This window comes from Balaenoptera acutorostrata, chromosome 2, assembly GCF_949987535.1.
Source record: "Balaenoptera acutorostrata chromosome 2, mBalAcu1.1, whole genome shotgun sequence".
Taxonomy (NCBI): domain Eukaryota; kingdom Metazoa; phylum Chordata; class Mammalia; order Artiodactyla; family Balaenopteridae; genus Balaenoptera; species Balaenoptera acutorostrata.
The window spans coordinates 104,846,741-104,987,425 of record NC_080065.1 but is presented as its reverse complement, the minus strand read 5'-3'; the positions used below and the strand labels follow the sequence as shown (position 1 = coordinate 104,987,425).

Genomic DNA, 140,685 nt, shown 5'->3' with positions numbered 1-140,685 from the left:
TCTTCCTCACACCCCATATCCAGTCCTTCACCAACTCTTACCACTTCTATTTCCTGAATATTTAAGGATTTTACTCTATGCTCCTCCTACCCAAGTACTTGTACCCTAGTACCTCACACTTGATAGCTCATTTTGATGGCTTTCCGACTGCTTTCCAGTCTTTCATTACCACCCTCTTGCCACCCACTTCCCTGCAGCCTCCAGAGGTTAACACATCTGAACATGTGACTTCCCAACTTAGAAACCTGTGATGATTCCTACTTGGTCATCTTACTGTCAGACTGTTCAGCATGGTTCAAGTTTGCATCATTTGGGATTCTTTCAGTGGCAAGTAATAAAACCAATTCAAATTGGCATACAACTTTTTCATATAACGGAAAAAAGTCTAGATGGGTAGGACTGGCTTTGAAGGGAAATCATTGAATGAGTCAGAGTTGTCCAGGCCATCTCTCTGCCCGCTTTATCCACAGGCTCCATGTGGTAACCACCCTGGCAGCTCCAAGTTATTCTCATTGTGGTCACAAGATGGCAGCCAAGAGGTACAGCCTCATAGTCGCATCTCAAATCAACCAGCAGAAGAGAGACCACTGGGTTCTCCCAAAAGCCCCAGTGAAGACCTTATCTGGTCTCAGTAGCTGTTATTGATTATAAGCCAATCCCTGAACTCATCACTGTAGCTAGAGATTGTGGGTATGCTGATTGGCCTGCATCTATACATGTAGCAAAGGATAGTGTGTTGGGGAGCCCCAAGACTTTCCCCAGATTTGGTGATTTGTCAGGAGGCCCACAGAACTCACCATATAGTCATACTTATGACTTATGAATTTGATTTATTATATCAAAATATACAAAGCAAAATCAGAAAAGGGGAAAGCGTGCATGAATAAGTCCAGAGGAAATCAGGTAAAAGCTTCCAAGAGTTCTTTCCCTGTGGAGTCATCCAGGACATGCTTAATTTTCCCAGCATCAAATCATGACGGCATGTGAAATGTCTACCAAGACTCAGCGTCTGAGGTTTTCATCAGGAGACTAGTCACGTAGGCGTCTTCTGCCAGAGTGCATACCAAAATTCCAGACTTCTAAAAGGAAAGCGGGTATTTAGCATCAACCACATTGTTTGTGCAGTTTGTGCACAGGGAACCACTCTTCTCAGTGAGGGAACGTTGGGAAACTTCTCAAAATTTTAAGTTCCCAGATGTCAGCGAAGGGCCAGCCTTGCAGGCGAACCTTTCTAAGGACAGCAGCCTCAGGCCTGACACGGTAACTCTTCTGCACTGATAGGATCAGCCCCAGCCAGACCACAAGGCCTGAGGGTGAATCAGCGATGACACCAGAGGAAGTTTAGAGCATGGGGTGCCACATCTCAGAAGTCTACCCTAAGGTTTCTTTGCCTTTTCACCTCGTCACCTGGCAAACTCCTCTGTATCCTTAAGCCTCCCCAGCGTGGTCCCTGTGCGAAGCTATTCGTAACCCACGCTAGTAGAACAGCCTCTGTTTGCTGCTCGCAGGACTCTGTGTGTGTATTTTAAAGCAAACCATCTGAGAAAGCCGAATTGTATGTTGGAGAGAAATAGATTTGAATAATAATCTATTTAATAAGAATACTACCCCAACATTAACTTTATCCTTGAAGTCAATGACTATTGCAGCAAAACTAAACGATAATCCAATGCCGTGGAGAAATTCTGAAGTTGAGAAACCTCAAAAGCTGAAAGTTAAGGAAGGTGATTTTCTGAAGAGCAGAAGGTTTTAGGTCAGTGTGGACTAAGCTATTTAAGGGGGGAGAGGAAAGACAATAACCCATTCAAAAACCCGTAAGTAGGCAAAATAGAAAAACTGCAAGTGTCGACTAAAAATCTAGATTTATATTACATGTGTCTGCAGTATATTGGCTGAAGTTGCCTGGTAAGTGACATCTAGCTATCAGGGTTATCGTAGCTTAAAAGATAAAAAGATATCTGAGGAGGTGAAATGTTGAGGCACTGAAATTCAAAATTTGCTCATGGGAGAGCTGTTGATGGCCTCATCCAGAATCCGTCTTTTAGACAGTTTGGTTGCATAACTTTGGAGCTCACAGCTGATAAGAGTCAGAAAACAGAGAAGTAGAAAGCGCCGCGAGTTGGGGCAGTGTTGGCCAGGGGAAGTTTTTGAAGGCAGCGTGGAAGAAGACATAAAATTATGTCTAAAAAGTATCACTTCAAGTGAGTTTTATGTGAAGGGAGATTGAACAGCTCTGTCTTCCTTAGTGTCTTTTGAAGTTACAAGTATGCCAGTAAAGAACAACGATGGGTTAAATCAGCTGTCAGCAAACGTTTTCTGTAAAGGGCTAGAGAGTAGTATTCTAGGCTTTGTAGGCCACATATGGTCTCTGTAGCATCTTCTTTTTTAAAAAACAGCTTTGTAAAAAAAGGTAAAAACCTGTCCAAAAACAGGCCAGGGTTGCGGGGGGCGGGGGGAGCGGTGGATATGGCCTTCAGGCATAGGTGCTGAGAGTGCCAGTTTAGAAAACAAAATATTGAACCGTCACCTTTATTTGCTTTGAACAATTATGAAAATATGAATTCATATGAATTATGAAAGTGTGAACGGCCCTCTCCCACTCCCGCACCCAGGCAGGTAAAACCACACGGCACACGCACTGGCTGTGCCCCCACCAGCCACACGCTGCACTCCCTGTGTCGGCGAGTGGCACCAGCATCTACCCAGTTTTCCAAACCAGCAACTCCAGTATCCCCTTGATCTTCCCTTTTCATCTCCATCAACATTCACGAACCACTACCCTCTATTTAAACATTGCTGTTTTAGACATTTCAATTCTTCTGAACTGTTTTCTTAGACAAAGCTTTTAGGGGTAGGATTATTGGGTCAAAGGGTAAGAGCAGCTTGTGAGAGTCCTATACAGCCAAGAGGTTTCATTTGTGCTTATCCCACTTTGGGAGGTGAGGAAAGGAGAGCAAACATGTCAGCACGTTTATGAATGGCGAGTTCTGTCATAAAAAACAAAAGTCTTATACAAAAAGCCTTATACAAGTCAATGCCTGTGGACTGCAACAGTCCCCTAGTTCCTAATGTGACTAAATCTTGTATCACCAAGCAAGAGAAAGCAATTGAAGCAATATGACTTAGACCTCTGATTCAAATGAGGTGTCTGTGGAAGTAAAGTGGGCAGGAAGCGCGTACTGCTGTGTGCAGATGCTGGGCCAGGAGGAGCAGGGCCCTGCATCTGATTGGGAACCCGTCATCATCAGAAGATACAGTCCTGTTCACAGACTGTATCATAAGAAGGTGGGTAGTACTGTGTGTTTCAGCGATCTGACTCTTTTGCCTTTTTGAATAATCAACTGAAGTTGGGGTTCCGTGGCAACCAAGCCTCAGTCCAGAGTGAGCCATCACTTTGGCCCATGTCCCAGGGGAGGACACCTGGGCAGTAAGAGTATTTCACCTTAGATTTCAGATTGGGAGATTAGAGAGAGGGGCTTTTGGTACTAGATTTCAGATTGGGAGATTAGAGAGAGGGGCTTTTGGTACCACTACCTTCTGGCCCACTGTCCCCTATAAAAATAGACCTGTCTTCTTTTTCCTCTGCCCAGTAAAGGGTACTCAAGTTTATTGGCCTGTGGAGGTGAGTTAGGACAGATTGGAATAAACCATTTCCCCTCACTCTTCACCTTTCAGCCTAATGTGTGAGCTATTCCAGATATATGGTTTTTGCTACATGTAACCATACTGATTCCCAAATAACAATTTTCAAGCCCACCAATGGATAGTCAGTTAATGACTGTTTATTGAACTCCTAATGTGCACTGGGCATTAAAGATTTAGATGGGAATAAGGAAGAGAGAATATCTGATCTTAAGCAGCTCATTGCATGAGTGAATCCAATTTTACCGTTACTTCTTAATGATTATTATCATTAAAAGGAATTCTTATTCTTTAGCAGATGTTCAGTGGTTTCTCTGGTTTGATTTAAATTGCATTTTAAAATTAATTAGAGAATGAACATTTTTCCATGAGTTGTTTAAGGAGTATGTATTTCTCCACGTGTGAATTGTCAGTTTCTATTCTTTAGAGTTGACAATTGAAAACAAAAAAATTCATTTGACAGATGGCAGTGAAACTCCGAGAAGTTGATGAGTTGTCCCAGGTCATACTGGGAGAGGTGTAAGAGTCAGACCAAGAAACAAACTCACCATCTCCTAGTTTGTGTTTGTTCTACTATGCATTCCAAGCAGTATCTTTAAACATATCTTTCCATCCCTATCTTTTAAGGTAATATGATTTGTCTTAAAATAGACTCCTTAATTAAGGAGATTGGGGATCCGAGAAGTGCTGTGTCTATAAAGCTAGCAGTACTTTTGCTCTGTAACTTTGGAATTATAGAAAATTATCTAACTAAAGGTGAAATAGGAGAAGGCTGGGTATTGTATAATTAATTGGACCAGAGAGGCCAATCTTTGGCATTTTTTATTTCTAATTCTTGCAGAGTTGAAAATATGCTTCTCACTTGTACCTTACACCTTCTTTCTTTATGTATTGAAGTTTCATTCCCTAAGTGCCTTTTTACAAAACCTTAGGGACTCATCTCTTCTGGACCTCCACCCCTCCTCCAATATCCAAACCAATATTCTTTGTAATTTTCTGATAAAATCTTGTAGTTGACAAAGTCAACTTCTTTCTTGAATTAATTAGGCTTATAACTATAACTATTATAAAAGAATAATGCTTAGAGGCCTAAGACATGGTCTATTAACTCCAATTTCCATACAGTAGCTCATCTTTATCTTCTTTGTATATCTTAAAAGTAAAATTATTACTATTGTAAACATATTGAATTGCTGTAGAACTATGACTTTATCACACAGCCATTTAAAAAAAAATCCCAAGTTACAAATCTCCAAAATTAAGTTAATTAAAGTGTTTAGTTGATTTTCATTTCATAAATTCAGTGAAAATTAGCTTAATTGCTTATTCAATAATTAGACTACAACAGAAAATATTCACATTTCATATTCTTTGTAAAGGCATTGAATTTTGTAAATTATGTTCACTTTAACTCATCTGAAAATCAGTTCGAGACATAGGAAAGCAAATGAAAATTTCAGAAGTTTTTAAAAATTTACTGTATTGAAGTATAGTTGATTTACAATGTTGTGTTAATTTCTGCTGTATAGCAAAGTGATTCAGTTATTCATATATATACATTCTTTTTCATATTCTTTCCCATTATGGTTTATCACAGGGTACTGAATATCGTTCCCTGTGCTATACAGTAGGACCTTGTTGTTTACCCATCCCATATATACTAGCTTGCATCTACTAATCTCAAACTCCCAATCCATCCCTCCCCGCCCCACCTTCCCCTTGGCTACCACAAGTCTGTTCTCTATGAAAAACTTCAGAAATTATGATAATCAAATGGGTCTGCTTTCATACTCAATTTCACTTCTATATCTCAAAGACTGAGTTTCATCATGATATTTTATTCTAAGGAGAACGTTAGAAAGTTATCTGATATAATAATGCATTGATTGGTGTAGTTGAAATAAAGAGATTATCTATTGCTAAAATGGATTAACTAACATCACAACTCAGGAACATATGCAGGCAACTAGTAATAGCTCCCTAGTTTTATGAGCCCCCTTACATACTTAGGCTTAATTTTATTCGCTTTCTGACTTGAAACAGCCAATGATAAGGAAGGGAATAGTTGCCCTTGGCTGAAAACTCAAGTCCTTTTGCTGCTGGTAACTTGCATGAAAACTGGGCAAGCATTCTCTAGGCTGGTTTCCTAGTTGTTAAGCGCTTGAACTAGGTCATCACCAGAAGGTCTTCTGGTTTCAAGATTTTAGGAGTCTATAAACATTAAAGTTCCAATCTTCCTTTGAAACCAATTATTTCACTTTATCAAGTAGGAATAATACTGTATATAGATGTCCAATGAAAATCAGTGATGAAAAAAGAGAATTGGCGTAGTCAAGATGTCAGCAGTCTTGGTGGAAAGAAGGTGGCGGGGGTCCGGATTTTTCAGCCTCTTTGGTCACCTTTCATTTAATATTTGATTCAAAGAGTCTCCGTCCTGCTTACAGTGCGAACTCCCATGTCCCTACCAACATGTCCAAGTATTCTTGGGGAGGGGAGCAGTGGTTAATAGTTTTTCTAGTCATCTTTTGATATAATTTTCTGACTTCATTGAATTAGCAGTCTCTCATCTCTCCTTATTCAGTTATTCCCTTCTTTTATCATTGCATTGGATCTAAATGCGGAACAGCATTCATTTTTGCTCATATTTTATCCCAAACCATTTACACAAGGTAGTTATGTGTAGTAGACCAGGAATGAAGCATTAGGATTAACACAGAGGGTTTACCTCACAGCTTAGCCCAGTAAGCTACTTGTGGAATATACTAGATGCTCTGGTTCTTAGTAGTGCCTTTGCCACTCCCACTGTTGAAAAGCCCCAAATAGGCTGACTCCTCTCACGTCTGCCTTCCTTACCTCCCACGTCTCCATGCTTAATAAAGCCAATATACCTAACAGTTTAGCTCTGTTTCTCAACCAGGCCATTGGAGCTCTTTTCACAGCTAGGGAGGATTTCAGTGTATATGCCTAAACAAAGATAATTCTTTCTCTAAAAGGAATTCTGCCTCTCCCTTACAAATATATTTTTCCTTTGGGGCAAAGTAGGATGGCAAGTTAGGGAGAAGTGAGTAGGGAAACTTGGAGGCAGCTTGGGAAGAGGATGCTGGGACAGGGAACTAGCATCCCTGAGTTTCCCACCAGCTGCAGGACCCAGTGCCAAGGGTTTTACAAGTATTATCCCAGCTAATCATCACGACAAGCCTACGAAGTAGATAATATCATCATCCCTATTATAAAGACAAGGAGACAGGTTTGGGGAGGTTCAATAACTTGTTCAACAGCATATAGCTAAGTGGCAGATCTGGGATTTGGATACAGGCAATCTTTGTAAATCACTATGAAACACTGCTGCCTTATCCATTATGCCGGCACCCCACATACATGATTGCATTCTATTCCAGTGAGTTATGTGCAATTTTCATCATTTTTTCCAAAGAGAAAACTTTCCCAAAGTCACAGAGTTAGGATGTAGTGGCGCCAGCAATCAAACCCAGCTCACGTCACTAATCTCCTAAGTCTGTGTGGCATGTTGCCTTGATGGGCTTTCCATTTAAAATATTGATATACCTATACTTTTCCTTGGGTTTAACAAGCAGAATTTATAATGATCCCATTAAAAATTTGCCAGGTTTTATAGTAAACATCACAGAGTTGATGCCTAAGGACATTTATTTTCAAAGTTTACAGTGTGAGCAATAGAAAGAATAGGAGAAAGTGCATCAAAGAAGATTAAAGAAAACACTTTCAGATAGTAAAAATACCATTGGGCAAGAAATACACATACTTAGGATTGTGAGGTATGGGTATTGTTCTAAGTTTGGAATTCCAAACCCATGGATTCTGGTAAGAAACATTTTACCGGGTACTTCAACTTGTCAAAAATAAACGGACTGGCAAGTATGAAAACATGCATTGTCATTTATGTTAAACATTGCAGTGAAAATACTGAATTTTCATTGTCTTTTAAAATTACTGTGCCCACAGAAACATTTTACACATAAAAATTATGGAAATGGTAATAAGGATGTTGAGTCTGTTTTTAAAAATGAGCTTAATAGAGAAATTAAGAGAATTTAAAATCAATAAAATGAAACATCCGTCAATATCCATCCCACTGGATGCTTGAATTTCTTTTTTGATGTACCTGGCGGGTGTCTGTGCCGCCTTTTCTTGGTTACCTCTAGTGATAGAGAACTCTGTTTTTCCGAAGGCAGGGAGGGACTTCCTTAGGAAAACAGGCTGTGCTAAGTGTTACATAATTGAGTGTAATGATGAAATATGTTTTCTGGGATAATCTGTTGATTTTTTATTTTTGCTTAATGAAGCAAGAGAGATTAAATTCCTCCTGTAGAGTTGGTTCAAATTGTTTTCAACAAACTTATGGTTACTGAACGGGAAAGGGGGGTGGGGGAGAGGGATAAATTAGGAGGTTGGGATTAACATATACACCCCACTATATATAAAATAGATAACCAACAAGGACCTACTGTATAGCACAGGGAACTATACTCAATATTTTGTAATAACCTATAAGGGAAAAGAATCTGAAAAAAATAGATATATATGTATGTATAACTGAATCACTGTGCTGTACACCTGAAACCAATACAACATTGTAAATCAACTATATTTCAATTGAAAAAAAAGATACATTGTACAACACAGAGAATATAGCCAGTATTTTGTAGTAACTGTAAATAGAAAATAACCTTTAAAAATTGTATAAAAGTAAAAGAATTAAAAATTTTTTTCAAAAGAACTAATAAAAATAAATAAATACATAAATATATAAAATCAAGCCACACCCCCCCCAAAAAAACCCCACAAACAAATCCTTTTCAAAAGGGAAGGAATATGAACTCAGGGGAACAATGTTAGCCTTGGAGTCAAGAGGCCAATCCCAACTTCACACAGTGGTGGGTCTGAGAGCCAGTCCTGTGATTCCTGAGCATCCCTCCTCTTGGCTGTTTTCTTGGTGCATCTCTTGGGGTTGTTTTAAGAGTTAGATGAAAATGAATGTGAAATATGTTTTTTTAATAGATCTTTATTGGAGTATAATTGCTTCACAATACTGTGTTAGTTTCTTTTGCACACCAAAGTGAATCAGCCATATGCATACACATGTCCCCATATCCCCTCCCTCTTGAGCCTCCCTCCCACCCTCCCTATCCCACCCCTCTAGGTCATCGCAGAGCACCGAGCTGACCTCCCTGTGCTATGCTGCTGCTTCCCACTAGCTAACTGTGAAATATGTTTTAATAAGACCACTTTATAGTTCTGTGCTTTATGAGTCATTAAATTGGGAGAGACAATGCTCTAAATGTAGTCAGATGAGTGTAGAGTTCAGTGATGCAGGAGCTTTGCTTACTTATACAGGGGTTGTCAGGCCCTGGAGCACTTGCAGGCAAGAGTTTGTCTGTGTGGGGGTGTGGGGTGGGTCCTGGTTGTCAAAGTTCTGATGCCAGGAGAGGGAGCATGTGTTCCAGTCTACCTGCAGACGGGTTGGATCTTTCTTTTGGGTAGGAGATGCTCCCAGCTTCCCTTCCCTGAAGCTCTCTGTCCCAGATTCATTCCATCAGCCCCTGGGGACCCCCTACAACATATTGACTGGTTCCCTTGCGGGCTGAGGTCCTGATCTGATTTCAGCAGGTTGATCATGGCTACGGGACCCCACCCAGCTCTGTTCACTTTTCCTAGGGTGAGACTTTACTCCTCATCTGATGGTGAAGGGCCTGCCCTTATGGGGCAGATTTCTGGGACTCACCCATTACCCATCTGCTTTCCGTCATTGCTGGCTTAGTTGTCTCAACCGTATCTTCTATGTTTCGGATTGGATTCACCTAATACCAAACCATTTCCCAAACATGCCTCTGTTTTCTAAACTTCTGAGACAGTATGTCTTAGACCTGTGGTTTTCAAAATATGGTCTCTGCAGGCTCTTCAATAAGTGGTGCTGGGAAAACTGGACAGCTACATGTGAAGGAATGAAATTAGAACACTCCCTAACACTGTACACAAAAATAAACTCAAAATGGATAAAAGACCTAAATGTAAAACTGGATACTATAAAACTCTTAGAGGAGAACAAGAAGAACACTCTTTGACATAAATCACAGCAAGATGTTTTTGACCCACCTCCTAGAGTAATGGAAATAAAAACAAAAATAAACAAATGTGACCTAATGAAACTTAAAAGCTTTTGCATAGCAAAGGAAACCATAAACAAGACAAAAAGACAGCCCTCAGAATAGGAGAAAATATTTGCTAACTAAGCAAGGGATTAATCTCCAAAATATACAAACAGCTCATGCAGCTCAATATCAAAAAAACAAACAACCCAATCCAAAAATGGGCAGAAGACCTAAATAGACATTTCTCCAAAGAAGACATACAGATTGCCAACAAATGCATGGAAAGATGCTCAGCATCACTAATTATTAGAGAAATGCAAATCAAAACTACAATGAGGTATCACCTCACACCAGTTAGAATGAGCATCATCAGAAAATCTACAAACAACAAATGCTGGAGAGGGTGTGGAGAAAAGGGAACCCTCTTGCACTGTCGGTGGGAATGTAAATTGATACAACCACTATGGAGAACAGTATGGAGCTTCCTCAAAAAACTAAAAATAGAATTACCATATGACCCAGCAACCCCACTACTGGGCATGCAGCCTGAGAAAACCATAATTCAAAAAGAGTCATGTACCACAATGTTCATTGAAGCTCTATTTACAATAGCCAGGTCATGGAAGCAACCTAAATGCCCATAGACAGACGAATGGATAAAGAAGAAGTGGTATATATATACAATGGAATATTACTCAGCCATAAAAAGGAACAAAATTGGGTCATTTGTAGAGATGTGGATGGACCTAGAGACTGTCATACAGAGCGAAGTAAGTCAGAAAGAGAAAAACAAATATCGTATATTAATGCATATATGTGGAATCTAGAAAAATGGTACAGATGAACTGGTTTGCAAGGCAGAAATAAAGACACAGATGTAGAGAACAAATGTAGGGACACCAAGGGGGGAAAGAGGGGTGGTGGGATGAATTGGGAGATTGGGATTGACATATATACACAAATATGTATAAAATAGGTAACTAATGAGAACCTGCTGTATAGCACAGGGAACTCCACTTCGCTGTACAGTAGAAACTAACACAACATTGTAAAACAACTGTACCCCAATTAAAAACAAACAAAAAACAAACAAAAAAACTAAAAGTAAAAAAAATGAAAACAAAATATGGTCTCTGGACCAGCAGTATTCGTGTCTCCTGGGAATTTGTTAGAGAGGCAAGTTTTGGGGCCCAACTTCAGACCTACTGTATCAGAAGCTCTTAGGATAAGGTCTCGCAATCTCCCTCCAGGGGATTCTGGTGCACATTACTGTTTACGCACCCCGTCCTGGACTGTCTGGTTGCCCTCCGTGAAGGCAGATTAGGCCACTTCATCTCCCCCTCCTCCCTGTACTAGTCCGAGAGTAGAATTTCTGCCTGGGGTCAGGTTTCACTCTATCTCTACCATCCTGTTGCTCAAATCCATCAAAAGGATCATGATTATTTCTACATATAAATAGTCCAGGTTAAGTAAGATTACCATGGGAGCATAACGAGCCACATATTCTGGTGCTGTGATTTACAGACATCCATCCTGACCTGAACTAACTGGGTACTAATTCTGCAATGGCAGACAACATGCAATTTTTTAAAAAACAAAAGAAATGCCACAGGAGGGAGTGGTGGGGATGGTGGAGGAGCTCAAGGGTTTGAAGTCCGCTAGGTTATTACCCTATATCACACTCAGGATAACTTCCCTGTACTTCCTTTTTCTCTCCTCTTATTTTTTCCTTCTGTTCTAGTTCTGATTTTCTTTCTTACAGGAACAGATGAGTAGTTTGACAATGCTACTGGCTAATGAAAAGAAGAGAGCATTACCTTATTTATAGACTTTGGGCATTACTACCTAGCGGCTTAAATGTGAAAGCTGAGGTATGTCTTCATGATTGCTACTTAATTTTTTCAGGAATAACTAAGTAGGAGCTACAACATCTTTGTTTAGCAGCTATGGTTTTCATTAAATTTAATTAAGTCTCCCAGAAGCTTTAAATTTAGGGTAACTTCAAAATTCTGGTGGCTTCTGCTAAGTATAATTATATTCGCTTTACAGCTGCCATGGTTTGGGAAAGCTGGCCTGTCAGACTTAAAAATCTTTAACAAGTTCACCAGTACTTTGGTTTCAGAGAGTCCATTTCCAAGCTCAGCCCTCCCTTCCCTCTCTCCTTTCCTCCCTCCCTCACTCCCTCTTTCTTTCTTCCCCTTTTGCAGAAGGCTGTGGCTAATGTGAACTTACCAAAAGCTGCCCAGTTATGCTTACAACCTCACTAATGAGTTGAGGTCAACATTTCTGAGGTTACTTTTGCCAGAAGGATTCTAAGACAGTCTTGGTTGACCACTGGCGTAAGTTGGGGTCCCTGAGTTCACTAGATTCTGTGTCCAAAGAACCAAGTGGACACAAGGCCTGGAGAGGATGAGAACAAGGGTCTGAGGCTGCCTTAATGGCAAACACTCACTGCCAGATTGGAAGGAGACTTAAGTGCCTGGAGCTCCCCCTCACCTTCTGTTTAATCCTTTTTCCTTTGAAATAAGTACATCCTTTTTAAATCTAGATTTAGAAGGGACTGTGCAAATTTGCTCTGAAGGTAGTGCAGTAACATTGCAGAAAGCCTTTTGATGTAACCATCAGTGTTTTCCAAATGACAAACTGTGTCATGAGAAGGAATTTGCTCCAGGTCGGTTTTCTGAACCCTCACCTGTGCAGTCCTGCAAACTGAGGTGGGCATAGGGAGGAGGAGGAGGAGGAAGAGGAGTTATTAAACAGCTACAGTGTGCAAAACTGGTCCTCCAGGCTCCAAGATTTTCATACCTCTTCCTCAGAGGTCCCAGAACAATTGCATTTTTGTACTTGTGCTGTAGTTTCATATCAGCATTTTTCTCGCCTAGCTAAGAGTATAATGTATCATTGCAAAGGTAATGAGAGAAGGTTGTCAGGAGTTTGATGAAGTTCAAAATTGTTTTTGTACTCTTGATATGATATCTACATTGCTACACTTCCCTGGGTCTGAACACAGATTATCCAGGTCAATTCTATTTCTTTCGAAGTAAACAATTTTCAAGTTGCAAGCAGATGCCTGTACCACTTGTGTACATTCTATTTGATTCCAGCTGTAATCCTGGGCACATTTAATGACATGCATAATTGTTATGATGATCTGTTGTCACTGGGGATAAATATCAAGCAGTTGAATAATTTGCCTTAATTAGTACTGTTCTAATACAGCTAAACAAACCAAATGTTTTTAAGTTTTGTTTCCCTTTGATAGTTGTTCAGTATCTATAATCATATTACTATAATCATTTTTTCTATATTATTAGTTTTCCTGCTATCCATACAAAATAGAAATATTTCTCTCCAGTTCAGGATTGAATATGGACTGGATGTTAGATGATATCAAGGAATTTTATTAAGGGTAGCAGTGGTGTTGTGCTTATGTAAGAAAATGTTCTTACGTTATAGAAATGCACACTGAATCATGTAGGACTGAAGTGATATGCTAGTTGATTATACTATTCTTTTGTACATATTTGAACATTTTCATGATAAAAAACTCATGGATTGGAAGAATTAATATTGTTAAAATGACCATACCATCCAAGGTAATCTACAGATTTGATGAAATCCCTATTAAAACACCACTGGCATTTTTCACATGACTGGAATAAATAATTCTAAATTTTGTATAGAAACACAAAAGACCCTGAATAGCCAAAACAATCTTAAGAAAAAAAGAACAAAACAAGAGGTATCATCATACTCCCTGAGTTCAAGCTAAACTACAAAGCTTTAGTCATCAAAACAGTATTGCGCTGGCACAAACACAGGGACATAGATGAATGGAACAGAATAGAGAGCCCAGAAATGAACTCACACTTACATGGGCAATTAATCTATGACAAAGGAGGCAAGAAGATAGAATGGGAAAAAAGACAGCCTCTTCAATAAATGGTGTTGGGAAAACTGGACTACTTTCTCACACCTTATACAAAAATAAACTCAAAATGGATTAAAAACTTAAATATAAGACCTAAAACCATAAAACTCCTAGAAGAAAACATAGGTAGTATGTTCTTTGACATTGGTCTTAGCACTATTTCTTTGGATATGTCTCCTCAGGCCAGGGAAACAAAAGCAGAAATAAACAAATGGGACTACATCAAACTAAAAAGCTTTTGTACAGTGAAGGAAACTATCAACAAAATGAAAAGACTGCCTATTGAATGGGAGAAGATATTTGCAAATGATATATCCAATAAGGGGTTAATATCCAAAATATACAAAGAATTCATACAATTCAATATCAAAAAAACAAACCACCCAATGAAAAAAGGGGCAGAGGACCTGAATAGAAATTTTTCCAAAGAAGACAAATAGATGGCCAACAGACACATGAAAAGATGCTCAACATCACTAATCACCAAGGAAATGTAAATCAAAGCCACAGTGAGATACCACCACCTCACACCTGCCAGAATGGCTATCAAAAAAACAACAAATAAAAACTGTTGGCGAGGATGTGGAGAAGAGTGAATCCTTGTGCACTGTTGGTGGGGATGGAAATTGGTGCAGCCACTATGGAAAAGAGTATGGAGTTTCCTCAGAAAAATAAAAAGAAAAATAATGTATGATCCAGCAATTCTACTTCTGGGTAGTTATTCAGAGAAAATGAAAAATTAGTTCAAAAAGATGTATGTACTTCACTGTTCATTGTAGCATTATATACAATAGCCAGGTTATGGAAGCAACCTAAGTGCCCATGAATAGATGATGGATAAAGAATATGTGGTATACACACACACACACACACACACACACACACACACAATGGAATATTACTCAGCCATAAAAAAGAATGAAATCTTGCTATTTGTGACAACGTGGATGGACCTAGAGGGTATTATGCTAAGTGAAAAAAGTCAGACAGAGAAAGACAAATACTGTATGATTTCCCTTTATGTGAAACCTAAAAAACAAGACAAATGAACCAACATAGCAAACCAGGAACAGAATCATAGATACAGAGAACAAATGGGTGGTTGCCAGAGGGGAGGGAAGAAGGGGGATGAGAGAAATAGGTGAAGGAGATTAAGAAATATGAACTTCCAGTTACAAAATAAATGAGTCACAAGTATGAAATGTTCAGTGTGGGGAATATAGTCAATAATAATGTAATATCTTTGTATGGTGACAGATGGCAACTAGACTTATTGTGGTGATCATTTTGAATGTATAGAAATATTGAATCACTGTGTTGTGTAATGGGAACTAACATAGTGCTGTAGGTCAATAATACTTCAAAACCGAACAAACTCATAGAACAAGAGATCAGATTTGTGGTTACCAGAGGCAGGGGTGGGGAGAGGGGGCATCTGAAGGTGGTAACAAGGTACAAACTTCCAGTTATAAAATAAATAAGTACTAGGGATGTAATGCTCAACATGATACATATGATTAACACTGCTGTATGTTATATGTGAAAGTTGTTAAAGTAAACCCTAAGAGTTCTCATCACAAGGAAAAAATTTTTTCTTTTATTTTGTAACTATATGAGGTGATGGTTGTCACTAAACTTATTGTGGTAATAATTTCATGATGTAGAAGAGGCAGATCTTTACGCTGTACACCTTAAATGTAGTTAGTGCTGTATGTCAATTATATCTCAATAACATTGGAAGGAAAAAAAAATTAGCCCCCTCATACACGTGCTCGCCATAATGCAAAGCTACCGCATTTGATCCTCACACACAGAGTGATCCCGACCCCCTCTGCCCAGTTTGAAAAGATGAGCAAGGAAGTCTAGAAAATGCTAGGGTTACTCCGCAGTCCTTGTGACAACCAGAAACACCCCCATGTGTCCAAATGAGCCTAGGAGGCTGGCATCTGAGTACTTGGTGCAGGGCTGGGTGGGGTCAAAGGGTGGGAAAGGAAAGGAAACCCTCTGCATTCAGTCTGAGACTGCACGAGATATTCGTGCTGGGGGAAGAAGGGCTCCAGTCCCTGAGGCTGTGTTTCTGAGGCACTGCTGTCCTGTGGCTCTTGCCTCCTACCCATCACATTCCCCTCCATTTCCAGAAAGTGGTTCTTAGGTGCTCCCTACAAACTCCATCTACTTGCTGATGGCTAAAATCCCCGTAAGGGGAGAAAGCATTTCAATCTCTAATCCATGATAAGATATATAAAAGTAAACACCTGGTTGAGATGAAGCATTGGCATTCATTTACCCTGAGGTCTCATCAGTCAACAAGTGTAAAGTGTGGAAATGAGAGCTTTTCCTAACGAGAGGGGAAGAAGGTGGTGAGGAAGGTGCCTGGAGAGCGGAATAGGCCGCTCCTGACTCATTCTGGTCTGTGTGTGGACTGACAGAGGCCCTCCTTGCTTCTGTGGCCTCTGGCGCCTGACGTAGGGAAGACCCTGAGGGAAAGCCCTGAGGTGTGCTTTTGAAGCAAGAAGCCTTCCTGTTCTATTTGGCCAATGGAAATCAATTTCATTGCTCTACAGTATGAGGTTTTCCTTTTTCCAAATGTGACAGGGGAAGAGGCCTTAGAGGTTCAGAGATGGCAAGTGTAAATTAGGGAGCTAGAACCAGACAATGGCAAGCATGGCTGACACGTGTCCTCCATCTACTTAGGTGCTAGGATGGCGACATCATTTTGGCTATTTTAACCACTGAGTTTTCCTCTCTGACTCTGTTACATGGAGACTGGGCTACACAAGTGAAACAGGTGATCTCTGATACCTAATACAGTGTGTTTTTACCTTGTATTAACAAGGTGCTTTTAAATCCTTGCTCTTTACCATAAATTAATTGTAGTTGTTAATATGCTTTGGCATTGTCTTAAATCATTGTGTTAGCTGTGAGAAGATCATTCAGAAAGGGTTTTTTTTTGTTTTTTTTTGTTTTGATAAAGATTACCCAAGACTGCTCCCTGAACTATCTCACATACAGTATTAGACATAAGGTAATCAGTACATGATTTTGCTCCATGACCAAAAAAACAGTGCTTTGTGCAAACCTGCTTTGTGCCAGGGACTCTAATAGAGCCTAAGCTATGTTTTAAGTGTCTTGTAAATGGCTTGGAGTGCAGAGGAATAAATTAAGATGACTCTAAGGGGATGTGAGTCCAGCCACATTCCCACCTTTCCTGCTCTTATGCTGTCTCTATTGCAGTCGTTAGTCTACTGAGGACGTGTTTTTACCTCTCAGAATTGTTCACGAGCTATTAAAGTGTTTGCAATAAGAGAGGCTAATACCAGATTGCCCCTCCTTCTGAGTATGGAGAGGTTTTAAAATGAAGAGGGACTTACTGACTTGCTAGTAAATGTTGAACTCTTAAAAGTGCTTTAGAGAAATCATGACCTGGTGAGCAGTTTGCATCTGCCTTCAGAAAAGGAGCTAAGTTTTTCCTTCATTGGGCTTTTATCCAAATCAGATCAGTAACAGTAATGTGATACTGAGACAAGGGCAACAGTGGTCTAGTAATGAAGCAGAGGGAATGTGGAAAATTCTGAAAATCTTGGCAAGGGAAAAGGATCCAGGATCCAGAATCCAGAAGGCCACAGAATCAGTAGCAGTGACTTTAGCAAGTGATTATGGAATCCAGGATCTCTAGAGTAGGTGAGGGCTGCAAATGAATTCTTGAGGGTTTTAGCTGTTTTTCTAATCTTTTTAACCTTAAAGTTGGTGTGTGTTGAGAAAAGTCAGTATCTTTCCAGATTGGAGGTTAACGCAGAGGGATTTATGCAGCGGTTTTCAGGTCGTGGTCATGGCATCAGCGGCATCAGCATCATCCAGGAAATTGCTAGAAATGCAAATTCTTGGGCCCAGATCAGACCTACTGAATCAGCAGTTTGCTTTAACAAGTTTCCAGGTGATTCTGATGCCTGCTTAAGTAGGAGAGCCACCTGTCTACATCCTTTCAGTGGATCCCACCCATAGGTGTGTGGGATTTCCAAAACTCTTTGTGAATCGGTGAGATTGGAGCTTGGTTTGTAAGCTCTCGTGTAGTGAATGAGTAAATAGGAGGTTGAGTTTTGGCAGCTAAAGTTGGCCACAGATTTAAGAACAAAATTTCTTTTTCTAAAAATCTGGAGATATTTTGCCTCTTCAATACAAAATATTCCTGAAACTAAGAAGGAAAGTACTGACTTAAAATGGAAAAGGAAAAAAGGGTGATTCTGGGAAACACCAGGACACACACCTGACTGGTTATTAGTTGACAATATGAAAATCACTGTGCCCCAAAGAAAACTTATTTGATGATATTAAATGAAATTTTATCCAAATGAAAGCATATGAAAAGGAAATATGGATGGATAGTTACCATGAAATTGTTGAATTTCAGTAAAGGCAATTTTTCATTTGTAGAAATGACATTTTTAACTCTGTACCAGCTCAGAGAAACCATCAGCAGGAAGAGTCATGGGAGTTTTAGTCATTTTTAGCCTTGGATCAGTTATATAACATGTTTGTGATGCGAATCAAATGGTATAAAGATTAAATATGAAGGCCCTCTTGCAAATTGTTTTATGTGTAACGTGTTCTTCACGTTAAGGTCAATTCATTCGGTAATATAAGGAATTCCAATGAGAATATAGAATTTTATGAATATTTTCTTTCATCAATGTAACCAGAATTTAAGTGACTACCATGTGGACAGCATAGTAATAGTGTTCTCACCCTTCCTCCAGACAATGTTAGGAAGAGTCAGCCACATTCAGGGGGTGGTGGTGGTGGGATGAACTGGGAGATTGAGATTGATATATATACACTAATATGTATAAAATAGATAACTAATAAGAAAAAGCTGTATAAAAAAATAAATAAAATAAAATTCAAAAATTCAAAAAAAAAAAGAAAGAAAGAAAGAAAAAAAAAAAGAGCCACATTCATATGAAGGGTGAATAAGATTTTTTGACCACAGAGTTACACCGCTATGGAAAAGATACAAAATTAAAAGTAACCGAACTTTACCTCAAGCCAAACCAAGGCTTTTGAAAATGAGAACCCTTATATGCATAAAGGAGAAACCATATACAAAACTAAAAATATCACCTTAGGAATGCCTTACCTTTGAGTTACGGGGCTCTTAATTTTCTAAAATTACCCCTTCCCTTGTGTGGATATTATATGCTGAGCTAACGATTCCTTATTGAGCATCCTTTTTGGCTGAATAGCTTCCCTATCAAACTATCCCAGAATGGTCAAGACTGAAATTGATTTTTAGAAGATTGGGTGTATCAGACACTGACTAAAAAAGGATTCCCCAGTTCCTCATATGTCCACTCTATGACTTATTCTTCCCATTATATGTTTTAGAAATCAATTGTGAATCAGGTTTCCGTGAGTCATTTTTGTAAACAATAGTCTTTTGAATCTTCTTAATAAAATAATGTGCTTTCTGCCACTAGATGTCTAGAAAAAAATGGAGTAATATATCTTCCTCGCAGCTCTAGTGAGGATTCTTTTATGTTAATATTCTTTTAAACAAATGAAGCTTCAGGATAAAAGTTCATTCAGCAACGTCTATGGGAAATAAATGATAAGCCACAGGCCATATTCAGAAATGCAATCAGAAAAGAAGGCTAGCTTTTAACTTAGGGCTGGTTTTTAACTTTGTGGGACATAAAGTCATCCTAGAAGGCTGGCGATAGATAACTACATACATACATAATATTTATATATCTAACATACATATCTAACTAGGCAAAAGTACTTCTTCCCATGGCAGGCCAAAGTCAGTATGGGAAGAAAACCTTCATTGTATTTAAACAGTGAGAATATGTGAGATTAAGACTTTGGAAGGCAGAATGTGGGAATAAACGTTAAAATGAGAGGGCTTCCCTGGTGGTGCAGTGGTTGAGAGTCTGCCTGCCAATGCAGGGGACACGGGTTCGAGCCCTGGTCTGGGAAGATCCCACATGCCGTGGAGCAACTGGGCCCGTGAGCCACAATTACTGAGCCTGCGTGTCTGGAGCCTGTGCTCCGCAACAGGAGAGGCCGCGGTAGTGAGAGGCCCGCGCACCGCGATGAAGAGTGGCCCCCGCTTGCCACAACTAGAGAAAGCCCTCACACAGAAACAAAGGCCCAACACAGCCATAAATAAAAAAATAAAAAATAAAAATTAAAAAAAAGTTAAAATGAGAGGAAGAGGATCTATTATTTCAACTATAAGCCGAGTGTTTGTATACATTATATCATATAGTCCTCAAAAGAAGCTTCAAGGATAATATCTCCATTTCACAGATGAAGTACCAAGAGATCAGGAATATCCTCAAGATCATGGACTAAAAATAGGGGTTTATTGTAGAAATCTTATCAAAGACCCAAATCTTCGGTGCTGGGATGGTAAAGTCCAGGCAATGCCAGAGCCCTGATGGGGTAAACAGTTGATAAAAACATACGTAGGCTGACTGGCACTATTCCTCATTTACTGCCTCCTCTCAATGCTGCTATTCCCTGAGTTTACTCATAAAATCTTGGCCAAAGAAATTGTTCAAAGGAGGTGGATAAAAGTCCAGTATCCAGAATATATAAATAACTCTTACAAATCAACAATAAAGAGACAAATAATCCAAATAAAAACGGGCAAAGAATTTGAATAGACCGTTATCCAAAGAAGATATACAAATGCCAATAAGCATGTGAAAAGATGCTCAACATCATTTGTCATTAGGGAAATTCAAATCAAAACCATAATGAGATACCCCTTCATAGCCACTAGGATGTGGAGAAATTGAAACCCTTATTCATTTTGCTGATGGGGATGTAAAATGGTGTTGCCACTGTGGAAAAGTTAGGCAGTTCCTCAGATAGTTAAACATAGATTTATCACATGACCCAACCATTTGACTCCTAGTTATATACTCGGAAGAACTGAGAACATATGTCCACACAAAAACTTGTACATGAATGTTCGTAGCAGTATAATTCATAATAGCCCAAAAGTAGAAACTCAAATGTCCATCAACTAATGAATGGATGAACAAAATATGCTATATGCCTGCAATGGAATAATATTCCACCATAAAAAGGAAGAGGCACTGATATCTGCTACAACGTGGGTAAACCTTTAAAACGTTATGCTGAGTGAAAGAAGTCAGCCATAAAAGGCTACATATTGCATGATTCCATTTATGTGATTGATCCAGGATAGGAAATTTATGGAGACATAAAACAGATCAGTGAGCAAGAGAAGGAAATGGAAAATGATGACTAATGTGTATGGGTGCTCTCTTGGGGTAACAAAAATGTTCTGAAATTAAATAGTGATAATAGTTGCACATTCTTGTGAATATACTAAAAGACCAGTGAATTGTACACTTTAAAAAGGATGAGTTTGATGGTATATGAATTATATACTAATAAAAAAACCCTTTATAGCTCAATAAAGCAGTAGAAAAATTAACAAAATCAAAGGCTGTTTCTTTGACTAGATAAATGAGATTGACAAACTCTAACAAAAATGTCGAGGAAAAAGAAGGTCGATAAAATTAAATATGATACAGAAAGAGAATGGTCAAATAAATACAGATACAACAGGAATATTAAAAAAAATAATAAAAGATTAGAGAAACATCTCACAGTAGTATGAGCTTGATATATCAGGAATGATGACGTATCCTGCCCGTGTTCTCAAATGGCTGTGGGCTTAAGGTTTTATCTTTCCTGGGAGGGCCATGTTGGGGGTGTGAGGGTAGGGTTGGGGGGCAACAGCAATCTTTGAAGGGGCCTCAAAGGGAGAAGGAGTCCCTTTAGCCCAAATCTGCAGCAATGGGCAACCAGCGAACTGGGAAATTCCTAGCATTTCTGCCAGTGACCTGGAAGTTTTGGCTAGCCTGGGTCCTAGCATTGTTACCGTCTATAATGAAGCCCGAGTGGACAGTTACCACTAGATGGCATCACAGTGCAGCTAGCCAGGATGAATTTGAACTGTGCAACTCTGCAACTCTCGGTCCGTGGTTTAGAAGCTCGTCCTGGACACTTCATTTAGTCTCACAATTAAACATCTCTTCATTTACATGGCTAATTTCTAATGTTTGTATTCTACTTATCCAATTATGGCTTTTTCTCTACTGTGAATGACTGTATGTGAGAGAACTCAAAATGTAGATGAAGTGGATACATTCCTTGAAAAATATAAAATGTCACAACTAGCACAAATATAGAAAACTTGAATCGTACATATGAAATCAATTGAAATGGCATTTAACAACTTCCCCTCCCTGGAACCCCAAGCTTAGATTGTTTTACAGGTAAATTCTAAGAAACTTTCAAGAAACAGTTGTTTTCTAACCTACACTGGATATTCCAGACAATGGAAGAGAAGAAAAACTGCCTGACTCATCTTATGGACCCAGAGTAAGAACTAAGCTTCACAGTGTGTCTGTGAGCGCACCCTCTGCCAGGAGGGGCGGCTGCCTCAGCACCGGGCAGACATTGGAGCCTGGCCTTTGCCCACTGAGTCCAAAAATGTGTCACCAAGGTGCCAGGTTCTTCCCGCTCCCTTCTTCCTCAACCTCCCCAGCAGACGAGAGCTCCGGGTACTCAGGATGAGAGACCTCGGCTGGTGTGTGGAGACTCCAAGTCACACCAGGACCTCCTGATTAGAGGAAACTGAGGCAGAGAGAAGGGACTGCACCACTCCCTCCTAGGGCAGCTGGGTGAGAAAGCCCTTCCTTGGTCTGCGTTGAAATCTGCTTCCCTGGGGCGCTCCCTGAGAACAAGACCTGCTTGAGCCGCCCAACTGGGAAGGTAAACAACTGGCTGGGAAGAAACAGGGTCTCCTGATCTATCTGTGGTGCTAAGGTTAAAGACTGAGGTCTAGGGAGGTACTGGCTACCACACACTGGGGACTTGAAGCAGATGAAGGACAGACCAAGATAGTGAAGGGTCTTGATTGGAGGAGCCAATGGCAGCTGGGTTAGCTGTTTAGCATACAGCTGCTGTGGCTGGATAGCACAGGATATGAACGGTGTTGGGAAAATCCCATATTAGCCAGAGGCTTCTCTGTTATACTGATATCATTTGTCTATCAATCCGCATGTAGGAATTTCTGCAAGACAGACTGTATCTAGGAGTTAATTTATCCAAGACTGCACATGCTCTATGGGGAAAAAATTAAAATGTAAAGAAAAGGCATAAAGGATGATCTGAATAAATGGAGAAACATTTCATGCTCTTGGATGAAATGACTAATATAATGAAGACGGCAATTTTCCCTAAATTATCTATAATTTCAATTCAATCCTGATAAAAATTCTATTTGGATTTTTTGATGAATTTGATAGCCTTTACTTGAACATTTATACAGAATAATGAAAGTCCACAAATAGTACACCAATATCTTTTTAAAAATTGTAAACACATGAGAGCTATGCTCCTAACAAATGTATGGTACAGTATTGCTAACTATAAGCAGAATGTTGTACAGCCGGTTTCCCGAACTTTTCCATAGTCAGCCAAGCTTGCAAAAGAAAAGTAAATGGAATAACATTCCCTGGCAGATATTAAGACATGCTACAAAGCCATAGTAATGAAAACAGTGTGATATTGGTACAAGGACAGACAAATCGATCAATGGAACAGAATAGAGAGCTCAATGTGATTTGTATATTGAGTGGAAATTAATATATCGTAAAGGTGGCACCACAAGTCAATGGGGAAAGGAAGGATTGTGTAGTACACTACTGGATGGACAGGCACATTATACAGAGAAGAATAAGATTGACCTTGTTATAACACTATATACAAAGGCAGATTCCAGATGAATGAAAGACCTAAATGTGAAAGTTTAAACTATCCAGTTATTAGAAGAAAATGTACAATTTCTTTGTGATCTTAAGGTGGGGAAGGATTTATTAACTAAATCCTCAAATGTGAAATCTTTAAAAAAAAAGTTGATTTCGATTACACCTGGGCAATGTTATTGTTGATACAATGATTAGAATGTTAACAGACATTATAAATAAAGTGCTAATGCCAACAAGGGACTGATATCTGAAAACTATTGCAAATTAACAAGAAAGAGGTACAAACTCTAGTGGAAAGTGGTGAAGTATGGGAAAAGAAAATTTACAGAATACATACAAAATTTTACAAGAACATATGCAAATCAAAGAATATACATTGTTTATGAAGAGGCAGAGAAATGCTGGTAGGCCATGGGGATTTACAAATATACATGTGAAGAGACAAAGGAGTTAACGAATAAATAAGAGAGGAGTCTGTGTGGACCAATAAACTGAGTCCCACCAACTGAGGCCTGTAATCTCAGTCTTCCAAGGAGACCCAAAAAGAAAAGGAAAGCAAAAAAAGATTGAAGATATCTGTCTTTTTTAAAGCTCCAAACCCACCCTTTCTTTCTAGTTTTATCCCTTGAGGCTCTGTAAATATCTTCTCATTAAATAGGTAACTTCAGAGGCTGTCTTTTTTTTTTTAACGTCTTTATTGGAGTTTAATTGCTTTACGATGTTGTGTTAGTTTCTGCTGAATAACAAAGTGAAACAGTTACATGTATCAGAGGCTGTCTTGATGATTATCTGAAGTGATGTATGTAGGGCAGCTGGCACAGAGTATATACTCAAATGCTAGTTTCCTCTTCCTCACTTTAATGCTTTCTTTTTCATCCCCCTTCCCCCTACCAGTTCTTTATTTGAACCTTCAAAAGTTTTTCACTGTTGGGTTCATTTCTGTTTTTCTCTATCGCTTTTGAAGCGTGGTCACGTATTCTCTCCTACAGGTGTGTCTCCTGATTAACCCTCTTCTGGAGATCTCACGTCTATGGATGCAGCCTGGGAGAGCACGAGGGGTTTCTGAAGCCATGTCACCCTGATGACTCAGGTGGAGTTCTTGCCCCCCAGCCCTCCATCCCTACCCCAGAAATCTATCATGTAACTCCTGCTGCTAGCGAACGCCCTTTCTCTCCCATCCTCGTGCTATACTTTCTTAGCCCCAAGGAAAAAAGGTTGTGGATACCTGTTGGATTTCATTTTGTTCAGTTTGCCCTCAGCCTGTCAATTGTGCTATCAAAGAAGCTCTCCAGGTTTGTGTCATTCCAGAATTTGATATACGTATTGGGTAGATTTCCATGGTGCTTCTGGGCAGAACAAGGACAAATTGAGGGATGGTACAAAACGCAGGTTTAACTTCAACGTAGGGAAAACTTGGAAAAATCAGAATGGTCTCAACATGGAATGGGTTTCCATGGAGGGTAGTGAATTCCTTGTCAGTGGAGATGTTCCGAGTGTGGCTGCTTGATCAAGGGGGGGGGGGGGGTGGAGTCCCGTGGATCTCGACCCTCCTGTCACATTAGAATCATCTGGGGAGTTGTTTAAAGCTCCCTGTGCTTGCCCCTTTCCCTCCTTTAGTCTTCTTTAATTGGTTCCACATGGGAGCAGACATCAGATTTAAAGCTTAAAACTCCCCAGGTGATTCCAATGTGCCCCCAGAACTGAGAGAGTCTACTGTAGAAAAAAAATTAAAGTTCAGAAAGTTGGGTCTGACAACCTAAAACGCTTCCTTTCATCTTGGAAATGATATTATTTTAACTTCCTATTTGGTATGGAGTCGGTGCTTAGGTGCTTTTGGACGCTGACCTCCTTTTCCTCCCCATGTTTTCTTTCAACTAAGCTCTCCCCCGTGTCCACCCAGAACATCTTTGTGGAAGACAGTTGGTTGCCTCTCCTGTGGCCCCTCTTCCTCTTGGGTGCTGGTGTGTTTTGCTCCCTTTGAGATCAGTTGCCTTAAAGTGCTCTGTTGCCCTCACACACTGGAAATCACAGCACTTTCTCCAGAGGGACAGTTTTCTGTAGAACGGGCCATTTTAAATAGTAGCACAAGATTGAAGAAAACACATTTAAATGTGGAAAGGCCATTGACAGTAGCCGTAAGTGTAAATTTTCTTTTTTTGGGCCCATATGTTGAACTGGTTTAAAAAGCCCCAGATTCTTGTTTACTTAGTTGGAAAACACATTAAGGAATGATTACAGGGGCCTCCATTTAGGGGCGCTTGTTAATTATCTGCTTCCTGCAGAGAAAAGATGAGGTTGGGTGGAGGAAGGGCATAAAGGCAGAGAGAGAGAGAGAGAGGAATCAACTGCAGGACCCCAGCCTGTAATAGAGGTAATGACCTGAAGTCCCCTCATCACAGAGTCTACATCCTGTTTTTCTGTCGAGTGAACTTATCTTGAAATCTGAGATGCCCCTTCCCCTTTGTCCTTTTCAGACTGGCTGTCTGCTCTTTCCTTCTTTTTAGCTGCCTTGAGAGCACTGGACACAGTGCCATTCTATAGAGTTAATTCTTATGTCTCTTGCTTCCTTTCAAGAAAAAGATCAGGGCTTGACATTATGACAGGTCTCCTCAAAGACCTGTGAGAGGGTAAAGTTCTTTAAAATATAATCATTTGCTTCTAGGCGAATAGCAGCAATTCTTGTTCCCAAACTTTAACCTTCCAACCATTAAATGTTAAATGTAAATAAGATAAACCTTTATATTGCCTTAAATACCTTCCTTTAAAAAATTTCTTTCTCAGATAAATTTTCCCACCTAGTTTCATGGATTTCTTTCCTTAACCTGACAGTTGGCCATATTTACTCCTTCCTAAATTCTTTTTTTTTAATTGAAGTATAGTTGATTTACAATGTTGTGTTAGTTTCCGGTGTACAGCACAGTGATTCAGCTCTCTATTTTTTCAGATTCTTTTCCCTTATAGGTTATTACAAAATATTGAGTATAGCTCCCTGTGCTGTACAGTAGGTACTTGTTGGTTATCTATTTTTTAAAATTTTTGTTTATTTTTAAAAATAAATTTATTTATTTATTTTTGGCTGCATTGGGTCTTCGTTGCTGCGCCCAGGCTTTCTCTAGTTGCGGCGAGCGGGGGCTACTCTTCGTTGCAGTGCATGGGCTTCTCGTTGCAGTGGCTTCTCTTGCTGCAGAGCACGGGCTCTAGGCGCGCAGGCTTCAGTAGTTGAGGCACGCGGGGTCAGTAGTTGTGGCTCGCAGGCTCTAGAGCGCAGGCTCAGTAGTTGTGGCGCACGGGTTTTGTTGTTCCGCAGCATGTGGGCTCTTCCCGTACCAGGGCTCGAACCCGTGTCCCCTGCATTGGCAGGCGGATTCCTAACCACTGTGCCACCAGGGAAGCCCCTATCTATTTTATATATAGTCGTGTGTACATGTTAATCCCAGACTCCTAATTTATCGCCCCCATCCCCTTTGGTAACCATAAGTTTGCTTTCTATGTCTGTGGGTCTATTTCTATTTTATAAATAAGTTCATTTGTATCTTTTTTTTTTAGACGGCACATATAAGTGATATCATATGGTATTTGTCTTTCCCTCTCTGGCTTGCTTCACTTAGTATGATAATCTCTAGGTCCATCCATGTGGCTGCAAATGGCATTATTTTATTCTTCTTTATGGCTGAGTAATATTCCATTGTACATTGTATATATGTATCACATTTCTTTATCCATTCATCTGTCTATGGACATTTAGGTTGCTTCACTCTTTCCTAAATTCTTAAAATGGGGTGCATGGGAGTATAGTTTTTAAGCCACAAAGAAAATTTTGTTTGTCTGTTACCTCACTGATAAGCGCTTCTGTTTTTTGCTGGGTCGGCTTTATTGAGCTAAGGCTGAAATGCAATGCTCTCCACTCAGCCATCACATTGCCCTTCTGGAACCGAAGTTACTACGTCACCCTTGGCTGGAACTCTGGATTCAGAGGAGAATCTGAAGGATGGTAACAGGGGCTTTGTAGTTATGGAATTATACCCTTTCCTTGAGCGAATAGAGAAAAGCACAAGCTTGTGTTTATGTTGGTCATTTTTAACTCATATCCTTTTTGGGGGGACGTTAAAATGCTGCTCATGAAACACAGAAGTGCTAGGCTTCAACTGTGTGCCTTCAGCACAGTTGGCTGACATGCAGTGCCCAGCAGGCTTCTAGAGCAGCGGTCCCGACCATTTTGTCACCAGGGACTGGTTTCGTGGAAGACAATTTTTCTACGGACCGGTGGCGGGGGGTTGGGGGGAATGGTTCAGGCAGTAATGTGAGCGATGGGGAGCGGCAGATGAAGCTTTGCTCGCTCGCTGATCACCTCCTGCTGTGTGGCCTGTTCCTAGCAGGCTGCGGACCAGTTGGGGACCCCTATTCTAGAGAACAAACCAGGATGATGGGGTTGAGGAGTTTCACTTTTGGCTTAGCTTTGTTTGACATCCAAAGATTTCATTTTAGAAGTTTGGTGCCCCAAAGGTCTAGAGATGGATAAGTGTTTATGGCTCCAGGAAGTTCTCAGCGGTTCTGAACTCCCTTATGAATCATTTGTGTGACTGTAAGAACTAAGCTTAAAGAACTTCCTAGGCAAGAGACAGTACCCCTTGGCTTGGTGGAGGCTGACGATGTTGGCATGACCATGTGACAGATGCACCACCTCCTTAAAGCTTTTGGGAGCCTTTCCTCAGTGGAAGGTGCTCTTACCCTTGAGAAATGGGGACTATTAAATTAGGAGGAATTGTGGTGTCTTGGCCCAGCATCCAGTAAGAGGTCCTCAGAGCAGCGCAGCTACCCCACCTCTGGGTCCTGGCTGCCTGGAGCTTTTGGTTAACTTAAAAAAAATGACCAAACAAAATCACACACACAAATTAGCTCATGCTGAATGGGTGGCAGCTAGCAGGAATCATGTTAGCAGATATGATGGAAATGAGTTTTATTAATTATATAATTTTGAACTATCTGAATTCAGCTAGTTACACCAGACCCATTTGATGAATCAAGAGATCATGAGTATGAATAATGCCTTGGTATACATTTGCCTTATTTCTGAGTAAAGTTCCATGTTTATATGATAATCATTGATCTTCTCTAGCTACCATTATCAACAGTTCAAGCAGTCTTCCCAATTATGTTTTTATTTTCTTGTGACCTACTTCTGAAAAAATGTAGATGCCTTTGATCTAGACTATGATGGTCTTGGACCTGCTCTGCCTGAGTTCCCTTTTTTTTTTGTCCTTCTGCTGCTGTGCTCTCTATCATGGAGGGGCTGACCCACGAAGGCTGTGGTTTACCAAAGTCTTGTGTTTGCTAGCTTCTCACTGACTTTAGCCAGTGGAGGCACTGGTGAGATCCCCAAGGGAGGTTGGGAGAAGCCAGGGTATTTTGCCTCCTCCCTCTGCCTTGGGCTGATGCTCTGGCAGCAGGTGAATTTATCACGTGGCTCCAGCTCCCACTGTACAGGCTCTGCGTGCGTCAGGCTTTGTTGGCTGATGGACTGTCCTGAGTTCCAGCAGTACCACCTCTTCTCTTTGTTCTCCACCCTACAGGTGGTATTGGCTTCCTGTTGTTGCTAATATCTGGGTTATGGCATCATCACCTGTTCGACTCTCAGCTTCTCCATCACCTGTGTTACCCATTCTGTGCCTTCAATGCCCTCTGTTTTAAATACTTGCAGTGGTACATAATCAACCTCCTCGTTTTGTAAAGAGGAATTTGAAGTCCAGAGAGATAAAAGTGTGCTTCCTAAGGCTATTTGGAAGTCAAACTTCTAGCATTTCAAGCACTGACAATGCGGTTAAGAATCCAGAAGAAAACAGTAATTTCTTTGATGTGAGTAGCTATCTGAAAATGCTTACACTAATGCCCAAACATCAGCCCCCCAAGCAGACACTCATTGAGCCTATTATTTCTGTTTTTTGCAAACAATTATTCAAGTTGTTGTCACTAAAATTCTGGAAACTGGTGCTCATATTTGCCTGGTGACAGCATTGCGCCCAGGCTGTTGTTTCATTGACTAGAGCTCTCATAGCCTGGAATGGTGGTGAATGTATCTCCCCAGGCACCTAATTTACTGTTAACTAGAGACTCAGCCAGTGGAATCTGAGTTGATAATTTATAGAAGCACAGAGAACTGAAACCCCCAAACACAGGACTAAATAAATTAGTGGTTTCATTTTCCTGACACAATGAGAAGCCAGAAATGGGGAGTTGCCGGCAGTAATCCCAGCTTAACGATGTCGGGGCTGAGACCTTCACTGTGGTGGTGGCCATGCAGGTCTACTGCTTAGATCTTCCTTCAAGGAAGAATTTGCCGTCTTGAGAGACTCCAAATGCAACGCTTTCAGGATCTGCCTCAGCTTTTGATGCAGGGCCACACTTTTCCCAGGCAGCCCCCAAGTAATGACTGAGCATAGCAGAAGACACTGGGGCATGGCCATTCTTTCTGATATAGGATTCATCAAATGGACAGTCTCTGCTCTGGAGGTTCCTGTTGGCTTTGCTGAAATTTTGTGAGATTTGCATCTTAATTCAAGGCTCCTCTTGTTCAATACTGCCTTCTTCCCCCTTTCCTCTCATAAGCGTGGTCAGATTTTCAAATCAGAAAATCTGAAGGCCTTTGTGGCCCAATCCCCTACCCCCCTCCAATACCACTTTTGATCTTTACCCTCCCAATAATGCCAGAGTTGCACTCCTAACTCTGATTCAGTGTCTGCTTCCTGGAGGTCCTGACAGCACTTCTCTTGGCCCTTCCCTACTATTTTTTTTAAGTTAAATATAGCTGATGTATAATATTATATGTTACAGCTGTACAGTGTAGTGAGTCACAATTTTTAAGGGTTATACTCCATTTATAGTTATTATGATATATTGGCTATATTCCCTATGTTGTATCCTTGTAGCTTATTTTATTTTTTCATTAAAAAGAATTTTTTAAAATAAATTTATTTTATTTTAAAATAAGTTGGGTCTTTGTTGCATTGGGTCTTTGTTGCTGCACACGGGCTTTCTCTAGTTGTGGTGAGCAGGGGCTACTCCTTGCTGTGGTGCACGGACTTCTCATTGCAGTGGCTTCTCTTGTTGCAGAGCAGGGGCTCTAGGCACGCAGGCTTCAGTAGTTGTGGCACGCGGGCTCAGTAGTTGTGGCTCACAAGCTCTAGAGTGCAGACTCAGTAGTTGTGGTGCACGGGCTTAGTTGCTCCGCGGCCTGTGGGATCCTCCCGGACCAGGGCTTGAACCCATGTCCCCTGAATTGGCAGGTGGATTCTTAACCACTGCACCACCAGGGAAGTCCCAAAATTTTTAAAAAATTTTATATTGGAGTATAGTTGATTTACAATGTTGTGTTAGTTTCAGGTGTACAGCAAAGTGATTCAGTTATACGTCTACATGTATCTATTCTTTTTCAGATTCTTTTCCCATTTAGGTTATTGCAGAATATTGAGTAGAGTTCCAGATACAGTAGGTCCTTGTTGATTATTTTATATACAGTAGTGTGTATATGTTAACCTCAACCTCCTAATTTATCCCTCCCCCTCCTTTCCCCTTTGGTAACCATAAGTTTGTTTTCAAAGTCTATGAGTCTGTTTCTGTTTTGTAAATAAGTTCATTTGTATCATTTCTTTTAGATTCCACATATAAGTGATATCATATGATATTTGTCTTCCTCTGTCTGACTTACTTCACTTAGTATGATTATCTCTAGGTCCTTGTAGCTTACTTTATGCATAACAGTTTGTACCTCTTTGTCCCCTACCCCTATATTGCCCCTCCCCCTTCCCTTTCCCCAGTGGTAACCACTAGTTTGTTCTCTGTATCTGTGAATCTGTTGCTTTTTTGTTATATTCACTAGTTCGTTGTATTTTTTAGGTTCCACATATAAGTGATATCGTACAGTATTGTCTTTCTCTGTCTGACTTATTTCACTTAGCAGAACATGGATCCAGATCCATCCATGTTGTTGCAAATGGCCCTTCCCTTCTATTTACTCGAGGCTGTAGAATGGTGCTCCCACCTGCAGCATCTCAGCACTGTGCCCATGCTTCAGCAGAATGCAGCACTACCAACTGATTCCTTTTTTCTTTTAGGAAATTTTACTGTTTTCATTTCTTAGGCCAGAACTGTGTTGTATAACTATAGCAACCACAAGGGAGGTGGGGAAATGATTTTTGTTTTAGCTGAACGTATCACAGTCCCAACAAAATTGAATTCTGCTACTGAGAAAGAAGAAAAGAATAGGTATTTTGTAGGCAACAAGTAGTTTTTGGCCCACTTTATTTTCATATCTGGAAAACCTTTTTTTAATATTGAAACATAATTGATGTATGCTATTATGTTAGTTTCAGGTTACTACCTAATAATTTGACATTTGCATACATTATAAAATGATCACCATAACTCTAGTAGCCATCTGTACATGTACAAACTTTTTACAATATTACTAACCATATTCCTTATGCTGTATATTATATTCCTGTGGCTTATATATTATATATTATATAACTGGAGGTTTGTACCTCTTATCTTCTACACCTACTTCACCTCCCCACCCCTCCTTCTGGCAACCACCTGTTTGTTCTCTGTGTGTATGATTCTGTTTTCATTTTGTTTTGTTTGTTTTTGTTTTTTAGATTCCACATATAAGTGAGATCAGGTGGTATTTGTCTTTCTCTTTCTAACTTATTTCACTTAATATAATACCTTCTAGGTCCATCCATGCTGTTGCAAATGACAAGATTTAATTTTTTTATGGCTGAGGAATATTCCATTATAATTTTGTAATATTCCACATCTTCTTTATACATTTGTCTATGTCTATCTTAGGTTGCTTCCATACCTTGGCTATTTTAAATAATGCTGCAAGAAACGTTGGAGTGCATATATCTTTTCAAATCAGTGTTTTTGTTTTCTTTGGATAAATACCCAGAAGTGGAATTGCTGGATTGTATGGTAGTTCTATTTTTAATTTCTTTAGGAACCTCCATACTGTTTACCATAGTGGCTGCACCAATTTACAGTCCCACCAATGAGGCATGAGGATTCCCTTTCCATATCCTTGCCATTACATGTTATTTGTTATCTTTTTGATGATAGCCATTCTGGCAGGTATGAGGTGGTATTGCATTGTGGTTTTGATTTGCATTTCCCTGATGATAAGTGGTGTTGAGCATCTTTTCATGTGTCTGTCGGCCATCTGTTTCTCTCCTTTGGGAAAATGTCTATTCAGGTGCTCTGCCCATTTTTTTAATTGGGTTATTTGTTTTTTTGATGTTGAGTTGCATGAGTTCTCTGTATATTTTGGATATTAACCCCTTGTCAGATATATTGTTTGCAAATATATTTTCCTATTTAGTAGGCTGCCTTTTTGTTTTGTTGATAGTTTTCTTTGCTGTGCAAAAGCTTTTTAGTTTGATGTAGTCCCGTTTGTTTTATATTTATTTTTGTCTTTGTTTCCCTTGCCTTTGGAGACATAACCAAACAATTATTGATAAGATCAGTGTCAAAGAGCATATTGTCTGTGTTTTCTTCTGGGAGTTTTATGGTTTCAGGTCTTACACATAAGGCATTAATCCATTTTGAGGTTAGTTTTGTATATGGTGTGAGAGAGTAGTCCAGTTTAATTCTTGTTGCATGCAGTTGTCCAGCTTTTCCAACACCATTTATTTAAGAGGCTATCTTTTCCCATCATATTTTCTTGGCTTCTTTATTGTAGAATAATTGTTCATATAAATGTAGGTTCATTTCTGGACTCTCCATTCAGTTCCATTGATGTATGTGTCTGTTTTTGTGGCAGTACTATACTGTTTTGATTACTATAGTTTTGTAGTATGGCTTGGAATAAGGGAGCATGATACCTCCGGTTTTGTTCTTCTCTCTCAAGATTGTTTTGGCTATTTAAGGTCTTTTGTGCTTGCATACAAACTTTAGAATTATTTGTACTAGTTCTCTGAAAAATATCACTGGTATTTTGATAGATATTGCCTTGAATCTGTAGATTGCCTTGGGGAGTATGGTCAGTTTAACAATGTTCATTCTTCCAGTCTATAAGCATGGTATATTTTTCCATTTGTTTGTGTTGTCTTCAGTTTCTTTCATCAATGTCTTACAGTTTTCCAAGTACAAGTCTTTTACCTCTTTGGTTAGATTTATTCCTATGTATTTATTCTTTTGATGCAACTGTAAATGGGATTGTTTTCTTAATTTCTCTTTTTGATAGTTCATTGTTGGTGTATAGAAACACAGCAGATTTCTGTATATTAATTTTGTATCCTGCAACTTTACTGAATTTATTTATTAGTTCTGATTTTTTTTGGTGGCATCTTTACGATCTTTTATATATAGTATTATGTCATCTGCGAACAGTGATAGTTTTACTTCTTTTTTTCCAATTTGGATTCCTTTTATTTCTTTTTCTTGTCTGATTTCTGTAGCTAGTGCTTCCAATACTATGTGGAATAAAAGTGGTGAGAGTGGGCATCCTTGTCTTGTTCCTGATCTTAGAGGAAATGGTTTTAGCTTTTCACTGTTGAGTATGATGTTGGCTGTAGGTTTGTGCTATTTGGCCTTTATTATATTGAGGATATTCCCTCTCTACCTACTTTCTGGAGAGTTTTTACCCTAAGTGGATGTTGAATTCTATCAAAAGCCTTTTCTACATCTACTGAGATAATTATATAGTTTTTGTTCTTCAGTTTGTTAATGTGGTGTTCACCTTATTGATTTGTGGATATGGATCCATCCTTGAATCCCTGGAATAAATCCCACTTGATCATGGTGGATGATCCTTTTAATGTATTGTTGAATTTGGTTTGCTAATATTTTGTTGAGGATTTTTGCTTATATGTTCATCAGTGATATTGGCTTGCAATTTTGTTTTTTTGTGGTGTCTTTGGTACCTGGTTTTGGTATCAGGGTAATGCTGGCCTCACAATGAGTACCTTCCTCTGCAATTTTGAGGAATAGTTTGAGAAGGATAAGCATTAACTCTTCTCTAAATGTTTGGTAGAATTCTCCTGTGAAGCCGTCTATTCCTGGACTGTTCTTTGTTTGGAGTTTTGTTTGTTTGTTTATTACTGATTCAATTTTATTCCTGGTAATTGGTCTGTTCATATTTTTTATTTCTTCCTGCTTCAGTCTTGGAGGATTGTGTGTTTCTAGGAATTTATCCATTTCTTCTAGGGTGTTCATATTTTTAGCATATAATTGTTTGTAGTAATCTCTTATGATCCTTTGTATTTGGTGATGTTTGTTGTAACTTTTCTTTCCTTTCTGATTTTAGTCACTTGGGCCCTATCTTTTTTTCTTGGTTAATCTAGCTAAAGATTTATCAATTTTGTTCATCTTGTCAAAGCAGCTCTTGGTTTCATTGATCTTTTGGTTTTTTAGTCTCTATATTTCATTTATTTCTGCTCTGAGCTTTATGATCTTTTTCCTTCTATTAATTTTGGGTTTTGTGTTTTCTTTTTTTAGTTCCTTTAGGTAAAGTTAGGTTGTTTATTTGAGATTTTTCTTGTTTACTGAGGTAGGCTTGTATTGCTATAAACTTCCCTCTTTAAACTGCTTTTGCTGTGTCCCATAGAGTTTGCATCATTGTTTCCATTTTCATTTGCCTCCAGGTATTTTTTGATTGCCTCTTTGATTTCTTCAGTCACCCATTGGTTGTTTAGTAGCCTATTGCTTAGCCTCCACATGTTTGTGTTTTTTTGTAGTTTTTTTTTTTTGTAGTTGAGTTCTAGTCTCATAGCATTGTGGTCAGAAAAGATGCTTGATATGATTTCAATATTCTTAAACTTGTTGAGAGTTGTTTTATGCCTAGCATGTGATCTATCCTGGAGAATGTTCCACGTGAACTTGAAAAGATTGTGTATTCTCCTGCTTTTGCATGAAGTGTTCTATATATATCTATTAACTCCATAAGGTCTAATGTGTCATTTAAAATGAGTGTTTCTTTATTGATTTTTCTGTCTGGATGATCTGTCCATTGATGTATGTGGGATGTTAAAGTCCCCTACTATTATTGTGTTATTGTTGATTTCTCCCTTTATGTCTGCTAATATTTGCCTTATATATTGAGGAGCTCCTATTTTGGGTGCATATATATTTACAATTGTTATATCTTCTTCTTGGATTGATCGATGATCATTTTGTAGTGTCCTTCTTTGTCTCTTGTAACAGTCTTTATTTTATTTATTTAATTTTATTTAAAAAATTTTTATTTTATATTGGAGTATAGTTGATTAACAATGTTGTGTTAGTTTCAGGTGTACAGCAAAGTGATTCAGTTATACATATACATGTATCTATTCTTTTTCAAATTCTTTTCCCAATTAGATTGTTATAGAATATTAAGCAGAGTTCCCTGTGCTATACAGTAGGTCCTTGTTGGTTATCCATTTTAAATATAGCAGTGTTTACATGTCAATCCCAAACTCCCTAACTATCCCTCCTGCCACTCTTCCCCCCTGGTAACCGTAAGTTCATTCTCTAAGTATGTGAATCTCTTTCTGTTTTGTAAATAAGTTCATTTGTATCATTTTTTAAGATTTCACATATAAGCAATATCATATGCTATTTCTCTTTCTCTGTCTGACTTACTTCACTCAGTATGACAATCTCTAGGCCCGTCCATGTTGCTGCAAGTGACATTATTTTATTCTTTTTAATGGCTGAGTAATATTCCATTGTATATATGTACCACATCTTTTTTATCCATTCTTCTGTCGATGGACATTTAGGTTGCTTCCATGTCTTGACTATTGTAAACAGCACTGCAGTGAACATTGTATCCTTTTGAACCATGTTTTTCTCCAGGTATATGCCCAGGAGTGGGATTGCAGGATCACATGGTAGCTCTCTTTTTAGTTTCTTAAGGAACCTCCAAACTGTTCTCCATAGTGGCTGCACCAATTTACATTCCCACCAACAGGTTCCCTTCTCTCCACACCCTGTTCAGCATTTATTGTTTGTGGATTTTTTTTTTTTTTTTTTTTTAAAGGATTTTCTTATTTATTTATTTATTTATTTATTTATTTATTTTTGGCTGTGTTGGGTCTTCGGTTCGTGCGAGGGCTTTCTCCAGTTGCGGCAAGCGGGGGCCACTCTTCATCGCGGTGCGGGGACCGCTCTTCATCGCGGTGCGCGGGCCTTTCTCTATCGCGGCCCCTCCCGTCGCGGGGCACAGGCTCCAGACGCGCAGGCTCAGCAATTGTGGCTCACGGGCCCAGCTGCTCCGTGGCATGTGGGATCTTCCCAGACCAGGGCTCGAACCCGTGTCCCCTGCATTAGCAGGCAGATTCTCAACCACTGCGCCACCAGGGAAGCCCTTGTTTGTGGATTTTTAACAGTCTTTATTTTAAAGTCTATTTTGTCAGATTTAAGTATTGTATTTTGGCTTTCTTTTAATTTCCATTTACGTGTAATATTTTTTTCCATCCCCACGCTTTTATTCTGTGTGTCATTAGATCTGAAGTGAGTCCCTTGTAGGCAGCATATATACGGGTCTTGTTTTGTTTAATCCATTCAGGTACCTTATGTCTTTTGACTAGAACATCTAGTCCATTTATATTTTAAGTAAGTATTGATAGGTATGTACTTTTTGCCATTTTGTTAATTGTTTTGGGGTTGTTTTTGTAGTTCTTTTTTTTTCTTCTTTTGCTGCCTTCCCTTGTGATTTGATGGCTACCTTTATATTGTGTTTGGACTCCTTTTTCTCTATTTTTGTATCTATTTTTGTATCTGTTACAGGTTTTTGTTTGTGGTGACCATATATATATGTGTTTATTTTAAGTTGGTGATCTCTTAAGGTTGAATGCATTCTTACAACACTGCATTTTTACTCACCCGCTGTTGCCCTGTGCATGCTTAATGTTTTTGACATCATATTTTACATCTTTTTATGTATCCCTTAATTACTTATTGTGGATAAAGATGATTTTTACTACTTTTGTCTTCAGCCTTCCTACTAGCTTTATAAGTAATTGATCTACCTTTACTGTATGTTTGCCTTTACCAATGGAATTTTTCCTTTTATAATTTTTATATTTCTAATTCTGGTCTTTTCTGCTTAGAGAAGTCCCTTTGACATTTCTTGTAAGGTGGGTTTAGTGGTGCTGAGCTCTTTTAGCTTCTGCTTGTCTGTAAAACTCTTTATCTTTCCTTTATATCCGAATGACAGCTTTGACAGGTAGAGTATTCTTGGTTGTGTTTTTTCCTTCATCACTTTTTTTTTTATTTTATTTTATTTTTTTTTTTTGGCTGCGACGTGTGGCTTGTGGGATCTTAGTTCCCCGACCAGGGATTGAACCCAGGCTCTCGGCAGCGGGAGCATGGAGTCCTAGCCACTGAACTGCCAAGAAACTCCCTCCTCTCATCACTTTTAATATATCATGCCACTCCCTTCTGGCCTGCAAAGTTTCTGCTGAAAAGTCAGCTGATAGTCTTATGGGAGTTCCCTTGTGTGTAACTAGCTGCTTTCCTCTTGCTGCTTTTAAGACTCTCTCTTTATCTTTAATTTTTGTCATTTAAATTACAGTGTATCTTGGTGTGGACCTCTTTGGGTTAATCCTGTTTGGGACTCCCTATGCTTCCTGGAACTGGATGTCTGTTTCATTCTCTCAGGTTAGGAAAGTTTTCAGCTATTATTTCTTCAGATAAAGTCTCTGTTCCTTTCTCTCTCCTACTTCTAGGACCCTTATAATGTGAATGTTCCTACTCTTGATATTGTCCCAGAGGTGTCTTAAACTATCCTCATTTAAAAATGTCTCTTTTCTGTTCACCTTCAGTGATTTCCACTACTCTGTCCTCTAATTCACTGAGCTGTTCCTCTGTATCATCTGATCTACTGTTGATTCCTTCTAGTGTATTTTTATTTCAGTTATTGTATTCTTTAGCTCTGTTTGGTTCTTCTTCATATTTTCTTTTTGTTAAATTTATCACTATGTTTCTCCATTCTTCACCTGAGTTCATGAAGCATCTTTATGATCATTACCTTGAACGTTTTATTGGGTAGACTGCTTATCTCCACTTCATTTAGTTCTTTTTCTGATGTTTGTCTTGTTTATTCATTTGGAATATATTTCTTTGTCTCCTCATTTTGCCTAATTCTCTGTTTATTTCTATGTATTCAGTAGATTGGTTATGCTTCCCAATCTTGGAGAAGTGGCCATATTAGAGACATCCTATGGGGCCTAGCAGCACGTTCCCCTCTGGTCTTCAGAGATATATGCTTTAGGGGTACCCTTATGTGGGCTGTGTGGGCCCTTCTTTATGGTGGGGCTGACTACTGTGGGTGTGCTAGTAGACAGGGTTTGACCACCACCCGCCCCCAGCCAGGTTGGCTGCCAGGCTCACCTTGTGCAGCAGATGCTGACCTGCTGGTGGGTGGGGATAGGTCTCAGCATGGCTGGCTGTGTGGCCTTGTGGGTCCTGGGGCCAGTGTTGGCTCTCTGATGGTCAGGGCTGGGTCCCTAGTAGGCTGGCTGTGGGGCCGAGGAGGGTCAGGGCTGGTGCCAGCCCACTGGCACTGGGTGGGCCGGTAAGCCCCTGGCGCTAATAAGCTAGCAGGAGGACTCCAAAGTGGTGCTTACCAGTACCAGTGTCCTCCTGGTGGAATGAGCTCCCCAAAATGGCTGCCACCAGTGTTTATGTCCCCAGGGGGAGTCCCACTAGCCTCTTGCCTCTTTGGGAGGCTCTCCAAGATCAGCAAGTGGGTCTGACCCAAATTCCTTTCAAATGACTGCTTCTGCACAGGGATTTGGAGTATGTGAAATTTTGCATGTGCCCTTTAAGCTATTTACCAGAGCCCTCTGGCTCTGCCATATACAAGTTCTGCTGGCCTGCAAAGCCAGGTGTTCTGGGAGCTCATCTTCCCAGTGCAGGAACCCCTGGCTGGGGAGCCCCATGTGGGGTTTGGAACTCTTGCTCCTTGGAGAGAACCTCTGTAGTTGTGGTTATCCTTCCAGTTGTGGGTCACTTACCCCAGGGGTATGGCTCCTGAGTTTACTACATCTCCACTCCTCCTACCCATCTCATTGTGATTTTTTTTTAACTTATTTATTTTTGGCTGCATTGGGTCTTCATTGCTGCATGGGGGCTTTCTCTAGTTGCAGTGAGTGGGGGCTACTCTTTGTTGTGGTGCGCGGGCTTCTCATTGCGGTGGCTTCTCTTGTTGCAGAGCACAGGCTCTAGGCACACGGGCTTCAGTAGTTGTGGCATGTGGGCTTCAGTAGTTGTGGCTCACAGGCTGTAGAGCACAGTCTCAGTAGTTGTGGCTCACGGGCTTATTTGCTGTGCCGCATGTGGGATCTTCCCGGACCAGGGATCGAACCCGTGTCCCCTGCATTGGCAGGCAGATTCTTAACCACTGCGCCACCAGGGAAGTCCTCATTGTGATTCTTTATATTTTTAGTTGGGAAATCTTTTCTGCTAGTCTTCAGGTCATTGTCATCAATAGCGTCTCTGTAAATAGTCGTAGTATTGGTGTGCCCATGGGAGGAAGTGAGCTCAGGGTGAGCTCACCTCTTCCTACTCCATCATCTTAGCTACACCTCCTCATTTCTGGAAAATCTTGAGTTTATGAAAGCAAAATGTCTGTTGATAACATAGATGGTAGTCAGGCGTGAGGAAGAGACAGCTGACCATTGGCTCTTTGGTATAGTTTGGGGAAAGGTTTTTGCCACTGGAAAGCAGAGGAAAGAAAGATGATGAGTCTCCATTAGTAAGTTCATGGTTATGATAGGAATCTCTTGGTCTAAGCTAGTATCCTTCTGTAACACATAAGGAAATTGAGGCCTAGTGAGAGTAAGCCTTCTTACTTGAAGTGTTTATTGAGCACCTACGAGTATATATTGTAAATGCTTGGGATTCATTAGTGAGCAAAACAGGTGCTAAGGCCCCACCAGCAGGGGCAGGATGGGTGTTGGAAGCCAGGTGTCTTAAATGCCCATTGCTGTATTGCTCAGGGCCAAAAGGACCGTAGCTTTAAGGTTATATAAAATTCATGTAATGTAACTATTATGACTGGAATCCATCAGAGGTTTGCCTGGTTGCTTTGAGAGGTATTGGGAGATTCTGAAACAATCCTTTTGCCTTGTGAATCTGATTGACCTCCAGGCCATTGATAATATCTGCTGACTACCTCCCATATCCCAACCCGCAATCTTGTCTTGTCTTTTTCTCCTCTCAGGTTTTTTCTACCCTGTAAAGGGGAGGGAGCCAGAGCTGATAAATTAAGTCTCATTTCTCCTTTCAAACAATACTTGAAAGGGAAATAACCCATTTGGTAGGTAGGTAGGTATCTTTAGGAATTTGCCTTAAGTTGACAGGTTACTTTTGAACAAAATGTGAAAAAAGGGATTGAGAACTATTTTGAACAACCATATCTAAATGTTCATAACAAAGAGTTTGTCACATTCTTTTTGGAGAAAGATATCTTTTCTAATGATGCTACCATTATTTAAAACACTTTGGAATTCTTCCTATCTTACTGGTTTCAGAACCACTTCATAAGTTACACAAGAAGGTTGGTGTCATTACTTCATAGGAAGATTCCAGTTGATCAAAAGACCATTTACCTTATTTTCCAGATCTGGCTCTGAATGTCTTTGTCTATTCTCCAAATCAAATCTACCCATAAATGATGAAAAGTTGTCACCACTGAGTCTATGTCATAAACTAAAGGAAAATTTAAAAGAGGTGTTCAGAAATATTTTGAATAAAGGCGATATTGTTGGAGTAAAGTTACAGACTCCTGAGGTGCCTAGTTGGAAAAGGTATACCCTTTATTTTGTCAGGTATTGAATCACCTACTCTATGAGCAGTCCAAATATATATTCAGGTAATCTGCCCTATTCAAATCTAAGTATTTTTTAAAATTGAAAAAATTTTAACTATTATTTTTATTGAATGAAAGATTCTTTAAATTCTACTATGCTTTACAATTTTCAAAAGTTTCATACACAAGATTTCATATAATCCCATAATAACCCCATATTTAATCCCCTACCCCTATAATGCCCCTCCCCCTCTCTCTCCCCACTGGCAACCACCAGTCTGTTCTCTACATCTGCTAGTCTGCCTGCTTTTTGTTTTATTCACTAGTTTGTTGCATGTTTTAGATTCCACACATAAGTGTGGAAATCTTTACTTAACTTTGTTCCATTAACATTTCTCATTTTTTAATGAAACACCTGTTAATGTCCTTCAGAACATTAGTTTGAGAGACATACCATTAAACTGATTATTTCTATCACAGATTGAAGGGGCTGTTCTAGAATTTGATGAAGTTAAGAAATGTTATACAGTTAAACATGTCCATTCCCAGCTCGTAAAAATATAACAGAGAAGCTAATTCTAATGCTAGAATCAGAATCTGGCAAGGATGAAATGATGTAGAAGTTGGCAAGAGGTTATGCTATGGTAATTAAAAGGTTTTTCCATGTTAAGCACAGATCATTTTCAGAAAACGCTGAGAAGTATTTGTTTTGAATTCCAAGGAAAATTAAAGAAAATGTAATTACAATATACTCAAAATGTACTTCAATTTTGAATACTCTCTCTAGGGATATTATATAAATGTAGTATTTGATCTATTGCTTCAAGATAATATTTATGGCTGCTGTGAAAAGAGAGAGAGATTTACAGTAATGATATCAGTGTTATTTTACATTAAATACACTAATGCCAAATTGGTTATTACCAGAGTCAAATTAGCATACCAGGAGCAGATGGAATGGAAACTTCTGGAAATGAAGACTAAAAACAGCCATGGGAGCTGGCCCTCCCTTCTGGAGTTTCTGTACAGCATCACTCCTCCTTGGAATCCCGACTCCTCCGCAGTCCCACCATGCTGTTCTCCCTGTCTATGTGGATTGACATATTGTCCAAAGCTTAACTTTTATCACAGTTACCACCTCCTCCATGGAGTCTTTTCTGATCTTCTCCAGGGGCCTGTTACTGCACTGGGGAGTTTTGTATTTCTGTTTGTCTTATGACATTTCATTCTGCCTTGGTTATGGTATATGTAATCTTGTCAAGACCATTTCATGCAACCCACACGCCACCTTGAAATCCTTGTTTGCATCGCTTATATTTAGCCAATGCACAGCTAGTGTCCAATATTTATGAAATGAATAGTGAAAAAAAAAAAACCCCAAACACCCAGCTACTTCCTATAAGTACTCTCATAGCGAGAGCAACTGGTAAAAACAAAATGGGCATCTGAGGACAGTCCCCTCGTTGTTCTGTGTTGGCATTAGCATTAATGGTCTCCCCAGGACACCAGTTTGTACTCCAGGAAGAACTTAAAGTCTGTAATTTCATCATTGTGTCTCTAAGAGTCAGTTCTAATTTAACCAGCAGAATATTTCTCAGTATTTCTGTGGCAGGGACTGTTTTTTTTCTCTTTTTTTTAGTGTGTTATTACCTTAAGATGTGTAAATTCTTGGCAGCTGTCTGGATTAAATAAATAAACAGAAACAAAGGATGATATGAAATAAGAACATTTAAAAGGTCCATTACCTCTTGACTTTGAGCAATTGCCTAATTACCTCAAGTTCAAAGCTAATTTATGGAATCCCACGTAATAATGACTTACATTTGTCTAGCGATAGGAGGTTTCTAAGGTGCTTTCATCTGTGGCATTCATTCAATCAATCAACTAGTCAGTCAATTAACAAATCAATCCTTCAACAGACATTTCTTTAGAGCTTATTACATAACAAACATTGGCAAGCATGGTTTGGGGATTTCTAAAATAAATAAGACAAAGGTACTGCCCTGTAGAAGTCTTCAGTCTGGTGAGGGTAGACAGAAATATAGACAAATAAATCAGGGAATTCCCTGCTGGTCCAGTGGTTAGGACTCCGTGCTTCCACTGCAGGGGGCCCAGGTTCCATCCCTGGTCGGGGAACTAAGATCCCCACAAGGCGCACGGCCAAAAAAAAAAAAAAGCAAGTAAATGACGGAAACGTTGTGATCGAAGCTTGTGTACACCTCAGTGGTGGAGGCAAAGGTGGCGAGTGGGCCATTCTCATTAAGGGAGGGGGAAAGTGGACAGGAGAGCATTCATAGAGGAGCAGTCATTAAGTGAAGTCTTATCTGATTCTTACTAGTGTCACTATTATACATGGTTTACAGCTGAGAACCTGACTTGGGCGTGAAACATCTTCTCTGAGGTGACCCTGCTCTTAAGATTTCAGAAGCAGCTTGCATCCCACTGCACAGCGTCTCTCCTGCACCCCCTGAGATTCCTGGAGTGTGACTCTCGTGTTCTAGTAGTGATGAGAAAGGGAAGGTAAAGCCAGAGAGCCGGAAAATCTCTGGCTTTATGCCAGAGAGGGTTATGTTTATGCAAAATGAGCTTGGTTCCCAGAGTAAGAAGAAAAACAACTTGATTGAAAATGTTATTCATCCATAAAGAAAGGGAGAAAGCCAAACCCAAAGGCAGGGTTTAGAGCTGGAAACAATGGCTTTGTTAAGATTTACAGGCCTGTGGGATTTCTCAGTTGCATAGGGTATTAAGGAAAGTTGTTTGAAAAATATTCAAATTACGTTGACATCGTTTTCCCTAGGCAATATGGAAACTCACTTTTTGGTGGTTGGGCCTCTATTAACATAAAACTTCGGAGGAAATGAGGTTTAAAAGGATGACCCCCTTCTTCTGCTGTCACCACCCACACACTCCAATTTAATTTCTTCCTTCCTTATTCTGTTCACTAAAAGTCACTAGTTTCTTTCATGGGATGGATGCTTCTCTCTAGTCGTACTTCTGGTGTGTGGGGCCACCTTTCACTAGGTTGGTGGCATGTTGATTTGTATCAAGTGCCTTAAGACGCCCACATTCATTTAAGACCACAATGGCAAGAGTAACTTAACATTGGCACATATTTTCTTTTCTCTCTGAAGGAGAGCTTAATAGCGGATGTTAGAATGTAACATCATACAGAGGTTTCTAATATGAGCCAGAACTGCCCAGATACTGTGATTGAAGGGGATTTGGTCTTTTTCTTTGCCTTTGTACTTCATGTCATCACATAAGAGTTAGGAGCTGGAGTGATACATTTTATAAATTATTAAATTGTAAATTTAATAATTAGGGAAGCAGGTATTTTAACTTACCTGAAAACAAAGTTCCATTACTCCAGTGGACTAGGTGTCCCCTTATGTTTATAGTAATTTACAGGTTAGAAGATGTTTCAAATACTCTCTTTTGGCCCTCACAAGAACTCCAAGGGGAGGCATATGAAATCTTTTTAACTGCAAATTTTTTTTTTAACTCATGAGGAAACTGAGACCCAGACTGGTTAAGGCTAGGCTTTAGCTAATAATAATGCTTTTTGGTGTATCTTCTGGACTAGTGTTGCTTAGTTCTGTTAAAAGATAAACTGAGGCATATTCAAATTTTAAGAGTTTATTTCAGCAAAAATTGATTTGAATCAAGCAGCACCAGATGGGAGATGGTTAAGATGCTCCCCATACAGGAGCTGGGAGAAAGACTTTTGTAGAGAAGATGCAGGGGAAGCAAAGCGAGGGAATTATCCGATTGGCTGAAGCAGTTGCATTATTTGGAAAAGCTGAGTTGGCTGTCTGCGATTGGTTGTCCTTAGGTTTCACTTTCTTAACCTTGAGGCATTACAGGCTTAGGTTTTGGTTTGCTTATGTAGGCTGCTAATGTATTAGAGCCACCTCAGTCAAATGGTCTCCTTGTTTAATTGATTTAACCGTTCTTCATATTATATTGCTTCTTTGCAGAGAAATTGTCTCATGGACACACACGGTGCCTCTAGTCCTGACCTGCTATTTCTCAAACGTGTGTGATTAGTCGCAAGGGAACCTTCGTGAGAAAATGCATGATTCTTTACCAGCCCATCCCACTTACAAGAAAAGTAGTACAAATCATATATCCCAGTGGTACAGTAGTTTGAATTACTTTAATATACAAAGAGCAGCACATAATTAAATTCTAAGAATCAAGAATCGTATTTCTTTTACTGGGAACACCTGCGTCAGAAGAGATTTAGTCTGGATGAATACAGCCCACTAGGGATCCTCATTACAACACTGTGTGCAGATTAAATTGTAGAGAAATAACAGAAGGAGGTGATATTACCAGTGTCAACCCATTTTCTCAGGCCACGCTAGCCTGGAGTTTTAAAAGGGGTCACAGCAATGGTAATAACCCATATTTTTAGCTTTTTATCTCTTTGGCTATTACAAATCTCCATGTCCTCCCCACCCAGCCCCAGCGGAGTCCCAGGGGTTGTCTCCTACATGTGCTCCAGTTCTGCCCGCCTCCTGTGGGTTCCATGATGCGTTTCCTTCCTCCCCTGCTTCAGCCCCCGTGGTGGTAGGCTGGTTGCCCTCATAGGGGACACAGATTTTGCTCTCAGTTGGCAGCCTTCCCGGGTACCGTTCTTGCCTCTGCCTCTGATTTCTTTCTTGGAGTTCTTGATGTGAGCCAGGCAGAAGCGGGACATGCAGTCTTCTCCCTTTTGGGATGTGCGTGGATTTCATAGCAGGGCAGCACTGTTAGTATGCCTTCTCTTTATTTTTAGATGGACAGCCTTCTCTTTTTAGCACTGAGTCCATGAGGGTAGGTAGGCCATGGACAGAGTGGGGGAACATTAAAACTATATTAAGACCATCACCTTGTCCTCCCCTTGGTTCCTCATGAAAATACTTATTAGTGTTTTCTGGCAAACACTAATACCTATTAGCTGCCAGAGGAGCCCAGAATTTCAGCACAAAATAGAGCCTAGACTCAAGCTTAGGGGACCCCAAATATCAATATTTGTGTTCACCCTGGGGCTGATTTTTTTCCCCTTCTATTTTTCTGTGCTCTCTTTCTTGTACTCTTGGCTTCTGTTTCTTTGGTTACTTGAAAAAATTTTTTAAATCTTAGTTATTGAAGTGAAAACTGCTTTGAAAGGGAGAACGCCCTAGGTGAGATCTATCTCCCTGATTGAAGGGAAAGAAATGAAGGAGATCCACTGAAATAAAGTGAGTATTTCCAATCAGAAGGGGAATATTCTACCTCCCTCAGTGGTGAGTGACACCAAATCAGCTGGAAAGGGCTCTCATTCCTAGAGCTAAGGAATAAGGAATCTGGAGCTCACTGATACTGTACATACAAAACAAAACAAATCTAAACTGCGATATAAAAGCAGCGTTTAAAATTAACCAAGGGAGGCAGAGCTTCCTGGATTTGGATTTGTGGGTGGCAAGTATCTGGGTGCACTGCCCCTATTTTACTGTCCAGAGTGAGGTAAATAGTCCCTGCTCTGAATTGGGATTTTTGGGGGGAGCCATTCTCTCCCTTTACATTCCCAGCATCTTCCTAAACCATCCTGAGTCCACGTCTTTTCTTTATTCTCATTTTATTAGAACCTCAAAGAGGATCAGAGGTCACCTGACAATTTGAACTCTGTTTGTAGGAAGGTGTTTCTCAATCAAGACAACACTTAAAAGGCAGCATGACCTGGGGAAAAGAATGTAGTCATCTGGGTATCAGGAGACCTGGAATTTTCTTTTCTGATAACTGTGCCACCTTACCAGGGAAGCTCCCTTCTCTACCTCTCATCCCTGCTCTCCCCCTCTGCCTCTGTGGGTCTGTTTCTTTGTAAACAGGTTTTATCTACGTGATCCCTCCTTCTCTAAAGTTCTGAGTATATAATTTTGAAAAGCTCCTCCCACCCAAGGAGTTTCTTCAGACCCCAAGGAAAAGTCTCTAGTTGGGAGGGGAGATGTTTTCCCCTACATTTATTGAGCACCTCGTATGTAACAGGTGCAAGTCACCATTCAAAGCGTCCTTTATGTGTGTCATTTAATCCTTAATGATGATGGTAACACACACTTATATAGCACTTCCTCTGTGCCAGACTCTGTTCTAATTAGTTTACATACATTCACCCATTTAAATCCTCATCATGAAGTGTATGAAGTTGGTATTATTATGATCTTCCTTTTGTAGGTGACCACTGAACCTTAAAGGAGAAACAAACATAGTGCCCTAGGGCCTAGGGCTGACCTCAATATTCATAAACCAGGACAGGACAATCATCTTCTCTTGACAGATGAGGAAGATGGGGTTCTAACAGGCTAAGGAAAACTGCCCACAGTCACAGAACAAGTAAGTAGCACACTTGGAAATCAAACTCACATCTAATTTGTTCCAGAGCCCACATTCTTTCCATTTTGCTGCTTTGCCTCCCAGAGACGTTTTTGCTTTGTCATAAACCGCAGAGCAGAGCATGGCACTTTTAATGAAGGAAGAGTTTGCCAAATGAAAAGCAGATTAATGAGATATTTGGGATGCTTTGCAGTAAATAAATCTCTTTCAGAATTCTCATCTTCTCCCACTCCCATCATTAAAGCCATAACAGTAACAATTACCTCAGCCTGGTTGAGGCCGTGTGGGAGTGTCTGTTGCCCTGGGAAGACACTGGGGACCCACAAAACTTTCCTTGAGCTGACTGAGCCATAGGTCAGAAATTGGATATATCAGAGGTTGGCTTTCCCTGTCAGAGCCTCGTCTTGCCCCTCTGTTTCTGGCTGTGTCTTGAAACGCGGTTGCTTGAGGAGAGAAATAGAGCTTAAAATTGAGTCAACATTAAGAATATTAGAAATGTCAACGTCAACCTGTTTTCCGAGACTTAGAGCACCATTTGAACACGATTGCCCGAGACTTGAGTAGAGTCTATCTTTTTGCTTTTTTATAATAGGTAATCTTAGCTATTCCCTGGGAATTAAAAAATATCCCTTTGAAACTGAGAGGCCAGAGCAGAAATGTAATTATTTCTATGTGATATACAACTGAATTTAAAGCCAAATGCTCACATTTCTATTCAAGAGGAATGTGTGTCCACTTACGCTGGTGTTGAGGGTCTGGGGGATGTGAAGACAAGCAAGTCCCAGGCTCTTTCTCTAAGAGCTAGGTATCTACTAAGGGAAATGGGGTGTAAACTGTAATAATCTGTGCTGCGAGGGGAAACATACCATGTACTGCCCATCTGCCACAGACCAGGCATTGTGTCAAGTACTTTATACAAGGACATGGCAAGATGGGTGTATTAGCCCCATTTCTAGGTGAGGAAAGCAAGACTCAGAATAAGTTGTCCTGGGCCAACAGCACTTTATGAATATGGCTGAGATTCAGACTCAGGTGGCTTTAATGACAGACCTGCACTCTTTGCCCTAGGATTTACTGTTAATTAGGCAGGATCCATTTAATGGTTTAACGTATTAGGTATCCTTCATGGGATTTAAAGATTCACGAAATTAGCTCACCAAGTTGCGTAACGTTTTGAGATGACAATTTTTGACCTGGGGTATTTTGAGGAGTCTTGGGCAAATCAAATAATTTTCAGCTTTTTCAAAGGAATGTACAAAACAGAAAACTTTACCCATTTCTTGTGCTTTTATGTTGGTGGAGTGAGGCTTATGGATGGTCTTTGGTTGAGGGATAGAAGAGGTCTGGATAACCCAGACAGCTACATTACTTGGTAAGAAATAGTGGTTTTGAAGTATGACTTGGCTACTTTAAAGTGGCTGTATCAGCCCCGTAGCAGTTAGCAGTTGGATGCGGCTACCAAAAAGCCAGTCTTAAGAGTAGTATCTCTGGTGGGGGAGGTAAGAACCCCACTCTACTTTGCCTTGGTCAGACCTTAGTTGGAATACTGCGTTAAGTTCTGGGGAATGTAGACTAAGATAAATATAAAGCAACTAGGACACATGCAGGAGAAAGTTTGGATCACAGTGGGGAAATGAAATCTGGACGTTTGGGGAAATAGGGCTGTGCAGCTGAAGAAAAGGCTTGAAGGGCTGAGATAACAGTCTTCAAACATTAGAAGGATTGTCTTATGGAAGAGGAATGTTGATTTTTTTTTCTCTGTGGCCCTAAAAGATGCAACCGGAAGCAACAGGCTCTGGGGAAGTGGATTTGTCCTTACAAGGAAGAATTTTTTGTTATATCTGCCTAAATATGTTTTATCTGCCTAAACATGTTGAGATTTTTTTTGTTGTTTTAGAAAGTGGTGGATTCCCAGTCCCTGAAGGTCCTAGGACATGTGCCAAGTAATTACTTGGTGGAGCCATGGCAGAGGAAATTCAAAGGTACCACGGATTGGATTTCACAAGCATCAAAGTCCTTCCCAACCCTGAGCATCTCAGTACCTGTGGACTGTCCTTCCGGGCTTTGCCTCCACCTTTGTCACTAGGGTTGGGGTATGTTTTGGGGAGATGGATAGATGGATGGGTGACGGGGAATAGGAAGAATGTACAATGGCAAAGCAGTTACTTGGTCCATTCAAATTTGGTCTGCCATTTAAAAATTTTGCCTTTCCTATGTACTCATTTGCTTGCCTTAAACTCTGGGCACCTGGAGGCCTTTGCTGTAACTGTGATCCTCAACATAGTACCCCATCTCATGCAATTGGGTTCTTATAAATGTTATTTGACAATGATTTTTATCAGGTATCAAGTATTGTCAGGCTCCAATAGTAAGCGAATCTAACTTTGCTGTATGTACAAACTGTAGGTTTGTAAAGCTTGTGGCTGCCTCCCCTCTCAGGGGAAAGACAGAACCTGAATTCTTTTCCAAAATTTCAGTGAGATGGAAATTTCGGGGCACCCAAGAGATGGAGAACCAGTCAACGGGCTTCACACTTAAAAGTAGCCTTAAAAATTACCTATATGCTAGTTGCACTACTCCCAGCTCCCTGTCAGGTAGCAATCTTCAACTGTTTTGCAAGATCTCTAGCTCTTTTTATCCAATTCAGGACTGAAAGTGATTGACAGAAGGTTTTTGCTCATAGTCTACAGCTGAACTCTTGTGTCAACAGTAAATATTCCAGCAGAAGGAGTGGGGGTTTGATCATTTTACTGCTTTCTGCAGGGCAGACTCTGTGAGCTCATGGCAACATCTAATCTTCAGTGACCCCAGTTGTCACACCCAGGAGTCGGTTTCTCTCTAATCCTTTTCAGAGCTATGAACAGCAGGGAAACATGATTTATAGACCAAGAGGCATTTTAATCATGGGATTTGTGAGCATTTCATATTCCCTTCCTCATGATGGATACACTGCCCATCCTTTGGAAGAGACACTAAGATGTCGGTCAGATCCTGTTAACCTCATTTACTTCCATGAATTCATGTCAAGTGTATTAGGTTCATGCAGGAGATTTTCAAAACCCTACCAAATGGGTTTAGAGGAAGATGGGGCTAACTTCAGATTACTTCTTTAGGCCAGAGGTTTTCCTAGGCACCAGTAATCATCTGATTCTGCTTTCTAAGGCTGCTTGCTTTACTTACAATTCATACGTAGAAGCTAAGTCCCTGATGGAAAGGTGTTCTTTACAGTTGTGGGTTTTACCTCAATCTCTGGGCTCCTTTAAAAATAAACTTCGAATATTCTTCTCAACCCTAGTTATTTGAACTCTCTGAGTCTCAGCTCAGTTTATTAACATTCTTAATTTGCAGTGGATCTGTATGTCTTATGTCCTTAATACATTGCTTCACACAGGGACACCAGCTCAGGAAGATTTCGTCTGTTGCAAATTTATGAGGAAGTTGAATATTTATTTTTGGTACTTTTTCACCACCTCCCCAACATCTACCTCCTGACCAGATACCATTTCTTCTTTTTCCTGTCTCTACATTTCCAATCCCATTCAAAAATGGCCCAATCCTCAGCCTGTTTTCCCCTAGTCCTTGCTAAAACAATGGCTGATGATGGTTTAAATTAAGGCACCACTTCTCATGAGGTTCCTTGTATTTTAATAAAAATCTTTGAAGGGTAAATATTCAAAGTACTGCTTCTCTATGGTTAAATTTTAGGCAGTGTAAAAAACAGTTTTAGATGGAGATGAAGGGAGTTGGGTGGATTACACAGGACATGGGATGAACAGGGCTGTCACTTTTGTTCAGTCACATGAACATGGTGACAGGCAAGCATAAATGCAGAGATGGCATTTCTATGCTGGTGTGGGGAAAAAGAAGAGAGGCCACTGGTCAGGACATTGTTTGGCCTAGGGAGGAAGAAGATCGAGTACTTTGGCAATTTATTTAAGCTTTTGTTTTTTTGCGGGATAGGGGAGCAAGTAGGGGAGCTCATACTTGAAGCCGAATCCGGCATCTGTACCCTAACACCGAATTAAATCTCAAGACAGAGTTTTGGGTGAAGTAGAAAAGAATAGCTTTATTGCTTTGCCAGGCAAAGGGGGCTACAGCAGGCAATTGCCCTCAAAACTCTGTGTCCCTGACCCGGAGAGGGTTGTGAGGAGTTTTATAGTAATCGGTCAAAGAGGAGGGCGTGATCAGCTCATGGACATTCCTCTGATTGGTTGGTGGTGAGGTAAGTGGGAGTCAGCATCATCAACCTTACGGTTCCAACTGGTTCTGGGGTTTGTGTGTTTGTGGGTAGCAGTTAACTTCTCCCCTCTGGTGGGGCTTTCAGTATCTGCAAAACAGCTCAAAGATATTGTTATGTGTATCCCTTGAGGGGGAACCAGGACCCTGCCCCAAGGCTGCAGTATTGTTTCTTTTGACTATTCCTCCCTTGTCTGCATCCCCTCCCTTCCCTAATCAGCAACTATTTGAACCTTCTCGTTGGAACTCAGGGAAGGTCATGGAGGCTGAATGAAGCCTATTTCCTGTAATCAAGAAATGGGGGACACCGATATAGGCTTTTGTGCCCAGGAGCCCCACAGGGTCCTGCTAGGGATCATACTCAGTGCAAGGAGATGTGGAACATCCAGAGATAAGGAATCTTGGCCTCTACTTTACAAGGGATCCTACTCTATGTTGTGGGGGAAATCAGACACATTCATGAAGAGTCTGCCCGAGTGGAGAATGGGAAAAGAGTTATCACAGAGGTACAACTAGCATGCTGGGAAAATGCTGGGTCCATTCTCACTGGGATATCTGGAAGGGCTTCCTGTAGAAAGTGGGATTTTAATTGAACTTTGAAAAATTATACTTTTGAAAGAAATGACTTGAGTAAGTGACTGTCCTCTGATGGAGGGAGGGAAGTCTGGCCTAGTTGAGTGGAGGCGAGAAGGTGAGTGTTATACTTAGTCTGGAAAACTCAGCAGGGTCTTCAATCCTAGGGCTGTGAATGTTCGGTTGAATATTTTAGGTATTATTCTTCTCGCATTGGGAAGCCATTTAAGATTTGAGCAGGGGAATAATATTCTTAAAGAAAATAACTATGACCAGGATGAATTGAAGGGAGGGAGGAATGACATACTCATTTGACTACAATTTGGGGAAGAGAGGAAGATTATCTCTAATTCATTAGATGTGCATTGTATCAGCAGGAGCAAAATAAGCAGCATATCTTGATACATAAATCCTCCTCCCATATATGCATTCTTTTTCACCAGGGAGCAAGTATTTGGCAGCCAAGTTATCTTTAAAGTAATAATAAGAAAGCTATTTGGAATAAGTGTTTCAGAACCATTTGTTACTTTGCACAGACCTATGAGCAAATAGGATTGAGCTAAAGCATTTACAGTGGTATGTGGTTCTGCAGGGGCTGCCACACTATTATATATACTTTTATCTTGGCTAAACTCTAGCTGTTGCCACTGCTATTACTCAAAGAACTGAAGTGTCAACAAGCTAATCAAAATAGCAAAGTGGGAGTCAAGAGTTTTTCCGCCTGTTTCTTAAAGTCTTAGGAAGATTGTTTCCTTTTTATTCCCTATATTCAGAACATAAAAGCCTCCCAGACATCTCATCTTTACTAGGTCAAACATTTCAAAAGGCAGTGGGATTATTTTCCAGTTGCTTTTCAGTTTAAGGCAAGTGTTTTAGGGGCTTCCAAAGCCTCCCTACTGAATCAATTTATAGAAAAAAAAAAATGAAGTAAAGGCATTATTAACCCAACTACATTGTCTTGGTATAAAAGTCCTAACATAGCATAGTGGGAAAAGGTTCTGAATCATGACCTAAGTGATCTGAGTTCTAGACCCAGTTTTGTGAATGCATAGCTTGATGGTTTTGTCAAGTGTCATATTTAACAGGGAGGGATTAGAATTTTTCTGTATGGTTTCTGTACTCTTCAGTAGTATTGTTCACAATGATTTTTGCCTAAGGAGTCTAGAAAATGGAGAGACACATGATAATGTTGCAGGAAGAGGGACCTCTTCCAGGGCCCAAGAGTGGGCTCTTGTCTACCACTCAGAAATGAATTTTCTGAGGAGACACACGTGCTGACAATGCAAGAGACTTTATTAGGAAGGGGTGTCCGGGCGGAGAGCAGCAGGGTAAGGGAACCCAGGAGAACTGCTCTGCCATGTGGCTCACAGTCTCAGGTTTTATGGTAATGGGGTTAGTTTCCGGGTTGTCTCTGGCCGATCATTCTGCCTCAGGATCCTTTCTGGTGGTGCACACATTGCTCAGCTAAGATAGGTTCCAGCGAGAAGGATTCTGGGAGGTTGGTAGGACATATGGACTGGAGTCTCCTCTCTCCTTTTGACCTTTCCTGAATTCTTCCGGTTGGTGGTAGTTTGTTAGTTCCGCGTTCCTTACCAGGACCTCCTGTTGTAAGATAACTTGTGCAAGTGGTTACTATCGGGCCTGGTCAGGGCAGGCAGTTTTGGGCAGTGGTTTCCCTAAAAAGAAGATGGTGGTCAACAATTTTGGGTGGAAGTGATGTGTGTTACTTTTGGGCCAGAACTCACACTGGCAGTGTGAGGCTCCAGAACTCTTTCTCTCTACAAAGATGACTGAGAGAGGTGGCTTCGTCAAGCTGGGGGCAGGAATGAGGAGAGCGGAGAGCAGAACGCCTAGCCAGCCCATGTGCAGCCCATGCACAAGGAGCGGGAAATGAACCTTTGTTGTTTTAAACCCCTGAGATTTGGAGGAATTATTTGTGACAATAAAATGTCAAGCTTACTCTTGATTGATACGGTCTTCAAAGAGTATCACTGGGATGCATAGGGAAAGCCCCATGGATATGGAAGATCCTTCTTTTTCCTAAATTAAAGTTTAAGTGTTCTATACATAAATGTCAAAGCTGCTTTGAGGGGAATTGTTTCCTATCATTGGAAATACTGAAATACGGACTGGGCAACCTCTTGAAGGCAGTGCTGTAGAAATTGAAGGTAGTTGTGTGATATAATAGGAAATAGATATTTGGTCTTCAATGTTTCTGGCACAGAGCTCCTAAAACCCTTGGAATTTCCTAAGTGCTGAGAGCAATAAAGGTGTCTAAGGACGGAGGCTGGTTGCTAGTGGAGCCAACCAAGTGATTAGAGGGTTGGAACTTACATTCCCACCCCTCTGAAGAGGTCAGAGGGGCTGGAGGTTGAATCATTCACCAAAGGCAAATGATTTAATCAATCATGCTTATGTTAATAAGCCTCCATAAAAACCCAAAAGGAGGGGGTTTGGATTGCTTCTGAGTCAGTGAACATGTGGAGATATGAGGAGAGTGGCATGCTCAGAGACCATGAAAGATTTAGACACTTTCCCTATGCCTTACCTTATGCATCTCTTCCATCTGGCTATTCCTGAGTCTATATATATATATATAAAACTTGTAAGATGTAGTAAGTAAAATGGTTATCTAGTAAGTAAAATGTTTCTCTGAGTTCTGTGAACCCGCTTTGTGTGAATGGATTAATCAAGCCGAAAGCAACATCTGGTTGGTCAGAAGGACCAGAAGGATGGAAACCTGCATTATTTGCTACTGGTGTCTGAATGTGTGTGTGTGTGTGTGTGTGTGTGTGTGTGTGTGTGTGCTGGGTTATATGGTAATTCTATTTTTAGATTTTTAAGGAACCTCCATATTGTTCTCCATAGTGGCTGTATCAATTTACATTCCCACCAACATTGCAAGAGGGTTCCCTTTTCTCCACACCCTCTCCAGCATTTGTTGTTTGTAGATTTTCTGATGATGCCCATTCTAACAGGAGTGAGGTGATACCTCATTGTAGTTTTGATTTGCATTTCTCTAATAATTAGCGATGTTGAGCATCTTTTCATGTGCTTCGTGGCCGTCTGTATGTCTTCTTTGGAGAAATGTCTATTTAGGTCTTCTGCCCATTTTTGGATTGGGGTGTTTGTTTCTTTAATATTGAGCTGAATGAGCTGTTTATATATTTTGCAGATTAATCCTTTGTCCGTTGATTCGTTTGCAAATATTTTCTCCCATTCCGAGGGTTGTCTTTTCGTCTTGTTTACGGTTTCCTTTGCTGTGCAAAAGCTTTGAAGTTTCATTAGGTCCCATTTGTTTATTTTTGTTTTTATTTCCATTACTCTAGGAGGTGGATCGAAAAAGATCTTGCTGTGATTTATGTCAAAGAGTGTTCTTCCTATGTTTTCCTCTAAGAGTTTTATAGTGTGCGGTCTTACATTTAGGTCTCGAATCCACTTTGAGTTCATTTTTGTGTATGGTGTTAGGCAGTGTTGTAATTTCATTCTTTTACATGTAGCTGTCCAGTTTTCCCAGCACCACTTATTGAAGAGACTGTCTTTTCTCCATTGTATATCTTTGCCTCCTTTGTCATAGATTAGTTGGCCATAGGTGCGTGGGTTAATCTCTGGGCTTTTCTATCTTGTTCCATTGATCTATGTTTCTGTTTTTGTGCCAGTACCATATTGTCTTGATTACTGTAGCTTTGTAGTATAGTCTGAAGTCAGGGAGTCTGATTCCTCCAGCTCCATTTTTTTCCCTCAAGACTGCTTTGGCTATTCAGGGTCTTTTGTGACTCCATACAAATTTTAAGATGATTTGTTCTAGCTCCGTAAAAAATGCCATTGGTAATTTAATAGGGATTGCATTGAACCTGTATATTGCTTTGGGTAGTATACTCATTTTCACAATGTTGATTCTTCCAATCCAAGAACATGGTATATCTCTCCATCTGTTGGTATCATCTTTAATTTCTTTCATCAGTGTCTTATAGTTTTCTGCATACAGGTCTTTTGTCTCCCTAGGTAGGTTTATTCCTAGGTATTTTATTCTTTTTGTTGCAATGGTAAATGGGAGTGTTTCCATAATTTCTCTTTCAGATTTTTCATCATTACTGTATAGGAATGCAAGAGATTTCCGTGCATTCATTTTGTATCCTGCAACTTTACTATATTCATTAATTAGCTCTAGCAGTTTTCTGGTGGCAGTTTTAGGATTCTCTATGTATAGTATCATGTCATCCGCAAAGAGTGACAGTTTTACTTCTTCTTTTCCAATTTGTATTCCTTTTATTTCTTTTTCTTCTCTGATTGCCGTGGCTAGGACTTCCAGAACTATGTTGAATAATAGTGGTGAGAGTGGACATCCTTGTCTCGTTCCTGATCTTAGAGGAAATGCTTTCAGTTTTTCACCATTGAGAATGATGTTTGCTGTGGGTTTGTCATATATGGCCTTTATTATGTTGAGGTAGGTTCCCTCTATGCCCACTTTCTGGAGAGTTTTTATCATAACTGGGTGTTGAATTTTGTCAAAAGCTTTTTCTGCATCTATTGAGATGATCATATGGTTTTTATTCTTCAATTTGTTAATATGGTGTATCACATTGATTGATTTGCATATATTGAAGAATCCTTGCATCCCTGGGATAAATCCCACTTGATCGTGGTGTATGATCCTTTTAATGTGTTGTTGGATTCTGTTTGCTAGTATTTTGTTGAGGATTTTTGCATCTATATTCATCAGTGATATTGGTCTGTAATTTTCTTTTTTTGTAGTATATTTGTCTGGTTTTGGTATCAGGGTGATGGTGGCCTCATAGAATGCGTTTGGGAGTGTTCCTTCCTCTGCAATTTTTTGGAAGAGTTTGAGAAGGATAGAGTTTTCCTACATCTTATCAGGGAATACAGAGAGCCAAATTTCTCCCAATTTGTTTACGGAGATGTGTAATAAAAGACTGAACAAGCAGCCAGGTTTTCTAAACAAAGAAGACCTAAGCAGGATATTGAATATACTTTTCTTCCTCAGCATATATCTTTTTTTTTTTTTTTCATTCATGAGATATTTATTAAAATAACACATTTAGGGAAAAATATCAATACAATTGTATACATCATTACTGAAAACTGTATACCATCATACAAAAAAGGATTTTATATTGGGAAATCAATTCCTAATTTATGGCAAGTTTTACTTTCAGAAATAAAACCACAAAACAACACAATCTAATTCAATCTTAACGGCTGGCATGCTGAGCAAGGAATGTTCTTATTCTTTGTAGGAGCTCCTTCTTTACACTGTCAGGTACCAGGGCTCTGCCTTTTGGTGTGATTTCAGCCACCAAGTCATCAACAGTAACGTGTTCTAGTCCTTTTTCTTTAATTACCTTTACAGTGTGCCTTCAACTGATCCTTCCAGCCACATTCAATTAATTTAGCTCTCAGCAACTCTTTGAGGCCTTCTCTTTCTCCAGTTTCTATCAACTTTTGGTTAATTGCTGCTCTCATCTGCGCATCTTTGTTCATCTTGCTAACCACACTCTTCGGCTGCCCGGACCTAGCATATATCTTTATGGAAGGGACACAGCGACTTTGGATGTTCCTTGTTTAAGGTCATAGCCACTGGCTGTTAATCCAGTCTACTTCTTGGGGCAAGGACAAATTTTGATATTGTGGTATTTGGTCAGGGCGTGTATAGTTCACGCCTTTTTTGCCAGGTTTTCCCCAAAATATTTCATGTCAGGGCTTAAAGGCACATGTTGTTACTTTTTTTTTTTTCTTAAAAAAAAAATATTGTTATTTATTTATTAATACTTAAAACTTTTTATTTATTTACATCTTTTCCACTCAATTCCGTAAGTGCAAGTATCTCATTTTATCTTTTGTATCTCCTAAAGTTCTGAGAATGTTGCCTTTTGTAAAGAAGGGACTTTGTTCATTCCTTCCTTTATTGTTTGCTGTAGCCCTTTTCTGGGGGTGGGGCTGGCTGGGGAGTGGTTGGTGTGTCTTTGAGATTGGTTGAATAAATTTCTGCTTTTTTTGTTGTGACTAAGTTATGATCTTAGTTTATAAACTTGTTTTGTAAAACATTTTGCAGCAGTATGTGTTTATGTGGATCAGTTTTCCTGTATTTATTTATTACCTTTGAATTTGTTGAACTCAGATTGGAGTTTTTCAGTTCTAAGAAAAAGGTAAACAGGGACAGTGTATCTGTTTATTTTGTCATTGCCTCAGGGATGGTATCGCAGCAAGTGCTTGTGAGAGTCCAAAAAGGCAGAAAATTAGTGTTTTGGGAAAAATATTTACCAAACTAGGCTGGAGAGCCAGATTTAGTTTAGTTTAGTTTATGTGAAAATGTAGAACTTTTCACTGATATTTTCTACCACTTTTTAGCCTGTGACCTAGCTGTGAACTTTCTGGGCTACCAATGGGTTTTGTTTTTCCCTAACCACCACTACGCTCTGCTTTAACTTTTTTAAAACACAGATGCCCTGAGTCCAGGTTGTATCATGTGCACTAACATTTCTCCTGTGTTAATTTTGTTCTGCTCAGCATATTTTTACCTGAGTAAGCAAAAAATAGTAAAGAGGAGTAAGCAAACCTAGGATTTATGACATCAGAGTATCTTGTTTGTGGAAAAATTACTAATCAGTTAATCCTATGACTAGCTCAGAGGCCAGTAAGAAGTAAGACCTTAAGAAATGGAGTACCTTGTTTCTCATATAAGTCAACTTTTGCTAGGTTATGCCGAGTTAACAGACAAATCTCAATGGTTTATAATAATAAAGGATAATTTCAGGACTTCCCTGGTGGTGCAGAGGTTAAGAATCCACCTGCCAATGCAGGGGTTACAGGTTCGAGCCCTGGTCCGGGAAGATCCCACATGCCACGGAGCAACTGAGCCCGTGTGCCACAACTACTGAGCCTACGCTCTAGAGCCCACGAGCCACAACTACTGATCCCGTGTGCCACAACTACTGAAGCCCATGTGCCTAGAGTCCGTGCTCCGCAACAAGAGAAGCCACTGCAATGAGAAGCCCACACACCTCAACGAAGAGTAGCCCCCGCTCGCCGCAACTAGAGAAAGCCCATGCACAGGAAGGAAGACCCAACACAGCCAAAAATAAAAATAAATAAATAAAATAAATAAATTTATTTTTTAAAAAAAGGGTAATTTCATACCTATCTGACCTTTCAGCTTCTGGTCAGCTGTGTCTCTGCTTTATGTGTCGTACTAATTTCAGGATCCCAGCTGAAGGAGCAACTTTCATCATGGCTGTTCTTCCAGCAGAGGGAAAATAAAAATGGATCCCCTTGGTGTCTCATAAAGCTTCTGTTTAGAAGTGGCATGTCATTTCTACTCACCTTTCATTGGCCAAAGGAAATCACCTGGCCAAGCCCAAAGTTAAGGGTATCACTTAAGATATTCTCTTCATGTAAATATGATTGCTATGTTTTATATTCCGTAATATAAAGCATTATGGGAGATTTAAATCTGGGTATAAGAACTGCTAAGCCTGTGGCTGATAATTACAACAAGGGACATTTGGTTTCGTACACGTTACATCTTTCAAGAAATGTTCGCACATATCTGAAGGAAATGTTGGGAATGGAATAGGTTTGAGATTTCCTCAGTAGGTGAGCTGTATCGAGTTCTCTGAATATTAAGTTTTGTCTTGAGGGTGTGAACACAAAGAAGATGGAAGTGTTCCAGCAAGGAGAACCTCTTTTTGGACAGTAAGAAAGGCAGAATGCTTTCTATTCTTGAACTGGAGGAGTAGCATTTTTGGGTAATTGAAACTGCAATCTTTTGAAGTAAGATCGACATGATTTCTTTTCTGTACTGCAGTTGCATAATCACTGGTAAAGATGAGTTACAAGTTCCTGTGGTCTGATGCCAGAGCCTGTGTTTTTAACCGCTGTGTGATCCTGACAGCCAGAAGGTGAACTGCAGTGGGGAAAGTGAATTGTCTTTGAAGTTAGGTCAGGCTATAAATCCTGTTTCTGCTGTCTAATTACATGACCTCTGAATATTAGTAGCCACCTCACCTAATAACTTCCAGGATTATGATGGGGATTAAATGACATCAAGAATTAAAACCTTTTGTAAAGGGGGTAAAAAGCGAATAATAGTGACTGCCTACCGTGTGCTGGGCACTGTGCTCAAGATTATGTCAAAGTGAGCTTAGGGGGCATCCCAGGCTGGCGTGAAGTCGTCTAGGGGAACAAAGTGAGAGATGAGAGATCACAGGAGGTCAGGTCATGTAGGACCATTTAGTTCAGAGTAAGGACTGGCTTTTACCCTGATTGAGATGGGAAGCCATTGGAGAGCGTGGAGGAGCAACATGACCTCATTTAAGGTTTAAGTGGATCATTCTGAGTGCTGTGTGAGGAATAGGTTCTAGGGGAGCAGGCGTGGAAGTGGAGAAGTACGTTGGGCATATTGGGGTCTATTATCCTATTAACAATTCTTGTCCACACTTGTGATTTTTTGTTAAAAAAAAGAAGAGGAAGCAGAGAGATCTGTCAGGTTATTGCAGTAATCTACATAAGAGATGGGGGTGATTCAGACAGGTGGTAGGGATGGAGGTGGTGCAAAGAAGTTAAATTCTGGATATATTTTGAAGGTAGGTATGGCAGGATTTGCTTATTTGCTGATGTGGGTTGAAAGGGAGAGAGAAGGATAAAGTGGTGGTTTACCGAGATAGGAAAGACTGGAGGAGGGCCGGATTCGCAGAGAGGGGACATTCCCAGTAGACTTTCAGATGGGGATAGTAGGTAGGCAGTGGGATGTAGGACTCTGTAGTTGAGGGGACAGGTTGAAGCTGTGTAAATCTGTTTTCAGTTTCTAGGTGGTATTCAAAGCCAGGAGACTGGATTAGATTACCCAGGTGGTGAGTGCATATAAACAGGAGATAGGGTCCCAGGACTGAACTCTGGAGGGGACTCAGTCTCTCATTTTCAGTTTCTTCTCCCTTTAAGGAGACCTTTGATGCCTTCTTGTTGTTGAGACAGATTAAGTCCCTTAAATTAAAGAGCCCTAATTTAAGACGTTGCTTTCTAAACTGTCACAACATTTTGGAGGTCTTCAAATATTTAGATACATTTATGGCCATTCTGGAAAAGACTCTGATGAACTAGGGTGATTGTATCTTTCTACCAAACGTGAAAATAGTATGGCAGCTCTGTGTTTTCCGCCTTTTCTTTGGCTGTCAAGAAGCTTGAGGGTAAACCTGACACTGTCCCCAAATAGAGTAACTACCATTAGCATATGGTTTGAGTAGGCTTCTCTTTCTCTGATGTAACGTTTTCTTAATTTTTCCGTTTTTTAATAGCCCTTGCACATTTAAGCCACCTTAAATACTTTTTGGTAGCAGTCAGGACATGAACAGAATACAGGAAGAAATCCCCATTGGGCCCACAGCTCTAAAATCAATGAAATGATTCTTAATGCTATTGTTTGCTATCGGAAACTTTATCAAAATAGGAGGAAAGGCATCAAGCATAGAAAACAGAAATGTCTGGAAGAACATCCAAGAGATGGTTAATAGCAGTTACCTCTGGGGTAAGACACGGATTAAAACGACTTTTTGAATCTGCAGGGTTTGAATTTCTTGAAAGCATTAAAAAAAAAAAAAAGTAAATAACCTCTCCAAAAAATAAGTACACTTGTAGTATAATATTGCCCGTGTCATCTTTTTATATGCTTCTCAGATTACTCATTGTAAAGGATGTCACTCACAGAATCAATACATATGCAAGTTATTTTGATTTTGTAAATTTGGAAGCACCATTTTACTTTGGAAATAAAAGTCGTATATAGATATGTCATTGGTAGTGGATATGACTCAGCTGGTGTCAAACCCTTGGATTGAATAAATATATGAACACGAATATGTGTAAGCACAGTGATAAAGCACTCTTCAAATACAAAGCATTATAACATTATTACTCTTGATAATTAAGTGGCAAGTTAGAAACTGCTATATAAGCAATTTCCCGCACTGAGCTACAGCAAAAAGGACGAACTACTTATAGTAAAGTGAAACAGTAAAGTGAGGGCAGACTTTAAGGGATCTTGAAAGTTAGGCAGTGAATAATTAGGGTTCCACTGCAGATTTTGAGCAAGGGGATGACGTAGTATAAAGGCTGCCTTTGGGCCATTACCCAGCAACAGTCTGCTGATTGCCTGGAAAGATTAAGATTGGAGGCAGAAGACCACCGGGAAGGCAACTGTAGTAATCTGGGCATGAAATTATAGAATAGGAAAGAAATGGCAGTAAACGATTCCTCGAAAGAACTGGAAACTCCTCAGTGCACAAACTGTCTACCTTGCGAGCTTAAAGCACCTAGCACAGTGCTGGATACAGAGTGGGAACAGAGTGAACATTTGAAGAATCATAATGAAATTGATGTCAAGCCTTGATGGCTCAGTGACATGTGCTGTTCAGAAATGGGAGAAAGGAAAGAGTACCTGGGAAATAACTCACCCAGCAAACTGATGTTGAGAAGATGGGACAGTTTGAGGAAGATGATAATCAATTTGCTTTGCTTTTTTTTTTTTTTTCCTATCAAACTATAAGTGACGTATATTCCCTCAGCTGGTTTAGCAGCCCTGATATCAGGAGACCCAAAGCATGTTTCTTGCTCTAGTCTTTGGAGCCAATAGTCAGGGCTGAAGGATAGCAAGAAAGAACAAGAAAACCAACTTCTGAGAGCAAAGTCCTGTACACAAATAGGATTGCTAAAGACAAATCCAGATTTCTCAATCTGGTTTATGTAACAAAACACTGGCAAACAATGTATGTAATGCTCATCAAATAATATTAATGCTCCAATGTTACCTCTGTTTCTCTTTCAACATTTCAATAAAGGAACTTATGATCTGCAACACATATAAAGAATTAAAATCTTTTATAAGTAAGGGACACGTACACATCTGTAAGAAAGAAAAACACCCCAAATGAAACGTGATTTAAGCAGGCAAAACAATAAGAAGTATAAATGACCAATAAGCCCATGAAAATAATGTTACCTTACTAGTGCTCAAAGAAATGTAAATTAAATAATGAGCTACAACTTGTAATCATTTAATTGTTATACTGAAAAGAATGATGATGTCCAGTGTTGGGAGGATATGGGGAAACAGGCCTTGTCACAAACATGGTTCTGTTTTCAGGCTTGGATAGCTGATAACTTGATACTTTGTATTTAGGTATCCATTTACCTATTAATAGAGTACTTTTACAGGCTCCAAGTGTGTTTTAGAATTCTCTGGATTCTTATATCCCTGCTCTAGTGGTTAGCATATTGCAGGTATTTAGTAAAATCTTGGGGTGGATTTTTAGTAAAAAACCTTATGTAGTCTTTAGTAGACTATCCAAGTCATTGATTTATTTAAAATGACAGAAATAGGAAAAAGATTTTACATCTTAAAAAAAAAAACAAAACTCTTCAGAGCTATAAACTGGATTTTATATGGAGGATTTACAAATATATCACTTTGGGGGATATTTTGATGGTTTTAGCTGAAAAGACTCTGTCCTTAACTATCATAATCTTAACCATTTTTACTCCCTAATTTAAAGCTATTTGTTTGACTGGGGTGGCTGATTTACTGTTCCTTCTATATTCTCCCCAAGCACATGTGATTTTTTTTTTTTTTTTTTTTTTAGTGGAAATAATTAGGATAAAAGAAACTTGTTTACAGCATTAGAGGAGCAGAGTGGTATTGTGGTAGGTCCAGGTTCTAGTCTGAATTTTGCCATTTCATACAGCCTTGGAGCCTGGACAAGCTTTGGAGCCTGGAACAAGTTACATAACCTTTCCTAAACTTTGCTCTTCTGCGAAAATAGGAACAACTGTTCCTGCCAAACTCCTAAAAAGCTGTATGGAGATCAAATGCAGCAATGTACATAGATGGGTCTTTGAAAATGTAAAGTATATACATACCAGTATAAGGCGGTAATGGTATTTTAAAATATTATTGTGATTAGAATTTTAGTCATATATTTAAGCTGAACAGTGTCACATAGTGTGGATACATTTCTCTTTGTATACAATCTGTGAACATTGTTGCTATCCAAGCCCTTCAGCGTGTAACCAGTGCTTTTCTAGTTAAGCCTGAAATCCCTGTGATTTAGCTCTGGTGATAGTGGGATAACTGAGTGGGGTCAGTGTTAAGTTTGTACTCTCTAAGGTAGAGACTTGTCTTGAATAAATCTATTCTGAAACTGTTTCACTGCACATCATTGATCTCAATAATTATTTATACAGTCTTCAGTTCTTACCTTTGCTTGCACTTGGTTGCACTTTGAACAGTTTCCACTTGGGGGTAGTGTTTCATTTCACAATTGAACAATTCTTTCTTTACTTAAGTATGGCCTTTGCCAGTTTGCTCTTGAACTTTCCCTTGCTTAGTTAAAAAGGGTCTTAATAGACTGTTAGCCGCATGTTTTAAAATCTTGATTTTTAAAAACTGTTTCCTGTCATTTGAGTAATTGTACAGAAATGAATAATTAATAGGAATTTAGTCTTGAGAAGCTTAACACTTTTTTTTTTTAATCTCTGACGGATAATGTAAGCCTTTTCCCCATTATTTTGTGTCTTTGCGGCATTTTTTATTTGCAGTAAGGCTGTTAAGACTATATTGTTAGAAAAAATATATCCCAGTCCACATTTTGAAAAACTCATTTCCTTTAAGAGTAAAAGCACATTAGGCTAGCTTTGCTTGGTACCATCCCTGTATCTCCCTTTACCACCCAACCCCACTTGCAGCCCTCACTCCAGCCCCCACCAAAAGAGAACCATTGTTGAAAAGAAAAAAAGATCTTGTGGGTTTTTCTTTTTTCCCCAGGTATGGTAATTATCAATTTGGTAATATTAAGAGACTTTAAATTTTAGTATATACCTCTATGCCATTTATTAATTAGTAATTTTTAAATTGTTATATTCTGCACAGTGTGCAATAACCCTACAAAAATGATCACTTTGCAATGCAAATTAATTCTTTATCCCAGGTATTTGTTTGAAATTCTGTTTTTTCCAAGTTATTTGGCATTGATCTATATATCTTTTCATTTGTTTTTGCATGTTATTTTGTAAATAATTAAATTATTGTATAAATTACCTTCGTTATCATATTATTTAGTTATGTTGGCTTTTATAAACTTTATGATGCAATTAGTGCATTAGTGTAGTTACCACATACTTAACTTTCAGTAGATTATAAACTCTGAGGATAGGCACCATTCTTATACATCTGTAGATTTCTGTAGATTTCCTTGCAAATAGTAAATGTGCAATTAATGTTTGTATCTATATAATTGGATATAGGGAGATGTTATGTGGTAAGTGTGGTCAGTTGTTAAACATATAAATTACATATATGCTATAAATTAATGACTGAACACATATTAGTTGTGTATGTAATTTCTGACCTCTTTCAATAAATAGTTTTTATTTCTTTTTTTGGTAGACCATGACACACTATGTTTTATAAAAATTCACGTGTGCTTCTCCAAGAGTTTAATATTGTGCTTGTTCTTTTTTTTTTTTTTATAAATTTATTTATTTATTTATTTTTGGCTGTGTTGGGTCTTCGTTTCTGTGCGAGGGCTTTCTCCAGTTGCGGCGAGCGGGGGCCACTCTTCATCGCGGTGCGCGGGCCTCTCACTGTCACGGCCTCTCGTTGCGGAGCACAGGCTCCAGATGCGCAGGCTCAGTAGCTGTGGCTCACGGGCCCAGTTGCTCCACGGCATGTGGGATCTTCCCGGACCAGGGTTCGAACCCGTGTCCCCTGCATTGGCAGGCAGGTTCTCAACCACTGTGCCACCAGGGAAGCCCCGTGCTTGTTCTTTATCACCATTCCTGTAAACAAAGACCTTCTTGACGTGGAGAAGATATTTCACATTGTGTATTTAACCTTTCTTTCTTTCTTTCTTTCTTTTTAATTATGGTAAGAACATTTAATATGAACATTTAACAAATTTTTAAGTGTACAATACAGTATTATGAACTGCAGGCACTATGTTGTATGGCAGATAAGATCTATAGAACTTATTCATCTTGCATTATTGAAACTTTATGCCCACCGATTAGCAACTCCCCATTTTCTCCTCCCCCTAATCTTTGCAACCACCATTCTACTCTCTGATTCTATGAGTTTGACTATTTTAGGTACTTTGATGTAAGTGGAATCATGCAGCATTTGGCCTTCTGTGACTGGGTTACCATGTTATCTTCAAAGCTCATCCATGTCATTACATATTGCAAAATTTCCTTCTTTTTTTAAAGGCTGAATAAATACATTGTATTTATGTACCACATTTTCTTTATCCATTTTTATCTGTCAGTTGATATTTAGATTATTTCTACATCTTGGCTATTGTGAATAGTGCTGCATTGAACATTTGGAGTGCTGTTGTCTCTTTGGTTCCTGATTTCAATTCTTTTGAATAAATACCTGGAAGTGGGATTGCTGGATCTTGTGGCAGTTCTAGTTGTAATTTTTTTAAGAATGTCCATACTGTTTTCCTGTGTATTTAATCTTAAAAGTGATCTTTAGGTTTTTTTCTTTTCTTTCTTTTTGCTAAAAGTGGTTTGAATCATGGTCTTTTTCTTTCTAAAAAAGGAGAAGCATTGCACAGTTAAAAATTTCATGACATGAACCTGTGTTTATATATTTTTCTGCTTCATATCTATATATATATATATTTTTTTCATATCTATATTTAAAAACAAAGAGGCATGTTTTGAAAGTACGTATCTCATGGTGTGTTCAGTAAGATGGGAATATAGTAGTAGGGAATTAGGAAGTTGACTGAAGAAATACACTAATAATATAATTTCATTTCCAACTCATATTTTTAAGGTCTAGAACTGAATTCTTATTTGTTTATTTTTGCATCGCAGTGAATGATCTAGGAGGGGACTTCATGGGAGTTGGTAAAGGCTCCTTAGCTGCTGATAAGGTTGTTGAAGAAATAAGAAGGAAAGGCGGAAGAGCAGTGGCCAACTATGGTACAATATTTGAGAGAACTATACTGCTTGTTTTATATTTCCTCCACTGATGCTGTTTCTCATGTTAATAAGTATTGAGCAAATATCTTGGCATTCCAGTATAATTATGAAATTAGATTTTACCTAAGTCTGCCAAAGATGTTTAGTGACGTATTTTTTAAACTTTTGATGTAGATTATTTCATGAGTCTAACTTTTATTCAGTTGTCTATTTAATATTTTTAATAATGAGCGCATGATATAATCAGTACATTACTGTAGATGTGAATATGAATATGGTCTTTTCTTAAAAGACCTGCCTTAGCTAAAAGGTCTTATGTATTTCTACAGAGTAACATTAAATTCTTCGTTTTAAAATTGCTTTTAAAAAACATTTCTTAAAGTAATATAGTGTAAGAAGTGAAGTGCCCCCTTTCTGCACCCAGCCTTCATATTACATTCTGCACAGGTGATCATTGCTGTATGTAACTTTCTTATCTTTATGAAAATGTAAGAGTCAAAGTTAGGCATTAGAAATAAAGACAGCAAATACAACCTTTATGTTTGATGTATTGATTCTAATAGTATTTGTAAGGAATCTTCTTGAGTAGATTTACTTTAAAAAGCTAGTGCTTACTGACTTTTCTGCAAATTAGATTGTTTTTATGGACCAGGGAGAAAATTAGATTGCCAGTGACTTTATTCTGAAATTTTAGAGGAAAGGAAATAGGATATGATTTGTTTTGAGAGTTCAAGGGAATAATGAGACAGACATTTTAGTATCTTATTTCCACATTGAGAGTCTAGAAAAATGTTTTCAACTTAAAAAAATTTCTGGGGTTTTAAAACCTATTTTGTAAAGATAAAGATTTCAGACTCTCTTCCCTGCCCCTCAGTTTTGATATTCCACCTGTATCAATCAGGATTCAGTCAAGAAAACAGAAGCCCCTCTCGGTTTTCCAAGTGTGAAGGGTTTTATACAAAGAATTAGAGACTTACCATTGGAAGGTCTGGGCAGGTGCATGTCAGGGAAACTGTCGATGACCATCTCAGCCTGTGGCAGGTGGTTTTCAAGAGCTCACCTAGATGTGCTGTCAGTCTCACATCTGCAGCCTGCTCACAAGATTGCCTGCGTTTACAGTCTCTTCCTACTTTTCCTCCCTTTAAGCGAGTATCTCTTTTTGGCAGATCTAACTCAGGAGCTTATGGGTCCCAGGGAAGGGACCTGGCTCCGCCTGTGATTGCAGAGGAAGTAGAAAGAGGCAATGGTGATGTTGAGTTGACAGCTGACCATTTGACACACAGCTCTGGGGATATGAGCCCTTCTCCTGGGCTGATTAGCAGAAAATCACAAATCCGTAATATTTCATTGAGCTTTACTTTTTGTAGTTAGTATTACAAAAACAGTAGGTTTGTTTTCCAAATGTAGTGATACAGAATTGAACATGCTTTTTCAAATTAAACATGCTTCTCCTTCCCTCCCTCTCAAAGTCTCATTTGCATCCTTAAGGGGAAGTGCTTATGTGGCTATTTAAAATTCAACAGAAATGAGATAAAATAGATTATTCCATTTGTCGTACTAGCCCCATTTCAGGAGCCACATGTGGTTTGTGGTTACCATGTTAGTGCAGAAATAGAGCATTTCCATCTTCACAGAAAGTTCTGTTCGACCATGGTGTCTTGGATATTATTTGTCAAGTACTTCTCATTTACCCCCTCTCTCTTTTTTTTTTTGGTAGGTTAAAGGATTGCCTTAGGGACTAAATTTCTTTTGTAACATGTTATCATTTATATTTTAGTTTGCTACGTGCCTGCAATATAAATGTATTTTCCTTGGAAATGAGTTCTGTTGAATGAATAGTATCTGTCATGTGCTCTGAGCCACAGAATTTAGAAGTCCTCTGTAAGGGATATTACTGAAGTTTTGTCCTAATTTCCCTTTCCATCAGATTCAGTGGAAGCAGGAGAGAAGGTTGTGAAGACAGCACTGGATGCTTTTGGAAGAATAGGTAATGTTTCTTTGCATTTATGGTACTAACAGAGCTGCTTCTACCTTTCTAATGAAATATTTTTTATTTCACTTTTGTTTATTAAAAACTCTTTTTTGGTAATCAAATTTTTAGATTTGTTTTAAATTTTAATTTTTTTACATACCCTAATCTTATTCCACAAAGGGCTTGAGGTGACAGTTTTTATGCATGTATGTGTTGAGTTTGTTTTATATTTTTTTGTACTTTAAGAGCCTTTAAAAAAAACTTGTAAGTATTCTCTAAGTTTCCTTTTTATAATAATTTAATCATACCCCAAATATATTTAGAAAATAAAAAATAAATCCGTATTTTGGCAATAGAGGACCCAGTGGAATATTTTAGATAATTATAATGATTCAGATGAAAATGATTCAGTATCTTGCAAATTAATTAAGATGAATTATATAAAATAAAAATCTTCATTTTTAAGAAGCATTTCAAGCATTTCAAATATATTGTTTAATTTTCCTGACTTAGTCCCATACATTGTTAGTAAAAGGTTATTGAATTACTAGGGGGAAACTACTGCAGATAAGCCCAACATGTTTATAATCTGAAAAATGTTAATTTTTGTAGTTTGAATGTGTTTCCCCCCCCTTTTTTTGGTCTAGCATATATATTTTTCTAGCTATATTTGGTTGAGCTTGTGAGAGACATGTTCACATAGTGTCTGACACAGGGATAGAGACCACAAAGTTCTGAAGTCATAAGGTGAAAATAGCCACAAGATGGTGGTTGAACCTTAAGAAACAATCCCTTCTATTTTATAGTGAGAATGCAATTATGTATGAAGACAGGCCATCAGTTTCTAACTCTAATGGTTTCCTTTCTGGGCTTTTGACTTTTGAGTGGCAAGGAAAAATCTTTTAAACTTTTAACTTTCCCAGTGAATTTTGAAGTTAATTGAGGGATGGTTTACGATTACCACTGAATTCTAAGAACCTAAGAGTTGTGTGACTGCTAATTCTGTAAATAAGCTCACAGAATTTTGGCAGGAGGTAGAGGTGGAAACATTTAGGTATGTAGACTTGAGAGGAAAGCACTGATATAATGGGGTACTTATTGTGCTTTTGTGAATCCGATTTTTTTTTACTATAGGTATAAAATTGTGTTCTGCTAGCACTTGTTACCTATTATATCTACTTTTCCATGGGCAGGGGGGAGGCAGGGAACGCTTTTGAAAGAAATGTGTTGTAAGCAAAGGCAAATTAATATGCTTGCTTTTATATTTGTGACTTGAATATTTTTATATTGTAGATGTTGTGATCAACAATGCTGGGTGAGTATTTCTTTTTAAATTTCCAATAAAGTAATGTACATGCAAACTTTTTTTAAGTGTTGACTTTCTCTTCTCAACATATATAATATCAATTTTTTAGAATTTTGAGGGACCGTTCCTTTGGTAGAATAAGTGATGAAGACTGGGGTAAGTTATTTAAAATATACGTTCTCTGGAACATACTTATCCATTTAGCCTTCTAATATTTGATACATTTCCACACTTAAGGAAAAACTTGCTTCTACCTATTTTTGCTTCTGCTAATATAAGTGATGAGTAAGCTTTACAACTGAAAATGAACAGTTGGAAGAAAAGGCTTTTGTGACTTTCGTTCGTTTCCCTTTTTCTCTTTGAGAGATTGTCAGCGTTTTCTTGCAGTATTAGTTGTTTCTAACAGCCTTTTGCATGCTTGTCTGGCTGTGTGATTCTTATTTCAAGAGCAAGAGTAGGCTATGACTACTGTAAGCAGACAGAAGGAAATGCTAAAAAAATCAAAAGGAAATGCTAAAAAACAAAAACTAAAAACGATGGAGATCTGAGAACTGGGTGGGAAAAACCTAGATATAATTTTGAAACTTCTAATAAGTAGGAAAAATTTCCATTAGGAATGTCATGTTGGAAAGATTGAGTTTAGATGATGAACAGTCACAGTTATAAAATTTTTTTATCCTGTTTGCTCTTTTTTGCCCTTACTTTCATTGGCTATCAGAACTAAAACAAGCATTGGTGGCTGCGACGGTGGCAGGCATGGTAACTGAGATGAATTACATCATTGTTTATAGAGTGTGTTTCTGGGAAATATTGCCAGAAGTTCTTTTGGAAGAAGGAAGATATCTTTCTGACTTAGAATTAAGCAAAGACGGCTTTTAGCTTCCAATTCCCTTGTAATAACTGGAGAAAAAAAGGAGCTGAGAAAGATAGAATTTGTTGGCAGAGGGGACTTAAGTCGGTGCTTTGCTTTGAGCTCTGATGGGGCTGGAGTGTGTCCTCTTCTGGTTTCATCAGAGTAAGATTAAATCTGGAATTGTTTGTTTATCTGCATCATCCTCCAAGTTGTCTGTTCATTAGATTGACATTTCAGAAAGCAGGCTTCTCTGTCTCTCTTTTTCCCTCTTTCCCTCCCCCTCTTTCCTACACCTCCACGCCCCGACCCCCAGCTCTCTCTAACTCATTTGCAAATCCTGTTAAAAATAGGGATTTAGGGATATACTGAACATTTTATAAACATTTCTTGATGAAGAACTGAGTGGTTTTTGATTATGCTTTAACTAACGTTTGTGTTGAGTCCCAATTATATATGTAAAATTCTTGGTTATTTGTATTATGAATTTTTATATAAAATAGGCAAAAATTAAAGATGGCATTGCACTTAGATATGCATAGGCATCGTATTTAGGTGGCATTATATTTATGATAAAGTTAGATATATTAGATAATAATCTAATCATAAATTATAGGCAAAATAGGTATGAATTATTGATTGGTTATGTAACTGGAACTAAAGCAAAAATGATTACTCAGAGTGCAATGTGACAATAGCTGATTTTGAATGCTAGGTATAAAATGAACATCTTTGTATAAGTAAGTCTTTGCTTATGTTGATTCTGAGATAGGTCTGTCTAAATTTGACAATATTCCTGAAAAAAATTTCTTGTTTTAGATATCATCCAGAGAGTTGATTTGCGGGGCTCATTCCTGGTGACCCGGGCAGCGTGGGATCACATGAAGAAACAGAAATTTGGAAGGTAGAGTTGTATGTGGCTGTCAAGGGGGATTGGAGATGCCGTGTGTGGGTTCTTATGTCCAGAGGAAAAGAATTGCTTTGACGTTGAAAAATACACCTTCTGATATGCACAGGCTTTTTAAATGTAGTTTTGGAAGATGCCTCCCCGTTACATTGGTGTCAGTCATAGATTAGCTAGCTGGACAACTTAGTATTTCTTTTCACCTCCTACTTTTCATTATTAATGATTCTCCTGCTATTCTCTGATATTTTAGCAGTACAAACATTGAGGATTCAGCAGTACTTTATTCTCTAACCAAAATATCATTTTTTGTGCCCAGTGACCAACTGGGGAGAGATGAGTGGCTGTTTTCTACTGGCTGACACTGGTCAGACATGAGTTAGTCTTTGTAAACTAGGAACGGTAAGACTCTTATAGTTGCGTCTGTGTGACTCAGACGTGGCAGACCTAGTAAGTGGCCCCATGCTCTCTAACATAAAAGTTATTCCTGTTAACTCAGGGTTCACACACATCTACTAGAAGTAAATTGCGTGTGATATCTGTTCTTATTGGAGAGTTCTAGTATATCTTGATACTAGCAGTTTCTGAAAGTCAATGATAGGATTTACTTGTTCTACTAAGTAGAGTAAGTGAGATTAGGTCAGATTATGAGATGGTATTATTTAATATGAGGCATTTAATATTATCCAGAAAGGGAAAGGAGCAAAGTTCTGAGGACTAAAGAATTAGAACTTCATGATCTAATATTTCTTACTAAAATTTTAACTTGTAAATTGGCAGTTTATTTTATGTTTATAAATACTTATTGTTTTCAGTACATAATGAATATACATTCTTACACTTGAATTCATTTGATCCTGACCAGGGATTCTTTCTAAAACAATAAAATCTCACAGTTGAATTTTGAGAGATTACTTTTATTATTTATATTAATTTAGATATATGAATCATGACTTTAAGAACCTAATGGCAGTATACAGAGTTGCTTTTGACAGGTATAATAGTAATGAAAAAGAAAAAAAAATGCTTAGAGTTGCAACAGTATCAAAATATAGAAAAGATGATGTTGAGAGATTGATTTTCCTTTTAGGATCATCATGACTTCATCGGCTTCAGGAATATATGGCAACTTTGGCCAGGCAAATTATTGTGCTGCAAAGCTGGGTCTTCTGGGCCTTTCAAATTGTCTTGCAGTTGAAGGCGAGAAAAGCAACATTCATTGTAACACTATTGCCCCTACTGCTGGATCACGGTTGACCCAGAACATTTTGCCTGATGGTAAGTAGTTTAGATTTTTTTTAATGCTGTTCCTCACATACCTGTGTGGCGTGAGCTTTGTAAAAGTATTTAATTTTTTGAGTAGCTAAAAAAATTTCCTTACAATTTAAAAAAGCATTATGTGTAGTTTATGTTCATTATAGAAAATTTAGGAAAGCACAAACAAACAAAATATGACCCATAATTCTACCACACTGAGATAAACTTTCTCTTTGTGTAGGTAGACATACATACATTTTTTCTTTACAGAATGAGGTAATAGCATTCTTACTGGTTTATAATAATAATTATTTAAAACAATTAATAGATTGTTTTTTAGGGCAGTTTTAGGTTTATAGAAGAATTGAGCAGGTAGTAAAGAGAGTGCCCATATACTCCTCCTCCCACACAGTTTTACATCAGTGTGCTACATTTATTACAGTTGATGAACCAGTATTGATCAATTTTTATTTATTTATTTATTTATTTATTTGGCTGCATCGGGTCGTTGAGGCATGTGGGATCTTTCGTTGTGGTGCGTGGGCTTTTCTCAAGTTGTGGCACGTGGGTGTTCTCTCTCTAGTTGCGGCGCATGGGCTTCAGGGTGCGTGGGCTCTATATTTTGTGGCACGCTGGCTCTCTTGTTGAGGCACGTGAGCTCGGTAGTTGTGGCACCCGGACTTAGTTGCTCTGTGGCATGTGGGATCGTAGTTCCCTGACCAGGGATCGAACCTGCATCCCTGCATTGGAAGGCAGATTCTTTACCATTGGACCACCAGAGAAGTCCCTGATTGATTATCATTAACTATAGTTAATAGTTTACTTTAGGGCTCACTCTTTAGGTTGTATCATTTTATGCGTTTTCACAAATGCATGATGTTATGTACCCACAATTATAGATCATACAGAATGGTTTCACTCTAAAAATCCCCTGTGTTCCATCTCTTCATCCTCTCCTTTTTTTCCCAAATGTCTGGGAGGATTGAAGCTCATTTCTTTTTTTTTTTTTTTTTTTTTAAATTAGCTTTTATTTATTTATTTATTTATTTATTTATTTTTGGCTGTGTTGGGTCTTCGTTTCTGTGCAAGGGCTTTCTCTAGTTGCGGCAAGCGGGGGCCACTCTTCATTGCGGTGCGCGGGCCTCTCACTATCGCGGCCTCTCTTGTTGCGGAGCACAAGCTCCAGATGCGCAGGCTCAGTAGTTGTGGCTCACGGGCCCAGTTGCTCCTTGGCATGTGGGATCTTCCCAGACCAGGGCTCGAACCCATGTCCCCTGCATTAGCACGCAGATTCTCAACCACTGCGCCACCAGGGAAGCCCGAAGCTCATGTCTTTTTATCACTACATAATATTACATGGTATGTAGGTGCCACAATTTGTTTTTTCATTCACCTATCGTGGAACATTTTCATTGTTTCCAGTTTTTGACAGTTGTGAGTGAAGCTGCTATAAACATTCATGTGCAGGTTTTTGTGTGGACATAAGTTTTCAACTCATTTGGGTAAATATTAAAGAGGATAATTGCTGGATTGTATGGTAAGACTGTCTTTAGCTTTGTAAAAATTTCCAAACTGTCTTCAAAAATGGCTGTATCGTTTTTCAATCCTACTAGCAGTGAGTGAGAGTTCTTGTTGCTCCACATCTTTGCCAGCATTTATTATTGTTAGTCTTTTGCATTTTAGTTCTTTTAATAGGTGTATAGGGTATTTCATTGTTTTAATTTGCAGTTCCCTAATGACTTATGATGTTATGCATGTTTTTCCTTTGCTTATTAGCCATTTATTTGTCTTCCTTGGTGATGTGTCTGTTCTTATTTTTTGCTCATTTTTAAATTGGGTTCTTTGTTTTCTTCTTCTTTTTTTTGGGGGGAGGGGTTCTTTGTTTTCTTGTTGTTGAGTTCTAAGAGTTCCATGAATATTTTGGAAACAAGTTCTTTATCAGATATGTGTTTTGCAAATATTTTTTCCCAGTCTTTAGCTTGTTTTTTTATTCTCTTTAGTCTCTTTCACTTTTGAAGGATAATTTCACCGGGTACAGAATTCTGGGTGGGTAATTTTTTTCTTTCAACACCTGAAATCTTTCACTCCACTCTTCTTTTGCTTACATGGTTTCTGAAGGAAAGTCTGACATAATTCTTTCCTTGTTTCTTTATGCATAAGGTATTTTTTCCCCTCTGTGTTCCTCCAAGGTTTTCTCCTTGTTTTTTCCACAGTTTGAATATAGTATGCATAATAATAGGTGTAGATTTTTGGCAATATTCTACTTGATGTCTTCTGAGCTTCCTGGATCTGCGGTTGGTATCTGTGATTAACTTTGGAAAATTCTCAGCCATCACTGCTTAAAATATTTCTTCTGTTGTTTTCTTTTTTTCTTCTACTTCTGGTATTCCCATTATGTGCCTGTTCTATCTTTTTATTTTAATTAATTAATCGATTAATTTATTTGGTTGGGCCGGGTCTTAGTTGCAGCAGGTGGGCCTCTTTAGTTGCAGCTCACAGGCTCCTTAGTTGTGGCTTGCAAGCTCCTTAGTTGCAGCACGTGGGCTCCTTAGTTGTGGCATGCAAACTCTTAGTTGCGGGATGTAGTTCCCTGGCCAGGGATTGAACCTGGGCCTCCTGCATTGGGAGCGTGGAGTCTTAACCGCTGCGCCACCAGGGAAGTCTCAATGTATCTTTTGTAATTATACCACAGTTCTTGGATATTCTATTCCCTTTTATCTTTTTGTCCTTTTTTCTCTTTGCATTTCATTTCAGTTTGGGAAGTTTCTATTGACATATATTCAAATCAAGCTTACTGATTTTTCTTTTTTCATTTCAAAATGTTATATTGTTTTTGTTTTTTAACATTTCCTTTTGATTTTTTTAGCATTTCCTTCTGTCTGCTTACAGTAGTCATCTGTTCTTGTAAGTTGTCCACTATTCTCCATTAGAGCCCTTAGCATGTTAATCACAGTTATTTTAAACTCCTAGTTTGAAAATTCCAAAATCTCTGCTATATTTCAAGCTGGTTCTGAGGCTTGCTTTGTCTCCTCAGCCTGTACTTTTCTTGTCTTTTAGCATGCCTTGAAATTTTTGTTGAAAACTGAACATGATGTATTGGGGTAGTAGAAAGTGTGGTATACAGAGCTTTATTGTGAGGTTTCATGTTTATCTGGCTAGGAGTTAGGTTGCGTTTATTGGTTGCTGTAGCTGTTGGTGTCAGAGGCTACATTTTCCTCTTTGTTGTTGTTTTTGTGTCCCCTGTTGTCTTTGGGTTTCCCTAGGTACTCTTTGTGTTTGCAGCTCTCTCAGTTGTAATCCACTGTTGTTATACTGGAGGCCTGTTGAAGTGGTTGTAAATTATGGCGAGGGGAAGTGTTCTATAATCTTATGATTAAATCCGCAAGTTTTTTAGCAGGTCAAAGTCTCTGGACTCTGAGCTTCAGTAGAGTTTTTTAGCCTTTTTTTTTTCTCCCGTTATTTGAGACAGGAAGGCTAGAGGGGTTCCACTAGTCTAATTGCTCTTCCCTTAGGTCAAATAAGGCTCTGGTAGCTTCCCTTGAGGATAGGCCTTTGTTAAGGAGAACAGAATGCTCTGGGCATATTTCAAAATGATTTTGTCTTATTGATTTATTTATTTTGTTACCCTCTCCCTTTTTCTCTGTAACATTTCAAAGCAAATCTTAGATGTTGCATTTCACCTAATAAATACTTGGAAATGTGTCTCTAACAGATATGGACATTATAACCACAATGCCAATATCACACCAAATAAAATAATTCATTAACATTGTCTAATACCAAATTTATATGGAAACTTCCTCGTTATCTAAAAAATATCATTTTAGAGTTAGTTTATTCCACAATGATCTAAACAAGGTTCACAGTCATTTTGTTACTGTATCTCTTAAGTTTTATTTAACATATGATAGTTCATTCTCCTTTTTGAAAAAGTGCCAATTATTTGTTGAAGAAACTGCGAGTTCATTTGTCCTGAAGACTATTCCTCATTCTTGATTTGGATTGCCTTTGCACTTTTGTGGAAAATCAGTTGACCATGTATGTATGTGTGGGTCTATTTCTGGATTGTTTGTTCTGTTGTATTGATCTATGGGCCTGTCCTTTTACCAATACCATGATGTTTTGATTACTATATTTTTATAGTAAGTCTTGAAATCAGGTAATGTGAGTCTTCCAACTTTGTTCTTTGAAAACATGAAATATAAAGTTGTAAATTTAAAAATTTAAATGTATGATTGAGAGCCAATGCTTATTTATTTAGTTATATAAGAAATAGAATACTTGACTGGTGGAAAACTGTATGGTTTTTGATACTCCTGGTTTTAACATATATCTAAAAAGAAAATATCTGTAATACTTTAAAAATAGTTTCTGTGAAACAGTACAAAACAATTGATGAGTGAAATTACTTTAGAATTAGCTGCTTCATGGCATACAAATGCTTATTCACAGTACCATTTTACTTTCCACGTTTGAGCTAACATTCATTTTAGAACTTGGGATTTGTAATACCAAGTATGTACTTGCTAGCTTTTCCTAAGAGCTGTGCCTAACCAGTTTGCTTTAGTGTAGAATAGCTATTTGTACCTGAGATCTAATTTTTTTTTCCTTTTCTTTTGTCAACAGGGCCATTTAAAAAAGTCCCTTATTTTAAAAAAACTTTATACTCTCATATCTTTTTGAAGGAATTCTTGTTAAAGAACTGGATTATTTAAGTATAATGCTACATATATATGCACAACAGTGTAGGTTACTGGCAAGAAGTAAAGTATCAAAATGTAATGCATAGTCATGAACTCACTGCTCAACCCAAGAATTGGAACATTACTTGCATCTAACTTTATACCTTCTATTCTGTTCCTCTGCTTCATGCCAAGAGATAACCACTATTTAGAATTTTATGCTTATCATTTCTGTGCTAGACTCCTACCTGAGTCACTTTTTGCCATTGGCTGTAGACTTTCTTGGGGAAGCAGCAAGTTTCCAAGAAAATATTGAAAACTTGAGCTTTTAAATTTGCTTTCCTTTGGGAATGTAGCTTCCATTAATTTTGACCTCTAGAGATGTTAGGTCACTGTTTAATGTAGTATCTTTTATGTCCACCAAACCCTAGTGAAAGATGTTTGGAGAATAAGATCTACTTTAGACAAATAATTTAAGTTTCTGGACCTGCTTTCTCTTCTGTAAAGGAAGAGAGTTGTTACAGATCATTTTTAAAAGCCCTTCAGATTCTGAATTCCTGTTATTTTAAATTTTGGTATTTATTACTTTTTTATAGTTTAGAAAAAGCCGAAAATTTATTTTGCCTCAGCGTTTTTCCTCTTTTCCTCTGAAATATTAACTTACAGGCTGTCAAAGGAATTATTTGTTAAAGAACCAGGTGTTATGAGTAATGTGCGGAGACATTTGCAATTTCATTTCCCCCTTTGAAATATATTTGAAAAATGGAAAGTCATGTATGTGACTTACATGTTTCTTACATGAAATGAAACATAATCTTAGGATGAATACCCATGAACTAACTTCCCAAGCTGTATTAGTTATTTACTGCTGTGTAATAGATTACTTCAAATTTTGTGGATTAAAACAACAAGTATATATTATCTCACAGTTTCTGGGGTCAGGAATACTGTAAAGTGAAAGGTTCTTAGAGCTGCTCTTTAATTTACAGGGACTGTAAATGTCATCTTTGTCACTTTAAAATATAAAACTGTATTTTGTCCCTTCACAGTTAAAATTTACATTTATTTGATTCTTTAAAGATTATAAGATGTATTTACAAATCGTGTCTCCTTTGAGCCTTGCAACAACTTAGTAGAATAGGCAGGTAACGCATTTTAATTACCATCTTACAGATGCAGACACACGTCCAAGAGAGTTGAGCGCTGTGCTCAATGCCCTAAATTGCCTACATGGCAGGGCCAGCAGTAAAATCTAGGTGTTCATGCTCCTTGTGTAGTACCTTTCTGCTCTGTTAAGTTGCTCACAGAAGGTATGCAGCAGGAAAATATTTCTTACACTTTGTGACTCATCAGTCACGGTTGCAAGGTCCATTTTACATCATCTTACTGCCATTACAGTTGTCAAGGCTGTTTTGTAGTTTTCTAGCTTCTGGGAGAGCAAAATAGTTTTGGGAATGAATGGTACCTAAGTTCATTATGCTATGTATGCCTTTGCTCACCAGTCTTTGCCAAGGCAGCTTTAACTTGTCTTCTAAACAGTATGTTACCCATCTTGGAAAGGTATATCTGATGCCTTCTATGTTAGAAGCCTGAATATATCCATTGGGATGAAAAGATTCTTCTAAAAGCCTTGGATGTTAATACTAATTATTTATGTATATCTAATTTTTTTCTTATTTATTTAAAAAGTCTCTGAACCTATAATTTTATAAGTGAGGAATTTTCAGAAAGTAAAATGATTGATTGAATATGTATATATTCTTATTGATAGATTTTTTTTTCTTTTTTTGGCTATTTATTTCAGATCTTCTGGAAGCTCTGAAGCCAGATTACGTGGCACCCCTGGTCCTCTGGCTTTGCCATGAGAGTTGTGAGGAAAATGGTGGCTTGTTTGAGGTATTCTGCACCTTTGCACTTTCTCCCAAAGCAATATTTGTGTAATTAAATATAAAAAATGATTCAAAAATCAGTATTTTCCAGTTGTTCACATTTGTAAAAATCTGCATCAGTTGGTATCACTTGTATATTTTTTAATATTATGTATTTGTTATAATTAAGGAACAAGTATGACTAATGTCCTTTTTTGAGAAAGTAACAGCAACTTTGTAAATTGTTCTTCCCTAGTTCTTCATTTCTGATATTCTTGTCAAATGAAAATGTGACTGGCTGGTTTGATGTGTTTAGTCAGATACAGAAAGTCTCATTTGGTTAGAGATGCTGAGTAGTAAAGTGAAGGGACAGAGGTGATGGTTTAAAGTCAGCCAGGCCAGGTTTTGATTTCTTGCTCTGGTAATTGCTGGCTCGCTGGAATATTGTACAGATTAACCTCCCTGAGTTTTAGTTTTCTTGGGGTTTTGTTGTGAGAACTGGAGATCATATTTTTAAACTCTTAGCATACCTAGCAGTCACCCCTCAATTTTAACTATTATATCAGTATAGCAGGAATTCAGTCTGGGTATGATAGATCAGTAAACACAAATTATTTGTATTAACTTTAAAAATAAACTTTGCTATGTTTCCCTATCGCAAAGCTTTACAAGTTTGCTATAAAAATAAAAACCACACATAATCCTACTATCCAGTGAGGTTCAGTTTTCACTCTATAATCAAAGTCCCTTTAGATTTCCTTATGCTGATTTATATATTTTTTGGTCCTCATTTGAGTTTGATCTCTTTTTTCTTTTCTAGCATAAACTGTTATATTTTAGACCACCCCCCTTTATTTGAGTCTTTGTGGTAATATAATAATAAACCTGTTGCATGCAGAATACATGATATCCAAAGATATTTCTTGGTAGCAAAATTACCTGGCTCAGTTTGAAGTGAATGATATATTAGCCTGATGTATTTGAATAAAAAGCTCTTTAGTAAATGAAAAACAGTCTACACCTGTCTATGCAGAGATAGGCACCTCTGCTTTCTTAATCACAGTTGTTGATTGTGAATTGTGGAAAATTAGAGGTGGAAAGAACTTTACAACTCTAGATTTAGAGAAGAGAAATTTAATAATATCAAGCCATGTGGAGCTCCAAATTTGGTCTGCCTGTCTTTTATCTCATTAAGGAATTAAACAAAAATTCTTTGTCTTTTACATTTATATTTGTTATTAATTCTGTGAACAAAAATAATATATGCTTTTTGTAGAAAACTTCAAATATATAGGGGAGTTTATAGAGGAAAATAAAAATCACCCACATTACCACTATCGAGAGATAACTCCTATTAATATTTTTATGGATATTCTTTTCCAGTCTTTTATTAGGTGTGCATTTTACACGAGTAGTCTTTTTTTTTTAAGTATACAATTTACACACATACCCAGACATGCACAGATAACTAGGATAATGCTGTAGATGAAGTTTTGTATGTTGTTCTTTTATTTTACTATATTGTGAACAGTTTTAGTAAGGGACATTTGCTGTGTGAGATTGAGTGCAAAATACAGTAAGAGCGGTGTGTAATATCCTGACTTAAACCTTGAATGTAAATTGACACTTTGTTTGCCAAGTTTTGATAGATATCTAGAGTGGCAGATAGAGATTTTTTGGATCGACTGGAGCTGTCGTTTCTAGCACCTGCGAGGAGTTTGCAGCTTGTTGCTTCACTCCCCAAATATGATAAAAGATGATATTTTTCTTTCCTGTTATCAGTACCACTGCCACTTTAACTACTCTGACAGCATCAAGGCCGATTGTCCTGTTAATATATGTAAAGGAATGAGTGATTAAAAAGCCATACCCTTGAGCGTAGAGCCACTGAGAAGTGTGCTGTCTGCTGGTACAGTTTCTTCTATTATATGCATGTGGAACACTGTAGTTGTGGTGTTTGAAGATATGACAAACAGATTTTCTTACATCAGACATTTTCTTCTGAGGATTTCCTTGAATGGCTTCTAGAAAAAATACCATCTTTCTGGACGGTGATTAATGTATTTGGTCATTTGCCACATTTCTATATAAAGGTGTTTCATTAAAATGAGTATATGTAGTTCATTAAGTCAAATCCTGGCTTTATTTTTCTTTGCTTTTTATTTTTTTTTATTCATTAAGTCTTTCTAGAAGGACATGTATTTCAAGTGATGTGCTGGGCAAATTTGGTATTTATATTGTTTAACCTTCATGGTTACTTCATGAAGAGTGTATTATTATCCTGATTTTATATAAGGGGAATCTTGAGTTTAGGGAAGTCAAATTATTTGACCAGGAATCAGACAGCTAGTCTGTAGAAGAACTGGTATCGCACCTTGGTTTCTGTGCAAAGTCATGCTTTTCTACTACATGCATTTCTGCTATATTGTGTTGCTTTATTTTTCTACTCTGATAACATGAATAGTGCAAAGTCATGCCGGCCAACGGAGTTTTGTAGAGCTGCATTATTTTCATCCATTGTCATCTAGCATTCTGATACTCGTAAAAAGATAGCTGCCTGTTTTGTTAATTTCATGAAAATTCTATTAGTAATTTCACATTAGATGGTATAACTTCTTCCTCCTCTTTTTGGTAGGTTGGAGCAGGATGGATTGGAAAATGTAAGTCCCTTTTGGTTTTTGGTTTGCCATACATTATTTCCATATCTTTAAACCTGCATATCCAGGTAGAGCTGGGTAAAGACCTTGTCAAATGCCGAACCATTGGATTTAGTGCACGCATAATCAAACTCAAACATTGTAATAGCAACAGGTCTTCTAAAACATGGAAGTTGTCCTGCAGGCCTGTGGTATTTTCAAGGATCTTTTCAGTTTTTTTCCTATTAGCAGTGCTTATTCAATATTTGTCCTGTCCTATTCAGAACTGGCTGTTTTTTCAGACAGCACAGTCTCTCTTTATATTGATGTTTGTCTTCCCATGTCTCCGGCACCCCACATGCTTGTTCAGCAGAGTAGTGAGTGGGAGGGAGGGCGTTTTTTGAAGATGGGAAGAGCTCTGTCCTAGGCAAGTTCTCCAATTCTCTCAGTGATTCTTTTCTTCCTTGGAGCATGAGACATCAGAAGGAGACAGTGGGGAATCACACAGGACAGCTTTCTAGAAGAGAAATTGCAGCTGATCTATAGAAATTATTCTCCTTCAGCCCAACAGTAAATTCATCTGGCTTAAGTCCTCTTTTCCCCCCGTTCTTAAACCTTGTGAGCTCCAGATTGGATAATTACTTTATGGTGTTTAAAAAAAATTGTGAACATTCCAATATCCCAATTCAAGTTTTCAGTTGGATGCTGGTATCAAAATTAATTGAATTATTTAAAAGGCTGCCATTACTGGATGACATTGTTACAACATATTGTAGAATATTATTAATGACTGTTCTCTAAGTTATGAAGTAACTTATTCAAACATTTTTAAGTGTCTTATGACATCTTTTAAGAAAGGAAGATCAGTTGTTGCAATAAAAGCTGTATATGGGACTTTATCAATAAGAAATCTCTAGAAGCTTCTGTCATTCCCCAGGACAAATCTTCGATTTAGTAATCATCAAAGTCTGACCATTCTGTTTAAATAAGGTTCTGTTTATTCCTCAGGCTTTTTAAAAAAGACACAATGTTAAAAATTATCTTCATGGAACTTATGCAGCAATGATGATTTTTGTGAATCTGGGCAATCTAGTTGACTTCCCATGGACAAGGAGGAAGAGCAAAGGGAGGAAACGGGAGAATTATGTGGGGTTGTCTGATATATTAATTTGATTATCTGGAGTCTTTGGCCTGTTATCACCACTAGTTTTCAGTTTGCTATTCAACAAAGCTCTACTCTGTTCTGTTACCTTAAAGTGTATTATCTAAGTGATCTGTGGTGATGAAGACAGTCTTTTGGTGTGATTATACATAATTTAACTTTCTGATTCAGCATTTCATCTTACCTTTAGTAGTATCTGGCATAGTCAGAGGAGGGAGAGGTTTTCCCTTCAGCTTCAAATATTAGAAAAAGAAATTTGACATCCTAATGGGTTTGTTATTCTTTTAAAAAAATTTTGTAGTAAAAATCTTTAGAAGTTAGAATCTTTTTTCCAAATTCCATTTTTCTTGAAGTTAAAAAAAAAAATGCAGGGGACTCATGAATTCTGCTTTCTGTCTCGCTCTTAAACTGTGTGTTCAGTATCTTAGTTTTGTTTCTATAACCAGTACGATGGGAGCGGACCCTTGGAGCCATTGTAAGACAGAGGACTCAGCCAATGACTCCTGAGGCGGTGAAGGCTAACTGGACGAAGATCTGTGACTTTGATAATGCCACCAAGCCTCAGAGAATTCAAGGTAAAGAGTCCCAAGTCAGTTCAGTCCTGGTTGGGGAATCAGAGGCAACAAAGCATTCTCTTCTCTTATGGAATTGTCTTCTTAATTGTGATAACTTAGATGCTCAAATCATCTAGAGCACATTTTCTGCTCCAGTAGGTATTAGAACTCTCCAATTTAAGGTATGTATGTTACTCCCACTGTCAGTTTTTCAGTTTTCTTATGATCCTGATTTTTTGGTATATGTGTGATTGAGAGGACGGTAGGAGGTGTTTACCCATTTGTGCTCAATGCATCTATTCCCCATCTGGTGGTTGGTTTCAAAGTCTTGCCTTATCTAATCACATGCTCCTTGTCTGACCTGATTTTTCTTTATTTCCCCAAAAGTTTATTTAAGTCTTATATTATTTAGGCTTAGGTCTTTTCTCTCTAGTGAATAGATTTTGCTTTGTTTTAGCACTTTGTCTTTGCTACTGTTTCTCTGCCTTTCTAAGATGCCTCTTATTCCTTTTATCACCTCTGCTAATCTCGGTGCTTCTTTAGAAAAACTCAAGCCCCAGATGTTCAACAAAACCTCCCCAGATATTCTGGGCTTCATTGATCTCTTTCTTAGCTGAACTCTTACAACTTGAGCATCTAATCATGACTGCTTTCCACTGCTTTTGTTTCATAAGTGTGTGGTTTCTTAGCTGCATAGTAAGTTCCTTTGGAGGCAGAGAATGTATCTTGTATGTCCTTTTGTATTTGGTGCTAGTATAGTGCTGAACTCATAGAAAGGATTTAGTAAATGCTTGTTACCTTGAATTATTGAATCATCTATGATATGCCACAGGAAGAGATGGCCAATAAAAGTCACATTATTTTTTCTAGTATAACTCACATATGTATATAGTATATGAAATGTAAAGGACCTTTCTGGGAAGGATCATGAATCAGGATTATTTTATAGAAAAATCTTTTTTTCCCTTCCTAGTATTATATTTAATGTTTGACAGAGGAATATATCTGAAAAATGACTTTTCTTTTTTTTTTTTTTAATCCCAATGTTACTTTCCTGTCTGCTGGTACACTCACTGAAATATTCATTGTACTTTTCTCAATCAGAGGATAACATGATTGTTATGTCATTAGCGGTAGCATTTTCTGTATTCTTTTTTTTGATATTTGAGATAAATTTAGTCTCCGAATAGCAATCACCTATCAATGAAAATTAGGAAAAGGAAAAAGGAAGAAGTGTCTTAAAAACTCTTCTCTGAGGTCAGAATTCCATTTTATTGCCTTAAAAGTATTAGACTAATATAAAGAAAAAGCTAACAATGAACTATATAGTTATAAATGAAAAGATACCCCTAGTATTTGAAGTACAGTTAGAAAAACAATCTTACACTTTCTGTAGAATCACGACTTTCCAAGCACCCATTTCACCATTCTCATTTTACAGATGATGGAACTAAATCCCAGAAAAGCTGAGTAAGTGGCCCAAGCTTTCTCAGTGTTTGAGCCAAGAGTTAACTCAGGTGGTCTGTCTTTGAGTGCAGTACCGCCGGCCTGTACCGAGGTTACTTTCAGTTAAATAGCCTCCCATCTAGGCAGCAGCCTAAATGGGGTGGTAAGAGGAAGATTGGTAGGCAAGAAACCTACCTCGTGTCACCAGGAATGGCAGAGAGCCCTGGTCATCTCACATTCTGTAGTTTAGTTATAGTTTTTGTCTGAGTTTAGAAGGAGGTTTGTTAGAAAGGTCCCAGAGCTTTTGGAACCTTATGGCATATGTGGATACTCTGTGAATCTCCTTTATTAACCTTTCAGACCCCAGAATAGCAGCTTCTGAATTCTGTCCATAGTCACTGGTCATAATGGTGGTTTTCTCTGGAAGAATTTTCAGTAATATTTTCTGAGCAAGTTACCTGTACAGAGACCTGGGGGGTAATCTTGACATTGTTGCATCCTGGAGGAGGGGTGATGGTGGGGAGAGAAGGAAAATTAGTTGTCCCTCCACCAGATGGAAATTGCACATCTGTGGACAAGGATCCGACTTTACAGAGTTGTAAAAATCACTCAAAGACTGCAAAGCTCAGAGCCTCTTTGGAATCATAACGTGGGGAGAGTATGTTGGAAACACCCAGTTATCTTTGGTCTGTTCAGAGTCTCACGATTTTTTCCTGCAATAGCCTGACATCGTACAGTCAGTTCATGAATGCCAGCGAAGGTTCTGCAGCAGGCTTGCTGGATGTTATAGGAATGATTGTCTAAAGCATTGTAGCTTTTCTTAGTCACGTCTGTAACAAAAGCTTTTTTTTTTTTTTTTTTGGAAATAGCTTACATTTATTTGGATTTCACCAGGAGAATATTAGCTCTTTAGGATATTTGAAAGATGATGCTTTTATGATCTTTATGTAATAGGTTTACCAAAGCACTCTGTCTTATTTAAATTCCAGTGATCCTAAAGAGAAAATTCAGTTCGTTCATCCTTATTTATCCTGAAGTTGATTGACTTGAATCATTCATGATTTAAATTTTTTTTCAGTACAAATGAAATATAGTTCAACTATATAGGAAAAATCTGGAAGTTTGTCCTGTGGGTCACTATTTAAATAGCACTGTAAAATAACTGGCTAGATATTTCACATATGCAGATGCTCTTCCCACACCCTAGTGGGACTGATTTTTCTTTTAATTAATTTTTATTGGAGTATAGTTGATTTACAATGTTGTGTTAGTTCCTGCTGTATAGCAAAGTGAATCCGTTATACGTATACATATATCCACTGTTTTTTAGACTCTTTTCCCATATAGGTCATTATAGAGTATTGAGTAGAGTTCCCTGTGCTATACAGTAGGTTCTTATTAGTTATCTATTTTATATATAGTAGTGTTTATATGTCAATCCCAGTCTCCCAATTTATCCCTCCCTGTCTCCCTCTCACTTGGTAACCATAAGTATGTTTTCTACATCTATAACTCTGTTTCTGTTACGTAAATAAGTTCATTTGTACCATTTTTTTAGATTCCACATATAAGTGATATCATAGATATTTGTCTTTCTCCTTCTGACTTCACTCAGTATGACAATCTCTAGGTCCATCCATGTCACTGCAAATGGCATTATTTCATTCTTTTTTTATGACTGAGTAATATTCTATTGTATATATGTACCACATCTTTATCCATTCGTCTGTTGATGGAAAAAAGCATTATTATTGTTATTTATTCTTTCTTTTTAGACTCAATTGACGGTATAATTGAAGCTCTAAATAAAATAGATTCAGATGGAGGAGTTTCGGCAAATCATACCAGTAATGTGACATCAACAGCTACATCAGGATTTGTAAGTTGAAGAGAAAGCCTAACGCTTTGCCTTCTTTGGAGACTTTTTTCTTTTCTTTCCTTTTTTTCTTTTTTCTTTTCTTTTATGCAAAAAATGCTTTTCCAAGCTATTAATTTATTGTTAAATAGGAAAGGTGAGTGACCATAAAACTTTATAGAACATGTAATGAATGTTTATAAAATTTGAATGAACGTAAAGCTAAAATATTAAATGTAACTTTTACTTTCTCTTCTTCAGTGTAATAAACAAGCGTATTTTTTGGTTTTTGGAGCATTTTTGATAATCGTCCTTCAGTCACTTTCTAACTCTTTAGAAAAGGATATTTAACTTAGTGCCTCTTTTGAGTCATTTCTTTTAAGGAAAAGCATTGACAGATTGTATTTTGGAAATATTTCAACATGGCTGCAAGTAAAAAGTCTCCCATTGTGTCAGAAATTCTAAGAGAGCTGTGGTTATAGCTCTTGTGAAGTTTGCTGATTAACTATGTCCAGTACTTCTTTTTTTTAAAAAAATTATAGTGCATAAATAATAAGAAATAAGTCATTTGACACATTCAGTTGTGGTGTTTTGTGACTCAGGGGAGACATAGTGATGAAATAAACAATCTAATTGTAACCCTGAGAATATGATCAGTTTATAAATGTGATTTTACTTTAGAGTAGGGGTTGGCAAACTTTTTTGGTAAAGGGCCAGATGGTAAATATTTTAGGCTTTATGGACCACGTACTGTTTCTGACACATAATCTTCTTTTTCTTTTTTTAGACCACTCTTAAAAAAATGTAAAAACCATTCTTAATTCTCAGCTGTTGTTTGCTGACTCTTGCTTTAGAATGAAAGTGATCAAAAATTGGACATGATTCTTTTAGAACCTAAAATATGCTTCACAAATTAGTTAGGCATGTCATCACTAAATAGAAAAATACAATATCCAATTAGATAAAGGACAGTCCTGGGTAGGAGCTTATGGTAAAATCTAATTATAACCAAAACCATTATGAGGGAGTCTGATTTACAAGCATTAAGCAGTGTTTTGCTCATCTGTTTCTACTGACTTTTATAAAATAGATCTTATAGAGCCATTCATTATCCCTGTTTATAATAAGTTTTTTATTTTTTGTAATTTTGAGTAGCTAACAGTCACTGTATTAATAGGCTTTTCCATCATCAGAGACAGGAAAGTTGAAAATGAGATATACTATCTGTTAACAAGAAGCGGGCAAGAAAAAAGTACTTATTTGTAAATGAAGTCTTTTTCCATACATTATAATTGATTTTATTTAAAAAATATAGTGAAACAATTATGATACCCTATCAGATTTAGTAAAATGACATTCTGTTCACAAAGCTAAGTATGTAGCAGTTAATAGTTTTGAAAAGTCAGAAATTTAAAGATTTGACAAGAATATCAGTGAAAAAAATAACTTTCTACAATTGTTCCATAGGCTGGAGCTATTGGCCATAAACTTCCTCCATTTTCTTCTTCTTATACGGAACTGGACACTATTATGTATGCCCTTGGAGTGGGAGCATCTATCAAGGAACCGAAAGATTTGAAATTTATTTATGAAGGGAGTTCTGATTTCTCCTGTTTGCCTACCTTCGGAGTTATTCTAGCTCAGAAATCTATAATGGGTGGAGGATTAGCAGAGATTCCTGGGCTCTCAGTCAACTTGGCAAAGGTATGCATAATAAGAAACCTTTATTTTGCTCTTCTTCTCTTTCTTTAAATATGATTGGTAAATGTCACATGCTGTGTATGTGTGTGTGTGTGTGTGTGTGTGGTGTCTTAATACAATAGTTTATAGTGGTGGATTCAAGGATAAAGATTTAGCATGTCTTTTGATTTTTCTTAAAAAGAAAAAAAGGGTAGAGAGTTAGTTGAAAAGGCAAGCAAAAAGAAGACAACAATAATTATGTACAGTCCATAACCCTGGCATAATGTTATTAATTCTCTCTCTGCCATTACATGCTATTTGACCAAGGGTAAATAACTTCTCTAAGCTTCAGTTTCCTTATCTATAAAGTGGGTATGATAATCCTCACCTGACGATAGTGATGAAGGAGCAAGAGTGAAGAATATTTGAAGCAGAGAGAACAGGTGTAAAAGGCCTGGAGGCAGGTGCATATTTACCTTGTTTTTGGAACAGCAAGGGGGTTGATACAGCTATAGAATGAGCAAGGGGGCAGTGGTAGGAGAAGAGGGCCTTGTAGTCATCGTAAGAATTTCAGCTCACACTCTGATTAACATGGGAGGCCATTTGTAGTGGTTTGAACTGAGGAGTGGTATGATCTGGCTATGTTCACTCACAGGCTCATTTTTGCTCCTCTGTGGAGAATAGATTTATGGGAGCCAAGCATGGAAGCAGGGAAACCAGTTTGGAGTTGATTATGGTAATTCCAGCACTAGTCTGGATATGCATGGAAAGAAAGAGGAGTCAAGGAAGAAGGTTTTTGGTCTGGTTAACTGGGATGATATATATGCATATATACCCATATATTTAGAATTAATTACGTACAATGTATTTAACATGTATAGTAGTAGTAACATGTATGATATATTACTATGTATAATAAAATAGATATATACAGTTACTTTAAGGTGGGGATGATCAGGAGTTGGTTTTGGACAGATTTGAGATGCCTAGTACACATTCAAGTGGAGGTATACAGTGGGCAGTTAAATATGTGAGTTTAGAGTTTGCGGGGGAGGCCCTACTGGGATTGGTAGCATTTAAGTGAGATTTAAAGACATGAGGCTGGGTGAAATCACCCATGTGTGAACGTAAGTAGAGAAAAGCCTGAGTTTGGTGAGAGGTGAGAGGTGGAAGAGATGAGGAGGAGTGAGCAAGAGAGACTTGGAAGGAGTGGCTGGTGAGGTATGAGGCGTATCAGGAGAGTGTGGTATTTGAGAAGCAAAGTGAATAAATGGTTTCAAGAAGGGAGGAGCAAACAATTGTGAGAAGGCTTTGGGGTTATTTTATTTCTTGAAGTGAGGGTCAGGCCATGAGTCCAGTTGATAACTGTTGAATCGTAGACTTTTGAACTGATTTCTGTGATTTTGACTGATTGGAGAACCCATTTACTGGAGGATCGATTAGCTCATTGCTGCTCTGAGTCTATGAGAATCTACGGTTATTTTATTAAAGTATTCGATGAAGTTGGGAGGGAGGCAAGGAATAGATGCCAGGCAGTTTGTTGTTTTAGTCACTCTCCCATGGTATTTGTTGCATACAGTTCTTCTGTTTGGGTAATGTCAGTACAAACAATTAAAGTAAATGTTTCAGAATTCTTCCTCAGAGTTGGAAGGAGTTGGAAATCATGAATAGTGTTCAAAATCTGTCACTGGGAATGATAGCCGTCTTGGGATTTGAATCCCAGTCTTCCTAACCTTGAGCTTCCAGGTCGTATGATAGTGAGGCAGTCTTTCATTTGTCCTCCCATCACTACCCTCACCCCTTTTCTTTTTCCCTTCTGGGTTCTGAGGAAGACTGGGAATTAAACTGTCCCATAGCAGTTGAGTGTGGTCATTCGGATATATGGGTCAGGTTTTGTTTTTACTGTCCTATTGTATTCCTACATATATTTTTATATTCTTGCTTTGATACATTGAAGTTAAGTGGCTCTGATGTTGCACGGGGTCTTTAGTATTTACTCTTACACTAAGGAAATGTTGACATTGGCAGTGCTTTTACTTGAATGTGGTTGTAAGATTTCTATTAATGTTTTGGTTGTGTCATTTGTATTTGGCAGGTGTGACCTGAAATTACTTTACTAGTACTGACCTATTTGTTCATTTTTATTCAATAGATATTTATTGGATACCTGCTGTGTTCCAGGCGCAGTGACGAGCACTGGAAATACGCCTAGTTTAGTGTCTCCATTGGCAAATAATCCACAGTTATCAGTCAACAAAAATTTATGAATGTCAAGAAAGAACACAAATGTATCTTTTCTATTCTAGAGAGCTGACAGTCTTTAGATTGGGGGACTGATTATTTCTGAATCATATAATTAAGAAGTGGGAGCCAAATTGAGACAGATAGTTTGGGGGAAGTAGTCGCGTGAACGTGTGGACAGTGAAATGCCACTTGTGATTAGCGGTATCCACAGAAGAAGCTGTGGAAAAAGAAAGTCTACTAATAAAATTTTGCTTACCCTAACGTAGGTTCTTCATGGGGAGCAGTACTTGGAGTTATATAAACCACTTCCCAGAGCAGGTGAGTTCTTGATCGTTTTATTTTCTGACTAACCTTCCAAACTGTGTCAATGTGTTAAACTGGCATAGAGCAACCTAAATAAACTATATTATAAGTTATTCATGTGCATGTCAGCCATTAGAGTAGATTGATGTTAACTACTACCTATTTTGGTTGCCTTAAACTTTGTCCTATTTGAATAGTCTTATTTAATAAATTATTTCAAAATACTAAACATCTGGTCAACAATTGAAAGGAGCATATTCTGTGTGTGTCCTAAACTTAGTGATTGTGTATAATCAGTTATGATTCCCATGAATATGATTCTTCATTCTTTTCTCAGGTATTTGTATTGGTACTGTTTTTCATAACGCAAACAATGTTAAAAGATACAGAATGTCTTGTAATTAACTTTTTTCTATTTTCTTTTAGAGTAAGTAAAACCAAGGCTGTCTTAATAATCAGTTTATTTTTCTCAATAATATCTTACTTGTTCAGTAAATCTTCTCATTATCTTTTCACTTTACTTTGATATGTTTGTTTTATGTTGCTACTCTGATGTCAGAATATTAATTATATACTGACCATGTAAGGTGGTAAAATTAAAAAAAAGTCTTTTTCATTTCACATTATATAATGTAGAGGTCAGCAAATAGCTAGAATTGTGCTTTAATTTTTTTTGAGATTAAAAAAAAATTCGTATTGCTTAATGCTGAATAATTCTGTTTCAGTGTTAGTGTTACTTGTTTCTGGTTGTTTTTGTAGTTCTTCGCTGTTTTTTTCTTCTTCTTTTAGTTTTTTCCTTTGTGGTTTCATGCTTTTCTTTTGCTTGTGTTCCTTTCTCTTTTGTTTTTGAGTATCTGTTGTAGATTTTTGATTTGTGGTTACCATGGGGCTCATAGATGTTGATCTATGACTGTGTTTATTTGTTTTAAACCAGGTAGTCCCTTAAGTTCAAACACATTTTAAAAGCTCTACATTTTTTACTCGCTTCCCCCATACTTTGTGTTTTTCGTTTTTTTTTTAATTAATTAATTTTTATGGCTGTGTTGGGTCTTCGTTTCTGTGCAAGGGCTTTCTCTAGTTGTGGCAAGCAGGGGCCACTCTTGATCGCGGTGCGCAGGCCTCTCACTATCGCGGCCTCTCTTGTTGCGGAGCACAGGCTCCAGACGCGAAGGCGCAGTAATTGTGGCTCACGGGCCCAGCTGCTCCGCGGCATGTGGGATCTTCCCAGACCAGGGCTCAAACCCGTGTCCCCTGCATTGGCAGGCAGATTCTCAACCACTGCGCCACCAGGGAAGCCCCCATACTTTGTGTTTTTCATGTCATAGTTTACATCTTCATGTTTATCCCTTTACTGATTATTGTAGTTATACTTGATTTTACAATTTTTTTTGTTTTAGTCGTTGTACTAGCTTATTTAAGTGGTTGAGCCTCAGCCTTCCCTATATATTTGCCTTTACTAATGGGATTTTTTCTTTTCTATAGATACTTAATTCTTGTTATAGCTTTTTCTTTTCCACTTAGAGAAGACCCTTTAACATTTCTTTTAGGGTTGCTTTAGTATTGATGCTTATTCAAGAAGTTCTTTATCTCCCCTTCAATTCTGAAGGATAATCTTGCTGGGCAGAGTATCCTAAGTTGTAGGTTTTTCCCTTTCAGCACTTTAAATATACCATGCCACTCCCTTCTGGCCTGCAAAGTTTCTGCAGAACAATCAGCTGATAGCCTTATGGGCATTCCCTTGTATATGCTCTTTGTTTTTCTTTTGCTGCCTCTAGAATTCTCTCTTTAAGTTTTGCCATTTTTATTATGATATGTCTTGGTGCGGGTCTGTTTGGATTCATCTTGTTTGGGACCCTCTGTGTTTCCTGTACCTGGCTATCTGTTTCCTTCTTCAGACTTGGGAAATTTTCAGCCATAATTTTCATTAAATATATTTTTACCCCCTTCTCCCTTTCTTCTCCTTCTGGGACCCCTATAATGGAAAGTTGGTATGCATGATGTTACCCCAAAGATCCTTTAAAATGTTCTCATCTTTTTTCTTTTTGCTGTTCTGATTGGGTGATTTCCATTTTCTATCTTCCAGATCACTTATGTGTTCTTCTGTATCACCTAGTGTGCTGTTAATTCCTTTCAGTGTGTTTTTCTTTTCAGTTGTTGTATTCTTCAGTTCTGATTGGTTCTTTTTAGAATTTTCTAGCTCCTTCTTAAAACTGTCACTGTAGTCAGCTATTCTTTTCCATAATTCAGTTAGCATTCTTATTACTAATGCTTTGAATTCTTTATCTGGTAAATTGTTTATTTCTATTTCATTAGTTGTTTTTTTCAGGAGTTTTCTCTTGCTCTTTCAGTGGAAACAGATTCCTCTGTCTTTTCATTTTGCTTATCTATTTCTTTATCTATTGAAATTTGGTGAAATAGTTACCTATGGTGGTCTTGAAGGGGTGTTCTTTTGTGGGCATGTCCCTATACAGTCTGCATGTGCCCAGTGGCATTGATGGGAGAGCTGGATTTGATGTGAGCACAACTTATGTCTTTTCTCAAGGTGTGCTGGCAGCTGTCATCTTGGTAGGGGGTGGGGCTGGAGATGGAGGGGTAGGGCCAAGCCAGATGTTAGGTAGAGCTTCCCCTCTGCTTAGTGGCTGTTACCCCACTATTTGGTGCGGGGGCAGGTCCCAAGTTGCTGGAGCAGAAGCCCTGAGGGTCGGGTCTGAGCTGGCTAAGTTTCCTTTAAGTGTGTGCTTCCCCCCGCTCCCAGCACTGGCACCCTTACTCCAGAGGGGAGCAGTGGTGGAGCAAGAGGGGCAGGTGTGGGTAATCAGTGACGGTCAGAGCATGGTTTTGTTTTGTTTGTTTGTTTGTTTTAACATCTTTATTGGAGTATAATTGCTTTACAATGGTGTGTTAGTTTCTGCTTTATAACAAAGTGAATCAGTTATACATATACATATGTTCCCATATCTCTTCCCTCTTGCATCTCCCTCCCTCCCACCCTCCCTATCCCACCTCTCTAGGTGGTCACAAAACACAGAGCTGATCTCCCTGTGCTATGCGGTTACTTCCCACTAGCTATGTATTTTACGTTTGGTAGTGTATATATGTCCATGCCACTCTCTCACTTTGTCACATCTTACCCTTCCCCCTCCCCATATCCTCAAGTCCATTCTCTAGTAGGTCTGTGTCTTTATTCCCGTCTTGCCACTAGGTTCTTCATGACCCTTTTTTTTTCCCCCCTTAGATTCCATATATATGTGTTAGCATACAGTATTTGTTTTTCTCTTTCTGACTTACTTCACTCTGTATGACAGACTCTAACTCCATCCACCTCACTACAAATAACTCCATTTCGTTTCTTTTTATGGCTGAGTAATATTCCCGGAGCATGGGTTTCGTTTGGCATGGCCACCATCAGAGATCTGGGGCCCCTGTGCAGCCACCAGTAATTGCTGCCCCCTCGCTGCTCAGTTGCCATGTAGAGTTTGAACCTCCTCAGTGTCTCATGGCTGAGCCTTTTCCTCAATCATGGCAGCCCAGAGTGTGAAGCTGCGACATGAGGCACATGGTGCTGGCGTGTTCTCTCAGCTCAGGCTGGGGACCAGGGCAGTCGTAGGAAACCAGTCAGCTACCCAAGTGGTTTCAGTCTGCCCTCTCTGCCCTGCCTCAGGGGCACGTAAGTGTTCACGTGCTCCCGGAGTCCAGGCTTCCCACAGCCCTCCTGTTAATCCCACTGGCCCTCCAACCAGCCAAGGGGACTCGTGTTCCCCTTGTTGGACACCAGGGCTGGGGCGCCCAATGTGTGGCTTGAACTGCTCACTCCCCAGGGAAGGTCTCTTCCCGTGTAATCTCCTTTTTCCTCTGAGTCCCCTCTCAGGGACACAGGTCCTGACCTGATCGCTTTTCTTCCCTTTCTACCCAATTACCGGTGGGTCTTTCTTATAGTCTTGGTTGTACAGGTCTTTCTGTTAGTCTGCACTTAGTTTTCGGTGAGAATTGTTCTACATGTAGATGTATTTTTGATGTGTTTGTTGGTGGGGAGGTGAGTTCCGTGTCCTCCTGCTCCACTGTCTCAGTTTGAGTCTTCAGTTTAGTGTTACAGCCTAAGTTTTCACACAGCCCTTTTTTTAATCTGAGGCAGTGTGCAGTGTGTGGTCAGGTGAAGAAGTTTGGCTTTTATTTTAAAGACAATAGATAACCACTGAAGGACTGAAAGGAGAGAATTATATGATCAAACATGGATTTTAGAAAGCATCAACTCTGGCTCATGTTTGTAATGCTTGGATTTTAAGGGAATGAGATAGAGAGAAGGAGATTTTCTAAGAGACTGTTGTAATAATCTAGGTTAGAGACCGTGGTTGATTGAATAGGATTGTGGGCATGGGGATGGATATAAGTGGAGAAATTATAGAGATATGTAGGGAGTGGGCTTGGTGTTTGATTGGATGTGGAGTTGATCACCTGAGGAGGTCACCAGCAATTTGACAATGAATATTTATTGATTACTTCCTAACTTCTAAACTTTCTGCTAGGGTTGTGAATAAATGGAGAATGGAAGTAAATCTGGACTCTGCCCTCACGGAGCATATAACCTAGCTGGTGGGGAGGGCAGCCAATAGTCAAAAAGCCACACAAATAAATGTACACTTGCAACTATATGTGATAAACATTACAGATGAAACATACGTGATACCATTAGAACTTAAAATAGAAGGATTTGGCATAATCAGGTTGGTAATCAGGTTGACTTTGGGAAAAAATAACTTCAGACATAATAGGAGAGCATGTTTTAAAGTTGGTCAGAGTGGACATGCAGGTACCTAGTTAGAAGTCTGTTGTGGTAGTTCAAATGAAATGATGGTAGCTTAGGCTAAGGTGGTGGTGGAGAGATGGAGAGAAGTGGGAGAAGCAGAGAGAGATTTAGGAGGTGAAAGTGACAGCAATCTAGGTATCCTTAGCGTTTCTTTTACCATCTTTCATACCCAGGCGGGTACCAAGTTCTTTGATTCTCTCCCTTCAATACATTTAGAATCCTATTTCTGTCCCCCTCACTTTGACCACCATCATCTCTCACTTTCTAAGTGTTCTCTCTGCCTCCATTCTTTTTTTTTTTTTTTAAAGAGATTGGAGTTTATTTATTTATTTATTTTTGGCTGTGTTGGGTCTTCGTTTCTGTGCGAGGGCTTTCTCTAGTTGCGGCAAGCGGGGGCCACTCTTCATTGCGGTGCACGGGCCTCTCACTATCGCGGCCTCCTGTTGCAGAGCACAGGCTCCAGACGCGCAGGCTCAGTAATTGTGGCTCACGGGCCCAGCTGCTCCGCGGCATGTGGGATCTTCCCAGACCAGGGCTCGAACCCGTGTCCCCTGCTTTAGCAGGCAGATTCTCAACCACTGTGCCACCAGGGAAGCCCTCTGGCTCCATTCTTGCTCCCTTCAGGTCTGCTCATCTCACTGCAGCCAGAATATTATTTCCAAAATGCAAGTGTATTTGTCACTTCCCTGTTAAAAACACCAGATGGCTGTTCATAGACTTCAGGATGAAGTCAGAAACTTTTCATATAATCTAGCTTCTCCCAGTCTCTGCATACTCCAGTCTTGCCACATACTTAGACACTATTTTATGAGGCAGGGGTCATGCTGAAGTTTCTGGCTTGGCAGTTGGGTGGATAGTACCATTCATTCGTATAGGGAACAAAAGAGAAAAACAGGTTGGAGAAAAAGATTATGAGTTCACTCCCAAATAATTGTTAATCCATCAAGACATTACCAGTTAAATAATGGAACAGTCCCTAAAAGAACAGAGTAGTTAGAAAGAAACACTGTCTAACTGAAGCCCATAGAGTAGAGATTTGAGAAGGAATGGGGTAGCTGGTGTTGGCTGTATGCTTAACAAGTGTTCATTGAATGATTGAAAATTGTTACTTTTTACAACCTAATGTATCAGAATTATTGATGTTTCAAATTTGGTGACTCAGGTATTCTGATTGCTTTTAATGTTTATGATTCAACATTATATTGAAAATTATTCTAAATCATGATTTTTTAGTTTTACTGAACTTACAGTGGAAGTTATGTTAATTTCTCTCATGTCTTCATATAACTTATGGTCTTTAAAACAGTCTCCTTATTTATTTATTTATTATTTATTTATTTACTTTCCATTTTTAGGAAAATTAAAATGTGAAGCAATTGTTGCTGACGTCCTGGATAAAGGATCCGGTTTAATAATGCTTATGGATGGTAACTCATTTCTAGTTCTTATAATAATATTGTTAGATTCATAGGCTTTGTATGTAACATAATACTTTATCACAGAAGTTGATTAATAAGTTTCTATTTATCTTCCAATTGTGAGAAAGCAAGATTAGTGTTCTAAAAATTCATAAGCTTTTTTAGAAAATAAGGGAGGAGGGGGTGGAGTAGATTGGGGTAGAGGTCCAGAGAGTGGGACATTTCAGGGGATTTGTAACAACATAACCAAAGCACAGAGGTGAGAAATGTAGCTGGTATAGCAAACATAGAGGAGAATTATGCTTCCTAGAGTATGTTTTTTGGCAGGAATGAATACATAGACTGCCCTCAGTTGATAATTAGGCTATGTTGTAGATACTCTTTTCTGTGTTAGCTCTTTGGAACTTCAAACGTATTTGACCCCTGAATCATTCTTATAAATGGTAGTTAGGTTCTTAACCTTGCACATTCAAACCTATTGAACTTAAAATGGGGTTTAAACACTATAACCACATTTTATTTGCAGTGGAAAAAAAGATGATAGTAGTTTAATGAATGTTGAAATACTAGTAACTAAACATAAGCCAAAGATACATTGCTTAGAATTTATTTGTTTTAAAGTTTAAGAACAATAGAAATAGATAAACATTATAAAAAATTTTGGAAATAACAGTGGAAAGTTTTTGTCTGGTATTTGGAATGTAGGCTTTATCATTTTTGTTCTAAATACATAGGAGGTTATACTGAATATGTTGTTTTGGAACTTGCCTTGTTTTTACTTAATAATATATTGAGAACATTTTTAATGCTCTTAAATATTTTTCCACTACATTGTTTTTGTTAACTCATAGTTTACAAAGTAAACTATGTATTTCATCATAGACACATAGAACATGTGTCTGTTCTCTCTCTTTCCCTCTTCCTCCTTACCCCTCTTCTTTCTTTTTTAAGGTTTTGGTATTTTCTTACCACTCCAAATATTGGCTAACATTTGGCTGGAACTCTCCTGGTTTTCTTTTAGTCTTCTCACCATTCTACCAAATGTCTACCACAAAAAAGTTTTGCAGTAACCTTAGCTTTAATTTTTACTATTCTTTCTTGATCTACTCCATTTATTTAGCTATAGCTTGGTAATGGGTAATAATGTATTAGAAGTTGTAGATAAAATATAGATGAAATTAGATATCCAATTTTCTGTGTAATAAGGATAAAAGTCTTATTTTAAATGCAAATCACCATGACTTCCCTTATTTTTTGTTATAATTATATTTTTCCTTATTATACAATTCAAAATCATATTCCTAGTTTTATAGTGCTGGTGATTTAGGTGATGCTCAAACTGTCACCAGGAAAGTAGTCAGTAGAAAGAGGGACAGCTGTCTTTCATTCATTACTTGCTTACTTATTCACTAACTTGCTCAGTCACATCGTTTGTTCATTGATTTACTAATTAATTTAATACATATTTATTAGGTGCCTTTTCTGTCCCAGTTACTATTCTAATTGCTGGAAATATGATGGTGAGCAAAAAAGCCGTGATCCTGCCCTCCTGAAGCTTATACCTTCATTCTCACTTATTTCTTCTTTTACATTCCAGGCTCTATTGAGGACTTCAGCAGAATGTTTGAAAATTTGGGAGTGTGGTTATCTGTATTTTATTTTAATTTTTTAATTTTATTGAATTATTGAATTTTAGTGGATTTACAATGTTGTGTTAAATTCTGCTGTACAGCAAAGTGATTTAGTTATACATATATACGTACTTTTTCGTATTCTTTTCCATTATGGCTTATCACAGGATATTGAATATAGTTCCCTGTGCAATGCAGTAGGACCTTGTTGTTTATCCATCCTATATATAATAGTTTCCATCTGCTAATCCCAAACTCCCAATCCATCCCTCCACCACCTTCCCTTCCCTTCCCCTAGGCAACCACAAGTCTGTTCTCTATATCTCTGAGTCCGTTTCTGTTTTGTAGATATGTTCATTTGTGTCATATTTTAGATTCCACATATAAGTGATATCATATGGTATTTGTCTGTCTCTTTCTGACTTCTCTTGGTATGATAATCTCTAGGTGCATCCATGTTGCTGCAGATGGCATTATTTCAGTCTTTTTTATGGCTGAGTAATATTCCAGTGTGTGTGTGTTTGTGTATCACATCTTCTTTATCCATTCATCTGTTGATGAACTTTTAGGTTGTTTCCATGTCTTGGCTATTGTAAATAGTGTTGCTATGAACATAGGGGTGCATGCATCTTTTTGAATTATAGTTTTGTCTGGATATATGCCTAGGAGTGGGATTGCTGGATCATATGGCAATTCTATTTTTCGTTTTTTGAGGAACCTCCATACTGTTTTCCATAGTGGCTGCACCAATTTACATTCCTACCAACAGTGTAGGAGGGTTCCCTTTTCTCCACACCCTCTCCAGCATTTGTTATTTGTAGACTTTTTAATGATGGTCATTCTGACCAGTGTGAGGTGGTACCTCGTTGTAGTTTTGATTTGCATTTCTCTAATAATTAGCGATGATGAGCATCTTTTCATGTGTGTTAGTCTGCATTTTATAGTGGAATTGTTTGAAAGGTTTAAGAAGGAGAGAATTGAAATATGAAAGGCAGTTGGGGCACTTTAAGAAGAGGTGAGATGAACTGCTGTTTCATAGTCCAGAAAGGATTTGTCAAGATCCTCTTCTCTCTGCCTTCCAGAGACTGGTAGTGAATGATTAAAATGAGTGCTCTGTATCCCAAACTTGGGTGTCTTTAAATTGCAAAGCCTTTTAGTAATTGGATTTTGTTTCTGAAACTTTTAAAAGGATTGTTGATCACATATTGGGTAACTAGTTATGTCTTTTGGTAATAACCTCTTTTTTTTTTTTCATTTGCTTTTCAGTCTACTCTTACTCTGGGGAGGAACTTATATGTTATAATCAGTTCTCCATCTTTGTTGTTGGCGCTGGAGGCTTTGGTGGAAAACGGACGTCAGACAAAGCTAATGTAGGCTATGACTTCATAAGTGAGATACATGTGTCGTTAAGTATCCTTATCTGTATTTTGAACTTACCATATGTGTAATTTCATAGAGTAGGATTTCAGTAATCCACACTTCTTTGAACCAGAATGTGTTCCTTGGATTTGAAATGCTGTTTATATTTGTATATTTTAATATATAACATATGTTATATATAGAAAAGTCTGGCTGACGTAAGTGTAATGTAGCTGAGGTAACTATGGGAATATCTTTACTTTCTTATGCAAACTTTGCCTGCATCCAAAACTCTTTAGAAAAACCTAACACTTACAAGTGATCCTTGTATAAATGCAAATTATCATTCATTAAATGACTTGAGCATTTCTCTTGTATAAAACAATTCTAGTTACTCTTTAGTTCTCAAATTCTATCCAAAAACATATTTTTTTCCTAAAAATATTTTGTAAATTGGATTTTACATCAATTTAACCTAGCTTTTACCTCTGCCCTCAGTTCCCTGAATAGGGCTGCACTGTCTTCCTAGGAGGAGCAGCTCACTCATTTTTCCTATTACCCCCACCCCAGCTCCCCGGTCCCAGCTTGTGTTGCAGAAGCTCAATTCCAGGTAAAAGTGGCTGAGAGTTACGGGGCTGTCTTCCTCCACCCTACCCCCACTTGTAGGGTGGAGACTGTGTTCCACCATGGCAGGCTGAGAACACTAGGGCCCTGATAACTCTTGCCCAGGCTGCTCATAGCGTGGGGATCCCCTGCTGCTAGAGGCAAGCTGAGAAGACCAGAAGCTCCGACCTCTGCCTAGGACTCTTCTTGTAAAGTGAGGATGTCACTTGGAGAGAAGTGGGCCACTATCCTTGCCCTCATGTCCGTGGCAGTGGTGCAGAGGTTTTGCCTGGGGGGCAAGGCAGGCTGTAATGATAGAGAGCTCTGAAGCCCTTCCCACGGAAACTGACTCATTTTGGTAGCAAGTATTTGGAAGCTCAAAAGTAAGGATGGTTTCAAAAACAAGGTTACTTTAGTGATAATCAAGAGGAGGCTGGTAGCTCCATGGAAGCAGTAAACTAAACTAGTCCAACTAGAAGTTTGCCAGAGAGAACCATGGAAAGAGACAGCTAAGAAGAGTCGTCATGGGATCATAACAAACCTCAAAGACTGGCCTCAAAGACTACACCTCCTAAAAGGCCTGACTTTAATTGGATCAGACTGTGGAACAATTTATGCCCCAGGGCACTGTTGAAAATAATAGAACAGTCATCTGGCAATTTGTGAAGCCGAACAGCTGGACAGACAGTTTAACAGAGAGATCAGGGAGAGACGGTCACAGAGTGCCCTGCTAAAACCACTGTCATCCCAGGCTGACTGTGCTCGCCCAAGGCTGTACCCTCTGAGGAGCAACATCAGAGTCTGCACACTGTGGGGGAAATATACTTAACTAAAATCGTCTAGCCAAATGAATCGTCTAAACAAATGAACAAGTTAACAATAACAACAAGCCCTGGAAGGGGAAAGGGGTCTCAGTATCCAGAGTTGCTGCAATATATTATCTAAAGTATCCAGTTATCAACAAAAAAATTACAAGATCTGAAAGAAATAAAAGAGTATGACCCATAGATAGGAAAAAACAAAACAAAACAGAACAGGCAACAGAGATTGCTTTTGAGACAACTTAATAGGAAAAGACTTCAAAGCATTTATTGTAAATATAGTCAAAGAACTAAAGGAAACCATGCTTAAAGAAGTAAAGTGTGTAAAGAAGTAAAGTATGAGGACAATGTCTCATCAAATAGAGAAAAATTGGGGAATTCCCTGGTGGTCCAGTGGTTAGCATTCCGCACTTCCACTGCAGGGAGCATGGGTTCAGTCCCTGGTCGGGGAACTAAGATCCTGCAAGCTGCGTGGTGTGGCTCAAAAAAAAAAAAAAAAAAAAAGAGAAAGAAATCAATAAATAGAAATTATATAAAAAAAGAACCAAATAGAAGTAGTTCTGGAACTGAAAGTACAATAACTGAAATGAAGAATTTACTAGAGGGTCTCAACAGTAGATTTGAAGTGGCTTTTTGATTTTAATCAAAAAGCTTGAAAGTCCATTCATCTGTTGATGAATCAAAAATCTTGAAGATCAAAAATCAAAAAGCTTGAAGATCGATCAATCTATCTATGTCTGAAGAACAGAAAGAAAAAAGGTGAAGAAAAAGAATGAAGAGGCTTCAGAGAAATGTGAAATACCATTAAGTACACCAGCTTTTATGTAATGGGCATACCAGAGAGGAGAGAGAAAGAAGCAGAAAAAATAATTGAAGGAACAATGGCATGGATGAAAAACGTTGATCTACACATCCAAGAAGCTCAACTGCTCCAATTCGGATATAAATGCAAAGAGGAAGATCTAGACAGACGTTTCTCCAAAGAAGACATACAGATGGCCAAAAAGCACATGAAAACATGCTCAACATCACTAATTATTAGAGAAATGCAAATCAAAACTATGAGTTATCACCTCACACTGGTTAGAATGGCCATCATCAAAAAATCTACAAACAGTAAATGCTGGAGAGGGTGTGGAGAAAAGGGAACCCTTTTGCACTGTTGGTGGGAATGCAAATTGATACAGCCACTATGGAGAACAGTATGGAGGTTCCTTAAGAAATGAAAAATAGAGTTAGCATATGATCCAGCAATCCCACTACTGGGCATACATCTGGAGAAAACCACACACCCCAATGTTCATAGCAGCACTGTTCACAATAGCCAGGACATGGAGGCAACCTAAATGTCCATCAGCAGAGGAATGGGGGCTTCCCTGGTGGTGCAGTGGTTAAGAATCCGCCTGCCAATTCAGGGGACACAGGTTCAAGTCCCAGTCCGGGAAGATCCCACATGCCGTGGAGCAACTAAGCCCGTGCGGCACAACTACTGAGTCTGTGCTGTAGCACCCACGAGCCGCAACTACTGAGCCCGCGTGCTACAACTACTGAAGCCTGTGCGCCTAGAGCCTGTGCTCCGCAACAAGAAAAGACACCACAAGGAGAAGCCTGCGCACTGCAATGAAGAGAGCCCCCGCTCACTGCAACTAGAGAAAGCCCGCAAACAGCAACAAAGATCCAACACAGCCAAAAAAAAAAAATAAATTTATTAAAAAAAAAAAGATTTATGCACTTAAAAAAAAAAAAGGAATGGATAAAGAAGAGTGGTACATATATACAATGGACTATTACTCAGCCATAAAGAAGAATGAAATAATGCCATTTGCAGGAACATGGATGGACCCAGAGACTGCCATACTGAGTGAAGTAAGTCAGATAAAGACAAATATCATATGATATCACTTATATGCAGAATCTGAAAAAAAAACATACAAATGAACTTCTTTACAAAACAGAAATAGAGTCACAGATGTAGAAAACAAACTTATAGTTACCAGGGGGGAAATGGTGGGGGAGTGATAATTTAAGAGATTGGGATTGACATATACATACTACTGTATATAAAATAGATAACTAATAAGGAGTTAACTGTATAGCACAGGGAACTCTACTCAATATTCTGTAAGGACCTATATGGGAAAAGAATCTAAAAAAGAGTGGAGATATAGATATAGATATATATATGTATAACTGTTTCACTTTGCTGTACACCTGAAATTAACACAACATTGTAAATCAACTATACTCCAATAAAAATTAAAAAGAAAATAAATGCAAAGAGATCCACACCCTTAGTAAAGTGCATTTAAAGATTAAATCAATATAGATGTGAATTGTTGGTCTAATTCTTACAGTTATTGTCATCTTTTGCATTGGGAAAAGAGTCTTTACCTTTTTCTCCTTTGTGGCCTAGAGAATGGATCTGGTTATATAATTCCTTTCGTTAAACAAGGTCATTTCAGGGAAATCATAATGTAGATGAAGCTAGCAGTTATGAAATTTTAAATGTCATTATGTGCTGAAAATAAAATATTAAAATAAACTTTTTATCCAGCTTGCAGATTTTGTTACAGTCAGCCCTCCATATCTGTGGGTTCTGTATCCACAGGTTTGGCATCTGCAGATTGAACCAACCGTGGATCAAAAATATTCAGAAAAAAAAAATTCCAGAAAGTTCCCAAACTATTTACACAGCATTTCCATTGTATTAGGTATTATAAATGTATGGGAGGATGTGCATAGATTATATGCAAATACTACACCGTTTTATATAAGGGATTTGAGCATCTGCAGATCTTGGTATCCATGAAGGGGTCCTGGAACCAATCACCCTTGGAAACTGAGGGATGACTGTATATTGAAACATGGTTGTTTATCAAATATCAGTCTGGGTAAAGAGAATAACAATTATTTTGTTATAATTTAACGTGTAATGTTTTTTGATCTCAGGTAGCTGTAGCCATACCTAATAGACCTCCTGATGCTGTACTTACAGATACCACCTCACTTAATCAGGTAAGAATGTATTTTCGAAAAGTGATAAAGCCACCTGACTCCTGACACTTTTTGATTGATAACTCTGATACCCTGTAATTTTGTGAGTCCAAAAGTAGTGGCTGTGTTCTTCTACGTAATAAAAATAATGGCATATTTCTGTAGTTGAAATTCGTTCTTTCTGAATTTTTACTTAGCAGTTTTTTTCTCCACTAGGTATCAAAAGAAAATGTAAAATGGCTTTTCATTAGTCAATTGAAAAAGCATCATGCTTTGTTGGCAATGGATTGCTTGCCTTAAGGAGACTGCCTAGCTTAGTAGTGAAGAATTTCATTAAAGCCTTAGAGAGCAGGATAAAATAAAAGGCAAATTTCAGTTATCCTTTCTTCTATTGGAAAAGAAAACTGAGCTACATTGCTTCGAGAGAGATTATTTTATGCTAACTTTAGTGGACAGGTACAATAAAGCATCTCAGAAAGGAGTAGATGATTTAATCTCATTTGTTTGGCATAAATAATATGTTTTCTGATGGAGGAGTTAAAATGCCCTGTCAGTTAACAAATTCTGTAAGCATGCAAAGATTTATCTAAGCAGCAAAAGGTGACCATAAAGATGAGAAAAGCAACTTTGTTTTTGAGAGACCTGACCATTCTTCCCTAAGATGGCCAGAATACTAACCATGCAAATATAGAGCAGAATATGTAAAGCTCTGAAGTTATGCTGTGAATAAGCAGGTGATGACAGCACATTATTTGTAAAATTCACTTATTTTTTGATACTAATTTTGATATACTTGATATGAGAACTTCTGCAGGATTTATGTGTGCTGGCAAATAGGAATATAATTTCATGAGCCAGAAAGAATTAAGTTTGGAACATATTAATTGTATTTTTTTATACACTATATAATTGGGTGATAGAACAATACTTTCTACCTCAGATTAGTTTTTGCCTTTAATTGTTCTTCCCATCCCTATTTCTTATCAGTTTCTTAAGAGAGCACTCATATTTATGTTTAATTAAAGCTTCATAGTGAAATTAATTTTATTAGCACACTAAAGAACAGAAGACTTCATGGTTTCATGGTTCAGAAAACCCAGAAATGCTCCATTATTATTCTTGTGTTACTGAAATAATAAAATGTATCTGCTGTAGATAAGAAAAGCTGAATAGTTTCCATGGCTTGAATTTCTTTATACAGTAAGCAGAAAGATTTTCTTTTTTCAGATGAATAGAACTTTTTGTTAGCTTTTAGCAGACTTGAGTATTTTGCTGTGTGACAAAGGACAGTTTATAAGTTAACAAATCTTTTTTGTATAAATAATGGGCACCCATCATTTGACAGAGGTTCCTGACCATTTGTATCATATGGTCACTCGAGAATATGATAAAAACTACCGACTGTCTCTTCAAAAACATTTTGCATAAAACTTTGCATAAATTTCAGGGGATTTGTGGGCTGTTTTAAATTGGATCTGTGCTATAGGAGATACAAATCAAGTAGAAGAAGTGTGATCTATTGACAAGGAACTGAAAGGACACTTAGATATAAGGCGTAGATGTCTTCATTTCTAGGGCACCTATTCTAAGCAACGAATGATTAAATACAAGGCTTTGAATTATAGAGTAAGTGCTGTAGACATTCTGAGATGGGCTACTCATTAGAGAATGACATACAGAAGAGTTTGGTAGGAAAGATGGGACTTCTGAACTAAAATGGTGTATAGATCTTCTGTCTTGCCAGGGGTATAAGGCTTGCAGTATGGCCTGGAAGGGGATAAGAACTTAGTAATGATAGCAGAAAAGAGCATGATGTATGTACAAGGAGTAAGAATTAGAGCATTCACACCGGAGAGTGGTGGGAGATGATTGTGGACGAACAGACCTTTAAGGAGAAGTGGAAATGGAACAGATTATGTTGTTATAGCCTAAACTTTGTGCCAGGTATTTAAATTAAATAAGTAACTTTTCAATCAGTAGGGAAACTGGCAACCATAGCTCTACCAATATCACTTCTGGAATATTTTGTTTTTCATGCCTTTAGGAAAATTTCTTCATCTTCAAACTGGTATATAGTACAAGTATACTTCATGGTTTTTCATAATTAATAAAGAGAAAATTATTCCCCGATAATCTAGAAAGACCAAAGAATAAATAGGTAACAGGTGTCAGGCTTTGTATTTGAGGAGAATGAAAACAAGTATCTTTAGTTTCCCTAGATACATATCTCCTACTACTTATTCTAACAATTAGGACCTTAGCTACCATCATTGTTAAATAAAGTTAATCTTTGGAATATTGGTTATACTATCCATTAAAGTATAATTCTTTATTATATTACCATGTGTATTGTAAGTACTTTTAAAATTTTGTTTTGAAACAGTGATTTATTATTTTGCATGACTCTGGGTCGCCTGGGTGGTCCTTGTGCTACAAACGGTGTTGGCTGTCACTCATGTGGCTGTTCTCAGACAGCGGCTGGGTGGGGCAGGAAAGTCCCGGATGGCTCTTTCACAAGTGCAGGGTCTTAGTGCTCCCTGTTGGCTGGCGTGCCTCTAATCTCCACCTGGCTTCTTCTCCGGGTGGTGTCTCATCTTCCAGGGCCTTTCTCTGTGGCCCTCAAGGGGATTTCTATTTCAATTTCTGGAGCTGTTTCCTGTGTAGCTTCCTCCCTTTCAGTACGTCTGCATTCCAGCTGCCCATTCTCCCAGAACTCTGATCTTTATCTCTTTAACTCTTTGAGACTGTTTTGCTATGTTTCGGTTTCCCTTTTTGCACTGCAGTCTAGTAAGTGCTGTCAGGCAGAGCGCTGTGGCCATTGTAGAGTCCATCTTGTTTGTTTCTTTTCTATCAAGAATCATAATCCTGTCCTGCCTACTGTCCAATGTCTAAGAACAGTATCTCCCTCGCCCACTTAAAAAAATTTTTTTTTTCCTAATTGTTTACAGTGGAAGAGTAAGTTCATTCCACTTATTCCATCTAGGCTGAAAGTGGAAGTCCTATACCTTTTTATATGCCCATAGTGCCCAATTTTCTCATTTATTACTATTTGTTTTCTCAGTTTTTATTGCTGTGCTTTGTTTCCTACTTGTTTCTAACAATTAAAGAGCCTATTTTATTTTCTTGTTTCTCTTTCCCTTACAGTTCCCATTTTGGGGAATGCATTAATTTTACTTTTTCAGAACAATTTAACATTTATATATTATTCTTCCCTCTTCCCCACCTTTGTTTTAGTCTTAGATTTGCAATCGAATATATATCAATCCTTTTGCCAAAGGTTCTCCCATATCTCCTGGTTGGATAAAGCTCCTCCTGTGGTAGGTTCCCCAAGAAGGCCTCGTGTATAGTATTCCTTTGGTTCCTATGTATTTATTTATTTATTAAATAAATTTATTTATTTATTTTTGGCTGCACTGGGTTGTCGTCGCTGCGCGCGGGCTTTCTCTAGTTGCAGCAATCGGGGGCTACTCTTCGTTGTGGTGCGCGGGCTTCTCGTTGTGGTGGTTTCTCTTTGTTTCGGAGCACGGGCTCTAGGCGTGCGGGCTTCAGTAGTTGTGGCACATGGGCTCAGTAGTTGTGGCTCATGGGCTCTAGAGCACAGGCTCAGTAGTTGTGGCACATGGGCTTAGTTGCTCTGCGGCATGTGGGATCTTCCTGGACCAGGGCTTGAACCCATGTCCCCTTGCACTGGCAGGCGGATTCTTAACCACTGCGCCACCAGGGAAGTCCGGTTCCTATGTATTTAAAACTATTTTTCTATACCCTGGATACTCAAAGGACAGCTTGGCTGGATATGAAATCTTGAGTTTCTTAAAATGGTGTTCCATTGTTGCCTGGCTTTCTATATTGCTGTTTAGAAGTCTGATGCCAGTCATTATCTTCCTTTAAGTTACTTGATCTTTATCCTCAAGGGCTTTAGGATTTTTTTTTCCTTCATCTTTAAAAATCTAATAGTTTTACTAGGATAAGTCTCAGTGTTGCTCATTCCAGGTCAGTTTTCCCATGTACCTGGTGGGCCTTTTTAATATGTGTGTTCAGATCTTCTATTTTCAAAAAGTTTTCTAGGGTTATAATTTTAAATATTAGTTCTTATTCATTGTTTTATTTTTATTTCTTCAGGTACTCTTTATGTACATTGGATCTTTTTCTATCTTTCTTCCAACCATTTTCTGTCCTTTTGTAGTTCTTTATTAATCTCATTTCCATTCTCTTGGTTTTTTTCTTCTTTTTCTTCTATGCCCCTTATTAAAATTTTGTTTGAATATGTTCTCCTTTGGGAACATTATAATTTAGTCTTCAATTTCTGGTATGACTTTGATTTTTCTTTTATTTCTTTCCCAAGTTTAATCATCTCTTACTTCATTTCTTCATGTTTGTTGTCCATTTATATTTTTGGTTTTTGAATTTCAGATTCCAGATGTTTATTTCCTATCCCCAAATGCTTGAGTATTGTGTTATCGTTTTCTTCTGTTTGCTAGTTGTTTTGTTTGGGAAAATTGTATTTATTATAATGTTTTGGTTCTTATTTTCTTTTTTAGTCTTATTGTAGCTTTGTACAGGTGAAGATTACTTACCTATATGCATTTTGTAGGTAAAGTTAGTAGTTTGGGACAGTTTACAAGGTTCTTAAAGAAATTCAAGATTGTCATCTGTCAGTATAGCAAAGTGCCTTTTCTTTAATGGATGGCTTTTTGGAGTAAGGCATAGTGGGGAAGTGTTTTATTAAATTTTTTGTAGTTCTCTTTATCCTGCAGGATCATAAATTTCCCCTCTTGCTTCTCTTTCTTCACCATTCGTCTTCGAAGGAGACATCTTTGTTTCATCCTCTTCTTCCTCAGAAGTATTGCCTTTCTAGGACTGCCGTTTGGAGGCCCGTGCACTTTTAATTCTTTTCTCAGTAGTCAGTATTCTAATCTTCCAGGATTCTTCTCAGTATTTTTGTCCTCGAGGTAGACTGTCTGTGTCTCGAAGTGATTTTTCTTTGTTTCCTTTTTTCTCTTCCATGAGCTTCTGCTATACTCCCCCTCCCCACCCCTACCACTCTCTCTAGCAGTTTTGAGAGGGTGCTCACAAGACAGTGCTGCTGGATATAGGTGTTTTTTTTTCTACTTATAGGAATTTGAAGTGTGTGGTTTTTCTCTTCTAATTACACTGTAGGCCTGGGATCTGTGTAGTTTTACTTGTTTTTCTTGTCGATCTGTTTGCTTTTTTAGGGGATGTGAGGATTTGGGAAGAACTAATTCCTGACCTTTTTTATTTAGCATTTGGTTTAACTTAATGTACACTTTAAAAAAAAAAATTTACTTATTTATTTGGCTGCATTGGGTCTTAGTTGTGGCACACAGGGTCTTCGTTGTGGCATGCGGACTCTTTCACTGAGACACGTGGGCCCTCTAGTTCTGGTGCGCAGGCTCCAGGGTGTGTGGGATCAGTAGTTACGGCACGTGGGCTCTCTAGTTGTGGTGCGCGGGCTCTAGAGGGTGTGCGCTCAGTAGTTGTGGCGCAAGGGCCTAGTTGCCCCTTGGCATGTGGGGTATTAGTTCCCTGACCAGGGATCAAACCCATGTCCCCTGCACTGGAAGGTGGATTCTTAACCACTGGATGACTAGGGAAGTCCCTAATGGTATACTTTAAATAAATAAAACTAGGAACTAATTTACTCATATATGGAAGATCCTCCCACTTACATTTAATACTCAAGTAAGACAATATAGATCTATTTTTCTTAGTTTGTATGTGTGAATTTTAGTGATTTTTACATCTAGGCAGAAATGAAACACCAAAACACGAAGCTTTTTGCTTTTCTTCTGAAATACGAAAGTCCTTCAGGATATTCAGAAAATAAACCTTGATAGTGTTCTTTATTGTTTGGAGAATGGTTATTTTGCATTATGATTGAATTTAGTCAAACATCCAATCAGTTGACTTTAGTCATTTCTCATCATAGATCTTTTATGTCTTTGCTAATTCTGCCTTCTGTTGGAAGCAATGCTGTCATTGAAATAATATGAAAATTTTCATATTCCTTTAATATGATTTCTTTAGAAAAGTTGTTTCTTTTCATTTATAGGAATGATATCTGTGGGGTAAGTACACTGACACTAATCTTAAAAACTTGATCGTCTTATACTGTTGCTGAAATCTTTTAAATAATCATAATAGTTCACATTTATTGAGGTATGAATATTTATCAAGGATAATGCTCTGTAAGAGTTTGATTAGCCTCTCAGTTTTTTAAATGAGAAGGTTGAGGCTAGGGTGATAAAGAAAATTGCCCACTAATGGCAGAGCTGGATTTGAACCTAGGTCTGTCTGGTGCCAAAGCCCATGATCTATTATGTGTTTGACACCTTCCGCTTTGGGCCCTGAAATTCGTCATTCTTTTACCATTTGTATGCAACATGATGATGTATATTTGCCTAGTGTTTTATTTTTTTTAAAGTGCTTTCTAAAATTTATCATTTAATCTTCTGCCATCTTATACAGAATCTTAAGTCACATCTATATGATAATTGTTGATTTGATTTAATTATTTTTAGAAGCCATATAAAGGGAAAAAATACTGAGTCATTAAAAAAGTGAATAATTTAGAAAACTATCATATAGAGTGATGGGAAAGAGAAAGAGCTTATTAAAATTGTACAAAACATTAAAAAGTAAACAACATTTTCCTATGAATTACAGGAGATGTTATTTTCTGTAAATAAAATGTGTTAAAAAAGAATAATCAATAATTAAAAACAACAAAAACTCATTAAGAAAGTCAGGTATGCTGACTTGGCTAGTCTCTACACAACATCTTAATAGTCTTGGAAAGCTTAACCTAGCAATTGATAAGAGAGAAGTCTAGAGGCAGACCCAAAGTTAATACACAGATACATTAAATACTTACTGTTAGCTCTTTTGTGAATTTCTTCCCTTCAGTACTGAAAAGTACTCTCTCATTTGACCAACGCACAATTTCAATGCTGGGAAGTATGGTGACTTTTTTCCTATTGTTATCTATATCTTTCTGCTAATTGTGCCTTATCTAAGTACAGAAGTGATGTGAAGATCTGGAGTAAGCAGGAATATAATCTTAATGGCAAGTTATTAGTCTGTTTTTTTGCAGGATGAGCTGATCTCAGGATTTAGTATACCCAGTAGAATGAAAGTTTGTGAGAAGTGTGTGATGTTTATATGTCTAGTATTGGGTTACAGGCTTCAATTTAAAACACCCCATTAAGAAAGTTGGCATAAATTTTGCTTGGTTAGAAGAGGCTATAAACATTTACACCTTATCTTCATTGTGTTTTTTAAAAAAATGTTTGTTTATTTTATTTTGTTTTTAAAAAATTAATTAATTAATTAACACTTTTTGGCTGCATTGGGTCTTTGTTGCTGTGCGCGGGCTTTCTCTAGTTGCGGCGAGCGGGGGCTACTGTTCGTTGTGGTGCACAGACTTCTCATTGTGGTGGCTTCCCTTTGTTGAGGAGCGTGGGCTCTAGGGCATGTGGGCTTCAGTAGTTGGGGTGCTTGGGCTTCAGTAGTTGTGGCTCGCGGGCTCTAGAGCTCAAGCTCAGTAGCTGTGGCGCACGGGCTTAGTTGCTCCACGGCATGTGAGATCTTCCCGGACCAAGGATCAAACCCGTGTCCCCTGCATTGGCAGGCGGATTCTTAACCAGTGCGCCACTAGGGAAGCCCTTCATTGTGTTTTAACGAGAGTAGATTGATGGATTCCTTTTTGTGAATTTCTCCTTCGGCAGTGGTAACCAGTGTTGTTCCCAGATGTAGTTCTTGGTTCCCCTTCCTATTATTTGACAGTCCTCACGCCTTATGATCTCAGTGGCAGGTGTTACAAAAAGCATTTGATTTACACTTAATCTTTTTTTGTTAGAAATAGTTATTTTTTAATCAAAGCTACTATGAGGTACATTATAATGCATTTCTTATGCAATAATCAGCCATATTTCCTGTTTTTATTTTAATGTATTCTAAGAAGGCACTGGGTGCTAGTTTCTTTTATAATTCTTTCTCCACAGGCTGCTTTGTACCGCCTCAGTGGAGACTGGAATCCCTTACACATTGATCCTGACTTTGCTAACTTAGCAGGTGAGTTGCTAATAATGTGAGCCAATGAAAATATTAGCTCAGTTATCTAAATAATACTTAAAGCCGTCGCTACTTATGACTGGAAGTTTGAGTAACATTTTAAAAATAGCCCTCTCCTAATATGTTTATGCAAAAGACATGGAAAGGTGGGAAGTAGTGTTCAGAAAATGGTGTACGTGAAATTCAGATTATGGTGGAAGGTAGCTCCTGCTAGTGCAAGGTCTAGGATGGGACCATGGGGATGGGTGTCTGAGTTATCATGAAGGTCAAGGCCATTGGAGGGGAGAGCAAAGAACTGAAAGGTTGAAGAAGGATCATCTACATACATGGATATTGAAATCACTGTGGATGATTTCGTGGTTACAACCAAAGCGAAACAAAATAATTATTTGTGTCCCCAGATCTCTGACATTCCTTCCCTTTTTTTTTCTTCTTTTGTTTATTTCATAATTTTTTTCCCAGGAAGTATTATTTATAAAATATTTTCCATGTTTCTTAACACATTATTGACTGGAGATGTATTAACGCCATAGGCGTTAGTTTCTGCAAAAATCCCCCTGGTCAATAATGTGTTAAATTAGGTGGTATGAGTCAGGCTAATGCAGTTTAAAAATGTATTTTTGAAGTCCTGAATGAACTGTTCTTGGTTTTTAAACATGAAATGTGCCTTTATCTAACTAAATTCTCTCTCTCATTTTTAGGTTTTGACAAGCCCATATTACATGGATTATGTACATTTGGATTTTCTGCCAGGCATGTTTTACAGCAGTTTGCAGATAATGATGTGTCAAGATTCAAAGCAATTAAGGTATGTGTAAATTATTAATAATTTAACTACTTGTTCCTTTTTAGTTTTAGAGGAGTCTTAGTGACTTCATTTAAAAATAGGTACTATCCGAAGTTCTTATTTTTATTATTTCATTGACTTGGCAATCCGCAAGTTCTCTTTTTGTAGCTCTAAATGCCTCTATTACACATGCATCATGAAGGATATTATATACAGTTATACTTTTAACAGATTGATTTGATTGTTTTGTAAATTAATTAGGAGCATACATATATCAGCATATATGCCTTAACAAACTCAAGATTTACCTTTAAAAATTTATTTATTCATGTTTTACAGTTTTATAATTTGCCTTAATTTAATTGAAAATGTTAAGTGGCTGCATTTGAACTCTAATAAACATGCACCTATATCAGTATGTTGGTTGCATATTGATTTTAGTTTTGCACTTTTTTTTTTGTGGTCACTGTAAATTTCTTTATTTTTTGGCTGTATTGAGTCTTCCTTGCTGCGCGCAGGCTTTCTCTAGTTGTGGCGAGTGGGGGCTACTCTTCATTGTGGTGTGCGGGCTTCTCATTGCGGTGGCTTCTCTTGCTGCGGAGCACAGGCTCTAGGTGTGCGGGCTTCAGTAGTTATAGCACGCGGGCTCAGTAGTTGTGGCTCGTGGGCTCTAGAGCACAGGCTCAGTAGTTGTGGCACACGGGCTTAGTTGCTCCGCAGCATGTGGGATCTTCCTGGACCAGGGCTCGAACCCGTGTCCCCTGCATTGGCAGGCGGATTCTTAACCACTGCACCACCAGGGAAGCCCTAGTTTTGCACTTTTAAGTTAGCTTCAAGTTTTCATCCATTATAAATTGCAAAGAAAACTGACTCTGCACAGTTTTGCATAAATCGAAAGACATACACTTAAAACAAAACAAAACAAAACTTTAAGGCAGTGTCAAATAGCTCCAAAAGCTTTTATCAGTTTGTGCTCCTTGCAGCAGTGGAAATTTATTTTCTGATGTCTTGCCTTTGATAACACTGATTATTCTCATTATTATAACTATTTTATAGTTATTACTATAATTATTTTAAAAACCAGCGAATAATATATACACAGAGCAAATAAAATAGTATAGAAAATTAGGAAATAAAAAATGTAATTATTCTGTCCTATACAACAACCCCAGGTCTTATTCCTCAGACTTAATTAGTGCTTTTTTTTAAATTAATTAATTAAATTAATTAATTTATTTATGGCTGTGTTGGGTTTTCGTTTCTGTGCGAGGGCTTTCTCCAGTTACGGCAAGTGGGGGCCACTCTTCATCGCGGTGCGCGGGCCTCTCACTGTCGCGGCCTCTCCCGCTGCGGAGCACAGGCTCCAGACGCACAGGCTCAGCAGTTGTGGCTTACGGGCCCAGTTGCTCCACGGCATGTGGGATCCTCCCAGACCAGGGTTCGAACCCGTGTCCCCTGCATTGGCAGGCAGACTCTCAACCACTGCGCCACCAGGGAAGCCCCTAGTGCTACTTTTAACTGCTTCTCTTAAGTTGTTTTGGTGGTTACCTATATAACTCTACTTAATATGATTATTCTTCTGTGTTTTGATTTGTCAAGATTAAACTATTTATTGATTCTATATTTTGAAAGACAAAGAATTAACTTTTACTAACTATATCTCTACTAATTTTATCATACTACTATTTTTATGAATTTAAGTATAGTCCAGTCTCTGTTTCTTCCTTTTATGCTCTCCAACCTTCCCCCCAAATACCACCCCCCTGCAAAGTGGAAAAGTTTCATATTAAAACATTCTTAACCCTAAAACACATTTTTTTGAAAGGTTCGTTTTGCAAAACCAGTATATCCAGGACAAACTCTACAAACTGAGATGTGGAAGGAAGGAAATAGAATCCATTTCCAAACCAAGGTATGGATAATGTAGTTAGAGGTACATTGTTTCGTTAACCCTCTTCACTGTATCCTATAATTATGTTCCATCCTAGCATTCTTTTGGTTAATATTATGGATATGAGATAAAACTTAGAAAGTTTTTTTTAAAAAAGCAGTAGTAACTTTTAATTGAAAATAAGATGCCTCCGTACCTTGTTTTTTATTTTCTGTTTTTTTTTTTTTTTTTTTTATAGTCCAGGTCTTTTATTTTCTTTACCCCCATCATGCCATGAATTCATAGGGAATGGGCTCCAACAGTTCAGGCTTCTTTCCATTGGTTCTCACGAAGTGTGCTTCCCTGGGGGGAGCAGGCTGGCGCTTCAGCTGAACCCAAGTACCTTTCTCTTTGGCTTCCTTCTTTTTCTGATCATTTTCCTTCACTCGTTTCAGGAAGCTATCTCAGCTCTTAGAGTGCGTAACATGCTCAATACGCACATTAATTCTCTTGGCAAGAATCTTGCCCTTAGCTTGTATGTTTACAATGATGCCAACAGCATGCTGGGTAACATTGTAGACTCTCCCAGTTTCTCCATGGCAACATTTGTGGGGCATTCCTTTTTGAACACTGCCCATTCCCTTGATATCTACAATATCACCTTTCTTGTAGATTTGCATGTATGTGGCCAAAGGAGCAGCTCCATGTTTTCTAAAAGGCCTAGAGAACATGTAGCGGGTGCCCCTCCTCTTTCTCTTTGTGTTGGTCATTTTGGCGAATTACTGGAAGATGGAGGTTCTGGCCGAAAAGAAGCTATTTTCTGTTTTTTATTCTCAGCTAAATTGGTGCCTGTCTACATAGCATTTCTGAAAACCCAACCAACCATATCTTTTTGGCTCAACCCATCATTCAAGTTGTTGTCAGAATATAATCTTCAGAAAATTAAAGGCATGACTCTCAGACAGATATAAAATGAAAATGTGACACAAATTAACATCTTATGTCACAGAGTCTGGGCTTAATTAATAGTAAGTAACAAGACAGAGTATATCTCCCTATAGAGTTAAGTAATTTTGGGGTGAGGCTGTTAGCAGTGCTCCAGTAAAATACTAAAAGGACATGCAATCAGCCTTTTATAAGTTTTTTACAGATTATTTTTGTTAATACAATTGACCAGGGTGACACTTTTTGGCCTGATCATTTGTACTACATTGATGGTTTGTGTCGAGCAGTTTAAATACCACCACCAACAATGATAACAGCTTAAAGTTGTCGAGTACCTATAAGCAGGCTATCCCATTATTTCTACTATGCGTAACAGCTCTACATTTAATTTAGGAAAATCTAGGTTCAGGCCTCCTAAATAACTTGCTCGTGGTCACGTAGAAAGTGGTGGAGCTGGGATAGACACCCAGGCCTGCCTGGCTCAAGGCTTCCTTCCTAGGCCCTAACTTTTTTTTTTGTTTTTTTTACTGTATCATGATTTCTTTTTTTTTTTTTTTTTAACATCTTTATTGGAGTATAATTGCTTTTGATTGTTGTGTTAGTTGCTGCTGTATAACAAAGTGAATCAGCTATACGTATACATATATCCCCATATCCCCTCCCTCTTGTGTCTCCCTCCCACCCTCCCTATCCCAGCCTTCTAGGTGGTCACAAAGCACCGAGCTGATCTCCCTGTGCTATGTGGCTGCTTCCCACTAGCTATCTATTTTATATTTGGTAGTGTATATATGTCCATGCCACTCTCTAACTTCGTCCCAGCCTACCCTTCCCCCTCCCCATGTCCTCACGTCCATTCTCTACATCTGCATCTTTATTCCTCTCCTGCCGCTAGATTCTTCAGAACCAATTTTTTTTTCTTTTTAGATTCCATATAAATGTGTTAGCATACGGTATTTGTTTTTCTCTTTCTGACTTACTTCACTCTGTATGACAGACTCTAGGTCCATCCACCTCAGTAAAAATAACTCAATTTCGTTTCTTTTTATGGCTGAGTAATATTCCATTATATATATGTGCCACATCTTCTTTATCCATTCATCTGTCGAAGGGCACTTAGGTTGCTTCCATGTCCTGGCTATTGTAAACAGTGCTGCAATAAACATTGTGCTACATTTGTCTTTCTGAATTATGGTTTTCTCAGGGTATATGCCCAGTAGTGGGATTGCTGGGTCATATGGTAGTTGCATTTTTAGTTTCTTTTTTTTTTTTTTTTTTTCCACACACACACACTGTATTTTATTTTTACAAGAGATAAATAGACTGACACCAAGCATTGTACATGGATGACCACAACAAAAGCAACAATGATTGCAATTACCAAACATGAAACACACTCATACTATGTCATAATATTGACATTCAGTCCAGTAATCCTCCACTGTAACAGCTCCTTTACTTTGCAGTGAAAATTGATTTGTATATTCTTTGCCTCTGAGTCCTTGTGGGATTTTTTTTTTAATTCAGACAGATAGTCACAAAAATTATACTCATCCTCATCAGTTCACTCAGTCCCATGTAATTAATTTCTTTTTTATCTTGATCTTTTCTTAGCACTTTTATGAGTTCATCAGTTTTTCATTAGAGTTCTGAAAATGCTTATTCATTCAGTTCAGCAGTACAGTCAGTTACCAGAAACCTGTAGTTGTCAGAGTCTTTTCCATGAATTTCTTGAAGATGAAACCCTTTTATAGGAACATATTTGCAAAATCATCAGAGTACACCCAGAACTGTCTGTAAATGACAAAAGACTTAAAAATGACCATGGTTAAAGATTTGATGAAAGTTCATAATAATGCAGTTGACAAGAATATTAGTTATTTCTGAGATATACATTTTAAAGTAATAACTAGGATTATTACTTATAACATTATACCAGAACATATAAGATTTTTAGAAGTTTCCTGTAATGTCTGAAACATTTATATTAACATATTTCCATACATATTTCCATACAAATACAAATATAAGATTTTTAGAAATTTCATGTAATGTCTGAAACATTTATATTAACATATTTCCATACATATTTCCATACAAATACAAATATAAGATTTTTAGAAATTTCATGTAATGTCTGAAACATTTATATTAACATATTTCCATACAAATAACCCAATGAAAGTTTAGTATTAGTTGTTTTGTTTGTTTTTTTATACTGCAGGTTCTTATTAGGCATCAGTTTTATACACATCAGTGTATACATGTCAATCCCAATCGCCCAATTCAGCACACCACCATTCCCACCCCACCGCAGTTTTCCCCCCTTGGTGTCCATATGTCTGTTCTTTATATGTTATAGACTTACTTCTTTGTTGGCTATGTAGTTTGTAACTATTTTCTCCCAGTCTCTAGCTTGACTTCTTATACTCTTAAAAGAATCTTTCACGTAGCAAATGATTTTAGTTTTGATAATGTCTAGTTTACCTATTTTTCCTTTTATGGTTCATCTCTTTCCTGGTTTATTGCAATAGGCCCACTGTTCTCTCTGATTCTGACCTTGCCTCCCAAAAGTCTGTTCTTAACAAAGCAATTAGAGTGATCTTTTAACATGTAATTTCTCATTTAAAACTCTCCAAGCTTCCCATGTCACTCAGAGTAAAAGCCAAAGTTTGAGCAGTAGCCTCTAAAACCCTATATAATTTGGTTCCTCATTATCCCTCTGACTTCCCCTCTTACCACTCTCTCCCTCCCTCAGCCACACTGGCTTTCTTCCTGGTATTCAAACAGGCCAGGCAACCCCTGACCCAGACTCCAGTCTCTTTTTGCCTGAAAAATGTAACCTTGGCTCTAAGCTCCCTTATTGCCCTCAGGTACTACTAAGATGAGGCCCTTTTAGTGAAGCCTTCCATGATCTCCCATTCAGCATAGAAATTGCCCTATTTCCTATAGTCCCATATCCAGTTGCTTGTTTTCTTTTTCATCATGGTACTTGCAAATATCTAACCTACTATGTATTTTACTTATTTAAAAAAAAATGGTCTATCTTCTCCTCTAGAATTAAGCTCCTTGAGAGAAACTCTTTGCATCTTTTTTGTTCTTAAATGTTCAAGTACAGAATCTAGAGAGCCTGGCACATAGTAGGGGCTAAATAACGGTTTCTATAATGAAGAATGGACAGAGAAATGAAGGAATGACAAAAGTATGTCCCAACCTAGCTGGGGCTTGCTGTGATGAACCCATTGGCTCTAGGTTGGAGAACCTGAGCTGGTACGTTTGGAATCATCTTTCCTTTTCTGAGGAGAGGTTCATTTCTTTCAGAAATTCAGGGTCTAAGAAAGATGCCTTAAGAATCATCCTCCTTGGAATGACGGCATTAGAACTTCTAATGAAAGTTCAGCTCCTAAGGAAGTGGTGATTATCACCGGTTGTTAATACTCTTTGTTGAATGGTTGGTGAGGAGCATTGTGGTTCCTCATCATTATGGATGGAGGGACCAAGCTGACAGTACCTGAGCTCACTGATCAATCTTAACTTCATTAAAAACCGGACAACTTTTTGTACTTACTGTTGCAAAGCAATAGGAAGGTACACAGCATCACTTATAAAATAATCTTGTAGTAACATGAAATCGAATCTAAATCTAATTAATTCTCTAGCTATAACTACCTGTTTATAAGGAAATCGAGGTAATAGGGAACATCTTAAATGACATCACAGGAATACAATCAACAGACTCCTGTGGAAAATTCTACAGGATAAATTACTTAGTTTCTTCAATAAATCGGTGCCAAATCAAAGGGAGGGAGAGCTGTTGTAGACTAAAAGACACATGGACATATTGCAAGGCGTGGACCTTCTTTAGATCTTTTTTTCAATAGATCATGTATAAAAAAGACATTTAAACACATTTGGAGGCAATTGAGTATGGCTTAGTTATTGTGGTAAAAGAAATGATGATTAAATTTGTTGGGCGAGAGAATGATGTTATGTTAGAAACAAGTTTTTATCTGTTGGAGGTAAATACTGTGGCATGTAAGGAGAAATGACATAATGTCTGAGATTTACAATAAAAAACAGCACTTCCCCCACCCTCCCCAAACTCCTAAACCAAAATAAATACACAAAGAAATGAAAGTGTGCACGTGAGTGAGTGTGTTTGTGTGTGTGTGTGTGTGTAGCAGAAGAAGAATGGCAGACTTTTGATAATTGTTGAAACTGGGTGATGGGTAAATGGTGCTGCATTCCTTTTATATCATTCTCTTTACTTTGTGTATGTTTGAAAATTTCTACCACAAAAAAATTAAGAAAAAAAATCCTCCTTGTCCCTTCTTTTCTAGAGATTTTCCAAGAAGCAGGAAGATTGAATCTCATCAGCAAACCCTCACAAGGCTGAAGTTGTCCTCTCTTCACTCTCTCGGTGCCTGAAACTTTAAGTCATTCTGCAGTGCCTTTTCAAATTGGGACCCGCCTCAGTCCATGTGGTATTTCTAATGAAAGCAGTGACTTCTGGGAGGCTACCTCATCCCGTGCACCAATCTTCCCACTGGATCATCCTGGCCACTACCTCAAAATGAGGTGTCTCTAATTCTAGAGTGGAATCAGGAGGATCCAGATGCATTGCCACTTATAACTGGTATAAATTACAGCCCACAAGCAGAGGTGTGCAAGAAATAGTACGAAAATTTTTTTATAACTCCATGTAATTTGTATTTGAAGCCTTGATCCTGCTGGTGTCCTGTTTGGATTTCCGCCATCCCTATTTGGAAGTCATACAGGGCCAAGGTTTTGAGAGAGTGGGTGGAAGCATGATCATTGTGGACTGGAGCCCACAGTTGTAAGTGTAGATGCCCATCAGCTCGGGGGCCGTGCCTCCTGTAGGTTTGGTGGCTCCTGTGCCATGCGTGGGACAGGTTGCCATGATTCTGCTTGTATGCACGCTACAGCCATCTCCTTTTGGAATTTTTCTCCATTTACCCCTCCAGCCACACTTGAGAGGCCTTTTCTCCTCCGGGATTTACAGACATCTCTCTCTGACTTAATTAGCACATTTCAACACTCCAGTAGGGAAACAAGACAGTACCTAATTTCAAAAACCTGCTTCTGTTATGTTTCTGCTCAAGTATCCTCTCTTTTCCATGGAGTTTGGGATTTTAGAAATAAAAGCCAAGATGATCAGCATGCTATTTCTGCTATGCCCTGCCGGGCTCTTCCACTGGCCAGTGAACATAGGGTCTGCTACCCACTTGAATGCAGAAGGGAAAACGTGAAATAAAGGAAGAAAAGGAAAAAAATGAACAGGAAAAGATTAACATCTCAAAGTATCCTGCCACATTTGAAAGATGTGAGAGTTGAATTCATGGGAAAGGTTCTGCTGGGAAAAAGGAGCTGTTCTTGAAAATGGGGTCTGTACTGTTGCAGAGACTGTTGAACCTAGGTCCACAGAATGCTCTGATGTCATCACTGAGGTTAGAGAATTCTGCTGTAGGCCTGGCAACCTTTGAAACTTAACAGCCCTGGTGAGCACTAAGCAGTACTGCTTGTTCACTAAGTGGTCCAAGTTGTTCAGCCATTTAGGAGACTTGACTATTTTTATTTGTATTGAATCATTTCAACGGATTTCCCAAAAGCCAAGAAGGGCCAACCTGTAGGGAAGAGGAGGAGTTGGACGTGAGGCATCTTCTAAGGGAATCTTCCAGTTGGTACGATGAGACGGCGACAAAAGAGGAAACATCTGGAAAGTGAAGAGTCCCAGGAAACTGCCGAGAAGGGAGGAGGTATGTGGGGGGCAACTTGTGGGGGGAACATGGGTTTCTGCCAAACTGAGCCTTCTCTAGGAAGGGGGGCACTGAGAACGTGTCACCTGTGAAGCAGGGTGCGAGAGACCTTGTCTCACTGATGCTGCCGTATCCACACGGAGGGTCCCTGTGGTGTGAGACGGCACAGAACGGCCAGGTGCCCCTGGGAGATGGGAGGTCAGCTCCGCTGGTCTGAGGACCCTCTCCTGGGGCTGCCGGGCCTGGAGCTTTGTCGGACTCACAGCAGGCTGCATCCTGCTTGCACAGACCTAGAGGTGCAGCTTTTCTCAGTCCCCGAGTTCTCTCTTATTCTCTTTGATCTTCCCCTGGGGTCATGAGGTGGGGGGTGTGAAGGATGCAAGGATGCTGAGAGAGACCCATGAGCTGCTTGGCCCCTTTTGCCAAAGTGGAAAGAGAAGCCCCACGAGTTGAAGGCCTTGTTGAAAAGTATCTTGAGAAGTGGAATGCAGTTCGAAAGGAGATTGTTTGTCTAGGGATGGTGTCATTGAAAGCAAGGAGGTTTTATTCCTTGGACAGGAAGAATTTCCCAAAGGAGATCAAGGGAAGGGAAGGGCTTTCCAGAGACTGAGCCCGCATGGGCGGGGGTGAGAGATGTCCTCAGGGTCCTGCGGGGAGCTCTGAGAGCCACGGGCCACCTGGTGCCTGCGTGCCTTAAACGTAGGCGAGTAGCTTGCCCTGGGAGAGGGGTGGTCACGTGAGGAAGTGGGGCAGAGTGGAGCCTACCCCAGACTTCCAGCTGGAGGCCTCTGCCCCAGATTAGAGCCCAGTAGCTCCTACCAGGCCTAGGGTCCTGGAGACTAGGATGGGCCCTGGGAGTGGAGGTCTAGACAGCAGGCAGATTTTCAGGCAGTGGCTGGGACAGGCTGGGGAAGGCAATGACTGCCCCTGTCTCACCATTCAGAATATTTTTCTCTATGTTCCAGTGTGTGTGTGTGTGAGTGTGAGTGTGTGTGTGTGTGTGTGTGTGGTAGTGGAGAGAAGAGCGGGATGAATGGGGGTAGAGTGCTCATCAGATATAAAGTCTGCATGGTAAAGTTCTTGTCACCCTGCCTGGACCTGGGTGACACTCGGTGTATGTAAGAGTGTGTACAGAATTCTTGTTAGGGGTGTTTTATGAGGCAGTAACTCATACACCCATGTACACTCTGATACAGCAAATATATCACACACCCCACATATAACTTCCTTATTAAACCACACACAGCACATGTAGGTATATACACGCATCACTCCTGAACTACGTTCTCATACAACCCACCTGTGTCACAATCCTCTCCTCCAACACCAAACGCTGGAGATGAGATATGTATATAGACACACACACTATATATATATGACACACACACTATATATATATGTATCTCCTCAACTCTCGCAAACACAGCTAACTTCAGCTATCTCTAAATACCTCTGTAAGAACCAGTCACATGTCATACACACCACACTTCTAACACATTCTTTAGTGATGCCAGACCCGCTTTGTACAAACCACAGTAAAGCACAGTCTCACTAACCCATGTCAGGGTTGCCAGATAAAATATGGGCTGTCCAGTTAAATTTGAATTCCAGATAAACAACAAGTAATTTTTCAGTATGAGTATGTCCCAAATATTGTATGGGCCATACTTACACGAAAAATAAGTAAGACCAAATACTGCATGGGAATACTTACACTACAAAATTATTCTGGGTTTATCTGAAATTGAAATTTAACCGGGTGCCCTGTATTTTTGTTTGCTAAGTCTGGCAACCCTTATATACTTACCACCAGCTGATGTGTTATATATTGATTGTATTGTTGTTTAGTGTTTGTCTTCCTCTACTAAAATGTGCAGCCTTACCAGAGACTAGAACAATGGAAGAGTGCCGGATACATAGGAGTAGCTGCTTACTGAACCTTGGTGAATGAATGAATGAACACACACCATAAATACAAGCCACACCGTGTGATGAGGAAAAGTTACATGTCCCAGAATTCCTGACTTGTGAACAGAAATCATGCACACAGAGGCCACAGATACAGATACACACATCTGCACTGTGCTCCCCACGCCAACCCCACACTTACCACAGACTTAAGTGATAGACATCACTCACTCTTCACACATACTCACAGTCACCACCTAGGCCCACATTACCCACAAGACACTGACAGAATAAGTATTGATTTTAATTAAATACTGGAGTATCCACTGGGAACCACACTCTCAACTGTGTGTATTCACTGCACCTGACACATGTCAGACCGTCAGTAAATATTTGTGGCCAGAGGATTGAGGAACCCACCCTGAGCCTTTCATTCCTCCCTCAGGAATCTCGAAGTCACAAGAGGATCCCCCTCAGCTTGGATCTCCTGTGGTGGCCCAAGGCTGCAGCCCAGGGGCAGGGGAGGTCCCCTCTGCCTCTGAATACTTCTGTGCTTCTTCTCCACGCAAGCTCATCCGTGGTGGTAAGGGCGCGGGGCTCCTCAGGTGAGGGGCTGCTTGGCTGGGAGGCAGGAGGCACACAGATCCCAGGGAGGCTGAGAGGAAACCCAGGGTCAACAGAGGAGCTGAGGGCTCTGTGGAGGAGCCTGAGCAGGATGGCTGAGCTGTACGAGGGCGTGGATCTCAGCTGAGTCTGGGGGCGTGTGAATCCTGGTACCACCATGGTGGGGAAGTTAAGGAGCAGGGGCCGGAAAGGTCTGGGCTTGAGGTGGAGGGCAGAGGGACCAGATTAAGCATCTTCAGAGGAAAATGTAGGGTTTGCCTTTGCCTTTGCTTCCTGAGAAGGACAGAGTTCTTCATCATAGACCTCCAGCCTGAGAGCAGGACCATCCAGCTGAGGTCCACCCAGCTCACACATACATCCGCTCTCCAGGCACAGCCATTCTCAGTGCACACGTAAACCCCAAGCACGTGATCCACAGTGCTCCTCTCCTACACCCCCATTCCACAAGTAATGCACCACCGATATTCCCAAACTCACACTCCTCGTAGTACACGCATCCTCCCACATCCCTCACATACCACAGCCCTCACCACCATACTCCACACCCCTGTATATAGCCACCGCTCCAGTATCCCCCCACACGCAGATGAAAAGCCCACAGATGACACCAGATACACCACTCCATCCTACGGCCAACAGACACCAAGCTCATGACACAGCTACGTCATGCAAATGTCCCTCTCTCATCTACCACACCTGCTCCCTCAGCTTCCAGCATGGCCCGAGCATGTTATTATGTTTTTAATTTCCTTTCCCAGGAATCTGGAGATTACATCGAGACACTCCCCGGCCTAGAGCACCCCTAGCCCGGGTTCAGGAAGAAGGGGAGACCGCTCCCCCACCACAGTGTGTCGCCTTCTCATCCCCTTCATTCAGTAAGACCTCTCTGTATACAAACAAAGAGGAAAGAGGCATGAAAATATACTACATGCGGGTGAAAACGATCAAGGGTGTAGCTGTCTCCTGGGAGACAGAGAAACCCTTGGGGTTGCTAGAAAAGCGGCTGAGGATAGAAGAAGTGACCCTTCCTGAGGATGTGCGTGTAGGTTCTCCCCGCTCTGCTGTGTCCACCAGAAACCGCCTGTCTGACAGTGAGCCCACTGGGGAGGAGAAAGAGTGTGAGGAAAGGGCAGAGCCATACAGCCCATCAGGGTCAGCTGCAGTCCAGGAGAGACCCAGGGCCAAGACACCGGACTGGCTGGTGACCATGGAGGCCGGCTTCAGGTGCATGGCCTGCTGCCGGGTGTTCCCCACCTTGGAGATCCTCCGGCAGCACGTGCGGTACGGCGTCCAGGAGGGCTTCAGCTGCCATGTCTTTCATCTCACCATGGCCCAGATGATGGGCGATGTGGAATCCGAGAGCACCACCGAGGAGGAGGTGGAGGAGGAGGAGAGGAGGAGGAGAAGCAAGGAGCAAAGGAGAATGAGGAGGAGCAGCCCACGGGGGAAGACCTCAGCCCGAGGAGACCGTGGAGCCAATGTCCAGGCTGCGTGTTACATTCTCCGAAGGAGAGGAAGTGAGCAGGGGCTGGGGCTGCGGAGGGAGCTGTACCTTCTCCGAGCCAGTCCCATCTCTCCACCCCAGACTCATGCTTCTATAAGGGAGAGTTGGGGGCTTTAGCACCTCAGGGGGAACTGAAGGGGAGATAACCGGCTCCCGTGCTTCTGGCCCAGTCATGTAATAATAAAGTCATGACTGTAAGTGGGAATTGATCCTGAGCTTTTCAGCTTCCACAGGAAATTCTCTTTAGTGAAGAAGTGTTTTTCTCTCTTTTGATTTCCACACAGCAACTGAGATTCATGGGACAAGATCCTAGAAGACGGTGTGGCCTTCTGTTGGAAGAGGTAAGGCTTGAGGCTGGCACAGTCTTCTGAGCCTATGTCACGAGGGCCCCGAGGAGTGTAAGGGAAGGGGCCGCAGAGATGTGCTGGTTTATCTAAGGGCTCTGCAGTTGCATCAACTTGGGACACACCCAGCACTTCCAAAGGAATTGACCTCTGTTGACTTAAACAAGAATGTGGAGCGTTTTGACTAGGAGTTTTCTCAGGGTCTGCATGATGGACCTCAGCTCTTAAGAGGACGTACTGCCAGCAGCTCCTTCTCGGCAGAGAGAGCCAGGGGTGGTCTGAAGAGAGGACAGGGGGCCTCACAGGACCAGAAGTTTGAGGTCTGAGAGCCTGTGGCCTGAGCTGAGATCTCACCCTGACCAGTGTACCTAGCCTTCTGGGACAAAGGGAAATGTGAAAGGGAGTCAGGTGGAAATGAGGTCCCCCGAGATATGGAAATGTTCCAGAAGCTTCGTTGTGCGGTAGTTGATCTGGAGCCAAGCTCACTGTGGTGTGTGTGGCTCTGAGCTTTAAGGCAACGCTGGAGGGTAACCCCGACCAGGAGAGCTTATAGTGCTTCTTGTCTCTTCCTGTTCTGCCTCATTTGTTTTATCCCTTCCAGGGAGAAGAAAGGACCCTCGGGATAGTAGTAGCAGACAGAGTGCCAGTGGTCTGAAGGAGGATGAAGGGCCCAGCACTCAGTCTAACATCATATGACAGTCTAAATATCATAGGCAATAAAGGGCATTTTCCAAACCTTTCCTGGATGTTTCATTTAATTACATTTATCTATCTCTGCATCTATCTATCAGTCATCTACATCTGTATCTTTCAGGGTTCGTGAACAAGCTTTCACATAAGCACTAGGGACGTCCACCAGCATTTTCCAGAAGGAGGCCTGGAAATTGCTGGGGACTTCTCACAAATAGGGAATGGCCACAACCCTTGCCACACAGACTATGTGCATGGCCCTCCTGACTTACTCCCACTCACTCTGTGAATTGCCCGAGGTCTGAGATGGGGGTGCTGGCTGGAGGCAATGATCACGTGCAGGCTGGATCTCCTCCAGATTCTGATTCTCTTCCTGGGCATGTCGTCCTCAAGCACAGTTTCCATGTCCCTGGCCACACTGATCTCTCTCCTTCAGTCCTTCCCTCCCTCCCTCTCCTGCCTCCTAGTGCAGAGAATACTTGTTACATTTGAGATGAGATTTATATTTTGTTCACAGAATTCTCACCTGTTCTACTGTGGCCTCCGTTTTTAACATTCCAAAGCTGAGAAGTTTCTTTTTTTCTCCCTCATTTCTGCTGAGTCTTTACCTTCCTAATGCAGTGAACTCAGAGTGCCTAGCTGACTGGATGGGGGAAAAAATCCAGGGAGCAAAGAGAAACAATAAAAAATATATCAGTTAATTTTTCATAGTGTTATCCAACTATATATTTTTAAAAATTAGGAATAATATTAGGAATATTCTCTTTATAAAAAAACTGAATTATTGGGCTTCCCTGGTGGCGCAGTGGTTAAGAATCTGCCTGCAAATGCAGGGGACATGGGTTGGAGCCCTGGTCTGGGAAGATCCCACATGCCGCAGAGCAACTAAGCCCGTGCACCACAGCTACTGAGCCTGCGCTCTAGAACCCCCATGCCAAAACTACTGAGCCCCCGTGCCACAACTACTGAAGCCTGCATGCCTAGAGCTTGTGCTCTGCAACAAGAGAAGCCACTGCAATGGGAAGCCCATGCACCACAGTGAAGAGTAGCCCCCGCTCACTGCAACTAGAGAATGCCCGCTAGCAGCAACAAAGACCCAAAGCAGCCAAAAATCAATAAATTAATTAAAAAAAAACAATTATGTTAAAGGGTACAATGTATAAAAGTACAATAAAATTCTCCCTTCATAACCCCCCAACCCCACTGTCAAGACTATTTCCTTTTGTAGAGATTATTGACACTAGCTGTCTGATTTCAAGACTTTTGGTCCATGAATTTACATATGTAGGTGCTTTATATGTGATTTATAGCTTTATAGAGATTTTTTATTTATAAATTATATCATACCATATCTATTCTAAAATTAACATTTTGATTGGAGATATTTTGATGTCTTTAATATAGAGATTTAGTATAAATCTTTGCTGTAGGTCTATCCCATTTTTTAGGCCAATGTTATTTATTTACTTCTAGTGACAAATCATAATATAATTATTCCCCTATTGATGGACATTTCGAGAAAGATACTCTTTTTCTCCTGCAATTGCCTTGTGACTTTACCTGTTAACCAGATTGTGTTTCTTCTAAGTATTTTTGATTTATAAATTGTATCATACCATATCTATTCTAAAATTAACATTTTGATTGGAGATCTTTTAATGTCTTTTAGATAGAGATTTAATATTAATATTTTAAATAGTCTCCCGTTTCCCTGTGGATTATTGACATTTTAAACTCTGCACTTCAATTTTCCCTCAATACCTGTAATTTTGTCATGGCTATTTCTCTACTTAAAGATGAGTAACTCTATGATTGATTTCTTCATTTTTTCCCATCTCTTTCCAAGGTACTGAGTTTGATTGTGTCTTATGAATTAGTGAAAAATGCTAGTCCTTGAGTCAGGACATTGGGCCCTTTACCAAGTAACTCAACCTATGTGGGCTTCAGCTTCTGTATGCGTGATCAAGAGGCTTGGACTAGCTGACTTTTCAAATGCTGTGTTTCTTTGATTCACTCTCACTTTCTGATCTGCTACTTAAGAAGAGGGTCTATTCTCATAAAGTAAGAACAGTCTTTTTTTAATCCTTGGGTCGGGCAGAGTTTAATTGGTCATACTCAGTTTGTTAGTTATATTTACTTTTATATATGCTTAACTCTAAATAATTTATATAGGTCTTGTGACTTTTTTTTTTTTTTTTTTAATTGCTGACACAGCAAGAGGCTTTATTGGGAAGGAGCGCCCGGGCGGAGAGCAGCAGGGTTAGGGAACCCAGGCGGACTGCTCTGCCACGTGCCTCGCAGTCTCGGGCTTCACGGTAACGGGGTTAGTTTCCGGGTTGCCTCCGGCCCATCACCTCGCTTGGCCTGTAGTCGGCCTCAGGGTCCTTCTGGGTGGCGCGCGCATCTCTCAGCCAAGATGGATTCCAGTGCGAAGGGCTCTGCGAGGTTGGTCGTCTCCGCCGTCTTCTGGCCCCTCCCGAGTCCTGCTGGTTAGTTTTCCTCGGCAGCGCCGTGTTCCGTGTCGGGACCTCCTGTTGTGAGACGCCTCAGGCAAGCGGTCATCGTCGTGCCGGGCCGAGGCGGGCGGTTTCGTTCCCTCACAGAATTACACGCAGCTTTTCGAGGACGGGGCTGCAAAGGGGAGGAGAAATGGGGCAACAGCTGGGAGGGAAGTGGGCTAGGAGAGGGTCGTTGTCCTTTAAAGAGAAGAAATAAGGCCATGTTTGTGTGGCGGTGGAAGGTTGCAGTGGAGAGGGGAGAGTTGCTGGTGTGTTAAGCACTGAGAGAGGAGATGGGGACCCGGGCCGGAGGTCCCTCTCCGGTACCAGAGGGAGAGGGGACTGAGGCAGAGCGCAGAGGAGGGGGCGGGAGAGGGGCTGTGGGCTTCCCTCCAGTGGCTTCTGCCTCCTCTGTGCAGTAAAAGCTGGTCACCAGTAAGAGGCAGGGAAGGGGCAGGAGCTGGCGGTTTGAGGGCTGGTAGGACCGGAAAAGGCAGAAAACCCTGGAACAAGGGCAGGACTGAGGTGGGGTCATGACTGCCGCTTTGGGCAGGAGAGAAACTCCACACAGGAATGGGTACACCTGCTGCCTTTCCTCCAGCCACGGGCAGGACGCTCAAAGGGAGGAATATGCTGGTGTCTTGGCTGCTTCCTGCCTCAGGGGAATAGGGTCTCACAAGGGAAAATATCAAGAGCAGAGAGTAAAGCTAGAGCCAGACATTATTCCTCGTAGGCTGTCTGTAGTCAGAAGTAGCCTGCCATCTACCAGTCAGTCCATCAGTCAGTCAGTCAACAAACACTCATCTTACAGACACCTGCTAAGCTCCAGGCACTGAGCGGTTGCTGGGGATATTAAACTACTGTCTTTCTTACTAGACTAACTGTTATTTAATGTGGCTGGAGCTCCGTCAGTGAGGACACTCTGGAGAGGGAGCGAGTCTTTCCGCCCAAGGGGAGAGGGCAGAGGAGGATCCCCACCAAGAGCTGCCCACGCTGCTCTCCTGGTTGGACCCTCTCTGTTCCTTGAACACACCTCATGCTGTTCCCTCTGCCCAGGGCCCTCTGCCCTGGCTCTTTGCATGGCTGATGCCTTCGTTATCTCTCACGTCTTATCTCAAAACCCTCTAGGCCTCTACCTTGAGCACCTTTGGACTCTGCCTGGAAGGCTCCTCCCCCACTCACCTGTGGCTTCCTCCCGTGTGTCTGTTCTTCTTTTCCACCTCAGCCTTACTGAGGTCTAGTTGACAAATAAAATCGTAAGATACTTAAAGCATACGTGCTGATTTGATATACATATACATTGTGGAATGATTCCCCCAGTGAGTTAATTACCATATCCATCACCTCACATATTTACCTTTTCTGTGTGTGGGAGAACATTTAAGCTCTACTCTCAGCAAATTTCAATTACACTATACAGTGCTATTAACTAGAGTCACCACGTTTTACATCAGATCCTCAAGCCTTATTCATCTCATAGCTGAAAATTTATACCCTTTTACTTTTACCAACCTGTCCCTATTTCCCCCACCACCAGCCACTGGCAACCACTTTTCTACTCTCGGTTTCTATGAGTTTGCCTTTCTTTTTTTTTTTTTTTTTTTTTTTCACACAGGCACACTGTACTTTCTTTTTACAAGAGATAAATAGACTGACACCAAGCATTGTAAATGGATGACCACAACAAAAGCAACAATGATTGCAGTTACCAAACACGAAACACACTCATACTATGTCATAATATTGACATTCAGTCCAGTAATCCTCCACTGTAACAGCTCCTTTACTTTGCAGTGAAAATTGATTTCTATATTCTTTGCCTCTGAGTCCTTGTGGGATTTTTTTTTTTTAATTTCAAGCAGAAAATCACAAAAATTATAATCATCCTCATCAGTTCACTCAGTCCGATGTAATTAATTTTCTTTTTCATCTTGATCTTTTGTTAACACTTTTATGAGTTCATCAGTTTTTCATTAGAGTTCTGAAAATGCTTATTCATTCAGTTCAGCAGTACAGTCAGTTACCAGAAACCTGTACTTGTCAGAGTCTTTTCTATGAATTCCTTGGAGATGAAACCCTTTTATAGGAACATATTTGCAAAAGCATCAGAGTAAACCCAGAAGTGTCTGTAACTGATAAAAGACTTCAAAAGGACCATGGTTAAAGATTTGATGAAAGTTCATAATAGTGCAAATGACAAGGAAATTTAGTTTTTTCTGAGATATACGTTTTAAAGTAATAACTAGAATTATGAATTATGACATTATACCAGAACATACAAGATTTTAAGAAATTTCACATAATGTCTGAAACATTTATATTAACATATTTCCATACAGTTAACCCCATGAAAGTTTAGTATTAGTTGTTTTGTTTGTTTGTTTGTTTATACTGCAGGTTCTTATTAGTCATCAATTTTATACAAATCAGTGTATACATGTCAATCCCAATCGCCCAATTCAGCACACCACCATTCCCACCCCACCGCAGTTTTCCCCCCTTGGTGTCCATATGTCTGTTCTCTACATCTGTGTCTCAACTTCTGCCCTGCAAAGCGGCTCATCTGTACCATTTTTCTAGGTTCCACATACATCCGTTAATATACGATATGTGCTTTTCTCTTTCTGACTTACTTCACTCTGTATGACAGTCTCTAGATCCCTCCATGTCTCAACAAATGACTCAACTTCGTTCCTTTTTATGGGTGAGTAATATTCCATTGTATATATGTACCACATCTTCTTTCTCCATTCGTCTGTCGATGGGCATCTGGGTTGCTTCCATGACCTGGCTATTGTAAATAGTGCTGCAATGAACATTGAGGCGCATGCGTCTTCTTGTTTTGTTTTGTTTTGCTTTGTTTAAAAAAAATCTTTATTTAAGTATCATTGCCTTAGAATGGTGTGTTAGCTTCTGCTTTATAACACAGTGAATCATTTATACATATACAATATGTTCCCATATCTCTTCCCTCTTGCATCTCCCTCCCGCACACCCTCCCCATCCCACCCCTCTAGGTGGTCACAAAGCACCGAGCTGATCTCCCTGTGCTATGCGGCTGCTTCCCACTAGCTATCTATTTTACATTTGGTAGTGTATATATGTCCATGACACTCCCGCACCCTGTCACATCTCACCCCACCCGCTCCCCATATCCTCAAGTCCATTCTCTAGTAGGTCTGTGTCTTTATTCCCGTCTTGCCACTAGCTTCTTCATGGCCTTTTTTTCCCCCCTTAGATTCCGTATATATGTATTAGCATACTGTATTTGTTTTTCTCTTTCTGACTTACTTCACTCTGTATGACAGACTCTAACTCCATCCACCTCATTACAAATACCTCCATTTCATTTCTGTTTATGGCTGAGTAATATTCCATTGTATATATGTGCCACATCTTCTTTATCCATTCATCTGTCGATGGGCATCTGGGTTGCTTCCAAGACCTGGCTATTGTAAATAGTGCTGCAATGACCATTGGGGTGCATGCGTCTTTTTGAATTACGGTTTTCTCTGGGTATATGCCCAGTAGTGGGATTGCCGGGTCATATGGTAATTCTATTTTTAGTTTTTTAAGGAACCTCCATATTGTTCTCCATAGTGGCTGTATCAATTTACATTCCCACCAACAGTGCAAGAGGGTTCCCTTTTCTCCACACCCTCTCCAGCGTTTGTTGTTTGTAGATTTTCTGATGATGCCCATTCTAACTGGTGTGAGGTGATACCTCATTGTAGTTTTGATTTGCATTTCTCTAATAATTAGTGATGTTGAGCATCTTTTCATGTGCTTCTTGGCCATCTGTATGTGTTCTTTGGAGAAATGTCTATTTAGGTCTTCTGCCCATTTTTGGATTGGGTTGTTTGTTTCTTTAATATTGAGCTGCATGAGCTGTTTATATATTTTGGAGATTAATCCTTTGTCCGTTGATTCGTTTGCAAATATTTTCTCCCATTCTGAGGGTTGTCTTTTCGTCTTGTTTATGGTTTCCTTTGCTGTGCAAAAGCTTTGAAGTTTCATTAGGTCCCATTTGTTTATTTTTGTTTGTATTTCCATTACTCTAGGAGGTGGATCAAAAAAGATCTTGCTGTGATTTATGTCAAAGAGTGTTCTTCCTATGTTTTCCTCTAAGAGTTTTATAGTGTGCGGTCTTACATTTAGGTCTCGAATCCATTTTGAGTTCATTTTTGTGTATGGTGTTAGGGAGTGTTGTAATTTCATTCTTTTACATGTAGCTGTCCAGTTTTCCCAGCACCACTTATTGAAGAGACTGTCTTTTCTCCATTGTATATCTTTGCCTCGTTTGTTATAGATTAGTTGACCATAGGTGCGTGGGTTTATCTCTGGGCTTTCTATCTTGTTCCATTGATCTGTGTTCCTGTTTTTGTGCCAGTACCATATTGTCTTGATTACTGTAGCTTTGTAGTACAGTCTGAAGTCAGGGAGTCTGATTCCTACAGCTCTGTTTTTTTCTGTCAAGACTGCTTTGGCTATTTGGGGTCTTTTGTGTCTCCATACAAATTTTAAGATGATTTGTTCTAGTTCCATAAAAAATGCCATTGGTAATTTGATAGGGATTGCATTGAATCTGTAGATTGCTTTGGGCAGTATAGTCATTTTCACAATATTGATTCTTCCAATCCAAGAACATGGTATATCTCTCCACCTGTTGATATCATCTTTAATTTCTTTCATCAGTGTCTTATAGTTTTCTGCATACAGGTCTTTTGTCTCCCTAGGTAGGTTTATTCCTAGGTATTTTATTCTTTTGGTTGCAATGGTAAATGGGAGTGTTTCCATAATTTCTTTTTCAGATTTTTCATCATTAGTGTATAGGAATGCAAGAGATTTCTGTGCATTAATTTTGTATCCTGCAACTTTACCAAATTCATTGATTAGCTCTAGTAGTTTTCTGGTGGCATCTTTAGGATTCCCTATGTATAATATCATGTCATCTGCAAACAGTGACAGTTTTACTTCTTCTTTTCCAATTTGTATTCCTTTATTTCTTTTTCTTCTCTGATTGACGTGGCTAGGACTTCCAAAACTATGTTGAATAATAGTGGTGAGAGTGGACATCCTTGTCTCGTTCCTGATCTTAGAGGAAACGCTTCCAGTTTTTCACCGTGGAGAATGATGTTTGCCGTGGGTTTGTCGTATATGGCCTTTATTATGTTGAGGTAGGTTCCCTCTATGCCCACTTTCTGGAGAGTTTTTATCATAAATGGGTGTTCAATTTTGTCAAAGCTTTTTCTGCATCTATTGAGATGATCATATGGTTTTTATTCTTTAATTTGTTACTATGGTGTGTCACATTGATTGATTTGCATATATTGAAGAATCCCTGCATCCCTGGGAGAAATCCCACTTGATCGTGGTGTATGATCCTTTTAATGTGTTGTTGGATTCTGTTTGCTAGTATTTTGTTGAGGATTTTTGCATCTATATTCATCAGTGATATTGGTCTGTCATTTTCTTTTTTTGTAGTATCTTTGTCTGGTTTTGGTATCAGGGTGATGGTGGCCTCATAGAATGAGTTTGGGAGTGTTCCTTCCTCTGCAAATTTTTGGAAGAGTTTGAGAAGGATGGGTGTTAGCTCTTCTCTAAATGTCTGATAGAATTCACCTGTGAAGCCATCTGGTCCTGGACTTTTGTTTGTTGGAAGATTTTTAATCACAGTTTCAGTTTCCTTACTTGTGATTGGTCTGTTCATATTTTCTGTTTCTTCCTGGTTCAGTCTTGGAAGGTTATAGCTTTCTAGGAATTTGTCCATTTCTTCCAGGTTGTCCATTTGATTGGCATAGAGTTGCTTGTAGTAGTCTCTTAGGATGCTTTGTATTTCTGTGGTGTCTGTTGTAACTTCTCCTTTTTCATTTCTAATTTTATTGATTTGAGTCCTCTCCCTCTTTTTCTTGATGAGTCTGGCTAATGGCTTATCAATGTTGTTTATCTTCTCAAAGAACCAGCTTTTAGTTTTATTGATCTTTGGTATTGTTTTCTTTGTTTCTATTTCATTTATTTCCGCTCTGATCTTTATGATTTCTTTCTTTCTGCTAACTTTGGGTTTTGTTTGTTCTTCTTTCTCTAGTTTCTTTAGGTGTAAGGTTAGATTGTTTACTTGAGATTTGTCTTGTTTCTTGATGTAGGCTTGTATAGCTGTAAACTTCCCTCTTAAAACTGCCTTTGCTGCATCCCATAGGTTTTGGATCGTCGTGTTTTCATTGTCATTTGTCTCTAGGTATTTTTTGATTTCCTCTTTGATTTCTTCAGTGATCTCTTGGTTATTTAGTAACGTATTGTTTAGCCTCCATGTGTTTGTGTTTTTTACGGTTTTTTCCCTGTAATTCATTTCTAATCTCATAGCGTTGTGGTCAGAAAAGATGCTTGATATGATTTCAATTTTCTTAAATTTACTGAGGCTTGATTTGTGACCCAAGATGTGATCTATCCTGGAGAATGTTCCGTGCGCACTTGCGAAGAAAGTGTCATCTGCTGTTTTTGGATGGAGTGTCCTATAAATATCAATGAAATCTATGTGGTCTATTGTGTCATTTAAAGCTTCTGTTTCCTTATTTATTTTCATTATGGATGATCTGTCCATTGGTGTAAGTGAGGTGTTAAAGTCCCCCACTCTTATTGTGTTACTGTCGATTTCCTCTTTTATAGCTGTTAGCAGTTGCCTTATGTATTGAGGTGCTCCTATGTTGGATGCATATATATTTATAATTGTTATATCTTCTTCTTGGATCGATCCCTTGATCATTATGTAGTGTCCTTCCTTGTCTCTTGTAACCTTCTTTATTTTAAAGTCTATTTTATCTGATATGAGTATAGCTACTGCAGCTTTCTTTTGATTTCCATTTGCATGGAATATCTTTTTCCATCCCCTCACTTTCAGTCTGTATGTGTCCCTAGGTGTGAAGTGGGTCTCTTGTAGACAGCATATAGATGGGTCTTGTTTTTGTATCCATTCAGCCAGCCTGTGTCTTTTGGTTGGAGCATTTAATCCATTCACGTTTAAGGTAATTATCGATATGTATGTTCCTATGACCATTTTCTTAATTGTTTTGGGTTTGTTTTTGTAGGTCCTTTTCTTCTCTTGTGTTTCCCACTTAGAGCAGTTCCTTTAGCATTTGTTGTAGAGCTGGTTTGGTGGTGCTGAATTCTCTTAGCTGTTGCTTGTCTGTAAAGCTTTTGATTTCTCCATCAAATCTGAATGAGATCCTTGTCCGGTAGCGTAATCTTGGTTGTAGGTTCTTCCCTTTCATCACTTTAAGTATATCATGCCACTCCCTTCTGGCTTGTAGAGTTTCTGCTGAGAAATCAGCTGTTAACCTTATGGGAGTTCCCTTGTATGTTATTTGTCGTTTTTCCCTTGCTGCTTTCAATAATTTTTCTTTGTCTTTCATTTTTGCCAATTTGATTACTATGTGTCTCGGCGTGTTTCTCCTTGGGTTTATCCTGTATGGGACTCGCTGTGCTTCCTGGACTTGGGTGGCTATTTCCTTTCCCATGTTAGGGAAGTTTTCGACTATAATCTCTTCAGATATTTTCTCGGGTCCTTTCTCTCTCTCTTCTCCTTCTGGGACCCCTATAATGCGAATGTTGTTGCGTTTAATGTTGTCCCAGAGGTCTCTTAGGCTGTCTTTATTTCTTTTCATTCTTTTTTCTTTATTCTGTTCCGCAGCAGTGAATTCCACCATTCTGTCTTCCAGGTCACTTATCCGTTCTTCTGCCTCAGTTATTCTGCTATTGATTCCTTCTAGTGTAGTTTTCATTTCAGTTATTGTATTGTTCATCTCTGTTTGTTTGTTCTTTAATTCTTCTAGGTCTTTGTTAAACATTTCTTGCATCTTCTCGATCTTTGCCTCCATTCTTTTTCCGAGGTCCTGGATCATCTTCACTATCATTTTTCTGAATTCTTTTTCTTGATTGTTGCCTATCTCCACTTCATTTAGTTGTTTTTCTGGGGTTTTATCTTGTTCCTTCATCTCGTACATAGCCCTCTGCCTTTTCATCTCATCTATCTTTCTGTGAATGTGGATTTAGTTACACAGGCTGCAGGATTGTGAGTTCTATGTAATTTTATCCCACGTATAGATTCGTGTTACCACCACCACGATCAAGATACAGAACTGTCTCATCACTACAAAAGAACTCTCTCATGCTACCTGACTCTCTGTACTCACACCCATTCCCACTCCATTCTCCTCCCATCCCTAGTAACCAATCATCTGTTCTCCACCTCTACAGTTTTATATCTTTGAGAATGTTTTGTAAACAGAATCACACAGTATGTAGCTATTTGAGATTGACTTCTTTTTCACTAAGCATAACGCCCTTGAGATCCATGGGCATGCTGCATGTATCAGTAATTCATTCCTTTTTATTACTGAGTAGTATTCCATTATATGGATGTATTAGAGTTTATTCAACCATTCACCCATTGATTGACATTTGAGTTGTTTCCAATATTTTCCTATAAATAGAGTTTCTATGAATATTTGTACACATGTTTTTGTGTGCAATGAGTTTTTGTTTCTCTGAGATAAATGCCCTAGCTTGTGATTGTTGAATCCTATCATAAATACTGCAAAAAACATTTTCCAGAGTGGTGATGCCGTTTTACATTCACACTGGCAATGTATGAGAGATCAAGTTTCTCCACATCCTTGTCAGCATTTGTCATAATCACTATTTTTAATTGTAGTTGTTCTAATAGGTATGTAGTGATAGCTCATTGTGATTTTAACTAATGACGTTGAACATCTTTTCAAGCTCTTAATATTGTGTTTCCTTTTTTGTTTTAAATTTTCATTCATTTCCTTCTGTCCTTTATTTTATTCCATTCTCTCCTCCTCCTCCTCTACTTCCCCCTCCTCCTCCTCTTCTCAGTAAACTTATTGAAGTATAACATACATATAGAAAAATCATAAGGGTACAGTGCTAGAATTTTCTCACAAAGGAAACACACCTATTAACCAGCAGTCTGATGAAGAACATTTCTATTACCCAGAAATCCCCACCCAAGGCATCCAGTATTTTGACTTCTAGCACTAGATTAGTTTCACCTGTTTTTGAACTTCATATAAATGGAATCATTCAGTATGTACTCCTTTGTGTCTGGCTTCTCTTACTCATAAGATTCATCAAGTATTCTCTTGAATCGTCTCTAAGAGTGACTGACTGCCAACTTTAGGCAGCAAATACCATGTGGATACTCTCCAAAGTATGTTGTGGAATTAAAAGAGCCAACCAACAGTAGTTCTGATGCCTGATAAACACCAGTGACCAAATAATATTGTGGGATGATGATGATGGTGGGATGAATTCTGAAATATAAACTACTGAGCCAAACTCCTACCCTCTCCACCTTCTTGATCCACTTTTCAAGGGAGTAAGAGCTGATTTTAGGAGGGATAGCTTTGGTAGTGGGGAAGTAGATATTATCAAAAGCAAGACTAATGAGTTGGAGCAGGCATCATACTTCCCTGAGAGGTGTTGAACCATCACCATCAGCTTCTTGGCATCTCAAGAAGGGGCACTCCTAAAGGTAGAGGCCAATTGCCTGACCTGTGCCTCCTAACCCCCTCCCCCCTTTCCTCACGCTTAGCAACTCTGCTGCTATAGTTATAATTTGAAAACCCTACCTACAAGTGAGAGTGGATGAGGGAAACTTTGATGGAAGTTCTTACAGATGACAAAACTGTTCTTTGCTCCAGGAAAGACAAAGTGGCACATTGAGGGTTATTTCAGTCAAGATCCCACATGCTGCAGAGCAACTAAGCCCGTGCGCCACAACTACTGAGCCTGCACTCTAGAGCCCGCGAGCCACAA

The 140,685-nt window shown here is 39.0% G+C and overlaps 2 protein-coding genes and 2 pseudogenes across 2 annotated transcripts; 2 read left to right on the top strand and 2 right to left on the bottom strand.

Moving 5' to 3' along the window:
• The first annotated feature begins 19,919 nt into the window (after positions 1-19,919).
• Positions 19,920-116,621, top strand: LOC130707158 (peroxisomal multifunctional enzyme type 2-like). Its single transcript, XM_057540380.1, has 21 exons — positions 19,920-22,518; positions 24,506-24,606; positions 49,559-49,643; positions 67,360-67,467; positions 69,395-69,454; positions 70,733-70,754; positions 70,855-70,901; positions 72,415-72,499; positions 73,590-73,777; positions 80,243-80,334; positions 82,942-82,966; positions 84,551-84,679; positions 87,880-87,983; positions 89,427-89,663; positions 92,150-92,201; positions 98,346-98,417; positions 101,306-101,409; positions 105,772-105,837; positions 113,838-113,907; positions 114,609-114,715; positions 116,520-116,621. The coding sequence occupies exons 2-21, from the start codon at positions 24,598-24,600 to the stop codon at positions 116,619-116,621; spliced, it is 1,764 nt and encodes a 587-aa protein (XP_057396363.1). The 5' UTR covers positions 19,920-22,518; positions 24,506-24,597.
• LOC130707039 (transcription and mRNA export factor ENY2-like) lies at positions 57,684-57,994 on the bottom strand (annotated as a pseudogene).
• Positions 116,622-116,851: 230 nt separating the features above from the next.
• Positions 116,852-117,337, bottom strand: LOC130707322 (60S ribosomal protein L21-like; annotated as a pseudogene).
• Positions 117,338-122,905: 5,568 nt separating this feature from the next.
• LOC130706484 (protein FAM170A-like) lies at positions 122,906-127,336 on the top strand. Its single transcript, XM_057538687.1, is given in 3 exon segments — positions 122,906-123,283; positions 126,574-127,203; positions 127,206-127,336. Coding segments are annotated over 3 exon segments (831 nt in total). The 5' UTR covers positions 122,906-123,213.
• Positions 127,337-140,685: the final 13,349 nt, after the last annotated feature.

Bases quoted from the DNA above. Each gene is read 5' to 3' on its own strand.
- LOC130707158 (XM_057540380.1), top strand. The intron at 70,755-70,854 runs GTGAGTATTTCT...TCAATTTTTTAG, and splicing joins GTTGTGATCAACAATGCTGG to AATTTTGAGGGACCGTTCCT. The intron at 82,967-84,550 runs GTAAGTCCCTTT...TTCTATAACCAG, and splicing joins AGCAGGATGGATTGGAAAAT to TACGATGGGAGCGGACCCTT.